The following is a 144,179-nucleotide window of genomic DNA, read 5'->3' on the forward strand; positions in this document are numbered from 1 at the left end:
AACAAAGAGAAAAGGAGAGTGAAATACAAAGAGAGAAAGAAAGATAAGAGAAACGAAGAGAACGAGAGAAATGAGGGAAGAAATAGGGATAGAAAAAGAGAAAAAAGGGACGAGGAGGGAGAGAAAAACCGAAAACGAGAGAAAAAAGGAGGAAAAAAGATGCAGAGAGAGAGAGTGTGAGAAAGAGAAGAAAATGCGATTTGGACGTCTATCGCCGTCCCTGGCACTGAACAAGTGTCAAATTTATCCTGGTAAACTCGTAAACTTTGCAACTGGACTGAAGTGGCAAAATGAAAAGCGTGTCATATTTATAGCATAAGATCTTATTTTCGGAAACGGGTAACAAAACAAGGACACTTTTCTCATAAAAGTCCAACTTTTTTATTTGGACTTGGGTTGTCCTAGTGTGTATGCTCTTCCTTCCAATAATTCAGACGATTTCACAGCTCAATTCACATCATAAAACAATAGTCTCCTGGAATGATTTTTTCCCCCCCGCCTAATAAAACTAACTTTTATTTCTCAACTCATCTAATTCGCCCTTGCAAAACTCCAGCTTTATTTAACTACATATTGAAGACTTTTTTATTTTCTACACTTAATACTCATATTGGTTGTTGGCTTCTCGACAGAAGAACTTCCCGGAATTCTTCTTCGGCATCGTGTAGACGAATCAGCATGTGTGCACGTTGCTAAAAGCTTTGAAATGGCATCGACGCCATGGCTTGTGTAGGAGGCGAGATGTAAAGTTCGAGCCCGACCGGAGTCGGCCCAAAACATCCCTCCTCCTCCCGAGTCCTCACAAATAAAACATTTGTTGTTTCAAGATAATCAGTTGGGTGCGGGCTGGTTCGGGCTTTAATACCCGCGGGCCCGGGTCGGATTTTTTAGCCCCAATCTTGCCTCTAGTGCTATGACATGCTAACTGTACAGCAGGGGTCGGGAACCTTTTTGACTCAAAAAGCGATAAAAGCAAAATATTTATATTTAATATGTTAAGACAAAATTCAACAAAACTGCTAAACCCAGTCTCTAGCCAAAAAACTAAGGCTTCAGTGCATTTTATTTCACTGAACGACGTTTGATGATTTGATGAAAAACTAATAATGCCACGGCCTGTGTCCCAGATCAACAAATATTCCACTTAAAATGTGTCTTCCCGTAGTTACTTAAGATAAATAAAACTCACTTTGACCGTCGTTTTTGTCATATTGGATTAAAAACATTGTGTAAGTAGAGTTCTTTTATAAAAATGACACAAAATAATGCAAACAGTGACGTGACATGGTCACAGTTGTAACCTTGGGAATCGCGTGCTCATTATTCGTCCTCCAATCCGTTGTGTGGATGAAAATCTTCGGCATCTTTGTTTGAAAACTACATTTGTTATAGAAGTCCTCAAGCGCAATTTTATCATTCGTAATTTTACATAATGTGCACAAAATACGCATGAAAAAATATCCAGGAAATGGCAGAAGGCAGACGTCCCACTCCCATATTTATACTGATGATTTCATTGGAAAAAAACCCTACTGACATTCCTTCTTAACAGCCTTAAAGGTAAAGAAGCACTACAGCGCTCCTGCTGCTAGTGGTAGAAACACGATGTTACACTCGAGACCTAAATGCATTAAAATAGTGAATTTTATCTCAATTACAGATGTACTCATGAAAAGAGCCATACCTGACGCAGAGACAAGACCACCTCTATTGCTCACTTAATCAAATTACTCAGGGTGCATGGCTGGTGTGTTTGAGTGTTTACAGTTTGTTCTGTGGGTTTTCATCATAAAGTGTCTCAACATTAAATACAACGTTTAATGAGCTTCCATAGAAAGGATTCCAGAGACGTACAGCCAAAACAGGGTCTGTTGGTGTAACACAGGACTGTAAACTGTAGTAAGACTTTGCCCTGTATTTTCTGGACCGACCCAGTCACAGAGAAGATTAGCATGGGCTTCATTAATAAGATCCCGCCTGGGCTCCACCCTCATTTAATTCATAAAATCCTGCGATCCAAATGTACTCATGAAAAGAGCCATAACTGGCTCGCGAGCCATTTGTCCCTGACCCCTGCTGCACAGTGATGCTCCATGAGGTTCAGGTTTAATATAACGACGCACGTTGACGTGCTGGTACGAAATCAGCTTGCACAACATGGGCACAGTGGAAAAAACATTGATAGTTCCTACTTGGATGTCAAGTACCAACTATTGATAGAGAATTTAGTGTAAAAGTTACTTATCTACATACAACCTGGGTTCCACTTTGTGAGTGTTCTTGCGTACGTGGGTGTGTCAACTAGAAATCAAAAAGCCAACCTTGACACACTGTGCGAGAGGAGCATCGTGACGACAAAGATCTACGTGCTTCTGAAGGCCCCTGGAAGGCAGTCCTGATAAAAGTGTTCCGTGCTGGACCACTTGGGAATTGTTCGTGTCTCTCGGCGCGGATCACTCCGTCATATCCTGGCGCCTTGGGTGTCTTTGTCCTCCAGCAGACTGATGAACTGGGAGAAACTTTCCTTTACAGCATCCACCTGGTCCGTGCTGCTGCCCTCCAGGATCCAACGCTTACCCCGGGCCAGCGGCTCCAGTTCGAAGTATTTCTTCACCTGTGAGCAAAAAGTTCAATTATGGATCATCGTTTACCAGTCAGACAAACAGAAATGCAGTGCTGGGCAAGGCCTTCTCTGCTAACCTAAAAAAAATGAATCAGGTAATGGTAATTATATTTTGTCAATATATATTTATTAATTCCAAATTGTCAGCTTTCATTCATTGCTTTTTCCCCGGTTGCACATCTTTCAGATGTGTGCTTTCATATTTAGGCATTTAACCAATCACATTTCAGCCCTTACTTGTTGCCAGGGTCAGAAATCTACCCGGGGGGCCTTCACAAACCGTTCTGCAGGCCCTGACGTCAGTGTTGAAAAAGCTGAAGCTTCAGACAATCGTATTTCGAGTTGGGGGAGCAGGGCCTTCTCGAAGGCGTAACGAAACGTAAGCGATTTCACAAAATATGATTGGTTGGGGGTAGAAATGGAAGTATCCCCCCCCAAAAAAAGTAAAAAAAATTCTTGTGTCCACTGCTTTTGTCGAACTGACTTTTTCTGCCCTATATCGGATAAAAACGGATGCCAGTAATACAGCAGGAGTCTCAAATGTCAGCATAAGCTTTGATGGCAATACAAAATAAATACTAGAGGGAGCACGAAGGCACATGTTTATCAATTCTGTTGGTATTTATTGCTGGTGGCTTGCCAAGAAACCTAGCTAATGAAACTCCAAGAGTTTTGAACTCTGAACATTTTCACAAAAATCTGTTCAGCCGTTTCGAAGCTTATAACACACATACAAGCACGCGCGCACACACACACACATTGGGATTTATAGATAGTTTTGATTAGATTTAGATTTGATTTAAATTAGATTGATTCAAAATGGTCTCTAACGCACTCACCTAATTTTTCTCTTTCCACATTAAGTTTGGTCCGGATAAAGAGGAGAGGATGTGATAACAAAAGGAGCAATTTTCGTTGCCACTAGCATTAGCGCCGCAGCTAGACTCATTAGCATAAGAGAAGCTAAAGTACAATTTTAACCGTATTATTTTTTTTTCCTATGTTTTTGGTCTGCAATTGATTTTAAGACAACACTAATGTTGCACGGCAGGATGACGGCTGAGTGGTTAGCGCATCCGCGGCACAGTTCTGAGGTCACGAGATTGAACCTTCCCGTGTGGAGTTTGCATGTTCTCCCCATGCTTGCGTGATTTTCCTCCGGGCACTCAGGTTTCCTCCCACATTCTAAAAACATGCTAGTCAGGTTAATTGACCGGTCCAAATTGTCCCTAGGTGTGTATGAGCGAGTGGGTTGTCCATCTCTGTGTGCCCTGCGACTGGTTGGCTACGAGTTGAGGGTGTCCCCTACCCACTGCCTGAAGATGACTGGGATGGGCTCCAGCACCCTCGCAACCCTACTGAGGAGCAGATAATGGATGGATAAATAATGTTGCATATGCTATGAAGGTACGTACATAAAGTACTGCAAAATAACAGTGTAAGACTTTTTAAGTTAATGTACACTCCTAAAAAAAAATAAAAACAAATGGCTACATAAAATGCCAGGATTGAGCAGAGTATCCAAACAAGAGTCAACATGCGTTGAGAAGTCAATACAACCTAAGTTGAGTTCATGGAAACCCACTTGAAAAACAGTTCTTTAGTGATAACCAGTCTTTGACCTTAAAACTGATTGTTTTCAGTTCATTTCACAGTATCTGAGATGTGAACGAATGAACTCGTTCACAAATAAATCCAAGCGCTTTACCGCGTAAGCACAACCAAAACAGCCAAATTGAGGACTGGCGGCAACTTGAAAGACGAAAAAAAGGAAGCAATCACGCCGGTTCTCTGGCTGACTTGGAGGTGAGTACGAGGTCAGATGCCGAGGAGGCCAAAATAAAATGAGAAGTTGGGAACTGATTATTTTGTTGGAAAAAAATAAAAGAAGTAAGCAGGTGCAGTTGACACTTCACTTGTTTTGTCTCTGGTGTTTTCACAATGTGTTTGCATCTTCCCATTTTTACAGTCTGCATATGAATAATCTATCTATCTATCTATCTACCTACCATGGTCATATCCCTCAAGAGGATGAACGATCACTAACATTTTTTCTTCTCTGGATTTTGAAAGATTTGTCTTGATTTGAATTCATATTCAAATAAGTTTAATAGTGATCTGAAACCTTTTACAGCAAATATTTTCAACATGACTAATCTTTCACTTAAACTAAAAGCTAACAGTGAAGGAAATAAAATTGGGCTTAGAAGCAATACGTACAAAAAAACTTAAATAGCTCACTGAAACTTTATACAATAGCCTGAATAATAAAATACAAACCAACATAACATAAATTAACTTCAAAACAAAAAGTGCAATGGAATTTTGACAGAGTTCGAAAATTGAAAAGTGTGCTCACTCTTGTTTTAGAGCAAGATTGACAAACTCGTGTTATGATAAGAGCTCATCACTTCCACTTCAGGGTGTTTTTCATCCTCTCTTTTCATCACAGACACGCTAATTGACCAACTAATGTGATAATAAGAGCTCATTTATCAGTCTCCATCTGAACGTACTTCTCTAAAACAATTTTTACACCATCTCTTAATCACAAACCCGCTTTTTTCTCACCGACACTGTTAATCGGAACAAGTTAGCTAAGTTGCCGTCCTCTCCTGCTTCAGTGGCTTCACTTATCCAATCAGAAGGCGCAGGGTGGATAGCAGGAGAAAGGAGGAGGGGTTGGAGTAAAAGAGAGAGTCTCAGCTGCACGAGACTTAATAATCGGCTAGTCGGATGGAAAAGAACGACGGATATTCGTTAAATTCTCAAATATCGGTGCCGATAATAAGCCCGAACGATGATGAGTTGACATTAAAATTGAATCAGCGGCACTTAGACCGATTAATCGTTGAACTATATGCCGCTAGTGTATAAAGAGCCCAATGGTTATACACGGGTAAACAGAATAGCTCCTACAACAGTCTTAATTCAAGGCGCCTCATAGTCCAGTTCCAGTATGAAAAATGTGTGACAAAAAAAAGAAAAAAAAAAAAAAGGGGGGGGGGTTGTTGCGCCTTATAATTCTATGCACCTTATAAGTGAAATACGGTAAGCATTTCTTTCAATTTCAATGTAAGTGATCACTGACCATTTTCCTAGAAGACAAAATGAGCCTTTGGCATTAAACCCCCCCCTGCAGTCAAATGCCTTGCAGGGAAATTGTTTATTCCTGCAGTGTGTTGCACTGTCGAGTGTGTTTGGCATGCTCAAGATGGGTTGATGGTCGAATGGACTTAGCCTCCTTGAACACGGTCATCCATGCCAACAAGCAATAGCGCCACCGCTTCCTCCTCCTCCCCCACGAGAGCTGAGCCTCTGTCCGGGTGTAATGTGAGTTTAATGACAGATTAAGTCACCCCGGCCGTGTTTGGCTCGGGGGCCCGGCGAGAAAGCCGAGCGGACCCAAACAGTGTTCGAAAAATCTGTCTGGGTAATATGAGCCGCATTGGTGCGGGCAGTAGCCCCAGACCTAGACTGCAGACGATGCGGCTGGCTGCCTGTCTGGCTTGACGGCAGGCCGGCAGGTCGTCTAAGCCTGTAGCAGGTCCCTCTTCTGGGAGATTTTGAGCCCTGCACTGGCTGACAGTCAAAAGGCCTTCAGTTTGGTGTGTATACTTGTGCAAGTGTAGACAAGCTCAAGCTTCTCTCGCTCCTGTTCCACAAATCACAAAAGGGCAGTTCTTTGGCCTTGGCAGACGACATCAGCCATCAGTTGAATGATGTTCTCTGACTACAGTAAGAACATGAGACAGTCTTTTATAGATACTGCTCATATTAGGACCTAGTCGTTTGTATCGCGTCTTCCATGAAGGCTTTAAAAAACCCTACATGAGCACTATCTGTTCACCCCAGAATACTCAATGACATTATCCATTGAATGAAAATAATCTAATAGTCTATTATTCCTTTTTAATATGTTTTATTTAAAATGAATGTAGACATATGCTTCATAACTGATTTGGAATTGCCACATTAAATTTCACCATACCAATGTCATTGTTGAGATACGAAACATTTATTTGTTGATACTTTTAATGCTAGTTTACAACACAGTAAACAGTTGCTTTTACATACATAAACACCATATTACTTTTCTGTATATCTCGCGACATCTGTTCTTCTCTGCACTAATTTATTTTTATGTTTGAAATAAAAGTTTTCATTCATTTATTCACTATCGTACTCCAGTGTTATTGTTATTGTATAGTGACTTGTTTACCTGACTGCCCATTTTGCACATCTGGTTAGCTGCTCCTCTTGCACTCTTTGCACTACTGTATAATACTATACATAGCTATTATTTAGTATATTATTAGTACTTCAATACTCTAACTCGGTACATTTTATTTATATCTGTACATTCAAGGAAACTGTGCGGGTCAGATGTATCGACATTTCATTCTGTATACACGTGTACAAGAATGACAATAAAGTATATCTGAATCTGAATCTAAATTTTGATTTAGAGTTAATCTAAAATTGTTTGACTTTCTCTCGGCTCAAACTAAGCATTGTAAGTGACAAACGTTTATTACATGTGGCCATTATTACAATCATTCATTGACAACATCAAATTTAGGATGCATTTATTTGATGCTCTTCAAAGTCCGATTCATCATCCGATACAGTAGAGTTGTTTCCCTTCTGCTTTTTGGCGTTCATTTATATCTTTCAGGACGAGTTTGTTTTATAAATACCAAAAGAATGCCGTTTCAGTGGATTTTGTAATGACAAATCGGCTTTATTGATTACAAACTATAAATCCCTGCATTGACTAGAGATCACTTGTCCAAGCAAAATAAATAAATAATAATAATAATGAATCTTTGTGGGCAGCACGGCGGCGCAGTGGTTAGCGCGTGTGCGGCACAGTTCTAAGGTCTTGGGAACCTCCTGTGTGGGTTCAAATCCAGCTACCGGACTTACTGTGCGGAGTTTGTATGTTCTCCCCGTGATTGCGTGGGTTTCCTCCGGGCACTCCGGTTTTCCTCCCACATTCCAAAGACATACATTTCAGGTGGATTGGCCGGTCCAAAATTGTCCCTAGGTGTGAATGAGCGAGCGAGTTGTCTGTCCCTGTGTGCCCTGCTATTGGCTGGCAACCAGTTCAGGGTGTCCCCTGCCCAGTGCCAGATGAGTGCTGGGATGGGCTCCAGCACCTCCGCGACCCTACTGAGGATAAGTGGTGCAGCTAAATGATATGAGATGAGATGAATCTTTGTATTCTTCATGAAGTAATGTAAAGTAATAAAAATAGACTACTTTTGTTTTGGTTGGGAGGCATATCATAAAAAACGTGGTTGGTTGGATCCCTTAACCACTAGGGTCGTAGGGGCACCATTTCCTGTAGTGTGTCTTGGGCAACTACAACCTGGTGGCTCCCCACCCTCTCCAGGCCAACATATGCTTCCACACGGTCTTGAACTAGGGGACCTTTTGAGTGTTTGGGTGTTAGCAGTGTTTGAAATAAAGTCTGCCCGGACGCCCGGGGCGTGCATCTCTTACGTTAGCCGTAAAACTTACAAAACGTCTCCGCCCGGGTGGCCGACAACTTCAGAAAAAAAAAAAATTAAAAAAAAAAAAAATTCGTTTTTTTTTTCCCCCTTCAAATCAAACGTTTGCTTTAATCCGATTTCGAAACCTTCGTTCGGTTTGGAAATTTCGGTTCGTATGTCAATTTGCATACTCGGCAGCCAATCAGAAGCCTGCATCGAATAACTTGTAGCAGACGAGGCAACGCAAACATTGCATGAATGAAAATGAGTCAATACAGGTACATACTGATGGCAGATGGAAAACAACGATGTCATATACATGCAATGAATATTATAAGTAGATTTATAATAAACTTAATTTTAAAGTGTTGTTCTATTATATATTCTGATTAGCAATCCTGGATACTTTACAACAATGTTTTTTTGTTTTGTTTTTTTGCGATTAGTTGTCTTATTGTGTTTCAAGTTGGGAAAAATGGGGCAGGCAACTTTATGGCTGGGCAGGCAACTTCTCAGAGTTGTCTGCCCTGGTGTCCGGTAACTTTTTGTCACTGGTGTTAGGCATTTGGTCAATGACACCTCTTACGCAGTTACAAGCAAAATAGCAGCTAATACAATCTAGTCTGAAAAAAAAATACTATACATTGTGGTTTTTTTTTTTGTGATAGATGGCCCCAGTACTGTTGTAGATCATCATAGCCGAGACACATTTTGTTTTACATAGTTGGCCATTCAAAATGATTGTGATCCTTTGCAACAGATAATGATACCGTCCGCCAACATGCACAAAGTCAGTCCAGAGGTTTTAGTCCCAGCAACAACAGGTGGAGCTTTGGCCTCCTAACCGCTTTAGCGTCCCGAGGCCGAAGAAACCCTGTGACCCGACGGCTGGGCGGATCCACGCCGGCTCGCCGACCGTGTGGCCCGAACCCGTTTCGTTAAGATTAAGTCCTCTAAGCGTTCTTATGCTTGCTTAAGGAATTGCGTGAGGCAACGGGAAGGGTAAGCCACAAGTACACTATTGCCAGATGGCTCCGAGAATGGCCAATGGGTCATCCAGTCTCTCCTCTTCTAGGTCATACACACCGAACTATACATGGTAGAAAGTGGCTTATACGTGCTAAAACAGTTTCCCCCCAAAAACTATAACAACCTGCATCAGTTGTTTTTCTGCTGCTGACTCAAGGGCGCAACAAAAAGAGTGCTTTGACTGAAACTGGCAACTGATACGTTCCGCCACATTTGTTGCTAGACAAACACCAGGCAAAATTCCAGAACCGTCGTACTTATAACAAACATCTGCTATTATACGTTAAGCCATTTGTCAAGGGATCTGATTTGGCAAAAGCTAACATACAGATACACGGTTCATTAATAAAGGGTACAACTAAATTATTTTGGTATAAAAAGGGCATATCTATTTACCAAGAATCCAAATGTTTTACAAGAGCCCCAAGCTTATATTTCTGTTTCAATTTAGGTGTTTTAAATTGTGTTTAGAGGAAAAGCCTCTATGTGAATAGACAAAATATTGGCACTTTTATATACAACCTTAAATTTGCACGTTTGTAAACAGAAACTAGACCACCTTGTTTTCCCTGTAAACACTCTAACCAGAATTACTTTTTACGTGCTTTCATGTCATTAAAAAAAAATTGGACACAAAGACCCAGATAAAGCTCTGATTAGCGCTCTGACGTAAACTTATTAATGGAAATTACCCAACTATATCCTCAATGAAATGTCTAAATCAGACACTGCTTCCACTGATAGGATATTTCCTGTATGCCGCACATTGTGGCTTTGTAACTTTAAACAAACTTAAGAATCAGAAAACCCTGCAGTGATAAACAAGAGCTCGATTCGGGGACCAATATGTGAACAATTTCAAAAATGTGTGCTAAAAAGAAAATTGTAACTGGTCCCTAATGCAAGTAAATAATTTGACGGTGGAACAACAATCCATTCAAGCACCCCCATGTAGGACACACACACACACACAAAGAAAATATATTACCCCACAATTATTATTAAATTTATTTGAATTACGTTATGCAAATTTGTCCAAAAACACAGTGCAACTAAATCCTGTAAGTAAAAAAGCTGCGCTTGTGGCTTGAATGCAAAAGTGAATTTAGAGCCTTGCAAAAGACTACTTGAGCAATCGTAACTGATGAAATCATAAAAATGCTGCTGGTGAGTTTTCTACTAGCTACGGTAATTACTCTATTTTCATAAGACGCACCGTTCTAAAAGACACAGTCTTTGCTACATGTTCCATTGCTGTAGTTAAAACGCACACCTAATACAATCTGTTCGCGCCCACGCTCATGGTGTCCTTTACTACATCCACCTTATAACAACACACACATAAGGCACATTGCACGATAGGGACCGTCAAACATTTTGAACAAAATCTAATACTATATTCTGATCTTAGATAAATGTGGGTTACTTTGACACCAAACAGTATGGGACTATGCTTATGATTATGGAAATCCTTAACACTTTTAAATGCCAGAAGATTCAGTTCTTTGTTGAACACATTAACAAACAAAGTTGTCATCTCTTCACTGAAACCTTTCAAAAGGGCTACTAGGCAAGAGTGACCCGGTGTGTTGAGGAAGTAGCTTTACAGTTAGTCAACTGTGCATAAGCTGCAAGTCTGGCAAATGGAGCTGCGGCAGCTTTGGTCACTGACGGCCAAGCCTGGCAACCTGGCTTCTCCGTGGAACATGCCAGGAACGCTACATCTGATGCTGGTCGACTTGTGTCAAGTAAAGGGGATATCCTGTCAGGATAAATAGGCTTGGCTGCCGTCTTGTGCCAGTCGCTGCCTACTTCCCACCTAGACACGCGATGGAGGCAGACTGCAGAAGCGGGACTCGTGAGAAGAGGAACACAGAAGAACAGCTTATGATAACAGTCTTCAATGAAGTCTGTTCAAGACAGGATACAAGTCTTGTTGACAAATTTATTTTTTTCTTTTTACTATGGTCTTTGTTATAGTTGTAAATGAAAGACAGAAGCAGATGTTTAGGGCTTTTCTGATAGTGTGACCTGCTTTGGTCCAAGTTATCTAGGGATATGCTCATGATATTGGGGGTTTAAGTGGAACAAATTCTGCAAAGGATAAGAGCAAAGCCAGATGAAACACATGTAGATCTAGGAGACGCACTCTTGCTGCAGATCTGATTCAGAGAACAATTATTGGCCCACACTGCTCTGGATTTTTGATGTGTGAGAGCTTTTCGTTGTTGAGTCTGGCATTTGCATTTATTTGCCTGAGGTCCCTGAAGTCCGAGAAGTTTAAATTAAATTCAATAATATCGAATAATACTAATATTACTCTTCCTGTTTGAGTAATAGGATCATAAAATAAGGAGAACAGGAAATGTTCACTTGAGAAGGTTTGGCCTTCAGCAAAACACAAGAGAAGCTGATCAAAAAAAGCTGACTCAAAGCGATATGCTATCCTTCAGACAAAACTTTCCTGCAGGCAACATCAAAACGGCTCAGTCGAGCAATGGGAACTTTACTCAATAAACTCATTGGATAGACAGCTTGATTTCAGCCTTGAGGTTTTCATTTGAGTAACCTTCAGCGAGGGCTTTGTTAAACAAAAACAACATATTTTGTTCAAGCCTTACTTACGGATCATGTGTGCATTACAGACCAACGGAAAGAAAAGGCTAACACGCACTTTTCTCGTTTTTATTTATTCATCTTTAAAAGCTGAAATGGGCTCCTTGTCCCCAAGAGGAAGCATTGAGACTTCTATGAACAAGGGAAAGTGGCGTTCTCAAATATCAAGACAATCAATTACGCTGTCCCTTGCCATGTCGGCCCCTGCCAAGATATCAGTCAACTGGAAAGTCACCCACAATGGTGGCTGCATTGAAATGGTGAGGTAACATGAGATCTACTTACCATATAATAGGTGCACCTTTGTTTGCTTTTCCGCCCTACTTCAAGACATGAAAAAGCCTGCAGGTCCCCAAGAGGGGACCGCTTGGGAGGTCAGTGAAAGACAACAAACGGGGCCACAATCGACGGGAGGTGTCGAATAATACAGCCCAACTAGCAAATAAATAAAAACAGTAGATGCATAGTGAAAACGTCATGAGCAAGGCACTGGCCATTTGAGGAAATTACTGTACCTTAGCCAGACCTAATGTATACCTTAGCCAGACCCAACATAGAGCAAGCCTTTTCCTCCGGAAACAAAAGGTTAGAGGCTGAGAATAGTGATGTTTATTTGGCCAGGTTAAGTACCTGCAATAACTTCATCTTTAATGCATTGAGGCCGAAGCAGCAAGTAAAAGTAACGAGGCCGACCAGGAACCGAAGCCCGCTGGCTTATGCAGGTACTGCATTAAGACATGGGTCCCCAATGCTGCAGCACAAAGCTTAGCAGCATGAAGATTTACTGTCCTACTCCACCGTCGCGAAGGTGGGGGACTCCCCCAGCCCTGGCTAGGTGCACGTTCAAAGCGATCCGCGATGGTACACTTCTCTTCAAAGCCGAGTGGCCACCGCTGGATCAGAGCTGCCCCTCAGAGGTGCAGTAAATCTAAGATGGGCTGAACAGAAGACCTTCTTGTCGGTCTTAAGTGTGGCGATAATTTCCTTTCCATGCAGCCACACAGCATGTGCCTGAGAGGCTCGAAGTGGACTGAAAGTGTACAATTAGTAGTAATAGTCAGGCTACAATCCTCTCACGTGGGATTCAAAATAATTGTCAGCTTCAGTGGCAGAGCAGTGGCCCCTTCACCGGGGGTTGACCTGGCCCGTGTGAAGAAAAGCCCATGAGGATTAAGTACCTGGGGAGGGTGTGCAGAGGTTGAAGCTCTCTACCCCGGTTTGGCTTAGGAGAGTTTTACAGTAACACTGTTCGTTAAAGCCCCAAAAGCTCTCACAAATAACTTTTGGCGTTCTGTTTTTTTGGGGGTGCAACCTGGCACCTTGACTGAGTGCCACGCTGCAGGGGCTGACATGCCAACAACTAGCCTCTCACCACTTCCCTCTCAGTTTCTCGCGAGGAGTCAGCCCACACAGAGGGTCCTCCGAATCCGGGCGGTCCGTCACGAGCAACCCTCGCCCTCCCTTCTGCGGGACCCCCTAGAAAGACCCCCACCACTTCTTTTACTCTAAGGTCCCCTTTCATGCACTACTCCTGACAGTTGACCAGCTTGAAAGCTATAACAGGCCCCCTGGTTTAGCGCACAGCAGGCGGCATTACAATCAAAGTGCAGGCCTTCTGCAAAAGATTTAAAGCAGGCATCGCTTTGTGGTCTACGCAAGCTTTCACTCGGGCAAAAACACTAACACACGCAGACCATCCAATTGAAAACTCATGCCATTTTTCGCCCTACACTGCTTTGTTGGTTACATTTCACATATCATGAACGTTTCAAGAATTGTTTGAAATATAGACACACATGAAAGGGGGAGTTATCGATTATCAAAGACATCCATTCATTGTATTCACCATCCTGAACTTACTGATTTGCTTTGGAGAGTTCGTATTCTGGTCTAAACTACCTGCTCAATCAGTTGTCCAGTTGTTGTAAGAGCCTCAGACTGGTTTAGCAAGCTGCCTTACTTGGGCTTACGAGCGGCAAAAGTGACAGCTGATGTTCTCCAAGAATTGTGTTAATTTTAACGCGCTGCTACCCATTAGAGAAACTGATCCCGTCTATTTCAAATGACTTCCAAAGAATCTTCAAAGCAGCAATAGAGTCTTGATACTATTAGCGCTTAAGACTATTTCCACACTACTGGAAATCATGAATGCACATGTATCAAAAGTGGAGACTTCAACAAGTGACAGTCAAAAGTGAGCAAGAACAAAAGAGGAACCACTTAAGTTAAAGGCTAACCGAACGTTGGCACATGACTGCAGACCATTGGACAGTTGGCTAAAAAGATTTGTTTCAATAGATGGCTAAAAGGTTCCCAGTGTTTGATCCCTGTGAGTCAGCAATGGAACCAGGGGTCAAATCACATGCTGAATAGGCTTTTCGGAAGTCTTGTCCTGGCTAGCGGCGGCCAGTCGCCCGACCCTGCTTGAACAGCGCACAAAAGGGGGGCACGGGCCACAATTGGATGGGATTCTTTTTTTTTCTTCTCCTCGTCCCCTCCAATGGAGAGTCCAGTTTTGAATAGGGCCTAGCTGGCTGAATTCCTGCTCCTCCCTGATTTTGAGAGGACCCGCTGAGGTCAGGGTTCAGCAACATTTGACGTGAGCTGTGGGAAAAGGCGAGCTACGTGCCCGCACAACCTGCCGACAGCCTTCTCACCCAAAATGCCCCTTAACCTCCCACAGGGGCGGACCACCAGCCCGGGGATGAAAGGATGAGAAAGGCTGTATGGGTGGGAAAAAGAAAGCAAGCAGAGATGAAGGTGAGTGGGAGGGCTGTGGAAAGACAAAGATGTAGGAGAGGTATAGAATCCAGGTCAATCAGCATCAGGGGTCCAAATGAAAAGCATTAGCTTCAAGGGACGTGACACAGCAAATGTGAAAAAATGTCAGAGGACACATGTTGGGAAAGCAAAACGGAAGACAAATGTGTCATTAGAAAGTTAACCAATAACCTGTTTTGTTCATTCACGTGTAAATCATTTTATTTTAACTTGTCGTACAAGCAAAATGAGAAAAAACACATTCCTATAATTAGCTTAATTATTTCTTTCAGAAGATGATAAATATGGTTAAATTTGACAATTACTTTCAAACCTAGATTAAATCTGCAATTAAAATGGGCAAAATGGTGAATCTTGCTCATTCAAAGTATAATCTGTCTTATTTTATATGAAGAAAAACAAGTTAAAATATCTTAAACTAAGACAAAATCATTTTTATAATAAAGGCAATTAACAAATGAGGTAATTCCACAAATTTTGGGTTTTACATTCCCATCTTAACGTTACAAAATCACTGTTTTTCTGTCAAAAACAAATTTTCATTTCAATTTTCTCAGAGGTTTTCAATCACCACATTAAATGACAACAACTAACAAGTTGATAACTAGTGCCTTTGCTTTCTTAAAATTTTGCACATCCTGATTCCAGCCGCTCAAAGGTAATTTTTTGATTTACAAACTTTATGAAAATGGACTATTTGATAAAGTTTAAGAGCACTCATCAACAATTTTTGTTTTTTTCTGGACCAATACTACAGCACCATCAGTCACCATCACTTATAGAGTATTTAATAGAATAGAAAAAGTACTTTCTGTGTAAACTTTTCAAATAGGTTCAACATATAAAATCACAAACCTGCAGATATTTACTTCTATTAAATGTAAATGTTCTGCATTAATATAGCACTTTTCAAGTCAATGAAGACCTCCCAAAGCGCTTTACAATGTGCTTCACACTTTCCCTTTTACACAAAATAACTAATCGATAGCAGCATCAGCCAGGCAAGGCAACTACCTGGTCATCGGGGGCATTAGGGATTCAGTGTTTTACCCAAGGACACTCGACATATAACTCGGAGGAGCTGGGAACCGAACCTGCAACCTCTTGATGCCAAGACGAGCCCCAGGGCTACTGCTGCCCCTGCTTCACAGTATGTCAATAGTTTTACAATGTACAGTAAGTGACATGTCGATGGGGTTTTTTTTCTATCAGTGGTAAGATCTAAACCCCAAGCCTGACCTAAGCCAAATTTCGGGAAGTGTTGGGCTTAAAAGGTCATTCATCATGTTAGGGTAGCGCCAGGCTTCTCTTTCGCTGCCTTTAAAAAATATATGTACATATTATCCACTGGTCATGGTTTTTCTTTGTCTATCTGCCTCTATATCTCAAACTGCCACACTAGATTCTTGGTGCTGTGGTTTGTGGGCCATTTTTCACCCATCTAAATGTGGGACTGCCTTGAAATTTTCCAGTCATCTCTCAACCTGCTAATTAAGTTAACTGGTCGGGGCTCGGATTGGATCGGGCTTTAATACCTGCAGGCCTGAGTAGGATTGGAGTTTCAAGGCATACGAATGGGTCAAGACTTAAGAAGGTGGGAATGGTGTAGAGGAAATACATTATTTGCATATAACGTGCACCTCTGATTTTGGTTCAAAAGTTGGTTTGACTCATTTAAATTAAGCATTGATAGTGACAAACGTTGAATACATTCAGCCATGATTCAAATAACTTAATAACAACTATGAACATAATACTCACATAAAATTTACAATGAATTGGTTTCATGTTCTTCAAGTCCGATTCATCATCATCTGATACACCAGAGTTGTTTTTGCGTTTTTTTTCCATACCTTTCAGGGCGACTTTGTTTTCTCTATTCTCTATCATTTGTCTCTAGTACAAGTATACAAAATGGAATGTACATTTCACACAAATAAATACGGTACACCTACCCATGCGTGCTACACTGATTTTAATTCAAACGCACCACTTCAAACACCCGTTCACTCTAGGGAAATCTCACTATACCCCACTCCCCACCTCAAGACATTTTCTCCTTGGATCTGTACAATTCACGTAGCTCACCCTTTTTTTACTTCAAAACTGATTTTTTTCTAAGGTAAATGTAAATAATCTGCATTTATATAGCGCGTTTCAAGTCAATGAAGACCTCCCAAAGCGCTTTACAATGTGCTTCTCACTTTTCTCTTTTACGCACTAAATTACCGATAGCCGCGTCATGCATGCAAGGCAAATACCTGCTATCGGGGGCATTAGGGATTCAGTGTCTTGCCCAAGGACACTTCGGCATATAACATGGATGACCGGGAATCAAACCTGCGACTTCTTGATCCCAAGACGAGCGCTTTACCTGAGCTAATGTCACGCCAAAAAGGGTAACAAGGAGAAAACTACAGTAATACAAAAAAAACACTTCAGAGATACAAAAAAAATCTGAAATACTACAACAAATACAACTCCAGAAATAGTACAAAATTACTAAAGAAGCATGACTCCAGTCATACTACAAAACTAAATATATGAAATGAAAATGAAATGATCTGCATTTATATATCGCTTTTCAAGTCAAGACTTCCGAAAGCGCTTTACAGTGTGCTTCACACTCCCAATAGCGGCCGTGCAGCCATGTAAGGCGCTAACCTGCTTATTGGGGGCATTAGGGGTTCAGTGTCTTACCCAAGGACACTTCGACATGTAACACGGAGGAGCCGGGATTTGAACTGCGATCTCTTGATCCCAAGACGAGCGCTCTACCTCCTGAGCCACTGCCGCCCCCATATATCTAATATAGTGCTTAACTTGCATGTGCTCCTGATTTTTAAGACATTTTTGTAAGGTGAGATATTTATTCCTGCTATTTTTAAGTCCGATCTTGACTCTGGTTTCATGGGTACTGCAAATTTAAAAAAAAATTAGCACATTAAGAAACCCAGCAAGATACTCACTTTTGCTTTATACCTCTGTGAGATATAACACACGTGCAGTGTATATGTAACTAATGGGTTTAGAAACGAGACTATGAGTCATATTAGAAATGACAATTAATTTGTGCGAATTACCCTAAATCCCAAACCTGTGTTATCTTGGCGTGCATGGGACCTCGCTGCATCAATGTGAATATGTTAACATAACGTGGCCAGAGAGCCAAAATCGAGGGACGAAGCACAGCAAGGTCACCTGCTCCTCATCCGTTTTTCCACTGTAGCCAGCGAATCACAAGTCGGGGGTGGGGAGGGCTGCTCGCTGACCAACTTCAGTCTAGACGGCTCAATACGCAGTTGACTTTTTAAACCCGCTTGTCTGGAAACAGAGCAGACGTGAGGTAAGGTGGAGAGGAGGGGGAACGTGGCGGGGGATGTGCGACAGCAGAGATGCGGCGGTGCGCTGTCGCTGCTGCGGCAGCATTTTGACGGGCACATTCGCCATTAAGAGGAGAGCCAATAGAGACAATAGAGGGAGATGGAGAGCGATCCATTGTCAAGGTCAAGCGAGCCGGGGTGTTAAAAATCACAACACCTTAGCGCTACCTCCCCCTGTCATATTTGCCTGTCTGCATCCATCGTTCTAGTCTTTCTCTCCAATAGTGCTACAATCACTCAGTTCAGCACTCACAGTGCTAGTTCCCAACAATAATTGAAAGCACATAGTTACCCTAGTGAATTATTGGTGCCTCTGTTATGGTATCGCCTCGATCCTACTTCATAATGAATCCTAAGCTAGGGATCAGGAACATTTTAGACCTGAAAAGTAATGAAAGCAAACTATTTAGATTTATTTTTTGAGATCCACATTAGATATATTTTAAGACAAAATGAAAGAAAACCACCAAACCTTCTCTCCAGACAAAAGCTAATTCTTCAGCGCATTTTATTCTACTGTGACGTTTGATGGTTTGCCAAAATCAATGAAATAACAATTCCGGAACTTGTGTCCAATATTAACAATATACTACTTCAAATGAGTCTCCCTAGCGCAGATACTTAAGGTTGTTGAGGTTCATTTTGACTGTAATTTGTTTGGTAAATAATGGCTTCAAAATGAGGTGTGAGCAGAGTTTTTGGGTGAAAAATGTAACAAAATACACCAAAAAAGGAAAGATACGGATACATTTACCTTTGGATCAGAGGGCGCTTGGTGAGAGTGAGAGGGGGAAATGCGCTGTGTGTGCAAAGATTTGCCCACCCCTACCGCTCACACACCCAAATTGCTTGATTGTCTGGTATTTTCAGGTGTTTACAGTTTGTTTTGTGAGTTTTGCTCATAGAATGTTTTAACAGTGAACATACTATACATTGTTTAAGGAGCTCAGATATACAGGATTCCATCAAGTAGTACTGTTGGTGAGACAGCGTGACCATAAACTGTAGTTAGAACTATGCCCTATATATTCTCGACCAAAGCGAGCGTTTACAGCATCACTTCGGTTTTGCATATACTACAATTGGAACGATAGAGGTTACAATAGCACTCATTTTATCTCCAAGCCAGGTTTACTCATTAAAAAGTCATAGATTAGTCGTAGATTTCAATGGCAAAATCTTCCCTTTATTTTCTGAGGGTGCTATTGATTTTGAGAATGGAATACCACAGAATTAACATGGTATGTGTACACCTTAATTGTAATCTGTCAATATTCAAATACTTTATTGTTATTGATGTTGTTAAAAACTTCAGAGCCTAAATGTGAATTCAAAGTGCCATGAGGTCAGCTAAAGCGTCAGGACAATCCACAGGAAATACTTTATTTATCGAAGTACATACATGCAAGATAAATATGTTTCAAACAAGAATAGTTAATGCAAACTCTAACGTGATACAATTTAAATGTCTGGTTTCAATCAATTTAATTCACTAGTCTGGTCTACATTAGTTCCATAGGGAAATTCTCTACTTCGGTTTCTGCCACTGCATACGATGAGAACACATTCAATCTACATGTAAACCAGCTACGACAGCAATGTAAGAATATATATATATATATATATAACTTCTGCTGCTCACATTTTTATTAGCCTGAAACTTTGGCCTGTCCAGTATATAAAGAAATGGTGACAATATATAATGTCATCTTTATGTGACCAACAGGGTTTCCTTTTTGGAACTTTATTTAACCAATATTATGCTAAAATGAGATTGCTCTCTACTTCTTGATGGAATCCTGTATATCTGAGCTCTTTAATAAGTGTGACTATTCTTAAGTCCCTCAAAACAGAAGAAGAAAAGCAGTGAATGAATGGGACATCTGCTCAATCATTTGGCAAGAATGCAGCAATCCTTGACGTAAGAGACGTTATCTCTTACGGGACACTCCAATGATGATTACACGCTGACCTGTGATGAAGCATGAGACAGAGCAAAGGTCGCCGCGACAATCATATAATGTGCGACCATCGAGGTTCACTTTGATCCCAAAGTTCTTGCGGAGGTGCAGAGCCTGAGGCAAGTACACCAGCCCGTCCAGGACTCGTTAGATGACATTTAGATGAGAGGTAAAGAACAGGACGCTTCGTTTTTGTTGGTTTTCCAATCATTACCGTGGCTTGTTCTCCTAGTGCTTAATGGCTTTATTAAAGGTTATCCCAAATGATTCAATATGCATATAGTAAGGCAGTAGTACAGCATTTTCAGGACAATATGTAGCTCCGTAGTGTAAGTTGCACCAGGCAAAAAATACATAGTTAAGAAGGAAAAAATGGGTCGCACTTGGAGTATCCGTCGCATTATTGGAGGACATTTATGGGATAAAATCCAACATCTAAAACATACATGTCATCTTGAAAGATTGAATTTAAACTAAAAAATGAAATGGAGAATAACAGGCTGAATAAGTGTTGGGCGTACTCATGTTACATGATTGACATGCCTGGTAATGCAAGTAACGGCGTAACATATAAAGAATTATTCAGATAACTTTAGCATCAAGAACATGCTTTCCAAGCTATCAGCTTCAGTCCAAATGACTTATCGAAATAAATTGTCATTCTCTGTGTCGCTTTTACCGGTAAACAACTCCCCCAACTTGGGAGGTAGACAATGCGCCGCCTCCTCCTTCGGCTTCTACGTTGCTCAAGCCAGACTGATCGTCACCTCCGCCTCTTGCCAACTCCAAACTTTCTTTCTGCTGCTCGATAAAATTTCTGGCTGCATAGTTCACTATTTGCAGCTTGTAATCTGCAGAATATGATTTTCTTTTTGGTGTCATTTATGTCCTGCTCTTTTCAGTTGTTTTTATGAATAACTGGTATTGTGCCGATAAATGTCACCCCCACTACAGGGCAACGTTGAAATGAGCAACACAGGCCGAGAGAGGCCTCTTTCGGTTTAGTGTGAAAAAAGCATAAGGAATGATATTCTTGTAATACAAATTTAAAAGTCAGTAAAATAATAATGTATAATATAAATCATATAATCACATATAAATCTCTCCGGAGAATAAGTGGCACGCCCTGCCAAACTATAAAAAAAATCTGCGACTTATAGTCTGGAAAAGACATGGGCAAGTACATGGGCTTTGCATAAAATTGATTTATATTTCATCGGTATATTCCAATTACTTTTAGAGATAATCGATTTGAAGACTGTATGTCTTCCTAGCAAGCAAGTCACCATATTGTTTCACATATTCATTAGTTAAAGACGTTACGAGTGTTTAAGGAAGGTTTTGTATGGAACGTCTACGGCGACAAATGCAAAGTCGGACGGGAATAAACATACCAAGAAACACAGCAAAAACACAAAATTGAGCAGCCAGGCTAACCGAGGAAACAACAACGAGAAGCAGCTTCGTCTTAAATGCAATGCCCACCGAGAATAAACCAACTAACTCGGCAAAATCGGCATTGACGCGGCCAGACAACACAGGTTGGGCAGACAACAAGCATCAATAGGGTGGTAACAAGAAGAAAACCCTCAGCAGACCCAACTAACAGGGAGCTGGCCAGACTAAATTATGATAACCTCAACACAGGCGACGAAAAACACAAACGAAAAGCCACAAACGCCTACTTCCAAGCAGAAATGAGGAGTAAGCAATCGCTGTTTCTACGATCGTTGTCGGTTTCAGAGCTTGCCTCACTTATTGTGTAAATGGGATTCGCCGTTTTGATAGTGTTATGATCCTTCAATGACTTCACAGCTCCACAGCAAATAAGCCAGATGAGTCAACTTTGAGACTAACTTTATCAAGTCCCAGGGCACAGGAGGATATTTAGCAACATTCAGTATTTGCATAATTGTGGGGGAAAAACACCTCTGGAATTCACATTTTTGGCCTAATTGAAAAAATTATATATATTTGAGAATACCCTTAATGAAAAGTTTATAGAAAATTAACCAAATAAGCACAGTGAGATGCATTTAACATCAAGTACTAATTCTCGTATGTTTAAATTCTGAAAAAGCATCCATGCAAAAGGCCTTTGAAGGTGATTAATTTGCAACTTTCACTTTGTTCCAAACTATGAGTGAGCTGGCATTAACCGAATAGACATTTCCTATTCATGGTGACGCAAGTGCAAGGTATAATAAGGAGGAGCTTAACAAGTGACTTTGAGACATTTGGTGAGAGTTGCTCACGCTGTGTCGTTTCCTCCAAAGGTTCATTGATTGGCCCTCACCTGTGCCTCATCGGCCACGCATCCAATCGACGGCCGGCGGAGAATTTAGAGCCACGCGCGTCACCGGCCCCCGGTGACAAATGCGCCATGTGCCAGACATTTGATGAAACTTTCAGACGCCCGGTGCCCACATGAGTCACGCAGCACAGCCAACACCCAACGTGTACCAGGACCTGCAAGTTTGCCCTTTGCACAAACGGCGGAGGAAATTGGCCGAAAAGCAGGTCCAGTGCTGTTTCCCTGAGACGCGTCGTCTCATTACTTTCTGATGGGATTGGATTTTTATAGGGGATGGGTGGGGGACTTGAGCGACGACAGTCTTATTTTCAAATTCAGCACAACCACTGAGACTCATGAACGGAATTACAGTGGTACCTTTTTATATGAGCGCATCTAAACACGAGAATTTTGATATACACAGGGTTTTTATTTAACAAATATGTACCACACTATATGAAGGAATATTCAGTTCATGTGCAGTTCCAGAGGCTATCACTTAAGACCGCTCGTAATTGCGTTCTGCCAGCATCAGCTTGTCCAGTTTGCGCATGCAAACTACTACAGGCCTCGAAGCAATGTACTGTCAAACTTTTTTTGTTTGTATGTTCATTTAAAGTTACAGTAACCTTAATTTTAAGTGCATAGTAAGTGCTTGTGTATCATCAACAGTCCTTCTACCAACACCGATTGCTCCACTTTATCAATTATTGCAAATCCTCCTTATTAAACTATAATAAACCGTACAATACAATGCAAAAGTATGTAGAAGACTGCTACAAAATTAGCAATCTACGATGACGTTGTTCTCTACTACCACTGACAGATGAACCAAATTAGAACTGAAATGGGCATTACGAGATCGGGCTTAAAAAAAAAAAAAAAGTTAAAGAAAAAAACATTTTAATATTGTTTTATGGATTCAATGTTATATTTATATATACCGCAGCCATATTCCCCTAGTGGGAGGTGGCTAGTCATTTCTGGCTCTTTTTTGGGGAGATTGATACAGAGGAGGGGATTCCAAGCCCCCTGGCTCAACCCAACTGAGGTGTGGGAGTCATTAGGTGACCAAACCCCCCAATTCCAACCCATAATGCTGAATGCCAAGCAGGGAGGCAACGGGTACCAATGTTTAAGTCTTAGGTATGACTCGGCCGAGGCTTGAACCACAACCTCCCAGTCTTGGGGCGGGCGCCATACCCCCAAGGCCACAGAGCTGGATTCAATGTGAAATGATAAAAAACAAACACAAAATTACAGGGAAAACGTAAGTTCACAGGTATGTGAACGTCCTTGCAACAAGTCCTTCCTCAGCAGCACGCACACACATTCGTTACAGCGCTCATAATAAACTCACATGTTGTTTTGTTAATAGCATCCTATTTATCTTATTCCTGTATAATTTATGTTTAATTACTATTTGAATGTGTTTTTAGAGATCAGAAATGTTTTTTGCAGCTATTTAAGGTTCATGTGTATGCTTTTTGTGAGGACAGGAGCGGACCAAATAGTTTTTATTGATTTCATATTGGGAAAATTTGCTTATTACACGAGCAATTTGCGCTAAGATCCTGGAACTCATTCATCTAGTAAGACGACGTACCAATAAACTCTTGAGACGGAATATTTTTGAAAATGTGTTGATTACCTCCCTGAACAATAAAATGAATGAAAACTGAACATTTTCTCACAGCCATAGAATCAAGTTGACTTTTTTATATGGCTTTAAACAATTAAGTTTTAGACATTCCGCTAATGCGGCAACCATTTCCAGGAAGTTCCTATAATTTTTAACTATACTAAAGCAGGCAAGATTCAGCATGAATCTGTTTTCAACTGCTTTACATAGTAAAACATGCAGTGGCGCGCCGTTTACCTGGCAGCTGCCTTGGTGACATGTTCCATGAACCCAAGTTAACATACATGACACATATAACCACATAACAGATGGAACATTGAAGTCAAGCTTCATATTTATTTACAAACCGAGGGATTGTATAATCAAGCCATTAATCAAGGTTTCTCATAACTATAAGCTGGTCTCCTCAACCATCATGTAGGTAGGATTGAGTCATGATTTCAGAGCAAGTATGTAATGAAATAAATCAATCTGAGGAATCCAGACATATTTCGTAATGCCAACAAGACAAATATGATTGGAGTCATGATGGAACAGGTTTCACTGAGGCTTCATCTGATACCGTAGTCGAATGCACTGTTTTTGCATATGTGAGGAAATCTTAGAACATTGCAATTCAAAAGTTCAAAAGGTGAGTCTGATAAATATTCTGGAGAAGCCTGAGAAGACTGTAAACAGGGATATGCAATGATCTTTCACGTTACAAGTACAATTTCAAAAAACAAACAAGCTGAGACTCTAGCTCTTGTTTTATGTGCATTGAAGTGATGCGTGTTTTATGTCTTAAGAGGTTAATGCACTGTTAATGCTTGTGTAGCTCATTTCTATGACGGATGATTTAGGCAATATTTTTTGCCTCTGTTATTTGAAAATTGTTTCCAGAATCAAAGGATCATATTTATATCTGTGTTGACATAAGTGAATGGAATGACAGCAATCAGGCAATTATTACCTTTCAAATATGCTAAGGAAATGAGGTGTGATGTGATACGCAAACGGTTTTCTGTGTAAATCAAATATCCGAAGAAAGGTCCACTCAAAGTAAATTACAGACCACCTCAAACTTCAATGAGTCATGACTCCTCATTGTGTGCGAGAAATCATTACGGGAGAATCATCTTACCTTGAAAAACAAAAAACAAACACATGCCCCAAGATGTCCGGACAACAGGAGTGAACGGATGCGTTTTGTGACGCAGGTTGCGACATTGAGTCAACAGGCCTGGGAGTAAACTCTTACGAGCATCATCCTGTTCACGTCACATTAAACTCCTGTAACATTTCACCATTAGACCCAATCAGATCTTCAAGATGTGAGTCATTTCCCAACACATTTTCTTCATGGCCGTGGCATTGTCAGCCTGCTTTGACGCAGTGCCCTGGCCAAGAGTGCGTGGTTATGATAGGAGTTACTTCATCTGAAGTTATGCAAATTTTAACATTTTAAAGATTGAAACAAATCTAAATTCCATTCTAATAAAATTAATTCAAAAACCCCTTTTTTAAATTACTACCAAAATAAGACATGTATGGGAACACAGAAATATAAAGACGATGAATTGACTACATTTTACTACCACCCACACTGGGACAAGCGCAAACAAAACAGATTTTTATTACACAGAAGTATTCACGGCACCTAATAATTTGTATTTGTCGGTCAAAACGGGTTTTTGCCAAAATTTTGGTAAGCATCGATTCAGCCTCGTGGCCATGGCTTATTTGCATAGATAAACCAAAGAACATTGACAAAGCAGGCTTACAGTACACTGTTCAACCGCTTCTCTGTTCTATGAGTAGGATGTTTGCATAAAGGTCTTACAGTGGCTCAGGTGTATACCCTCAGGCTTAACTAATCCCAGTTCGAGTGCCCATCCCATTAGACCATGTAATCAGGAATGTGCAGCGAGGCAGGTGTGTAAATAAATGGCATTCAAGAAATGCTCGTTTACCGCTGTGTGCTTTGGATACCTGACGTCGGTGACGTCATGGCAGGCACGGATGGTGGAGATAAGGCTTGCCAGGAGTTCTCTTCGTGGGCTTGCGAGTCCAGACACAGGCAGAGCGAAAAATAGCTCAAGGGGCAAACAAGGTAACCTCTTTCAAAAGACGCTTCAGGGGGTGTCTGCCAAGTCCCACACAATACTGTCTGCACTGAATAGCTCTGCGCGCAGTCTTGCTCTGCAGAACGAACCATCTTTAAATGTCTGGGCGCATCAACTCTAGCCTCGAGCTGCTCATCTGAATACCAAAAATTTTCACCTCGTCCCCTCTGCGCGGCGTGTTCTGCAAGTGCAACAGCAGAAATGTTTGGTGCATATCGCAGTCTTTGTGTGTTATGCTCATGTGTCGGATTTTAAATGGAGACAAAATTTATTCTTGCAATATTTACTTTACACTTTTTTTCTTCTCTTGTTTTGTTTGCAGCAAAGTACTGTATTCAGCACCCTCGGGAGACAGATCAAGGAAACGTGAATCAGTGTCACTGGAGTCCATGAGATCATAATACGCACGTAGAAAAATGCAGACCCTTGACTCCCCTCTAGTGCCCTGGGTTAAGCCTTGTGCATAATCGTGTTGCACTGAGGTCATGGACGAGTCTTGTGCTTGTGACAGCACAAACACAGAATACGTTACTATACTGCTATAATCAGGTCCTCTACATAGTAACCGATGGCAGGGCAACATTGGCCAATGTGGTCGAAAGGTTAAAATATCGCTTACAAGACATACCGGTGCTTCAAAGTGTGGGCCTCTGGTTATTGGTGGGGGCAAAGGCTGGGCAACAAGTCCGGACATGTCAATCCCAGCCCCAAAATCCCTATTCAGAGGCTGCCTGGTTCTAAATGTAGAGTGAGATGGTGCTTATGGGTCACATTTCCGCTTGTTTACAAGGTGCTTACCCAATGACATAGATAGGAACTTGCAGCACCAGGAAACAGGTGATGCTCCTACGATCAAAAAATACAGGACGTCTAATATCGAATGTCTTCTAAAACGGTCCTGGACAGACATGGAAGTCGAGATACCTCTAGGATCTCGGCTTCCATGTCGTTCAAAGGGACCGGAAAGTGATTTGGTCTTTCTGCAGGTGCAGTAGTGTAAGCAAAAACAAAGATAAAAAGTTAGATAAGGTGTAGCTTCAAGTTAAAACACAACTAAAACAGTTTGTGAGCCAGTATGAGTGCTCTCTGCACAAACGCACACACAAAATAAAAATCCCCGATACTTGAAAGTTTTAAAGAAAATCTAAAATCATTTCCTGTGGCATAAATTCCTAAACGTCCATATTCATTGAAAGGTGGAAAGAGCCAAAATAGCAAATGGCAGAAAGATCTCCAATTTTTTTTCATTTCAGAATGTGATTGTCAGGTGACCAAATGCTTTTCTTCTGGTCTAAGGAGAGGCGGAAGAGTCCGTTTTAAGTGCCACAAAATGACTGGATGTGTCCTCCCTTTGTTTGCGAAGGCCAGAGTGCACCCTATATGAATCGAGCCAATGTGCTCAGGCTTCATTCATGTTTAATGTAGCAGACAGAACAGATGACTCCTCTTTCTTTATTCTAGATGCCCAGCCAAGGAAGCCCTCTCTGTCAGTCCTCCACTTCCTCTGTTGCGCTGCATGTTGGCTGATGGCACTGATCCTGACATGTAACATTTAAAGACAAGGAGTGAAAAGTTTTATTGACTAACATCATACTTAACTTTGACGTTTCTCTCAAAAGGGAAGAGCCGGTGTCGGGATTTCTTTTGCCATTTTGACTATTTTCTAAGGCCTACAGAAAATGATGTTCTTCAGCTATATAGGCATAAGACGCATCAAAAGAAAGTTCCTGTCTCATCTTTCAGTAGAAAAAAAAATATGTTTTTAGCATTTACCAATGTTTAGTAAACAAGAGTTAAACATGCCAAGTTTCTTGATCACATCATTTCATCACCATGGCAATCGTGTTCCCGCAGGCGTGCACAAAAGGTAATTTCTCTCCGGCCCGGCGATGACGAAGGGACTTCTTTTTGAAAGAAAAAAGGTCTGTCTTTGTCATATGGGGCCGCCTCCACACTTCAATCACTGGATACAGGAAGCAATACTAGAATGTGTGGACAAAGATCTGATCAAAGCCACACCTGCCATCTAATAGTAATTTATCATACTGAAGTCATTCCCAGAGGCTTGATACTTCAGTTAAGCTGCGCCAAACCTTTTATCATAGTGTTCTTTTTTTAATAAAACAAGAAACATGTTTTTTTACATTTTGGCACTCAGGGTCAATGCTTCTGAAGACATATTTATATATTATGTCACTGGAAGAGGTAGAAACTGAATTGCTGAGATTTATTTTTCCATTTTAAAATGTATTGTCATTGATATCAAAATAGTGAAACAACTTATGCAATGAGATTAGAGACGCCACTCCAAGGTAAATATGTAATGAAGCCTTTAAAGAGAAAAATATAATAAAAGGATAAATATGGAACAATGCAAATATCTACTTCACTTAATACTATAGCATACTTTAAAGGAGCTGTACGGAATATGGAAAATGTTGTTACTTGGCTTGTGTAATCATTGGAGCCTCAGTCAGCTCATTCATGATGAGAGTGCAAGTACGAGCATTTCTTAGGCGTGCTTGAATAAACTCTTCCCTTTTCACCCTTTTTGGGGTTTGGTTTGGCCTTTGGACTCTTCTAGAAGCAGGCCTTTTCTTGTTTTACTATTTTTATGCTACACTGACCAATAGAAATAAAATAAAAACCTGTGGGGACAGGCATGTCACTTTACAGCACTCTCCCTAGCCCCATTCCTCAAACTTCATTTGGTCTGCACTGAACAGCTTTGCTAAAAGTAAAATAAAAGCATAAAGGCACAGGGGAAAATAAAGCATAAGGGCTCTTTGAACCTGGTTGGGCAATGTTAACTAGCTCAGTAGCCTAGATGGTAGTGTGCCCGCTTTGAGACTGGGAGGTCGCTGGTTGCGCCTCGGCCGAGACATACCTAATTGGTATAATGGCGGCGCCCTCTGTTGGCTGCGGCTGCATCGACTCGCTACAACGGGTCAGGTGTATCGACATTTCGTTCTGTGTACAATGTTACAAAGAATGACAATACAAAGGAAATTATTATTATTATTATTATTATCACATACTTAATATAGAAAATATTTAACTTTCAACTTTTTAAGGACACCTCAAAACAACACACCCTACCTTGAGATATTACTCAAATAAAAGTAACTGCAATGTATGGTGTTGTTGTTCCACATATCGTCCTATTCTTCAGAAATTCCAGTTAAGAAGCAGTATTGCTTTGAGCGGTGATAAGAACCGACACACAGATAGCAATCGTGAGGCTTGTGTTTTCTTAAGTACTTCAAGAGCATTCTGAAGAGTTCCACGTTGGTTGTGTGCTATGGTCAGCGATGCGACCCTACGTTGTGTTTACACATGCTCACTCATCCATCTTACACACAATGGTGACGGAAGAGTGTCGGGCAATGAGGCATGAAGTCCATCGCACATTTGGTTCCAGGGAACAGTGGCTGCTTAAGAAGACACATAGTTGTTCACCTACATTCATTACTTCTCTCAGAGTCAGGCTGAGTCAAAACACATATGGTAAACGAAGACATTTTTTTATGACGTTTCAGGTATTTGATTTTAAAGTCTGAGACGGATACAAGAATGATCAGAATTTATGACTTTCCTGAATCTTGATTTTTATTCCAAGCTGACAGATTCATCGCCCCCAATAGACAGTTAAAAGCAGTTTATTACTTAAATTGCAGCCTACGAGGTTCAGTTGGTTCTCTACCGTGTAACCACATGGATGGCTCTATCTTGGGACCCTTCGCCAGCGACTGTGACATTGTGTCACGGAGCTAAGAAGACAGGGTGAAAAGAGAGCATAAAAAAAGAGATGGCATGTTTGGAAGGCCCACAGGTTTGGCATCTCAGGGGCTTGGCAGGAACACCGCTTAAAATGGCTGAGTGCATTCCCAACTTTGGCAGGACAAACAGAACCGTTGTCTAAGGTTCAGGCGAGCTGGCCCTCAAAAAGGACACTGAAGGAGTGAGGTGGAGGGGTGGTCTGCCCAGACAGGGACGGATGAGGACACTCACGCCACCCACTTTGACTCAAAAGGGGGGGAAAACAGTGTCAAACGTTTTCCAGAAGGAACAACTGGAAACAATTGACGTCTGGTCACCTAGTTAAAGTTAAAACCAAATACAAATTATCTACATTCTATTTTTCAGAAACGCCCAACAGACTTAGTTGTTAGTTATAACATTTTATGTAGTAATAATATACTAGGTCACTTTAATGTACGCACATACGCCCAATTTACAGTCAAACCGCCCTGAGAATACCCATCTCTGAAGCTAAGCAGGGTCGGGCCTGGTTAGTGCTTGGATGGGAGATTGGTCATTTGGCGCACGCTCGGCTGAGACAGCATTGACTATACCTTGGACAGTCGGTGAAAATGGATTTTCCTCAGGGGATCAAATAAATAAAATACAATAAAAAATAAATACACATTAGGATAAAAAGTACATTATACAAGTTTTAAAGTCAAAAAGGTCTTGGTTTATTTTATATCCCAGATTCTGTGGTTTGGATAAACTCAAGTGTCAATTATGAACCCCTGTTATGAATTGGAGACACGGCTGCTAATTCATCTGTCGTCTTTCTTATGCCTGTGCATAACTACATGTTGGAGCCTTGAAAACAAATCCGTTTTAAACCTCCAGAGGCTGGAATATATCCAACTAAGCGGTCAAAGGGATTTTTCATCCTGTGACAATGATATGCTCTAATGAGTCTACGCTGGCATGAAGCTGCTGGCTATTAATGTAAGTCAGCATAACCAGTTGATCATTTCAAAAGGGATGATCTGCCAGATACAGGCATAACCAGCCACCCGAAAACATTTTACTATTTCGCCAGAAAGCGGCTAATGTGAATAAGATACAGAAAAACTTGTCAAAAAATACATTTTAATAGCAGTGTTGACAGTTTTTTGAAACTTTAAAGACTAGTGATCAACTAAGCACGGCTGGGCTACATTTGTATATGTGAGTGAAAATGATGGGAAGATGATTGACCTACATGTTCATGCTTGTTTCCAAAAACACACTCACAACTTTCAGAAAGTTTGGTAGGAACTTGTCATAAGGACTTCTCCAATCTGTTTATTGTAGAATTGATTTCCCATCCAATTTTCCCTGAATGTTTTGTCTGTTGAACCGATCTCACATCAATACTTGTCAAGTTAGATTAATGATTATACAAATAGTTTTCAAACAGAGACTTCATTTTACTCCCAGTGGTGTTTTTGTGGCTTCTAAAAAACACAAATATGCAACCGTAGACCGGGCCAAAGGCCGTCCGAAACAGTTCCAGTTACTTATTGTGATGTTCGCAAAACTTAACCAAAAATTAAGAATTTGAGTTTGAACAGCTACTATCCTTGATATCACACCAGACCTCATCATAATATTTCAAATTTAAGCATCAAAGCATTAATAGAAAAGCAAATACTTCAAAGTGTACTAGGGAAATGTGTTCAAAAATCCCCAGAAACAATGCAAATGAGTTCCATAAACCCATTTAATTAGTGAATAATTCACATATTTTAGTTTTTGTAAACCAATTAGATAACATTTTGAACAGGAATGCAATTAGTTAGAGAATAGATATCATTTGTGGTCTGCCAGGAAATTGGCGAGACTTTGCCTTGCTCAAAACTCACATGCAAAGTAAAGAGTAGCACTATCAACATCAAATGGTTCGATTGATTGATTTATCAAATGAATTAATTGAATGATTAAACTGTTCCCGTGGACACATGGAAAAAAAGGGGGCTAGAGTCACTGGAACTCGACAAGGAACGTATCTGTCAACGTTTTATGAAGAATAGACTGCGCTTTGATTGTCTGCCAATCCTGTCATCACAATTTATTTTCGCAGACATTTCCAAAGGCACGCCATGAAATTCAGGTTACATCATGTTACACTGCAGCGCTTCTCTGTCTTCCCTGGGACCATAAACTCTCAAGGTACACTGTTAAATGTAAGCAGTGGGCGTATTTTTTTCCATAGCACCCCTAAGAAACATCTTTTGTATTATGTATCAAAATAATTTTTGTTTTACTCATCAGGAATACAAGGAAGAATACATGAAAAAAGCTGGGTGCTTAGTACTTTAATACTTGGACTTTTGGGATGCATCAGGGATTTCAAACTCAGTTTGGCTCTGGGGCCAGATCCTGGCTTTCTGTTCTCAGACGGGCCGGATTAGTAAAACAATTTAATCTCAAAAATATTTTGCATTGTTTTTTAATATTATGCTTTCTCATTCAGTCTACCCTACATATTATAATCAAGGATGACAAAGGATCTTTTCTAAACACAACACATTTATTCAAAAACATCGGGGGAAAAAATATTTTTGGGCATTGAATGTGTTAACTGGTTTACCTTAGGTTGAGTGAATGCATTGTTATACCTGAAACAAATTTATACACTACATAAACTTAAAATTGCCTTTCCGATTGCCTGGCTGGTGGAGATACGAGGGAGAAGGACAATTTGAGATGAGTCAGCAGACCAGGGTCTGACCTGAAGCATGTCAACGCCTGCACCATCAGAGGGCACATTGAAGAACTGTTGTCAAATGCGCGCAGACTTCATTGGTATGGTCATGTCACAAGATCATCAAAACTGGCCAAGATAATTATCCAGGGCACTGTCCAAGGGTGCAGGAGGAAGACCAAAAAAGAACTGGGCCAACCACATTAAGGAATGGACTGGTACCACCTTGCCACGACCCAAGAACAGGCCAGGAACCGTCAACTGTGGAGAAAGCTGTCCAGAGTCGCTTCCTTTTGGTGCCCCGGGGAACAAGCCGGTTAAGGGATTCGCGAAACCATTATTGTTGTACATTTTGCTCGCTGTTAGGGAGTGGGATCATGCATTTTATACTTCCTCGATCATAATACAAATTTTGTCAATATGACCCAGACTAAATTGCACTCATTGGTAGTATTCAGAAAAGTTCAAACCGAAAAAAAAAAGGAATATGTTCAACATCTGCAAACATTTGGAGCGATTAAGACTAAACACTTCCCTTACGCGTGACAGCTACAACAGGTAACAGCAAATAATAGACACACATGAAAGGTGATCTGCACGAATGCAGATGCAACACAACATACCCTCCTCCCTCCCCACCACGCTCTTGGCAGACCGCAGCAATTTCCACCTGGATGGCCTTCAACTATGTGCCAAGAGGATGTCACGGCAGCTCCATATCCTCCATGTGACAGTGTAATTCCCTCTGCCCTGCAGCCATGTCTGCAAAACTCAGACAGTTTACATGTTCATGTGGCTACATCTCACTGGGGAAGAGTGACATGCCAAGTTTTTTGCGCATTCATTTGATTTCTGGCGCTCGCAGATCAACCCTTCCGACATGAGCTGTCAGACGTGTGATAAAGTCAAAGCGGGAGGTGTGTTTGATCTTTCATTGAGTGTGGGGTAGGGCGAGCATGCAAGCTTTGCTACCGGCACACAGTGGAGTGTTCAGCTTTGTTACCATTTAATATATGATTACCGCTACCTTGGCGGCACGGTAATGATACTATTATGTGGTTGATTGGACATGGGGAGCAGTGATCTGTCAAAGTCCAGACATTATCCTATGCAGGTACGTAGAAAGAAATCATACATAATTAGGTAATTATCTATTTCACACTTGATTACAGAGAAAAGTGATTTTAATTACCTTTCTAAATCACAGGCTAAGATGTAATGCAACATGACTTGCTTAAAACATCTGCTGTGTTACACACATTTTAGAAAACACCTATTATTTGGGGACCTTTTTAGTCCGTCTGTTTCATTCGGTATTAAAAGCTAAAAAAAAAAAAAGGTCAGTGAATACAAATTTGCTTTAAAAAACAATTTACGATATTTTCTAAGTAACACAAATGCATTCTAATGGACACCTCCTTCCAACATTGAGATATCAATTGGGATGGTCTTGGTGCATTAACTACGAAGTACAAATGGAATGAACATACTAGGAATTTGCCTCCTTGAAATATAATTTGAAAATGTAACACTTTACATTGGAAAGAGGGCAGTGAAATTTTATTTTTTTGTCAGATTGAAAGATTAATTAAATATTTCTTTGTGACAACAGAACATTAACATCATGTGAAAATGGCTTTAGTGACAATAATTCTTTTTCTAGAAATTGGTTGAAAACAATAGTTGCAAATCGCTAATTAGTAAATAATAAATTATGTTTTCCCCCGTGCGATAGGGGCCTTACTGTTCATAGATAAGACTGGATTTAGAAATGTTATCATTCAGGAGCGAGCAGCAGCAAGTCAACTGCAGGAGAGAGAGTGGGAAAGGTGAGATGGCACAACATTCATTTGGACAGGTAACTTAAAATTAGTTTTATCTGGTTATATCAGTATCAGAAATATTTTATTAACACTCCACTTATTGAAACATGAATATTTTGTTTGTTTGTTTGTACATGATTCAATTGTTTGTTTGTTTGTAAATGATTCAAATTGAATCTTTTCTTCCGGCGCCGTCACGAATGGCAGCCACTCCAGCAGCTCCCGTGTTATTTTCGATTGTTCTCGATTGTTCTCAGCTCAGGGATGCTGCTGGAAATGTGAATTTCCCTTCGGGGATGAACAAAGTATCTATCTATCTATGATAATAGCCCTACAGTACATCAGAACGGCCCCTTCAGGTATGTAAGTAGTTACGGCCATTATCGCAAGCCAAATTTTTAATTATAGAATTAAGAATGCGGGCCATCAGATTGTTGATAAAGTTGTGTCTTCACGACGTCACAGGTCACTGAATTACGTCATGTCACATATCATTGGAAAGATTAACCTCTTGGAATTCAAGATATGATAGCCACACTTCAAAATGGTCATCACAGAAACATCACGATCAGTCAGAAACAAGATACCCGAAAACTAAAACTAGCTCAGCTCAATGACAACATCCCCTGGGACTGAGCTCATGATACGATTGCTCGCATATACAGTCTCATTACATCCACTCCAGTGAATCCAACCGTGAAAAATCTTTACTCCAAAACACGCGAAAATGCCCCCCCCCAAAAATAATAATGTATTCTTGCATTATTTGACAATCCTTGTAGTAATCAGCTCCATAATCCCCCTTTAAAAATAAACAGACTTGTCAAAAGAGTTCTGATATGGCCGTTAGCCTCTGACTTTTTGATTGACACCACTCTCGGCCGATTGCAAGCTTTTTTCAAGGTCCTTAGCCTGCGATAGGCCCTATTCCAAAAAATAAAAAAGACAACTTTGGCTCAAAATATCTTTAGCCAATAATGACCGATTCATATGATGATTGACACATTGGTTCACCAATGAAATTCACAAAGTAATTTCATGCAATTTTAAAGGGAATATTCAAACCAGTGCCAAAAATAAACGTGAATAAATGCCACCAAAGATCCCTTTTTAAGAGTGATTATCACGTGCAAGTGTGCACAACCAGTGATTGACTTCTGGAAAGAGAAGTCAAACATTTTCAACTCTTTCACAATGCTTATACATTGGCCAAAATGAAATACACCGTTACAAATATTTCAGAGCTGTAAACTGGTCATCTCCAAATAGACTCTTTTGGAAACACTTTGACATACATTAAGAAAAATATGTAAAATGCAATGTTTAAGCTTTTAGATTTTAAGCTAATTTGACCTGGAACCAGGTAAGGCTTTGTGCTATTGTCCCAGCTTTTTTCCAGCTATGATGACCATGCTACACTCTTTTGCAGGCATGTGATTGCAGAAAAATCCAGGTGAGAATAAAACCTTCTATGTCTGTGTGTTCCAACTTGGATAACTTAATGTGAGTAGCACTAACAGCAGTGATTATTTCAGGGAGAAAACTTTATTAAAAACAGATATTGGGTTTGGTCAAAGTCATTACAGTGAGACATTGGTTGAATACATTATTCTGTAACTACCGGATATGGATCACAATGTATAATGTGGCACGGCAAGACTACCTTGACATGATTACGGCGCTGTTTGTGTCCATGCGTATATCAAGGAGGCAGGCGATAAAAAAAAGCCTCCTAAACCGGTTCACATTTCAAAGCGGTGTGAACATTTAAAGACAAATATCTTGGAACAGGATGTTGCCGTCGTTAGCAGAGGCCAAAGTCAACTAATGAACATGAGTCGATAAAGGGGTGATATACTCGCCGTTAATCCTTAAATTCGGTCGTGCAACCCAACCGGGAAACCCCATCCACACCTCTGGTACACTCTGCAAGCCATGCTAAGACTTGTCAGACAACTAAAGTTGCAAAAGTAAAATGACCCGGTGACTGCTCTTGGGAAAGGTTTTTCTTCGTCCCAGGCACATCCATCAACCCAGAGACAGCATTATTTGCACTTCACAGATCAACAAAACTGTTGATGCTCACAACACTGTGAATAAGAAAATCAGATTTACTCTCTGGTGTTTTCACTGTCATCTCAATTATGGCTGCAACTCACGACAATTTTAACAGTCGACTAGATACTGAATATTAAAACGGACAATCATCAATTTTTTCTCTTAAATTTAGCACGCAATTGATTTAATTATGTGGCAAATTACAATAAACACATACTATGGATTTGTACAAAAATCAAATTAAAATGTCCTATCTTAAACCAATTTGTCACAATGCCCAGTCAGTAAAGACATACATTCATAAATAAATCTCTGTTCGTTTTTGAGGGAAAGGAAAATAAATAATAAAGTAATATTAAGTAAGTTCTGTATACCAAGAACAGGCTCATTTACACCAATAGAACAGTACATACAATAAAAAGTATGGTTGTTTTGTGTAGAACAATCAGTGGTCAACTGGAATGTCTGTAGCTAAAGCACTGCATGCATTTAATTTTATATATGTTGGACAGGAACAATCTGGGATAACGCTCAAGCTCACTTGTATAGGAAAATATAAGCGTATAAAATGTACACTGCTCGTTATCAAAACCGTATTACCTTAAATGTGACTTGAATCTTACCCAGGCTAATTACACTTTGCTTTGTTCAACTATCCGTTATACTTTCTCTTTAAATGTCGATGTGTCATCAAGGTACTGCTATGATACGCCAAGTCTGCTTTGCAAGTTGTCTTTTCATTTGCTGTATTCAGGGATCAGAATGGAGATTTTCATTTTCAGCTGAAATAGCCAGCGTCCAGGAATAAACCAGGGCGGAGCCCCCGCCCCCCCCAAAACCTGGGTTTTAGGCAATTTACTTGTCCAAAACCATGCTTATATTTATCATTTAAGTAACATTTTTAGAAGATTAAAATAATTTGCCCACATATCTTGCAGTATTTACAAAAAAATCAGTTAAGTTCAAATGCAGTTCAGTCCATGCAGCTTGTGCGACAATGCGGCCAATTTTTCTAACGGCCGCCAGGGTGCGCCAGAGCAATAAAGGAAAGAGTGAGACAGTCGGATTTTGAATTTGTTTGCTACGCAAGAGAAAAAGTGAAAAAGTCGGAATGTCTTTGGGGTTCAAAAACAGCGGAAATCCGCGGATCCGCGGAAAATTCTGATCCCTGTGTATTTAGGTTAAAGTGCTCCCAACTTTAGAAGTTTTGGTCCGCTCACTTAATGTTGAGGGTTATTTCTGTTTGTTATCGCTCATAACAGACAGGCTATTGTACCTGAGTGACTCTCTGCAGTGATTGAAATCATATAAAATGCATCACTCTGTTAGAGAAACATGTAACGGCAATAATCCACAAAGGAATTGTCGACTATGTGGGAGCCCTTGATCATACATTGATTTTCCAAAGAGAAAACTAAACAACCAAAAAAGGCCCAACTGATTTTCATTTTATTCTATTTCCACGGCTAATTACTAAATATTATTTACACATTGTGCAAAGTAAGAAGAATTCAAGTTCAAGCCACAAAGTCTGGTGGAAATTTTCATTCAACTCCCTTTACATCTTCATCCTTCACAGAAAGACCAGGACACTGTTCTGGACCTGCCCTCCTGGCCTGTAGGTCATTGGGCGCGCCGATTATCCGCAAGTTCTTGACACAGGACAAATCTGTGTGCTTTCATCTGTGTCGGTGGGTCGCCCCTCAAAGCCTTGTTACAGGATTGGCGCTCTCCAATTAGCACAATTAGCATTTGGCAAGCCGCCGGGGGCGTCACATGGTGCTAGATTTGCACTGATGGTACCTGACAATGCTGCAGATCAGTCTACTATTACAGCGGTATAATTTACTCATTATTAGAGAGTAAAAGAAATCTTAAATAAAACAATGTTCTGTGTGAATTTATATGGAATACATATGTAAAATTTCACTCTACTCTATGTATTGCTGAAGAATCTGTATTATTAACTGTTGTTATGTATTTATTTCCGTACCATGGAATGTAACAATAAATGACTTTTGAAGGAACACGTTTGTTTGTCTAGCTGCTTTTATAAAATATTGTATTCCGTGCTGTGCTGGCAAACAGAGTTCCTCAACGTTTGAAATAATGTGTGTGTGTGTGTGTGTGTGTGTGTGGGCTGTGAAATTGGGGTGCAGCATTTGAGGTGAACATCTGGAGGTGGTTGTGCCATGAAGGATTGCAGATGCTTCAAGTGAAATGGATCGAGTCTCGGTTGAGTATCGACCGTCAATGCATCGATGGATATACATATCATGTACGTTTTTGTGTGTATTTTTGTGGGGATACAGTTTGTAGCCCTTAATCATTTAGAAAACATAAATCAACATCGGTCAAGTGAATCTCGATGTTAGGAGGCAAGTAACAGACATCTGACAATGCTATAAAATCGTTCTTGATGGTATTCTGAGATGAAAGTCCAAATGTATGACATTTGCACCAATTTGGTTCACTGTGCTATTCCTCACCTTAATATATTCCAATGCAACAAACAAGCAGGTATAAAGTACCTGGATAGTATTGCTGGGCTGACAAATGCAGATCATTGATAAAGGAATAAGTGGACTTCAGGAGCAATAGCTTCTTTTATTGTTCCTCTCTCATTTTGAAACTTTAGTTTCACTTTGCAACAATATTCAAGACCTTTTCTCAAAACAACATGCAAGTGTTCCATTAATCACTTAACATTCAACCTGCACTGTGGGTTTCCTCTAAACTTCAACTCCAGTTATTAGTGGGCCATACAGGAGAACCTTGTACAACATATAGCACTTACAGTTATTCCAGCAGAGGACAGAAGGGATTATGCTATAAATGCAGAATGTTGGTTTTTAGCTCCCTAAAGAAATCTTATAGAAAAAATTTATTTCATTCTAATGCTATTAACAGCTATCAAACACGAGTATGGAATCAGATACTGGTTGCAATGGGGACTGGACTTGATTCATTCTGTTTTTGCCACATTAATTTGGGATTTAGGACAATACATATTATATGCCTAAATGCGACTTACTAACATGTCTTCTTTTAGGTATAAACATTGAATTGGCTACGCAACAAGCCCAGAGCAGAAAGTTTTACGTGAGAGAAACATACAATGAGGCATTACCAATGCTTGTTATGAATGGTTGTGTCTGAGCTATAGGTCTAAAAATACTCAAAAGAAAAATAAAATTACTAAGTTTCTTGGGATGCAAATACACAAAAAAGAGAAAAAAAAATGTATCTATCTTGTGTCTCTTCCTGTTTACTCATTTTCTGATTTGATAGCCCACTTTTACAATGCAGACAAAAGCCACAAAATAAAATGTCTGAGTTTCTATCACCGGAGGTAAGGCGTCTTCAATAAACATCACTGTATTAATTTAGTTCGTCACACTGACACAAAACTAGTTACAAAACTACACACTGGATCGTGTTTATTTTATTAGCAAAATGAGTCACATCATGCATTCACATGCTATTGCTTAACGTCCAAGACTTGGGCGAATAAATGTATAATTGCATTAAAAGAGCTTTTTGGATATGTGTCAAGTCTATGAGGGAAACAAAATGTTATTGAAACATAAAAATTAATCTGAGGAAGTTTCCACCTTGAAATGGGGTTGCACAACACCAGTATCCACGATAAAGAAAAAAATACTGCACAAACTCACAATATGGATGGAGACATGATGTCCTTCATTAACACCCTAAAGACAGACCCTGGGTTTTCATCTTATTGAGATAAAGAGCACATTGCGATCATACCAAACAAAAGTTGAATGACAGTTAGCTTTAAATCTTCTTTGTGGATGGATATAATGACATCTCAAGAAGGGTTAGGAAGATAATAAGATATCTTCCATCTTACAAAGTTTACCATCAACAATACTCAATATAATAATAGATTATAACATATGACGAATAATCCTTACTCAATAAGTAAAACAATAAAAAGTTCCATCATGAGTCCCATACATAAAAGTGCAGCCACAGACCTCCCAGGCACTTTACACCACTCTCTACTCAAATGGAAAATTTCCCCCACAATCACTTTCTCCACAGTATCTTCACTCAAGATGGTTCCCAGTAAACATCCACCCGTGTCACCCTCCCTCAAAAATATCCTGGAAGAGGTCAACGGAGAGATTAAGACCATTCAAATGGGGTCATAGAGATCAATGATCAAACAGGGAACCGGGCCCTGCCTCCACAGCCCCACCCCACCCACTTCATTATCAGGCTTACTGAAATAGAGACAAAAAAGCTGGCTAACAATTACTTCACTAACCCATGTCCACGCCACCTTCTTAATCTGCAATGGCGGTGTCATCTAAGGCTGTCAAGGCACCAATCCCCAATCAGGATGTCTCCATCATTTGATAGTGGGATACAAAAGTAATCAGTCTAATCAGAAACATCACTAGTTAAAGTGCATAGAACTTAAATGGCCTTAGCACGCTCTCTTATTATCAATGAATGGCATTAAGTACTTAATGATGGCAAGGTCTCAAAAATGAATGGTTTATTGCTATAATAAACCCAAAATGTATAACAATGGTGAATATTCTGTCAAGAACGGAAGAGCAGCTCCTAACTGTGGATACACTACTGTCAATGGGGCTCATGAGATGCCAATACAAACGCTTCTGTTTCAGAAAATGACTTCTCCAGAGCAATTAATATGCACACGAGACAAACCAAAAGTCTGCATCACCAAGCCAATGAGTGTCCTTCGACCATTTTTGTCAAAATATGGCAAATTGGTGATTAATGACTTGTTAGCAATTGTGTTGACAATCTTTATTCTGCCTATTGGTACTGCTCCCCAGACTGTGGGGAACTGAATACAAACTAAGTTTAAAAGAGCGGTAGCTTCATTTATGGGATTCACCTTCCAGGTGCTGACAGGCGCTTGAGTTGTAGCTTTGTCACAACACAGAAATAAGTCTTGATATTGTCCAGTGAAAACAGATGTGTTCCAACTCATACCAGGCACAGTTTTCCTTAAAATGGAGAAAGGCTTTAAGGGATGATTTAGGACCAGATTACATTGGGTTTAAAAGTGATCGAGATTGTTGGATGGGGGATCTCCTCTATCATCTCGAGATATGACATCAAAGTTTGATTTGTCAAGTTCTTTATTTAAGAACAGGGCTGTGCTCATGAGTAATAGAGCTGGATATGCATGGCCCCTCCAAAAAGGATACCCTTAGTCTCCTCATCTTCATCATTTTTGTCAGCCCATCCATTTCCCACAAATATCATCTTAGACTTTGATATGATTTAGGAATTACAGAATACCACCAGTTTCTTCAACCGTACCAAACGCTCACACAGCCACCTACAGCTCCACTTGAAGCTACAAACACAGACAACATTTTCTAAAACAAGAGCTTCTCATGGACGCAGTCCATTAGGCCCAACCATCCAAACAGACCTGCTTTGTTGAGGTGTTATATCAACAGGGTGACCCTGACAGCTCGCTTGCTTGGGCCCCTGATGGCAGGAGATTGATGTCAACAAGGAATTTTGTCCCATGTTTCCTTCTAACTCCTTCAGACCCACCCAGCTCCTGACAAACACTTACACCAGCACAGAGATCTCCAGTGAGCCTTTAGCAGGTCTGCAGAGCCATATTAGGGACCGGCCCCTTCCTTCACCCCTCACTCTTGCCGTGCGAGAAACACCCAAAGCCATCAAGGTATTGCTACAAACAAGGAATTCCATTAAGCAAACAACACTACCCACTACCAGTTTGTATATTGAGGAAACAAAACACCTTTTATGTCAATAGAACAGTTGTCTTGAAAGGGAGGCTAAAATAGGGACGTCATTTGTATACAATATACAGCATCAATGCCAGGGAAGAATTTACACAACTGAATTTGGGTCTATTTTGAGTTGTGTCAAATATTCACAAGCTACTGCAATGCAGCCGGTTAAGTGGAATTCCCATGAAAACCTGTTGCAGACAAATCCTTGTTCCAGGAAATACTTTAACTAAATGTTTTTTTCACTCTTGTTGCAGGTAAAGAAAATAAAAAGCAATATATATATTTAATATTTTGATCTCAGGTTTCATCAATATACCAACTTTCTATATCATGTAATTTGTCAGTTTGGTTATTTTGTAGTTCTTTCACCAAAAGAGGGTGTGTTGTTGTTTTGCAATGCCTCCAGTACAGAAAAAGTTTGCTTAAAGTAGCTTTGGTGGTTCAAAATGTCTGAAGAGCAATGTGCACTGGCCCTGAACATGGCTTCGATGTAAAAAGCTAATGGAGATTCTAATGAATAATGAAAGGAGACATAGCATACAGCGTATAGATGGGTTCTCCTATAGGGCATTTGTGACATCATTTTAGTATTTGGAAATCCTCCATGTAGGTTACTTTGCAGTTGCTTGTTTACCCTTGTGCCCCTGCTTCTAGAAGAGAAGTTACATAGACGTAAAAGTTATGATATGGATGCTAAAGAATAATACAGTGGTTTTAATTTGGTAGTATTTTAAATCAACACAAACTTTAATTTTAAAACAATTTTACAACAAATAGACTTTTCTCCCCAGAAATAACATTCATATAGTGTGTGAGCCATATGAAAATAAGAAAACTCCATAGGATAACAACCCTGCGACAGGGGATCCTAACGGACAAGGCGATTTCTTGAGCTGAACTTCTACCCTTTGCAAAGTAGACACAAATGCACTTATACTGAGCTCTAGTGGGACTTGATTCAGACATGTACCTGTGTACTCTAAGTGTAACGGTCATTTAATATTAAGCACTTTAGCGCTGCATCTTGACCATTTTCAATAAGTCATGGCAAGATAAACAATTGAGAAGAACCTTTTATTTTGTGAATAATTCACCATGGAAATGGAATTCATAATTCTGAAGCAGACACATTTTATTCTTAAAATCAAGTTATTGCAGTGAACAGTGTTGGTTACTCGAAATCACTTTTTAAATATCAATGTGAGATTTATTTATGGAAGTCATATGAAATGTCTGCTTACTATAGGTGAGATAAAATGTCTTGATGCATTTTGATTGGCTATGACAGAATCAACATTGCCCATTCAGCAAGGAGCCAAGTGAAATCATTGGATGAATAATAACTAATCAATGCTATTCATACCAACCATTAAAAACATTGCTATTTTGGAAATTTGATTTCACCTAGTGTTACTAAAAAGGGCGTAGGCCCGTGGCCCTTGGTGCTGGCAAATAGGAACAGATCTTTCGGGTCCCACGGTTTGTGCAAATACACAAAAGACATTTGTATTTGACTTGATTGGAATAAGAATGAGGGCAGCATGGCGGCGCAGTGGTTAGCGCATGTGCGGCACAGTTTATGTCATCGGAACCTCCTGTGTGGGTTCAAATCCAGCTCCAGACTTCCTGTGCGGAGTTTGTAAGTTCTCCCTGTGCTTGCGTGGGTTTCCTCCCACATTCCAAAAACATGCATTTCAGGTGGATTGGCCGGTCCAAATTGTCCCTAGGTGCGAATGAGCGAGTGAGTTGTCTGCCCCCGTGTGCCCTGCGATTGGCTGGCAACCAGTTCAGGGTGTCCCCTGCCCACTGCCCGATGATTGCTGGGATGGGCTCCAGCACCCCCACGACCCTACTGAGGATAAGCGATGGGAATAAGAATGCTTTTTAAAAAGTCAATGAAAAAAGCAGCTGAAAAACCACACCAACAAATTAAAAGTGTAGGACAAATTCAAAGTCACAGTTAATACTTTAACCCATTAATGTACCGGTGGTCCGTCGGCGGGCCGTCAGTATGTTGAGAAGCAAGTACATGTATGTAGGATTTCACCAGTCACTCAAATAGATAATGCCACATTTCATAAGAAAGCTTAAAACTCTTGGGATTCAAGATATGCTGACCATTTAAAACATACTTGTCACAGAAATATCACCATCAGTCTGAAACAAGATACCCAAAAACTATAAAGTAGACATAACTCACCAATTATGTCCCCTGGCCGTCATGATATTCTATGATAGTACATCACTATGGCCTTCTTACATCCTCGAGAGTCTAGTAAATCCAACGGAGTAAAAAATTTACTCCAAAACACAATCCCGACAGATAAAAAAAAAAAAAAATCCCCCGAGAAGCATCTCTGCATCAATGGACATTCCATGTTGGTAACCGTCTGTTTAGCCCCATAATTCCCGTTTACAAATAAACAGACTAAAAAAAATCATATTCTTTAAGCCGTTAGCCTCTCAACTGTTGATTGACATCTTTCTGGGCCAATTGCAGGCTTTTTTGCATGGTCCACAGCTCATATTTCCTAAAAAACATAACGCCTCTTTTACCTTCGTAAAACTTTAGCCAACAGTAAAAAATGATGATTGACACATTGTTCAGCAAATGAAATTCTGAATAAATCGATACAAAGATGTCCCTTTTGTATTTAAATGCGATCTTGAAAATAAATGTGCGTAATCCCATTAGGGATTCATTTTTAAGCACCATTATTACGCGCAAGTATGCGCAATCATTGATTTGAATCCTGTAAAAAGAAGTAAAACATTTACAACTCTTTTAAAATGTCTAAACAATTAGCTAAAGTAAAATACACAGTTGCATAGTTTTAGTGCTGTAAATGGTTGTCTCCAAATAGCCACTTTTGGAAACGCCTAGACCTACCAGTAGGAAAATGGGTAAAATACAATGTCATGTTTTTCCGATTAGGATTAAATTTGACAAGGTAGCTGGTAAAGCGTCAAGCTATTTTCTCACCTGTTTTCCAGCTAAAATGCCCATGCTACACTCATCTGCAAGCCTTTAATTGTGCGTTCTAACTCTGATTACTCAATGTTAGTAGCACTTGCTGTGATTATTTCAGTTTGGGACAAAACTTCTGAATCCTACCTTTCAAAGAAGACTGAAACCATCGATATGCTCTAAATGGTTTAAGAATTGCATTCCATTTACTCAGAGTGCATTTTGGATTGGGATTTTAGGCACATGTTACAAACACTTTAAGGGGTTAAAACATATAAGAACATAATGGGGATCAATTCAATTATTTTATATTATAGAAACTATCCATGACTGATTAAAATGATAGTGAAACACAGCATAAACAATTTTAACTTCAATTAGGTTATCCAACACTGAAAACCAAGAGAAAAGTATGCATATAAAGCTTTTATTTGCGCACTAGTTCTGTAGCTGTTTATACAGTTAGACATGCTACAAAGATATCACAAATGAGGGGAGCAATCCTTTCAAGAGAACCTAAAGTATTAGAAAGGGGACCTGGGGAGAAGTGAAAATAAAGCCGACTAAGAGACCCCTGCAGACCTTGAGCAAATGTTTTGTTAACATATGGAGGCCCGCTACTTCCTTCTGGCACACTCCAGTGGTCCCACTAGTTTACTATTTCCTTGTTTCTTTTTAAGCGTGGAGGGGTGGCAACATAATCTGAAGGCAACACGGTCATGACTTCATTGACGGGAAGCGTTGCAGAGGCAAGGCAGCACGTGGTGTGACTGTGACTGGTTTGCGGTTTCGTCTCAGCGACCCTTCTTCTGTGAGTCACGGAATATCAAGTGACAAAGCCGTGAGTCAGTGATAATTTATTCACACCGTTAAAATGCTTTCTTAAACATAGTACAAACGGCATCAATGACTAAAAGAACACCTCATGCTACAACTTTGTAACCACAAATGAGGCCACTTATAAGGTTTTTTTGTTTTTTCAAACAGTCTACCGCTGAAATTCTTTGCATTTTATTGCCATTGCACAAAGGCATTTTTATCACATATTTTCACTTAGTCAAATATATTAAGGCTATTTGTACAAGGTGTGTCAGAAAAGTTACAGGACATTTGTGGGAAGCTTCAAAATTTGACTTGATCCAAACAAAAACTCCCTTCTCCAACAGTATCTGGCATCTGTGCATGTATATTTTTACCATATGTTTAGAATCAATAGATCATAAAAAATATTTGTTTTCAATTGCCAACATTTTGACTGGCTATAATATACATCATGTTCACATCAGGTCAAGTCATTTCCATTTATACAGCCCTTAATCACAAGAAGTCTGTATGGGCTGTACAGAGTACTATTACACTATCCCCTGATCTAAAAACTACATTGGGAAAAAATTCAAAAACATCAACATGAGGAAAATGAAGAAATCTTGAGAAGAAGCCGCGGATGAGGTAATCCCCCTTCCAGGATGACCAGGCTGCAATGGATGATGCAATACACAGACGTCATCTACATGAAATAAAGGTAATCCTTTAATGTCTGACAGCTTCCTGAGGTCAACGTCATCTATTAGATATTGAATTAAAGTGTTTAAAGCCTAGATCTAAACTCTTGCAGATCAAATCGCATGGGCATTCCACAGCACCACGGCCCGAATGAAGAAAGCTCTCGAACCTGTGGATTTGTTCAAGGCTGTTGAGATCACTCATAGACCATCATTTTACAAGCGAAGGAAATGTGATTCATCCTTGTAACGTTCACAAAACCAAAATCTTGCGGCAGAACCTTGCACACGGAGTGAGTGCCAAGTAAACTTCTACTACATCATTCATTGTGCTCAATATGACCTCAAATGTGGGTGATACTATTTATATAAAACAAATTGTCTTAATAGTTGAACACATGTGATTCTTCTTCCCATCCATTCAAAAATCACGATCATTCAGGGGCCAATTTTAAAGATGGCCATTAGAATGGAGCAGCACAAAATTCTAAATGTATCCTTCCAGTAATGCGTGAAAGCACCGAAGGAGAACTCTGGGGATTACTTTAGGGAAGTCCTGTAGTTGAGATTTGTTACTTCAGTCAAATAATTTTTCTGACAGAATTCCTAGAAGCTGATGCCAGACAAATTTGGTGATATCATAAGTAGTTTGAGTGCAATGACACTAGGAAACCTTAGCAAAGGATATGAGGTCATAAACAATGTCGATCAATTCAAAATAGCATCATAGTCATCAGAGCTCTAAAGTCCCATTGATGGATTTTACATAGTTGGGAGAGGCACACATTATAATGGTAATAGCAGGAGACCTACTTTATGTCATTCAGCTGAACTGACATGGCCTTCTTACAAAGTGCAAATGAGGCCTTCGGGCGAGATCCATCCCTATTCATCCATCCATATCACTCAGTCACACGTGTCATTGGTGTTTGCAAACAGTTGCCAAAAGTCAATACTCCCAGAAATTGATAGTACAGAGGGTCAAATATGGCAAAGGACATATCAAGCTTAGACCAGTGAAACATTGTGCACAGCTCACAGGCCAAATTAACAGGCTATGGTACAGGCGCCAACAAAGAGAGCGGTGTTGTCGCGTCTGCCTCGAGCGCAAGCAATTTTAAACCATCAACGAGATTAGTGGGTTTCCGTGACCGTTGTGACTTGTGTACAAATGCAATCAATCCATACTAATGACTTAACCCAAGTTAAACTGATTGAGGTCCAGTCAAAAGATTCCAGTTTGGCTCAAAATAACACAATCTGGTAGAGGACTCTTCTCGCAATCGTTTCCCAGAGTGGATTTCCCATCCTTTTAGAGCCCTCACACCGGTGGTCCAAGCAAGCAACTACAGTTGACCTCCGCTGAAGGCATCCATCTAAGACTTCAGAGACATTCTAATAGCTCTCGGCAAATGGAAAATTAAGTTCCCGTTTTTTTCGAAGGCCAAGCGAGGGTTGTACTCGAAATTCTAGCAATAGCGTTCAAAACCAGAAAACTCCTTGTTTGCTGGTTCCGGAATACAGTAAGCAAGCAAAGATGACATGCGAGAAGAGTGAGTGAGTAAAAGAGTAAGAGATCGTAAAAGGGAAAGAGTAAAAGAGACACAGAGCGACAGAGGGAAAAAAAGGTAACAGACAATCCTTGTTTTTCTCATTCCTGCCTCCACAGTGTGATTAATTGAGTTCTGCAAGGAGGTGATAACTTGACCTTTAACTACATGACTATTCCATGACATTTATGCCTTTGTATTTTTGTCAGAACAAATAATTACCAAGCAAAACAAAGACAAGTGTTTTACATGAAGTTCTGAGTTGGCCGTGAATGTGATGATTCCCTACTCAACAACTTTACAGAAGAAGTAAGAAGAGCTCAATACAAACCTAAGATGCATAGAAAAATAAATGTAGCTACATTAATAACGCGTTGTTTCGGTACAAAAGTACTGGTCTGACTCAACAAACGATTAGGTTTCCCTAGCTGATGGAACATCCATGTTATCCGAGTTGACTTTTAAGGTAAAAGCCAGAGAAATCCATGCAGCACCGCCAGCTTAATATCCAATTACTAGTAAGAACAGACTACAGCAGTGATCGGCAGGTTCCCAACGTGAATCTATTACTTGCAGAGAAAAAATGTAGCCTGTGCTCCTACAATGCGTGCGGACAATAAGCGGGTGGTGATATTACCCATCCTTTACAATTCAAGTGGCTGTGTTTTGAGGGACTAGCGGAATGGAATCAAATAAAAACCCAGAATTATTTTCCGCTTACTTATTGGATCAAACATGGTCTATATACAGTGATACCTCTTTCTACGGGCACCTTTATACACGAGAATTTCGGTATACAAGCAAAAATGTACCTCGCTGTATGGAGGAAAATTCAGTTCACGAGCAGTCCCAGAGGCTACCACTAGAGACCGGTCACTGCTTGTGACTGCTCATTATTAGCATCAGCTCATCCAGTTTGAGAATGCAAACTACTACAAGCGGCAACAAATGGGGTGCAATTATTTTGGGGAGTACGTGAATTTAAAGTTACAGTAAGTTTAATTCTAAGTGTACAGAAAGTGTTTACGTGTCATGAACAGTTTTTTATTCTACCTGTCAACCAATTGCCCTACTATAATTGCAAATCCTCCCCTATTAAGCGGTAACAAAACTCACAAACACAATGCGGCACCTATTCACTTAGAGCAAGAAAGACCGTGTAGAATACGGCAACAATTTTAGCAATCTACGATGACGTTGTTGTCTTCTACCAGTGAAATAGACGTTCCGAATGAGAGCCTAAATGGGCAAGACGAGATTGGCCTTAAAAAAAAAAAATAATAATAATAACTGATAAAAATTGTGATACGGCGTACACAATTTAAAATATTTAAAAATCATATAAAATTCGGGGAACGTGTGTGATGAGAGTGAGTCTTCCCTGCAAAGGACATCCCGCATTGCCCACCTACCCCTTCCTCCGCACCACACTTAAAACTTTGTGCGGTTCGACTGCCTCCAATCTCTTTAATATCATCTTATTTGTCTCATTACAGTTTTTTTTTAAAATTTCTAATTACAATTTGAATGCAGGGCAGCGCAATGGTTAGCACGTGTGCGGCACAGTTCTGAGGTCACGAGATTAAACCTTCGTGTGTGGAGTTTGCATGTTCTCCCCGTGGTTGCGTGGGTTTCCTCCGGGCTCTCTGGTTTCCTCCCACATTCCAAAAACATGCGAATCAAGTTAATTGGCTGGTCAAAATTGTCCCTAGATGTATCTGTGCCACCTGTGACTGGCAACCAGGGCAGGGTGTCCCCTGCCCACAGCCCGAAGATAGCGGAGATGGGCTACAGCACCCTCGCGACCCTACTGAGGACAAGCGGTGCAGATAATGGATGGATGGATACAATTTGAATGTTTTTCTAATGATAAGGAAGGTGTGTTTCATAGCTATTTAACGTTTACTTTGACACTTTTATGAAATCAGTAACGGGCCGTATAGTTTTTGATCATTTCATATCGGGAACAGTCGCTTATTACACGACCAATTTGAGCTCCAAGCACAATCCTGAGACGCAATTAAGCTCGTGTGAAGAGAACAAGTTGAAATGGTGTGCTGAAGTGACCCGAAAGGGCCCGGGTTACCTGGTTTGGCGACCTTGCGGCGGGCTTGTCCTGGTGATTGGCCAGGATGAGGAAAGGTAATGTGCAGAGCTGAGGATGCTGCAGGGCCGAGTGAAGCTCGTTACGCGCCGCCTCAAGGTCCTCGTCTGATGAAGCGCTGTCCAATACGAAGACGACACCCTGCGACCCCTGGTAGTAGCGGCACCAATATTTCTTGATGTTGTCAGCTCCTGTGGAAGGACGTGACACCATTAGATCATCAACTTTTGGAGGGAGTCACTGTCATTAATGACGTCACTTTTGGCACCTAAGAATGTAAAATGAGTGTTAAGTTCAAGTGGGAAGTTTTCCATTTCGAACTCAAAAGTAAAAAAATTTATAAATGTTTAAAGTGTGTTGTGCTGTGTGGGTGGCTGTGGATTTGAGAAGGTTAAAAGTAGTAAAGGGTGTTCCATGCAGCTAAACTCTGGAATAGTCTTCCTGGTGACGTCAGACAGGCGTCTACTCTGACAATGTTTAAGTCCAGGCTGAAAACAGCTCTGTTCAACTGTGCATACAACTGAAAGGGTTCTATCTGCACTCTTCACTTTTACCTTATTTTAATTCATTGATTTTATTATGTTTTATCTGTGCTTTTAATGCATTTTAAAAAACACATTTCAAATTTTTTATGTCTTTTATTGTGTGTTTTAACCTGTTTGCCATTTCTGTAAAGCACTTTGAATTGACTTGTGTATTAATTGTGCTATACAAATAAACTTGCCTTACCTTGCCTTGCCTAAACGTAATCCAACGTATACAAAAGTTGGATTATAGCTCCTTTGAAAGGGGAAGTACATCGTATATGGAAATGCAGATACGAACTGAGAGTTCCACAACTACTCAAACTGACCGATTTAGAGTTTCCTATCATGGGTTTCAGCTATCAGAAAAATCTGAATTTGAGTTTATGATGTTCCTTCCTCCTTTTTGCTTTCAAATCTGCCTTATTATTCTTTATTGGCCAAATTGTCATTGTTATTGAAGGAAAATTATTATTTTTGCCTCCCACTAGTGCAGTGTTTCTCAACTAGTGGGTTGCGACCCCAAAAAGGGTCATATACCAGTTTACAGCGGTTCACAGGCATTTGCCTTGGCATAAAGATGCTAAGACAAAACAACTGTAGGGTCAATTCCACTCCTAAACCAGAAACAGCGATAATGCCCCGCAAACGCAAATTGACACCTGCTATTTCACAACACAGAAATACAGTATGTCAAAAAGTTAGTACACCCCTCATGTTTCTGCAGATATTTTATTATAATGTTAAATAGAACATCACTCAAGAAAGATCGCTTTGACACAATGAAAAGAGGTATGTCAACAAATGCCACGGCTTACTGGAAAGATATTCCATGGTCTGGATTGATCACGTTTGTTTTTGAAATACCCAAACCAATAGTCCACATTCCATTGCTTTTCCATTCCTTTATAATTTAGTTGTGTGCTTTGTTTCCCAGGTCAGTGGAGTCTAAATACTATATCAAATGTTGTACTTGTTTATGAAGGAGTGTGTGATAGGAAAAACACTAATAAGATCTCTGCATAACCACCTTATTACTACAACTGCAGAAGACATGTTCACTACTGATAATTCATATTTGAGGATTAGGGATAGTATTACTTATGTTTTAATCGTCATTTTGTAAAAAAAAAAAGCTTGAATATATTCCGCAATCCGTGGTTTAAACTGCACTTTTTTCATTCATTTGAGAAGTGGGATTTTTTTTCTTGATTCACGTTGCGGCTTGCAATAAAGATCGGATCGTGGATCCTGAAGTTAGACAAGTTCAGAACCACTGCTCTAGTGATTAGGGTTTTGTTCTTTACTCCCATTGTGATGGTTATTATTTGTAATTGGGAAATTATTTCTACATGTTATGATGCAATATCCAGCACGTGGATGGGAGCCAGGATACCACACATTTTACTTTCTCCCGCGACCCTACTGAGGATAAGCGGCGCAGATAATGGATGGATGGAAATTCTACTTTCCCTCCGCCCCCTCATCTCTCACTCCCGTCCATGTGCTCATGTTGCCTTCTTCCTATTCTCCCGCTCCCTGCTGGAAAAGAAAGCTGCCACTTAAGAGTGACCCTTCAACTTTGCCATGTCCGCAACGTCCCATTGGCTCTCGTTGGTAACTTCTGCCACCTATTGGCATGACGGCAGGACTTTTAAACTAAAGATTAAGGGTCACTGATTCTGAAGGATTCTGGGTTCTTGCACTATTTTTCTCTTTGCTTTTTTATGCTTAAGAATTGTTTTTTTAAAAAAACATGGGTTGCTGATTATCTGGTACCCTAACAAAAAATAGTGTAATAATGAGATAAGACCCAATACCCTTTCATATGCAATTTTTGTCCCTAAATCACAGGCTCAAACTAGCAACCCAAGGGCCAATTGTGGCCCCCAGGATGATAGTTTGAGGCCACTGCTTTAAATGAAAAAGACAGAGTATATTTCCCCACTAGATATCACTGTATTCTGTGGTGCCACCAAATATGAGTGGAAGAAGACAAAATACAGAGACTCAAAGTCACCTAAACGCACCCTATTACTTTTGAAAAGAAAAGAAATAAGAAGAGAAAAAATAAATTAAAAAAACACAAAGACCAAAATTAAAACTCAATTAAAAAAAGTGAAACGTAAAAAATGAGGAAAGAAGCATTTTATTTTAGTTTTTATCTTTTTTCTCTTTTTTTCTTTTTTCTTTCTTTCCTTATTTTCTTTCTTTTTCTCCATTTTCCATTTTTGCCTCTTTCTTCCCTAATTGTATTCTTTTAAAAAAATCCCTCAATTTTGTCATACCTTGAGAAACACTGGGTAAAAGTTGGAAGAAAGGGGTGCTTTTTGCTCACTTTCAGTTATCATAGGTTTTAGTCTGCCTTGGACTCATTTTTGGTTGCGCTACACATCTCAGCGTCATCTAGTGGACAAATATAAAACACTGTCCCTTTAAGAATATCGGAATGTTTTTAAATCAGAGCTGTTTTTGTGGAAAACCCCATTTGGCTGAACTTCACCTGGACCCTAGCTTCAGTGCCCCCAACTCAAATGAGTTTGAGACCCTGACCTAAAGGCTTGGTGGTTGGTATTTGGTGCTCTTACCGTGGATATCCAGCTACAATAACCGTTGCTACTTGTTGCTATGCCGATTGTCTCCAACCTTTTCCAAACTGAAAGCTAATTTTTTTACTAATTAGTGCAAAGGGCACCTCGTTTGTAATGCATTTTCTAAAATGACGTTATTACTCTGTAGTTACTATGTTATTACCGGGTTGGAATTTGATTGTTGGCCGTAGACTCGGTCAACCTCTAAAAAAAAATCATTTTACTTGAAAATCATTATGACCCAGCGCTGGTGAGCTATTTTCAGAACAGCTCCGAAAGCACCTCCGTTGTCCTTAGGGAGCACAACGTTGGGGACCCCTTTACTATAAGTTGTAGTAAGAGATCAATAATTGCACAATTATGGTAATATACCGGTACTGTTTGCAATTTTAGGTACGCAATTGTATTCGAATATATGACTCACATCAATATAAGGCGCACATGCAAAATTCAGGCCAATAAGGTGAATTATTTTCCTGTTTAGTCAAGCTTAATCTGGCATCTGTGTAGTGAGGGCTTGTTGTTGCATCACACACCAGCTGTCTAGGACTACACTTGATGATGTAGATCTTCTCTGAATGAAATTGCTCCAGCACAAGATTAGAAATTCCGGCGTATTGCATTTGGACAATCACTTATCTATCACAGCTATACAATAATAACACTTTTGAATGTGTTGAAAAGGGGGAAAGAGTTAACAAAGAGAGGTCAGCGCAAGGTCCCTGTGGAATCAAATGGCTTAACATCTGATCTGAGGAAAACACGTCAGAGCAGCCCACCCACTGGTCTCTCCAGTTCGAGCCCAGCCAATAAATACTTTGTCAGCCCTCGCTCGCAGATGAAGACAAGCTGAAACAAGGATTCGAATAACTTCATCAATGAGACATATTCTCTTAGTTGGGTGCGCTTGGAGGTCAGAGAGAAATCATTGAAAATGAAGGTATATCATGTGTTTCAACGGGCAGTGTTTTTTTGCTCTTTCGTTCCGTGGCAAAAACAACAAAATTACTCACGAGGAGGACATCCTGTCCAGGAATTGATGTGGTTGGCCTTAAACAACCGTAAGACACATAATTAGGCCTGCAACACGTTTATTGTGAACCACTTCCTTCTCTTTGTGTTTTTCATTTGAAGTAGGATTTTAAAAAAACAAAAACATTAAGGCAGAGATACTGAGAATCTCTTCATAAACAAATGTATCTTCCTGACATCTCTTATAAAGATTGATCTGGTTTATCTTTGACCAGAATTTCTATTCCTCTTGTTTCTATCTTGTATGAATTTAGAAAATGTTTGTGGCCAAGTGTCTTACACTGGCTTAGATTGTGCCCCCTCTAATCATAATTAATTCACTAGGTATATTTATTAAAATCTGACTACTGACGCTGCCCGACCTACAAACTAGTTAGGTTCCGGACGATCGCTCGTAAGTTGAATTTGTTCGTGGTATATTTTGTATGTTTAAGGTTTACATAAGTATGTTTAAGACTTGTATAAGTAACCTGAAAAAAACAAACATTTCATAAAATAATATGCTCTATAAAGATAAACAAAGTGAGGTTCTACTTACTTTTGGGACTTCCAGAGGTCCTCCTCCGTGGTAAAAAATGGCTTTTTATTCCACTTTCTTTTCAAAAGAAACGTCTCGCCTCTTCCTTACACTTTACACCAACCATAGTGAATGGATGCACGAGATATTAAACAATAAAAACGTCAAAGTACACTCTTTTACGATTACCCACGAAACAGGTGGGTGATGCTGGGTGACCTCTCACAGCGCCACACGCCGGTAGCGGCGGAAAGAAGTTCTACAGCACTGTCCTCTACTCTGATAAAGGTGCACACAAGACAAAATCTAACTTACAGCAATGTCCGGATATTTTTCGACATCCCGAAAAAAATGATTGTATCTTCCGGAATCCATAAGTCGAATGTACGTAAGTCGGGAGGCGTCTGTATTGCCAGTATTCAGGTTATATAAATCACACAGAAATCTGATTACAGTGAAGTCAAGTCAAGTCAAGTCATTTTTATTTGTATAGCCTTTAATCACAATTAGTCTCTAAGGGCTTCACAAGTTATTACATATAAGAAGTTTAGGTTATTCGTATGCTATAGAGTAGAAGTGAGTCTTAAGCCTGGATTTAAACATTTCCACCGAGGTTGCAGATCGGATCTCAGGGGGAAGAGCATTCCACAACACCGGTGCCCAGATGGAGAACGCTCTCGAACCCGCGGAACACTTCTTGGCTCTTGGACACTCGCTCGACCACAGTTAACTTTTCGCAGTCTCAGTACCTTACTGATATACATTGTGCAATGTGTTCTGCATTTTGAGTGGCTAAACACTCAATTCACTTCTCCTCTAACTGCACGTCAATTATGCTGTGGTTTAATGCCGTGGTCGGCAACCTAACGGGCTACAGACCAGTACTAAACCGTGAGGTTATCTGTAGGGCTGCGCATCGATAACCGGTTCTAATTTGGAACCGGTTCCGCAGTTAACCGATTCGGTGGTTAAACTCCATTTCGGTTCCACTATCGATCCCACCCGGGCTGCGTGGCTAACATAACAAACAAATGCACCCCAATGCAAGGTCAGGTGACGTCATTCCTTGTGCTATTTGTTGTCGCTGCTCGACCAATCACATCAGCTGCAGATATGTTGCCGGCTCGCAGTAAACGGTCAAAGGTGTGGCTGTATTTCACTCCAAAGGATGATGCAGGAATATTTTATACTTGCAAAAAATAAATCTCAGCGAAAGTAGCGGTCTAGCAAATACACAGTGGGTTTAGGCATACTATGGTTATCATTGTGATAATGATAGTTATTGGGCCGGGCTGCGAGAATATTGTTTATTATTTAATTTTCAAATCATCAAACTGGTCCGTGGTACAGAAAAGGTTGCAGACCACTAGTTTATTGTACACGTATGTAAAACAAAGGGGAAAAAATGTTCTGTAGTTTCAATGTTGTCCACAACATACAATACACCTAATCTGCTTCACATGTAAAGGATGACTCACTGAACGAAAAACCTTCTCTAAACAACGGGAGACGTTGGAGGTGCCGCAAAGCAGCTCTGACAGTTTGCTTATTTCAATGACGAATGAGCCGAGGGTGATGTCAGAGCTGTGACGTTTGCAACACAGCTGTTTGGAAGTAAACAGTAAACAGGAAGTCTGGCCCTGAGATGAGTTAGGACCCTCGGCAGATGTATGTGGAACACAACTCTATAGTCCACAAATAAAATGGGGTCACTCTAAATATTTGAGATTGAGTGCTAAAGGAGCACACCGAAATCTTTGACAGAATTCGTTGGGTTTGTAGTTTGCACAAAATATATATATTTCTAAAAAAAAATGATTCATTCATACAGGGATGAAAAATCAGCAAACGTTTTTGGAATAGAAATTAAATTCAAAACTATTTATTCACAGCAGAGGTAAGATCTTAAACCCCAAACCCGAGCCCCGACCCGAATTTCGGCCCGGATGGGGCCTAAAATGTCAATCTTTACATTCGGGTTCAGGCCAGGCTTCTCTCTCGCTGCTTTTTGTTTTGTTTTGTTTTTTAATAACCACCTGTCATTGTTTGTGTTTGTCCCCCGGCATTTCTTTCCCTTTAACTACTGCGCTAAACTATTTAAACTACTGTTGCTGTTTATGGCCCAATTTTCATCCCGCCAAAATGACGGACGGCCTTAAAATTTTCCCTTAAAAACACTTAAAAAAAAAAATCCATCAATGATGGAAAATTGTCGTTTAATTTAACCTCTACAGACAAAGAAATATAAAAGAGGTAAATGTTTATACAGTTTCGTTTAGGATTTTGTTACAAAAGACAGGCTTTATTTTGTTATCACCTCTCCTCCAGATTCTCAACAAATAAAATATTAAATTTTGGGTTTATTTGGGCTTATTCCTGAAAATCAAGTTAATTGGTCAGGCTCGGGATGGGTCGGGCTTTAATACCAGCAGACCCGAGTCTGGTCGGGCTGGATTTTTTTCAGGCCCGTTCGTACTTCTTATTCAAAGTCCAATACTTAAAAAAATGTTCTTAGATTGTCGAAGCAATTGGTCCCAAAAAAGAATATTTTTCACATTTTGAAACTGCATTGCGTGAATGTCTTCCTACCATTCCAAAACAGAAGAACCAACTCAGTTCCAAAATTGCGAAATATAAATTACATATATATGTATATTTTATTTTTACAATCCAAAGTAACTGCAGTACGTTTGACTTTATTTTGCCCAATCTAACAGAGCTAGGTGGTCACATGACTGCACACAAAATATCTGTGGGCCCAGACAGAAACAAAGCTCTCTGTGGCTCATTTAACATGAAACATGGCAGAATTCCAGATGGTCAACCAAGGCAAGTGACTGCTAATTGCATTTGTACACATTATAATGGAGCCAGGAAGGGGGGAAAACAATTTGCAATACATAGACAGCGTGGAAAAATGTAGAGGTAAGGAGAAACAGATTTCATGTCCTTTTAAAAAAATGAAAAACATGAAAGTGCTGCTGATCATTTCACCTATATAATTATTAGAATAAAGTCAGAAAATAAAATTATATTCATGTATAGTTAGCAATTATCATACCCATTTTATAATTTATACTCTCCTAGTGTATAAATAATAAAATTAATTTGGGGCCAATCATTTTTGGCAGAATTTACTTACATCCGTTTTATTTTCGATGGCCGAGTTCTCGTAAAGATCAGATTTTTAAACAAATTATCACTCCTAATATATCCTATTATTTGACTATTTTAACCATTTTCAACATACTAAAGTATTCAAATAGATAGAAAATGTGAAAAATGTCTTTATCATTAATATTTATACAGTGTATTTTTGTGTAGGGCAGAATTTATTTAATCTAAAAATATAACTCAAGTTTTGTGTGCATGTTATACACGAGGCTTTTAAGTAAATTATCGAATCCGTGCAATGATTAGTGCCTTATCTCCAAACAGAAGAGCAGCTTCAGCGACAGACTGCTGTCACAGTCTTGTTCCACAGACAGACTGAGAAGATAATTACTTCCTCATGCCATGAGGCTCTTTAACTCCATCCGGGGGAGTAAAAGCCCACATTAAACCCCACCCCCACATTTGCATTTTACCCTATTTTTATTACAGTGCGTATTTTCCGAGGCACTATTTAAATACTCTATAGCAAAACATTATATTGGGTATTTTGTATTCTATATCTTTATTTTATTATTGAACACAAGGATACTGCTGGAAGTGTGAATTTCCCTACGGGATGAATAAAGTATCTATCTATCTATCTATCTGATTACAAATGAAATAAAACTATGTACAGATTTTTAATCGAAAGTCAGGAGTGAGCGTTGTACATGGGTGCTTGTTATGAATAAATAAATACGGTTTAGTATTCTGATCCTGTATTCGTATTCATTTTTTTTTGTGCTTATTACCTGGCTAGTAATAAAGGGGGAAAAAAACTAATTTAGGTAATTTGAATCAATTCCATGCAAGCTGGGTTTATATACATGTAGAAAAATATAAACATGCGCATATGGTAAATCTGCACCTGTACTTCCAGTTATGATAGGCACAATTCTGAATAACGCCAGCAATGAGTGGCGAATATTGGACCACCTCTTCATCAGCTGTCACAGTGTGGCATTAAAGCAGACTGTGAAATGGTCTGTCTAGACTTGACGTCATATCGTAGTCCATCTTACGCACACCCAAACACGTACACAAACACAAACACACAGATTGTGTGCGTCCTTGTCACCTGGTAGTGGCCGAGTGACAAAAATGTGTCATGTTAATAACGGATACCATTCCAAAAATCAAACAAAGTGGCTTTGAGCACCATTCATTCCGCTTTTGCTGCACTTATCAGAGAGACATAGAAAAAAAAGAGACACATTAAAACATGATTTTAATTGTGATTAGTATGATGGGTTAAATGATTTCTTATAATTACCATACTTTGTTCTCCTTTTTATATTAGTAATATAGTTAATTATAAAAAGACATACATTTAAATATAACTTCTGATCCGATATAGGAGTTAGGATCACTATTCATTCGATACGCAGTACGGTTCAGTGTGGATGTATTTTTGTACAACTCAGTTTCTGTATCGCTTTGGTTTTCAAGAATTACATATCGAAACTGCTTCTATGATCCAAAGTATACTGCATTTTGAGTAGTTTTGGCTGACCTCAGAGTAGTATGTGTAGTGCTGATATAGCAAATTGATGAATAAAAAAAAAAAATCAAACCCATTTAAATTACAGTTTTCATTCACGGTGCTCAGTATATACTGCTGTACCAAAATAATTTAAACAGTTTAGTATTCAAGATCCCTCAGTGGTAAGTGAAACAATAAGGAAAATAAATAATATATTAAGACACTACATAGAGGTAAAATACTTTTAGTCCAGTACGTACCGTAGTTCATTTTTGTTATGTTCCTACCATATTGAAGTTGAGGGTATTACTTAGTATATTGTTTGTAAGCAAATTAAAAAGCTATTTATAGTCAAGTCAAGTTTATTTGTATAGCCCTTAATCACAAAGTCTCAAAGGGTTGCACAGATCACAGATTATAGCGAACCACAGACTATTATGACACCATCCTTGATTTAAAGCTTCATGCTCAAATGTAATAACGAATATCTATGTAGTCTTTGTATAAGTTGTACTCGATTTTAAGCTAGAGGCTTAAACAGCAATGAAAATGAACACATTCTTATAGTTCAATTCAAACCTCCCAAGATGAGTAGCTTTGTCTTTTCTCGTGTAAAATGCAATATTTCTTTCCCACATTCATCCACAGTGAAATAATTAATTCAGTAGCTCTGTTTCTTATGAACTTTTGAACTTTGTGCACCTAAAAAACTACTGCTGGACTTGCTGAATGGTTGGTTGTACGCCAGGAGCATCTAAGGGAGCCTTCTGTTGTAAAGAGGAAGCAAATATATAGAAAGTGCTTTTTAACAGACCCTATGCCCGTTCCTTACTCAAGGCTGAGTGAGCAGGAGGAGCCACAAATGTAGCATGTGAAGAGGGTTTTTAGGCTTCTAAATACTGACGCATGAACCTCACATCTTGTATCGTTTTTCCGCATCATCACAAAGTAATGCAAAAGATCACAAAACTGACGCAGGCATGTTTGCTTGTTTTGAAACCACTGGTAAGAGATGAAAACACAGAATAGGAAGGTGTTGGGTAAGTGATAAGGGGTCTCCAATCAGGAAACCTTCAAAAAGACCTATGCTAAACACTAACAAATGAAACAGCATATGAGGGTAAGCTTTCCGGATTCCAGACTTATGTCATGTATACTTTGAACAGTATGTCTTAACCTAAATTCAGCATATGAGAAAATTGTGAGTTTCTCTTTAACCCATGACCTCAATCCCACCCCCTAAATAGAATGATGTAAATGGAGGCATCAAAACATCATACTTATCTCGCCTGTGTGAGACCACTCTAAATTGATGGACTCACAAACGCTTATTTAAATATAGACATATCCTAAAAGTCTATTACAATGATCATAAAGCAGTGTCCTAAACGCGTCATTTTTGCTGTGGACACATAGAGTCAAATCAACGTACGTCCCCGGGACGCAACTTTTATGACACAAAATTGTCTTTATTAACAGATTACTTTTTTTTTTAAAAATAAGATATACCGCACTCCAAACTTATCGTCAGGCAGATGTTGTTCCCGGCGCCGATCGAAGATGACTCGTCACGTTGAGAGGTTCGTGTGTCAAATGTTTTCTTGTATATATCATGTTTATGGTATATACGGGCTGAATAAATAAAATACAATACCAAAAAAATTGTTGTTTTGGTCTCGCCGTTTGAGTTTTTGTCTGATCGCCGATCTCGGCCAACGAGATCTCGTTGCTTCGAGATTACATCATTGTTGTGGTGGTTGTCGTCAAGGGAAGGTGAAAATCAACACAAAATCTGTAATTTCTTCAGTGTCAGTAATAAGTCGAAACATAATGCAGTAAGTGATAACAACGGCAATAATTCCGGCAAGAAAAAACGGCGGAGACATTCTTCGGAAGATCGCGGAAGCTAGGAAAACACGTGTGTTGAAGCGAACAATTCGACGAAAGAAAATAAACAAAAGAATACTCCTAGCAAGAAAAGGACTTTTCTGCCAAAAAGACTGCTGTGAGTATGTGGAAGCAGAAAAATAAAAAGAGGAAGAATACAAATAAAACGAAGCAGCAGAAGCAGGTAAGAATCAGAAGTACAGTGGTTCCCCTACTTTCGAATGTCTCTACATACCAAAGTTTCAGGTTACAGAGTACCTGAACAGGAAAATATTTCCTTTAGTTACAAAGGCATTTCAGGGTACAAAGTCAAAAATACAGTACAGTACACGCTGCTATAAGCCGCTCCCAGAGTTTCACGAACGTACCAAACTGGCTAACGCTTTAAATCTGCCTGGCAACCCAGTGCATATGTGTGCTCCCAGCATGCTCTTTATGTCGCCGTAACAGTTAAGAGTTCAGAGAAAATCGGGAGAAGGGGATCAGGCAAGCTAGTGGGGAGGAGGACGCGGCCATCATTCGAGCCCAAAATAAAAACGGTTTAGCAAAATTACCTTAAGTCTCAGATATTGTGGAAAGGAATCACCCGGAAAAGGGGTGATCGGTCGGGCTATATCCTCCTCGCGCATTTGCAACAAATTGTCAAAAGCAGACGTCGTTGGATCAGTTTTTTCAAAAAACGCGAGGCCAAAAGGTAAATAATTTTTAAAAATATTTCCTTTATCATTTGGTTTTGTTTTACATTATGTGCCTCTTGTTTTATGTCTATTGTGCGGGATGGGCACCGCCAGGCTGAACTTAACCAAGACACACGACAGGAAGTGGTGCCCCTATGGCCTAGTGGTTAAGGGATCCAACCAACAAACCAATCAAATTTTAACATGCATTTGTTTCATGTTCTGATGCTCTTTTACGATTTATTGAAAAAAAATCTCATATTGCACTTCTGCAGGGCTTGGAACTGATTGCCGCATTTATACTTAAAATGCGTCTCTACTTACAAAGTTTTCAGGTTACGAGGCTACTTCCAGAACAAATCATATTTGAAAGTAGAGGTACCACTGTATTAGTAGAGGAAAAAGTAAGCGAAGAAGTAGACAGCAATAGATCAACTTCAGTGTCAACTAACGCCACAAAGTGTCATACTGGAAGTATAGAAAAATAAATGATAAAGGTTGCAAGTTGGTGTGAGCACAGAAACAAGTAATCAATTCCCGCTCATACACTAACTCCTTTAAATCAAAAGTGTCCTCCACATGTGACAATTGTTATTTTCAATGACAATTATGTCGCAGCAGATCGACTTTGATCCAAACCAGAAAAAATCTTTTCAAAAGCCATCTAATGCGCTCTGTCCAAATTTGGTAGCGCTCACGTTGGTGGTCTCCCAGTGCCTCTTTGTATGTACTGTAAGTGTGTTTTGTCTTCTGAGAAGGGATAGGTTGGGTGAGCCTTCAAAGATCACACTACAAATGTCACAAGCAGAATGTGCAAAGCTAACAATATTCATAACATTCAACCAAACAATACATCCTGGGACGAAGGCCTCTTGGTGGGACAACATAGAACACCTATGCGGCCATCGCCTCGGGCTCCCTTTAAGGTAAGGGGACGCACTCCCATTAGTTTTCAGCGTGTTTACGTTTCTCCACCTCAAGCTCCTGCATCTGTGCTTGTTAACTGCTTCCTCGAGTGCTGTGCACTTCCAGGAATCACACCGTTTAGATTGTACAAAGCCACGCTAAAGTAACAACATCAACAAGTCTGACGTCTGTACGCGAATGTCAGCCCGTGTGCTAAACTGTGTGACGCCAATATGGGGAGGAGAAAAAAAAAAACAAGCGCTCTTCTCATTTGCTCGCTTAAAACTCTAAGGATAATGTGTTTTTATTTAAGATGGCTTGCAAGCAAGACACAAAATAATGACGAAAGAGCAAAAAATGTCCTAAATGCATGATTCCCCTTATAAAGTAAAATGGATAACCACTAAACTAGAAAAATTATTTCACCGCTATTGTAACACTAAGAGTCGATATAAAAATTCAACATTATAAAAAGTGCAATTAAACCTTACTTTTGTTTGATTAAACTGTCCCACAAGATCAGGATATATGACCCCTTTTGGTCCTATGGTCTGTGTTATTATTTCGAATTTTCAAATTTGAACAAATCACTTTTATAATAAAACTGTTAAATGGCTTACCTCCAAGTTCTTTTACATTCAAGATAGCGTTGGGAAATGGCACGGCTTTGATGCTAAAACCTAAGGAGAAACATAAATGCAATTGTAATGAGAATACAAAAGGAGGGTCTTCTGAAATTCCCAAAAAGGTTTCACTGAGAATTTTCGTTTACTAAATCACTGGGCATTTTTGCTAGTAGGTGATCAGGCATTGAAAACGTATTTTCATGATATAACGACATCCACGTTTTGTGTGGTCCAAGTTGGGAGACTTCAGTGGGAAAAACAACACAGTCTAAATGTGCATTGAATAGTTTGAGGAAAAAAATGTAGCCCAAAAATACACAAAGGATGGTCAGCAAAATATTCTCCAAATTGTATTGACTATAATCTATAGACAAAAACAATTCATTTGGCCACAATGTGGTTTTAACTGCATTACAACTGGAAAAGCAGATGTGCCTGGGAAGTAGCAGGCACATCACTTACGATTCTTCCCACTAGATTTTGGCAGATGGACAAGGCGCTGACAGCTAAATGAATTTTCAGAAAACCGTACAAAAATAATTTTCTGCTGAATAAACAATCCTTATACTTTTATGTATGGCAGGTGCAAAAAGCTTTTTCTTCGTTTGAACAACCTCATTCTGAAACAGTCTCACTGGTGGGCGGTGGCTTCACATTCTACAAATTGGGATACATAAATGATTACATTTGTGATGGGATTTCTGCAACAGCTCAACACTGATTGCCGCCAGAGCCAGAAGAGGGAAGTGGAATGTCAGCGACCTTGAGAGGTTGCATTACGTACATGGAAAGTGGAACACTGACTACCAGGAGACTCGTGCGCTCACCACAAAGCCTCCTCTTCTGGACATACTTAACACCCACCTCCCACAAGATTGAAAGGGAGAGTATGCGTATTTGCTTGTGGGTTGCGACAGTGATTCTGGCATGACTATAGGACAGATGTACGAAGACATGTCCAACCCACTCCCCACCTGAACTGGATAGTTTGGATAAGTGGGTTGGTTCGACTTTGAAGGATATCATATAGTATCGTAGAAGGGTTAGAACAGTTCAAGGCCAGAAAAACAATTGACAGGCAAGTGAGAAATATTTCATTCTGTGAAGTCCAAATGAATATCCCACATACCCGTAGTGGGAACGATTCCATCGCTGCCTTCACTGCAGAGGCGCGACAGCAGGCTGGTCTTTCCAGCACCTGTCAGGCCAATGCACACCACATCATATTCTGGCCTTGGCGGTGGCGGTCCTTTACAGCAGAGTGCCCGGAAACACTGAAACAAAAACAAACGCGATCATGGATCAACTGCAGGGGGGGATCAAATTCTTCCACAAGACTGGGATAGCGATTATGTTTCTGCATTTTGGAATTGCAAGAGCTCTGAAGAAAGATTCTGACTGGGGCCTCAAAGCATATTATTGACAGATCGGGAAAATAAATTTAAAACGGTTCATCCTCTCTCACATTTGATGTATGTGCGGCCAAATATTTTACCACCAGAACAACACCAACATCTTCAATGGGAAATGGGAAAGAAACAAAAAACATGTATTGATATTCCTAATTTAAATATAATTTTTTAAATTGGAAGATTCGAGATTAGAAGAGTCCATCGAAAAGGAGTACACATTATTTGTTTCTTTGCAGTGCGTCATGTGTGCGCGCATGTGTGGATAGCATGTCTGATTGGGCCCCCTTATGTGGGCCAGGGGCAGACCTGACACTCAATGAATCACAGCTTGGGACTGAAAGCCTGCTGTGGGATATTAAGGGGTAGATGCAGTGTGAACCGTGAATTGGATCTTTTTAACTTTTGTGGAAGGATCCATAACAAAAACTAGAGAGATCTTGGTGATTTTGTTTTTGTTTTTATCTTAAGGTAGAAACCACTCAGGCCAAAGTTTAACAGATCCACATCCTGACTCGTAGCATCCACTATCACACTTTTGGGGGTGGTTGATCTGGGGCAGAAGATCAAAACAGGGTCGATTATGCCTCTTGCCAGCTAATGACCCTATTTAGGGTCCTCCTATATTCAAGGGCTGACAGGAAGCAAGAACGAAGCTTACGCAAACTGCAAGTGAATCGTTTAGGTGTGCTAAGGCATGTCATTAAAATCCCAGCAACTTAGTACAAAAAAAGAAAAAAAAAAGAATTGAGGCTAAACAGGACAGAAGGAGTTACTTTCAAAACAATTATTGGCCAATTATTTTTTGGAACAGTGCACTTTGAACCTGTATCTTCTCCAGCTATGTTCGAATCTTACGAGATCCAGCTTTTGGTTTCTTTCATATATCATCTCACAATTAAAATGCCTCGAGTATTGCACAGACATATGACATCGGTGACGAATAGGATCAGTTTTCAGAGCTATGTCAAACAAAGCTGCTGTTTGATGGAGATGTGGGGAATCTGCTTCAATAGAACCAGACGTTGGCTAAGCAACCCGACCCCCTCCGACTCTTCCGTGAACCCACTGGTCTGCTCAAACAGGAAACATTCTCCTCTTCCCGAGAAATAAGAAGATCAGAAACACACACACACACGTAAGAAGGAGTAACACATGTAAAAAGTTGATTTGATGATGTGGTGATATTCTCTCAGTTTTGAGATTTTGGTCCACCCCCCTACCACCCACAACTCTCCACTTTCCTTCAAGGCTACATGTAAGGATGTCTGTTGAGTCAAAACTTGCCCCTAGTTGTCAGTCTTATGCAATAACAGACAAACACGCTAAGTGCTTGCTTGTGTACTAACAGGGATGATTTTTATTTCTTCAATGTACAGTATAGATTTGAGGAGAACATCTTAAGAAGCACGCAGTGCTTGACCCTGGGGTGCCAAAGGGTCATTGAGAACAAGAGAAATGGTAGCTCTCACCTTTGGATTCCTTTGACAGTGCTAAAATTGACGAGGGGGAGTTTGGTCAAAAGACTTACAAGAGAAAAATAAATACATCCAGAGAGTCATGGGATGACCTTTACCTATCAAATCATCAAATCATCAGGCTGTGTTTTTTTAGTGACGCAAACACCTCCTCAAATCGTCAAAGATATTTATGGAATTAAAAATGCACAAAGAGACTCATGCATAAAAAGTTCTTGTTTAATTTAGCTTGATTCCACATCTGAGACTAGAACCTCAGTTTCTGCATTCCAAGATAAAATTCCAGGACTAAATGACCTTCAACGGTTAAATAGCAGATTGCACACAATATTAATGAATTCTCCTTTACCAAAGGCACGTGTTGGTCTTGAAATCTGGCCCAAAAATATGTTATGAATAGTACAGTTACTTTACAATTATACAGATCCGAGATGGAAGGGGTAAGACAATTTTCTCCGCCTTTGTGAGTAATACTTCAGTAGAAGCTTATCAAGGGACACATATCAGATCATAAGAAACAATTATGAAGAGACATGCACTAAAAACTGTCCTGTAATAAAACTGCAGTAAGCCCCTGCCAAGCACTCTAGGTTAAATACATTTTATTGATTGCCTGTCTCTTGTAAGTTTAAAGATATCTAAATTGTGACTCCTTGAAAGGCCGACTGAGACATTACCTCATGGCTATTGTGAAAACAGATTGTCTTGGTTTAATGTTAATCGTAAAGAATACAAACTATAGTAATTCATGCTTTAGACCTACAGAAACAGTTCTTAAGAGGGATGTGGCTGAAAATAAAACAAACGTTCTCCCCTAAAATTAAATATTACATATATTAGGGCTGCAACAACAAATAGATAAAATTGATTACTAAAAATGTAGGTAATGAATTAGTTCATCGATTCATTGTGTCAAGCGATTAATGCTTCATTCAGCATGTCGCGGAGATAGTGACTTCACACGCAGCGCGAGTCGACAAGCATAACAGAGTGAGGTGGAGTGCAAACTGAGGCGCTATTTTCCAAGGCTTCGGTCAATTCAACTCATTGAACATGACGGGCATAGAGAAAACTGTTCCAACGAAGTCTGCAAAAGTGTGGGAGCACTCCACATTTCAGAAAACAAAAAAGTGCGTCACTAGCAAGCTTTTCAAAAGTTATATGGCACGGGAGGACCATGATGGGCAGCAATCAAAACCAAAAACATGGGGTCACTGACGAGGATTAAGGGAGCTCAGAAGAAAGCTAAGTCATTACATTATTTGTTTTTAAAGGTTTGTTATTTGCGTTTTTTTGTGTGGTGACATAACATTCGTCTCTGGTAGTTAGTTTTATGCTAGCGTTTGCTTTTTAGCTAAAGACAACTTTCACACTAAAGTGGTTCGATGAAGCATCAAATTTCCAATTTCTGGTAAAGGCCAAGTTAGTCTCCGGTTGCTCGTTTGATGTGCTAGCGTTTGCTTGAGGGCGTAAAAGTGACTGCGTGTGTGTGAGCGAGATATGTTTGATTTCAGTTGAATGAAAGAATGACCTTTATTTGGGCACAGAACAAAAAAAAAAAAGAGTACCAACCACTAAATTACAAAAGGGAACTACAAATTATTTGCACCAAAAACACGAAAAAAAAAAACAGCTGAACACTAAGATATTATCAAAAATGTGTGCCCAGAGGGAGTGGGCTTAAGCAGTAAATAATTTTGCTTCATAAAAAACTTGCACACAATTGTGTTAACAAGTTTTACTTGTCTGGCAAACTTGTACAATGGTGTTAACAAGTTTTACTTTTCTGGGTCTGAGTAATTATTGTTTCCTTGTAAATTGTGCCATAATAGAAAATGGCAAACAATGACAAGCTTCATGATAAGAAAGAGACATCATGGATGCCACAGAAAGCAGATGTCATCACTGAGATGCTCATTGGCATGCTCACATTTTAGGATTGCAATGCAAAGTGAGCGAGTTAGTGAGCAAAGGTAATAGTAGTTATTTTTTGCTAGTTAATGTTGAAAATCATGTTACTGGGTTTTCACATTTGCATTTATTTCTTGTTCCAAAAGTTTATGTCCCTTTACACAACAATACCTATTTTTTTGCACTTTTTAAAAGACTATCCTATATATTTGCAGGTTAAGTCAAGTCATGATTATTTGTATAGCCCTTAATCACAAGGAGTCTCAAAGGGTAGCACAGACCATAAACTATTGCATACTACAGACTATGATTACACCATCCCCTGATCTGAAACCTCCATGCCGGCAAAGAAAAACTTAAAAACCTCAGCATAAAAAAAAAGAAAGATACCTTAAGAAGGGACCGCACCTGAGGTCATCCCCCTTCCAGGATGACCAGGCAGCAAGAAGATTGCATTAACATATATTAATATTAATATTAAATATAAAAAACATGCATTTTCAGGTGAATTGGCCGGTCCAAATTGTCCATAGGTGTGAATGAGCGAATGAGTTGTCTGTGCCTGTGTGCCCTGCGATTGGCTGGCAACCAGTTCAGGGTGTCCCCTGCCCACTGCCCGGAGATGGCTGGGATGGGCTCCACCCATTCAATATTACAATAAATTACATGAATTACTTATACAAGTTTTCAGCACAGATTAAGACAACTGCTGGTAAGACTTGATTGCTTTGTCGTGAAAAGGTCAGGGCTACTTGATATCAAACCAACCAAAACAGTTACGGGTACTAGAGATTATGAAGGAAACATTGTCCGGGACTCCGCGAAGCTATCATTGGTTTCTCTTTGAACACTGTTCAATGAAGTTCAGTAAATTACACACCCAAAAAAAAAAAAAAAAAAAAAAAAAACCCCAAAAGAGCAGACCTCAGATGACCGTCTGTTTAATAACGGGTCAGATCCATGGATGTATGGGTTGCAGAGTGATGGAAAGTGCTCAGGGCACTAGATTGAGCTGCTATCAATTGAACTTGAAAAAAAAATTGTGAAACTATTCTACTATTAGGTCATAGCCCATCGTGTTGTAAATACACCTGCTGTGTTGTGCATAACAGGAGCCTGGCTCTTTATAGAAAACCCCCTTTGTATTTTTGGAGGTAATAAATGTAGGCTAGAAGGAAGCCACTACTGGCGATTCATGTTTCGCACCCGCACTCAATGGCTACTGTTGGGACACCAAAGGACATAAAGCTGGACTGAGACATTAATGCAAGCATAGTCCAAATTGAAGCGCACACCTAAGCGTTTATATCTGTGGCATAGTTTTTCACTCCCTTATGAAATCACCGTAGGGGATCATATACTGTAGTCTCTTCATTTTTTCGATCAGGTATGAAAATTCATTTTCATGTGAACATTTCTGGTGCTGGGCTAAACCTTCAAACAAGGGGACACAAACTCGCCACTGGGGGTTTTATTTTTTAATTTATATTTTCAGACGGCGTGTCGGGGCAACACTTGTGTGCAGGGCTCATTTCTGACCTTTGCAAATGACAGTCCTTTATATGGGTGTCTATCCTGACAGAAGAGTGCCGCTAACAGATTAGTGTGTACACAGTCATAACACTGGCTTGTGCAAAGCCGGCAAGAGAAAGCGGTGGCATGCAAGGGCCAGTTAGGGATGTAAGGGAGAGTAACGGGGAATAGGAGGTGGGGGATAGAGCGGGTTGCGCAAAGAGAGAGGGAGGGGGGGCATTCATTCATCCTCATTCATTTTCTCCCCCTTCAGTTGTTGTTGTTATTTGCCCTTTGAAGCTTGATGGGGGGCTGCACAGTGGTATTCAGTACAGTGAGGGAAGGAAGAGGGTGTATGGGGCGCCTTTGCATGCCATTCTCATTAAGGGGGAAAGAGAGACATGTGAGAGACAGAAAGCGGCTAACAGGACTCTTCTCATGCTCGGTAAAAATTATGGCAAAACTTAAGTCTTGGTACTCAATGCCCATATAACCAAACTCTATTATACTCTTTAGAGGCATAAATATAGATTCGTGCAAAAAAAATGTCTTTTGACACACAAATCCAGACATCACTTCTTTAAATACAGTACCCCTTCTTACTAACTTAATTAATTCCCAGCTGGAATGGCTCTTGTAACGTGAAAACTTTCCCGACATTGAAAAATTGAAAATTACTAATTAGTCCTCTTCCGCCCTGTGATTCCTAAATAGCTATAAAACACATCTTCCTAAAACCACATTCAAATAAAAAAATAAAGAAATAATGAGATAAACATGATGATATTAATTAAATAAAATGCCATAGCAAATGTGTGCGCTAATGGTGGGGCAAAGGGTACAATGAGGATTCACGGAGATTGCATTCCTCTCAACTGAGGTTTCCCTCCATATTTTATACGTGTTTTGATCATTTCACAGTACGCCATAAAACAATTTTTATACAGGAGAAAAAAATTGAAATAAGACTAATCTCGTCTTGCCCGTGTTGTCTCTAATCTGTATAGTCTCCCTCACTGTTAGCAGACAAAAACGTCATTGAAGATTGCTAATATTGTCGCGGTATTCTACATAAGTATGTCTTGAGGTGAGTAAATAAATACCGCGTTGTGTTTGTAAGGTGTATTGTTGCTTAAAAAAGGATATTTGCAATCACTAATAGGGGGAGCTATAGACGGAGGTTGACAGGTAATTGATCAAGAAACTGTTGATGATGCATAAGCACTTGTTGTACACTTAAAAAAAAATACTGTAACTTTAAATTAACATACCCCAAAAATTGTCAGCACAACCTTTTTAATTTTTTGCATGTGCAACGTGGATGAGCTGATGCTGGCAGTGAGTGGTCACAAGCAATAGCCACAGGAACTGTTTGTGACTGATATTCCTATGTATAAAGACGTAAATTTTTGTTTAAAAACGAACTTTTAAACCAGAATTCTCATTTTTCGGAGGGGCATATATAAAGAGGTAACACTGTAGTAATACAAAACATAAATGGCGTAAACACAAACAGTAAAGGAGACACCAGAATTTAGTGGACAGCGGTACATAAACTTACGAATGTCTCTACATACGAAAATTTCAGGTTACTAAGTACCTGAATGGAAAAATATTGCCTCTAGTTACGAAATCAAATATAAAGTACAGTACACACTGCTATTCGCCACTGCTATTCCCGAACGTAAACAAACTGGATATTGCATTAAATTTGCCTAGCACCCAAGTGCGCATGTGTGCTCCCAGCATGCTCTTTATGTCACCGCCACAGTTCATAGTTCAGAGGCGAGGAGGATTTCCGGCAATAAGGTGGGGAGGAGGATGCAGCAATTATTAAAGACATTTAGCAAAATTCCATGAAGTCTGAATCTGTGGAAAGGAATCGCCTAGATAAAGTGTTGACAAGCTTTGCCTGCCTTGCACATTTCGCCAGATTTTTAAAAGCCAGCAAAAGCAGACGTCATTGGATCAGTTTTTAAATACACGCGAGGCAAAAAGATAAATGAATATTTTTAGAATTTCACTTATTCGGTTTTATTTTTACATGATGTACCTCTTGTTTCATTTTGTTTATTGTGTGGTAATCTAACCCTATCATGTATTCGTTTGATGTTCTTTTATGAAATCTTTTAAAAATATCATATTGTAATTTTGCGGGGCTTTGAATGGATATGCGCGCATACTTACAACATTTTCAGGTTAAGAAGCTATTCCCAGAAAGGATTACATTTGTAAGTAGCGTTACCGCAGTATTATGTGAACACATTATTGCCCAAAAAAGTTTTCAAATCGATTGATGATGCTTCACAGGCAAGGGCACCTGGGAGCAATCAGATGAATACCGGATAAAACAGACAACACACACAATTGGCTCCGTGTTTTTTGCAAGTACTGGTAATGAAATTCAAGATCCATTACACTTTGAAAATGATGCGCAACTAAGACACTATAACAGGTGCCAGTCATTACCCCCCACTTCCGAAATAGATCTGTGAACAAACAGGCAAACACTCAACAAGGAGCACGCAAGCACACACAAAATTAGATGAGAACTTTGAAGGGGTATGGGACCCAGCGTACCAGAACAAAACACTTCCAGTAATGTAGAACGATGCAATAAACGTAAAACAAGTCTGTTGTTTCGTGAGATGGACGAAAAGCTGATATCTCCAAGTAGGAATGGATTGGAACGACAGACAAAGAGCAATAATAAGACGACCTAGTCTGCACCAGCTCAATATTTCGTCTGGGGAAGTAGACAGCGTCTTACAGATGTGGAAAAAACAACTCTAAACTATTAAGCGCAACGTGCCAATGTGTGTTAAAGGTACAATCATCCACAAACCCCCGCCACCTTTTTTCAAAGCTAATTTTCTTGTCACCGTTTCACAGGCACATCATCCCGTTATACTGAAGCCATATCCTCCTTCTCCCCTTCTGTTTCTCGCTTTCTCCTTCACTCTCTCTCCTCGAACACCCCTGCTGCACAATTCATTCACCCCACTTTTGCTTGTCTGGCCTTCATTTCAGAGCTTTGACACTACTGCCCTGACGTTAAGGTGTCTGGACAAGTAGACACGCTGGAACACACAGATACACACAGGGAAAGAGATGCACACAAAGAATTACAGTGAAGTTGGAACGCCCCCTGGCTTTCATTTGGAGCACATGCCTCATGAGGGACTCAGGGTTTTTTTAAACTCGTTTAACTAGTATAAACATCATTTCTCGGTGTTTTTTTTTTATAAACAAAATGTTTATATTATATATATATATATATATATATATATATATATATATATATATATATATATATATATTATAACTCGAAAACTAATCACACCATTTTAATCAATGTTGCATGGGATGGGCCAAGTCTAATTTATATATTTATACTTCTCATGAGTTGGCTTTTTCAACCTGAAAATGACCTCACTAAGATAAAAGCTGAAAAAGGGAAATCATTTCCCCACATAATACATAATGATTCCAAAACCTACCATGGGATTAGGGGAGTTAATAAATATAACGAAAAAAATAAATCCCTGCATGTAATAATTACGTTAACATTTTACATTAACATTACGTTTTAAAACTATTGGACGTACAAATAATAGAGAAGTACAGATAGAACTATTTATGTAAGCTTTGTAATTGGTTTTTGTAGTGATATGTTTTCCCCCTACTACATTTATTTCTCCATCGGTACTGTATTCGTTTCACATGTAATTTACACTTGTATATAATGCGCACCCCTAATTTTTACTTAAAAATTTGTATATTGTTTTAGTCTTTCTCAGCTGAAACTTTACAGTTGGGTGTAAAGGGAACCAAACTTGGGACACGTGGTGAGAAATACTGTAATGATGTCAAATCTAATGCCTTTTTGTATGTCATCTATACCACTGGTGATCCAGTGGTATGGATTCACCGCTCTTACCTACACGCTCCAGGTTTGAGTCCTGTTGCATCCAATGTTTTGCGATTGTAGTAAGGATACAATTGCACAGTAAAACCAAGTGCATAACACAGAACCAAACTTTTAGTTTTTTAAGTTAAAAAGAATGTGCGTTATGCATGAATAAATGCGGTAAGTTTTGGTTTGAAAATTGTGTAATCTTTTCATGTATATCGTATTGCCATTAGTGGTTTGTGGTTAGAATTTACAACTGATGTAAAGCCTAAAAAATTACAGCCGGACCATGCCTGCAGTCATAAACACCCGAATCAGCCCGAGGCGATCAACCTTTTTTGAGGGATTGAGCCTCAATCAAACCTGCATTTTCACATTTTATTTTGTGAGGCGGAACGGAGATTTTGGCAGTCTCTGAAAAGAACCCTCACCGCCTCCATGCCCCATGCCGGAGATAAAATAGAACTTTTGCAATTTTGTTTATGTATTTTTACATGATAAATCAATTGTCGCTCATACAAAGCAGAGATAATATTAACACACAGTTTGTTCGGTTCAAGATATATAGGATTTTAGCTACAGTTTATAGTCAAGGTGTCACACCAACAGACCGTGGCCGTAAGTTGTTAAATAATCCTTTATATGGAAGCTCATTAAACAATATATCTTCAGTTTGAGACACTTCATGATGAAAAGCCACAGAACAGACTTTAACCCCGGAAAACGTTTTACCCGAAAGCCCCGACAAAGCACCTAAAAAAATTTGATTGGGTGAGCGGTAGGAATGGGAGGAGCTATACACAGGAACGGCACTCTTTCTCCCTTTAGGTAAATACGTTAGTATCCTCTATTGCAGTATTTTGTGACAGTTTTTAAAAAAAAAAACTTTGCCTGGACCTTGTTTTGAAACCATTGTTTAGGACAAAATGAGAGTCACATCACTCTTAAACATTAAGGGAGGGAGACACATTTGAAGTGGTATATTTATATTTGGACAACACGGCAGCTGAGCGGTAAGCGCGTCCGCGGTACAGTCCTGAGGTTATGGTTTCAAATCCAGCTACCAGTCTTCCTGTGTGGAGTTTGCATGTTCTCCCCATGCTTGCTTGGGTTTCCACCGGGCGTCCCAGTTTCCTCTGACATTCCAAAAACATGCATGTCAGGTTAGTTGGCCGGTCCGAATTGTCCCTAGGTGTGAATAAGCAAGCGAGTTGTCTGTCTCTGTGTGCCCTGCGACTGGCTGGCAAACAGTTCAGGGTGTCCCCTGCCCACAGCCCTAAGATTGCCAGGACAGGCTCCAGCACCCCACGACCCTACTAAGTGCAGATAATGGATGGATGGATGGATACTTATATTCATACAGGACAAAGGCTCTGGCATAATTATTATTTCATACATTTTATGAAATCATCAAAAATCACACAGTGAAATTATATATGCTGAAGAATTTTGTCTGGAGAGCGGATTTGACAAAGTATGGCTCTCTCTTTCAAAAATAGATACAAATATTTTTGCTTTTATGGCTCTTTAAGTCAAAAATGTTCCCGACCTCTGCTCTAAAGCCATGCATGTGTTACCTTATTTCCCAAACTGCTTTATTTTGACACATAACGGTTATATATTTCCAATTGACATCTATCTTCCTGCCGGCATCTGTTAATAGTTTTAGCTTCATTAAAGTCTGCATACTGTGTCCGGAAAAAATAAAAAGCTTGTGTAAAGCTTGCGGCAGACCACAGGTGAACTGCAATAGTCCAGGGGTAGTGTGCGTTGACACGCCGACAAAATCTGTCTATTTGTTGTGGCTTTTTTGAGAACGCCAGACCGCATTTGTAGGTGTGAGACTACATATGAAGGATTGTCATTCGTTTGGACACAAGAGAAAAATTAAGTGACTAGAAATAATGTTGTGTTATCCCCAAATGTAAAAAAATAACAGCAATTCAAAAATAGCACAGGTGCAAAACTTGAGTTAATATTCAAAATGACTGTTTTTGTCGCTCGCCTTTTTTAGGGACAAGTACCAGTTCTTTGGAGACTTATGACCTTAGAATAGTTCAGAGCTAAGGGCACAGATCAAAGGAAAAGAGGTAGCCTTGGAAAAACATTTGGGCCAAGAACGAACGACACCTGTCAGGCCTTTCCCTCCAGGACCTGATGTTGAATATCGAGCAACATATGGACGGCTGTTTTTAGCGGCCCTTCAATCACCAAAAAAACCCTCCGCTTTAGAACCTTGTGCTTCTGAGACAAATCTAACCTAACACCCCCTTAAATCCCCAAGAAGCACAACACCATCACCTCACCCCCTCCCCAACAGCCCAACCCTTCACCCCAAAAAACACTCAAGCTTCATCACAGAGGATTAACCGGAAACCCTGACACAAGCCATTGTAGTGGAGGCAGAAGGGGGCTTGTGTGCTTTTGCCACCCTGTGTGGGTCTTCTTTTTTGCGTCCACTTAGGATTGTGAGACTGGGGTACTCTCAACCCTCTCACTAACCTCCCCGAAGCACATACACACCAAAAACTACAGAATGCTATGAAAGTTGTTCTAAACCAAAGAGACGGATGTGTGAAAAGAAAGTGAAATGGAAGCTGCCCATACCGGGGCTTAGGCAAACGTGCTGTGATAGAGTGTGTGTGTGCGTGCGTGGTAGGGGGTGAAGGGTGCTGTAAATCTTGATGTCACTGACAGGAAGACTGTTGCAGGCCATTACCATAAATCTGACAAACGCTAATTTGATGGGAGGCTGTATCTGTCTGCTAAAGGACCAGTCTAGACGCTCCTATTGAGGGGTCCTACAGCGTAGCCCTGTTTGTTTCCAACACCATCTGGATGTGGCAGTAAGTGTCTGCTGTTATGGTTCACATACACACAGAAGCTCACACACAACAAGTGTTCAAAGCGCACCATACCAATAGCTGTTGGGAAGGCTTTGACATGTATATTGACTCAACAACATGTTCATTTTTGTGTAATTTGGTGACAATCTAATTATACAGACTTCTCATCTCATCTCATCTCATTAGCTGCACCGCTTATCCTCGGTAGGGTCGCGGGGGTGCTGGAGCCCATCCCAGCAATTATCGGGCAGTGGGCAGGGGACACCCTGAACTGGTTGCCAGCCAATCGCAGTCATACAGACTTGCTGCTGTCAAACATTGAGACACCATGTTTACAGTATTTAACAGTATAAATGGATCGATATAAAGCCAAGACAACAGACGGTAGTCTCTTTTTCTTTTGGGAGGTGAGGTATTTACATTTGACAAATAACTGTTTCTTGTAATGTAGGTAGTTGTGATTGCTACCACCAACCAGCTTTTTTATTCCAAAGGTATTTAGGCTTCTGCATAACTCATTAGCAAAAAAACTTTTAAGCAGGTAAGTCAAACGTTTCCACACTCTACTGCACCCATACTAAATGCTTAAAGACATTATAAAGGTAATTGGAAATGGACTTCGTCCCCTCGCCAAAACTAGACCACACACTGCTTTAAAAAGGGATGCTAATATGGCTAATTTTCTTTTTTCTACACACGACTTCTTTCTTTAAAAAAAGAAATCAGAAAATATAATGACTGTGTCTACAATATAGTGTATCTCACAGAGTTGTTGCAGGGATTTCCAGGTCTCAGCAAGAGAAGCAAGTGACCCATTAGCTCTCAAGTCGTCACGCTTGTGGCCGCGCATACTTTTGGAAAGTATTGTCTTAATCACCCCCTCACCTTCTCACTTCTTAAAAAAAACACAACACTTAGCTGCTTTATTAAGTGTAGACGCCCAAAAAAGCTGAATTTTGTGGTTGCAGGAATGGTCTCATAATGAGTTAAATAACTCATAGCTCACAATCGAACAGCCAACCAAAAACTCACAAGCACCTGATGAGAGACGATTGGTGCATCAACCGTTGCACTAACAACCCACCCCTTGCATCTCAAAAAAATAATGAAAACTGAAAAAGTAAGAGGCCATAGCTGCACAACTTTGTATTGTAGACCTGTAGCCCACGCAACAGTTCAGCAAAACTAAGGGCACTCGGGGTGTACTACTTCTAGCATGCACCCCGCCCGCGCATTTATCTGTCTGGAGCCTACCTGGCAGCCACTGTGTTTCTGCAAAAGTACATTAGTACAGGAAGGGGGCGCGTTAAGGGGCCCACCCAAGTCTGTTTTCACGCTGCCCCTCCTTTTTTTTAGAAGAAAGCAGAAGAAGCAGGAGGCTGAGGTGGTGGCATGGCAGCTGCATTCAAAGACAGAAGACACCTTTGCTCTGCGGGACATCCGGCGGGTAAAAAGGGGGGCACAGAATGGAGGGGACCCACAGGGAACCATTATGGTATATAAATCTTGTAATTGGAAAGGGTGATTAGCTAGACTTCATTAGCATAGGGCAGGAAAAAAAACTTTGTTTTCATCGGCAAACTGTAGGGCAAAAATATGTTTTTCCATACCCATATAGAGGATCAAAGCTCGAGGGGCCCCCTTTTGAACGCCCAGAACCCAGTGTGCAAGAACCGAGGGGGGTATTTGGAGCCCCAGCTCATAGACATTAAAAGGGTGGATGGGATTCCTATTCGTCCCATTAACATCAGTTACAGAGCGTTTTCAGATAGTATTTTAAGTTGACGAATTAAATTTTAATAAAGAAAAATATCTGGGGCCCCTGTTTTCATTGAAACAAATGTGGGAACGTTTCGTACTAAATGAGATTGTCATTAAATATGAAAACGACAAATCCATCAACTATTTCTCGGGCCCGAGAGACAAAAAGAGCTGATGGAGACCATGTGAATAATGAATCTGTTTATGCATAAATAATAGTGTTGAATGAGTGGGATGCGCAAGCGATGAAAGCCTTTTCAATTACAAATATCGTTTTATACATAGCATGTTTTATTCTTAAAATAGACAAGTCTAATCCTTGTATGGTAATAGGATAACTGCATGGACCACCTTCCAATAGCCTTATGTAACAAATGTTAAACCAACAGGATGCAATAATACAATGCAAATACCATCTACTAGTCTACTAATTATCATAGACTTTCAAGAACCTTTTTAAGTGTATTCAATATTGTCCAACAGAACAGTTGTCATACAGCAGTTGAACGTTTTAGGTCAACAAGAAAAAAAAAGCCTTTATGTTACGCGATAACTAAAGTTCATACCGAGTAACAGAGCTCGGTCGAATACGAATGCGAAGAATCCTAATGGACAGGACAGTATGTGGGAAATGGGAGGTCGTTTCGGACGGAACATGATTCTTTGTCAGAAACGAAGCAGACACATTGTTTTAACCTTTGCTGAGGAGCCTGTGTCTCATTCCCAGGGGCTCGCTGTGTAGAAGGGTCAATGACTTCAATGGGCCTTCATTAAGCACAGTTAGTGTCAACAGTTAATTATGCAAATGAGCATACCCAGTGTCACCCTTTCATAGCCTCCTCATATAGATAAAATGCACCACGCTGCAGATGCACACCCATTATATCCCACATATGTGTTGTACCGCCTTTCACATGTTATTTTTGCTCCTCACTCACTTCTTGTCAAGAAGAATCAAAAATGCGGTATGGTGCCAGTACATAAATGGAGGCCAACGAGGCCCCTGAGGTGTCCAGTGGCTTTTCTTGCCATCAAAGGACCTCTGGAAGATTCTTGCTGGGTAAGGCTGAAAGCCCACCAAGTTCTCCTCACCAAGAGCTGGCGTGTGGGAGAGCATAGGCGCCTCCTGGAAAACAAAAACGAGGTCGGCAAAGTGCATCAAAACAGTCAATTAGGGAAATAAAATGCGTGACAGGCAAATTCGGCCATTGTCTTGGGGTGATGGTAATGACAGGCCTTTTGCTCTTCTGGTTTTCCACACATGTGATGTCAATGCACCCATGATTTTCTCGGGCTGGGAAGCTGATGCCAACAGTCATTAATAATAGCTTGTTCGGGCCCCTTTGTTGAGTCTACAACAAAACCATGAGTCCAATGCAGAGGGGGGTAGTAACTAAGTACATTTACTCCACTACATTTACTTGAGTACGTTTTGGGAAATTTTGTACTTCTAGGAGTATTTTGAAATCCCAATCCTTTTACTTTTACTTGAGTAAATTTGCGAAGAAAAAAACGGTACTTTTACTCCACTACATTAGGCAATATTGAAGTTGTTTTTTCGGTACTTATTAAATACCCTCCACGTAAGTATGCGTCTGTCTGTCTCCGCTAAGACGCATTTATGTATGACGAGAGTTCTGCCAGGCTCTACCATTTTTAACCAATCAAACGTAGCAGCCTTATCACGTGACCGTATTCAACTTCAGCAAGGAAAATTTTGTTTACGGATGGAGCAGATCGAAAATATCGCTTAGCAATATCGACTACGAAAAAAAAATAAGAGGAGCAGCACCCCAGGCCTCACATCAAAAGTATGTTCCCCTTAAAAAGGGTGCCTAACACCAGCTACAATATGCAACGTTTCCTTTATTCGAGTTCATGGGTTAGCTTGTTGTCCTGCTTGCAGAGCCTGTTCAGGTAAAAATGTGCTACTTGGTGCTACATGTGCTTAATTTATTTACTTGATTCATTCTATTTCTATTTTATTGTTTATTAAAGCACTTGAATTTACCTTGATAATTTAAAAAAAATGTTGATTAGACGGACTTTGATGATTTGATAGGTTGTTTAAAAAATAAAAAAAGAGGTTGCTACAGTTACTCAGTACTTGAGTAATTTTTACACCAAGTACTTTTTTACTTATACTCAAGTAAGTATTTGGATGACTACGTTCACTTCTACCGGAGTAATATTATTCTGAAGTAACTACTTTTACTTGAGTTAAATCTTTGGCTACTCTACCCACCTCTGGTCCAATGTCACCTAATAAGCTTATTTTGCTAAATATCTGCTGGAGTAGATTCATTTATATTTTATTATTTTTGGGGGAAGTTCACTTTCATCGACTGTACCAGGATACGGCCAGTGCTGTCACAGCAGTGTGTGTGCCAAATGACGGATTTACAGCGCCTGGTATTCTTAGGATGTCTCCCATCCAAGTACTAACCAAGCCCGAGCATGCTTAGCTTCAAAGATCATGCGTTCAAGGTCCTATGGCCTTAAACCGGTATTTAGACACGGAAGAGTACAAATCGGGTTCATTGTTTGTCAATCGTTGAGTTTTTTTCCTAATTTGTAAATACAGAACTACCTCTAACCTTGATCCATACCAGGGGTCCCCAACCCTTTTCCTTTGAGGGCCACAAAACTTTACCCTTCTCTGATAAGGGGCTAGGGTCAGTTTGAAACAGAAAAAGTGTGATGTTGCACGAGTGCCCAAATGTAAAACAATATCATTTTCCAGCCATAACAATAAAAAAAACACATCTGGATTATTCACAAAAGAAAGGTCAGAAACTAAATAGTAGCACTACTAAAGAAATAAATAATAACCAAATAACCGTCTCTGGATTTGTCACAGAACACATGTAAGAAAACAAATACAGTAAGACTATTTATTGTAACGCACTTCAGGGTGTGTACACCTCTAGGTTCTTCAAGAAACAAACGACACAATTGGAAAAATAGAACTTTAGTAAAAACCTTTAAACAACACAAAATATGTATAGAATTTCGTCTCAAATTAAATAAAGGAAAATTGGGTGATGTTTGTTTGAAAAGGGAAAAAAAATCCAGGTTGGGTCTAGTCTAGTCAAGGGAATCCAAAAAGGAAACAAATACTACTATGAGATCACTGTTGGTGAACAGTGGTGGGGTTCAATCCTCTAACTGGGTGGCTCGGCATCAATCTCGACTCCGAGGATCCAGGGAAAATGACTGGAGCTCCCAGGTTTACCTTGTAGACTACTGGCGCTGCACAGTTTCCAGGCAGCTTTAAAGAACTTGACCACACTACGGGGTTTTCCTGTTTGAAAAGTGCACCACGAGGCTTCCCAATGATTCGGTGGACTTATTTGTTCTTGTTTTGAATCTCTCACTGAGATGTGAGGATTGCGATATCTCTAGCTAAAGTGAGTTCTCGCTAGCACAATTTTTAATCTACTCTCAAATAAAACCTCTGGTTTCCAAAATAAAATTCAATTTCACTTAAACACAAAATACAAATAAATAACATAAAATAAATAAAAAGCTTTTGTTAACCCCCTTTTTCCTGATGGGTTACACCATGAAATACAAAAAGATAATAAAATCTGTGGGTTCTTACAGAAAAAAAGTCCATGGAACACAACATTTCTGTTGTGCCTTGCATAGGTTTAACATCCCTGATATATGTTAACTTGTCAGGCATCCTGGTACAGTATAGTTATTTTGCATCTTGTTTTAGAGAGAAGAATAAGATAAAAGGAGGTAGAGCGCTCGTCTTGGGATAAGGGGATCCCAGTTTGAATCCCGGCTTGTCCGTGTTACATGTCGAAGTGTCCTTGGGTAAGACACTGAACCCCTAATACCCCCAATAAGAAGGTTAGCGTCTTACATGGCTGCAAGGCCGCTATTGGGAAATGTGAAGCACACTGTAAAGCGCTTTGGGAAGTCATTGACTTGAAAAGCGCTATATAAATAAAGATCATTTAATTTCATTTTAGATATTATCTCATGATCACACTATTCTCCCATTCTATTCCAAGCAATGCAAGTGACACATTTATTGTAACATGTGAAATGCACAACAAAATTAACATTAATCTCTGGTAACGTAACTAAAGATGAAGTGATAATGAGTTAAAACCCAATGCCTTTTCATGTCATCTCCAAGCCTGTTCAAAGGGTTAGGGTCACCCAGACAATTGTGTTTTCCATTGAAAGTAACACATTTTTGTTATTCAAATAAGTTGCAAAATAAATAAAATATGTAGTCGAGACATTGACAGGGTAATCGTGATTTTTATTCGGCAAAATTATTTTATCTTTAAACTTTGCTTTTGTCAAAGAATGGAAATTTCAAAGAAACCCCAAATTTTGGAATAGCAGCGCATAACATTGGTAGTCCAGTAGTAAGAGTTCGGCACTCCCCCCGCCCAGCCCAAGTTCGAATCCAGTTATATGAAAAGCTATTATAGCCTTTGAGTTCCAAATCTTGTAAGAAAAAAAAAGTGCTTCAATATTCTCTCTGGTATTGTTCAGGGGGCCGGACCAAATGTGGAGGCAGGCCGTAGTTTAGGGACCACTGATCCAATTTATCTTTTGGGGAGTTCAGAAAGTTTTACACATCTAACTTTTAGAGACTGCCTCTTGTTGACTTTATTTTTCCCCAGAACCACGAATGAAGTGCTTGGGTATTTAACAAAAACCCACTAACCGGATTAAAAATAAAAAAAACAGACACTGCTCGGCAGTCCATACAAGAAAATGTAGAGCTTGGCTCTGCTGAGGCTGTGGTATGGGTTTTGCATTTTCATCAAGCATCAATATATTGCACGGATTATGTGGCCTTCTAGCTCAATGATTCTGTGCTATTGAGTCTGTTCCATATGTAATCTAAAAGGATCGTGAAAAGTGTTAAAATATGTTCAAGGTGACACATATGCCAATATTTTAAATTACAGTACATTCATTGTAATATCTAGAGTCTACCTATATAATACAGGTGTCAAACTCACTCTCCGCGAGCCACATCCAGCGTACAATTATATTTGGCCTGTCAAATAATCTAATATACCTCTACTATATTGGCCCGGCTCTATGAAACGCTGATAACTCTGAAACTACGAATCCCACAATGCAGCGCTTCTGCTGCCGCCACAGGACTTTCCGAAAATGTTCCCGCATCAATCGAGTTAGCTGTAGCCTGGTGAGCGTAGCCGCTTTTAAAACCATCTCCTGAAAAACAACACGTTGGCCGGTTGAAAAACAAGACTGACAACTGGATTGATAGTGAGTCTTTAGTGTCAGGAAGCGTAAACGTGATGCCTGGAAAAGTCAGGTCACATTTATTTGTATAGCCCATAATCACAAGATGTCTCAAATGACTGCACAGGATTACAATGACACCATCCCCTGATCTTAAACCAACATGCGGGCAAGGAAAAACTCAAAACCTCAGCACGGGGAAAATAAGAAACCTTGAGAAGGGCCCTCACAAGTGGTAATCCCCCTTCCAGGATGACTGGGGTGCAATAGACTTAGGCTGAGTCCCATTCTTCGCACTTTCACTCGCTATGTGCCCTAGTCACTCGGTTTGCGCGTTCACGTGAAAATGGGGTGTGTCCCGATACTCTCAAGTCCGAGGCAGAAGTGACCTCAAACCATCTCGTAACCACTTCAAGACCGAGGGGGCTCCCTACCTCACTTGGCGGCGAAGTGACTACCCAGAAGTCTTTGCGAATTCTCAATATCAACAAACATGCCCGGAAAGGAACCGCACAAATGTAAGTAGTTTTCCACAACCACGCATGTATTTGCAACAAAATGTATTGAGATATCTTAGTTAGACGTAAATGCAATAGAAAATCGTATTTTCGCGTTAAAACATGAACATTGCAAAATCGCTACTTTACGAAGTGCACAAATCTACCAAGGGAGCTGCCCAAAAATAATCTTCACGCTACAAACTCTAAAGTAGGATAACTGTGCAGAAAATCACAGTTCAGCCCATCCCTGTTTGTATCTTAAACGAGTCGTGCTTTTACATTATTATCTACATGGCCAGTCGCTAAAGGAGCATAGTCAGAATAACGTTCTGGACATACGCGCTTGTTTACTGCACACAATTTCGGGTGTCGTGTTTTATTTACAATATGATTATTTCATGTGAGATCAGAATGCATTAGTTTTCATCATGCATTATGAGTAATGTTTCCGAATTTCACGTGGAAATACAGTTGAAACAAATTACTATCACACAGTCCACTGCCTTCTCTGTAAACACATATTAAGTAAACTAATTACCTTCTCAAAATGTTGTCCAAATGTGGAGTCAATTCTAAAGCATATGTGATGCTGGCCAATAGAAGGCTCTTACAGCCATAAGAATAACATGTCAATTTTGTGTATCTATTCACTATCAAATAATTATCCAGAACACATCCTATAATTTCTCACATCAACTTGTTGAGCATCCTATACACAGTTGTTTTTGTGCAATACACAAGCATTAAGTAATTCTTGTTTTTTCCACCCAACCTAAAGGCCAATGTAGAACGTCCCGTGGAAGAGCTGGCCACCATCACAGCTACCACGCCATCCACACCGACGGGCACGTCGTTGGCATCTTCTAATCCGGCGCCAAACCCCAAATCACCCAGAAAAAAAAGGAAGCACGATACACTCCTTGACTTTTTGAAAGCGGAGTCTGCCGGAGTGAGGAAAAGGCTCGAGGAAACTGTGGCCAAAACTGAGCGGTTCCCGTCCTTTTTGGGAAGCTCGTGGACAAATTTCCAGAACAGTGACATCCCTGCAATGTTTCCCTTTGTTTTATAAAAGGAAAATATTTTATTTTATTAAGAACTCAATGAAGTTCCAGTTTGTGTTTTCCAGCTTTATGGAAGTATTGGTATATTTTTGTTACAATTTGTGACATATTATTTATTTACTATTATGTATTTCGGCCCAATGTGATTTTGTTTTTCTGAAAGTAAACTATTATTTAAACAGGAGTGATTTGTAGTTGTTTTCTGTCCAACAGTCACATAGTTCACACACAGTATCTCACATCATTACGAAATAAACCACCAAGGTGTTACTCAAAATAAAGATGTTTATTGAATAGTAATGCAGAAAAGCACGGAATGCAAATGTGGGTCTGACTTCCAAAGCCTAAAACATGGCTTTTGGGCAATTTATTCCATATTAACTGTGGACAATTCTGTGTATTGTGGACCTGGGAACCCTGAAGACCCGTGACACCACACGGTAGGACAGACCGTGGGCCAGCCAGTATAGGCCCTCCAGCCATGGCCCTGTTCCCTCTTTAGCAGCTCCTGCAGGGCCCACATGACCTTCTTGCTCAACCTTAAGTCCTGAATGAGTTTTGACTTCACATCGAACCATAAGCACAGGATGGGAACATTCCTGTCCAACCTGTCCACGCTTATGGGACAGCCACTCTGGAACACAATAGATAACAAACAATTTAGACATAAATGTGGGCATAGATGATGTAAGCATCATGAAAAAATGTTGAAATGAGCTTTTTTATATCCAATGACAACTCTTTTGAATTAAATTCCTTATGAACTAAGGTTTTTGGGTCGTACAGGGAAGTTTGGTGACGATATTATGTCAGCTTAAGGGTCAGGTGGACTGTTCTTGTTTGTTTACTTTTCATCATGTCACACACTAAAGACCCCTACTATATGTCATAAAATGGCATTAAGATACTAATAAGTAGATTGCCATTTATGTCTACACAAACATAAGGTATTATGTGAACGTGCATTGTATGCTAACTTTTACTGTATTTGACCGAACGGGTCATTTTTTTAATGAGTGTACGTACCTTGTAAAGATGAATCAGCACTACATAGCGCCGAAGCTGTCTTCAGTATAGCACATTTCTCCTCCGTTGATTGGAGACACGGAAAAGATGATGAGCTTTCAGGCAATCGGTAATAACACAGCTGTAGCGGGCATTTTTAACGTTGCACGAACTCTCCAACTGACACACCACAGGTTGAGACTCGAGTTGTTTACATGTGACGTAGACCAATACGTCACTGAGGTCTACAGCCAATTAATATTACCGCCATCTCCTGGACAGGGGTGGAACCTTGCAAGTCTTGTCCAAACCATCTCCACTTTGCACTCCACCGGCGGAGGGCACTCCTCTATCGAGGGACCTCACTGGAGGGTCCTCAGGGCCGAGTGAGAGAAATGGGATTGGGCCTTAGGCCGAGTCCCATTCTTCGCACTTTCACTCGCTATGTGCCCTAGTCACTCGGTTTGCGCGTTCACGTGAAAATGGAGTGTGTCCCGATACTCTCAAGTCCGAGGCAGAAGTGACCTCAAACCATGTCGTAACCACTTCAAGACCGAGGGGGCTCCCTACCTCACTTGGCGGCGAAGTGACTACCCAGAAGGCTTTGCGAATTCTCAATATCAACAAACATGCCCGGAAAGGAACCGCACAAATGTAAGTAGTTTTCCACAACCACGAATGTATTTGCAACAAAATGTATTGAGATATCTTAGTTGGACGTAAATGCAATAGAAAATCGTATTTTCGCGTTAAAACATGAACATTGCAAAATCGCTACTTTACGAAGTGCACAAATCTACCAAGGGAGCTGCCAAAAAATAATCTTCACGCTACAAACTCTAAAGTAGGATAACTGCAGAAAATCACGGTTCAGCCCATCCCTGTTTGTATCTTAAACGAGTCGTGCTTTTACATGTACATGGCCAGTCGCTAAAGGAGCATAGTCAGAATAACGTTCTGGACATACGCGCTTGTTTACTGCACACAATTTCGGGTGTCGTGTTTTATTTACAATATGATTATTTCATGTGAGATCAGAATGCATTAGTTTTCATCATGCATTATGAGTAATGTCTCCGAATTTCACGTGGAAATACAGTTGAAACAAATTACTATCACACAGTCCACTGCCTTCTCTGTAAACACATATTAAGTAAACTAATTACCTTTTCAAAATGTTGTCCAAATGTGGAGACAATTCTAAAGCATATGTGATGCTGGCCAATAGAAGGCTCTTACAGCCATAAGAATAACATGTCAATTTTGTGTATCTATTCACTATCAAATAATTATCCAGAACACATCCTATAATTTCTCACATCAACTTGTTGAGCATCCTATACACAGTTGTTTTTGTGCAATACACAAGCATTAAGTAATTCTTGTTTTTTCCACCCAACCTAAAGGCCAATGTAGAACGTCCCGTGGAAGAGCTGGCCACCATCACAGCTACCACGCCATCCACACCGACGGGCACGTCGTTGGCATCTTCTAATCCGGCGCCAAACCCCAAATCACCCAGAAAAAAAAGGAAGCACGATACACTCCTTGACTTTTTGAAAGCGGAGTCTGCCGGAGTGAGGAAAAGGCTCGAGGAAACTGTGGCCAAAACTGAGCGGTTCCCGTCCTTTTTGGGAAGCTCGTGGACAAATTTCCAGAACAGTGACATCCCTGCAATGTTTCCCTTTGTTTTATAAAAGGAAAATATTTTATTTTATTAAGAACTCAATGAAGTTCCAGTTTGTGTTTTCCAGCTTTATGGAAGTATTGGTATATTTTTGTTACAATTTGTGACATATTATTTATTTACTATTATGTATTTCGGCCCAATGTGATTTTGTTTTTCTGAAAGTAAACTATTATTTAAACTGGAGTGATTTGTAGTTGTTTTCTGTCCAACAGTCACATAGTTCACACACAGTATCTCACATCATTATGAAATAAACCACCAAGGTGTTACTCAAAATAAAGATGTTTATTGAATAGTAATGCAGAAAAGCACGGAATGCAAATGTGGGTCTGACTTCCAAAGCCTAAAACATGGCTTTTGGGCAATTTATTCCATATTAACTGTGGACAATTCTGTGTATCGTGGACCTGGGAACCCTGAAGACCCGTGACACCACACGGTAGGACAGACCGTGGGCCAGCCAGTATAGGCCCTCCAGCCATGGCCCTGTTCCCTCTTTAGCAGCTCCTGCAGGGCCCACATGACCTTCTTGCTCAACCTTAAGTCCTGAATGAGTTTTGACTTCACATCGAACCATAAGCACAGGATGGGAACATTCCTGTCCAACCTGTCCACGCTTATGGGACAGCCACTCTGGAACACAATAGATAACAGACAATTTAGACATAAATGTGGGCATAGATGATGTAAGCATCATGAAAACATGTTGAAATGAGCTTTTTTATATCCAATGACAACTCTTTTGAATTAAATTCCTTATGAACCAAGGTTTTTGGGTCGTACAGGGAAGTTTGGTGACGATATTATGTCAGCTTAAGGGTCAGGTGGACTGTTCTTGTGTTTGTTTACTTTTCATCATGTCACACACTAAAGACCCCTACTATATGTCATAAAATGGCATTAAGATACTAATAAGTAGATTGCCATTTATGTCTACACAAACATAAGGTATTATGTGAACGTGCATTGTATGTTAACTTTTACTGTATTTGACCGAACGGGTCATTTTTTTAATGAGTGTACGTACCTTGTAAAGATGAATCAGCACTACATAGCGCCGAAGCTGTCTTCAGTATAGCACATTTCTCCTCCGTTTATTGGAGACACGGAAAAGATGATGAGCTTTCAGGCAATCGGTAATAACACAGCAGTAGCGGGCATTTTTAACATTGCACGAACTCTCCAACTGACACACTACAAGTTGAGACTCGAGTTGTTTACATGTGACGTAGACCAATACGTCACTGAGGTCTACAGCCAATTAATATTACCGCCATCTCCTGGACAGGGGTGGAACCTTGCAAGTCTTGTCCAAGCCATCTCCGCTTTGCACTTCACTCGCGGAGGGCACTCCTCTTCGAGGGACCTCACTGGAGGGTCCTCAGGGCCGAGTGAGAGAAATGGGATTGGGCCTTAGCCTTGGGTAACAGTACACACAACAGTGAACATAAATAAAAGAAAACAATAGGTAATATGTTGAAATTTGTCCAGAAAGTGCATGACAGGGGGACAAACTTCTATCTATCACGATGTAACGGAAGGCTAAACGGAGAAAAGCAGGGTGACATTCCTGTTGCTGTGGATTACGCGGATGCTAAACCCTCACATTGGCCAAGCAAAAAGTTAACAGCCTTTCAAAACAGAGGAGAGGCTGAATATCTGTTAACTAACATTGCCGGTAAACCCGTGTGTCTTCTTAGTGGAGCTAATGTGGCCGTAATAAAGGAATTTAATGTAGAACGGCACTACAAAACAAAACATCAGATTAAGCAGAGCAGAAGTTACAGAAAGTCGAAGACTTAAAGAATATGAAGACCCAGCATGTTTTTCACCAAAGCAAAATTCACAAAGTGAAAAGCACCAATATTCTTTATACAGTGGAGCTCCGATTTTTTGAACGAAAAGCGAAGCAAGAATTTCTCTGAATTTTTGCTCGAGAACCGATTTGTTCGAACTGAGAGGCGTTCGAAAACCGAGGTTCTACTGTATTTCCAATTTTTTCATATTTTGAATTTGTATAGTTTTGACAGAAGATATTTTTATTGTCGAGCAAAGTTGTTTTTTTAAGTTTTTTAATGTTTAAATTTGATTATTCTATAATAATAATCCTGTCTGTTTAGAATTCATATTTATGTTTAAAAGAAGTTTTAGTGTATTCAATAAATATGTATCCTGTTCGGCCCGTGACCAAAGGTGTTGTTAGAGTTTTGGCCCTCTGTGCAATCGAGTTTGACACCACTGCTATATATTGTGTGATGAATAACAAAAATGTTATTTCTTCTAATGTCAGCAACATATCAATATTTCAAAACCACAAATTTGTGGTCATAATGCTGCTGTTAATGACATCACTCACCTGCTCAAAATCTTTCGGGCAGTTTTACAATCTGCACGAAAAATAAAGTAAGCAAAAAGCCCAGATTAAACAGATGCAGTAAAACTTTGGCACATAATCAACAAGAACATTAGACCTTAATGTAGCCTACGTATGCCCAAACTGACTTTTATTTTTACACGCATTACGCACATTTCAATAATGCAACTAATCATTTCCAGAAATAGAAAACAGGGTGAATTAACAACATGTGTCAGATAGTTTGTCCGTGGAGTGAACATGTAAGAGAAGAAAGCTCACGCAATAAATAAATAAATATATACAGACACGACAAGGATCAAGGATAAACCTGGTTTTCCCTGTTTAATGAGGAATTTGATTTTTTTTTTAATAAATATCCTTCTACAAGCATGAGATTCCACAGCATGTATACATAAGGTGATTGTGCATTGAAGACAGAAATAAACATTAAATCCTACAAAATCATTAGGGTTATAAATCGATAGATAGATATTGGTTGTAATAATTAAAATAAAAGAAAAATTCCGTGTAATTAGTATAACAGTACTGGATCTGTCGGTTTCTCTGTCTTAGGGCGCCACCTACTGGATGTACCGACTCGTTACCATGTACAGTACAGCCAAATGGTGTATTTTACTACTCAGAAATGCCACGCCACTGTACTAATTTGTTACCCATTGTTTTTAGATATTGTAACAATGTAATGAATAAATTATAGCGTATTAGTAAGTGTAGCTTTTTGTCCACCTTCTCGGGAAGACACCAAACAATAATATCACAAACATATGTATCCTAGAAGTTTTTAACATAATCACAAAATTCTTTCTCAGCTCCACTGTCAAATGTTAAACAAAAGCTAAGTGTGCAGTGCAACACAAAAAATAAATGACATTTACCTGACTAAATTTGATTTCTTGGAAGTTTGTCGATTGAAAACCTGGGTAAGTGATGGACATGTAATAAATAGAGAAAGGTACCAAAAATGTGTTGGATTAAACACTCATACATCCTAAAATAGTCTCTAAAGATTGTGAGAAAACATAAATTGGGTTCTGGGAAGGAAACACCGATAATACTGTAGTCTGAGCCTAAAATGTTTCAACATGTTTGGTTGCTGTCCACAAAAATGGTTTAAGACGCACTAAGGCACAATGCCTGCATAATAAACCCATATTGTGATTTTACTGAAGTATTTTGCCCCTTTGATGTGCATGTTGTTTCACATATGCCTCAAATATTATAAAAACATTGCACTCGTATTAGGCCAACGTCTAGCCAGTGGCCAACAATTATCTATTTACAATATAGTTTATTAATGCTCATAAAAAGTTACAGCCGCCCATACTTGTCTGGCCAGGCAAAATATACAATAAAAGTTTACATAAGATGATGAATGTAAATTATTTTATGTTCTGTTGGATGTAAAGCGTTAACTGGTAATAAGTCCAGATGTATTTGGCTACATGGCTACACTGAGAGGATACAAGAAGGAATTTCATCCTTTTTGGTGTGCTGACGTTTTTTCTGCTTGCATTTTAGGTTTAGTACCAGTAGAGGACGCCATTGATCCTTATATGACAATGAGAAATGTTGCTATATGGAGAGACAAAAAAATACTGCATCTCTTCTGAAAATAAAAATAGTCAGGAATAGTGCTTATGCCACGATCGTTACATTGAATTTACTGCATGCATGTTAAATGACTAATATTGTTTACACATTTTATTGAATGCTGTTGTTGAATTTAATATTCCGATGTGTGGAACAGGTTAACGTGAGATTATACGAGACAACACCAAAATTTAATCTGGTTTTTTTTGGGCCTTGCTACAAATAAATATTAATCTTTAAACTCCTCCACTCTCATACGGCCCAAATTTTTGACGCCAGCACAAAAAGCCACTCCTAAAAAAATTAAAAGAATCAATATCCGACCCACCAAAAATATATTTTCTTATATAATATTCCAAGGTACTGATGCTTCTGCATGTGTTATCATTGTTTTTATTAAAAATCTAACTTCAGTGATACCTTTCTTATTGCATTCACACAATTTTCAAAGCAGAGGCCCATTGCTTGAAAATTAGTCCATGTCTATGGATATAATTGTGCAGAGTTTTGAGGTCACAGTATATTCGGACCACTGAAAACCTCTTTACACGGACCTTTAAACCTAGTATATTCAAGATATCTGGAATAAATGAACTCTATTATACATTAAAAGGTGGGGTGTGTCATTTGACGTGTCCTTAAAAAAGTTACAAATTAAATAATTTCTCTAGTTGGTATGTGTTAACAATGGCCAACTTGTGCTTCATTTTCCATTGTGCCCTTTTTAATCCTACTTTTAGCAAAGCTGTTTAAGGCAGGAAACCTTAAGTAGGAGGAATGGGGGCGTATGGAGTACTGGAGAGGGACGCGATGCTTGTTCCAGCAGGGGGTGGGGGGGGGGTTATTCATATTGGTTGGTGAAGCAGGAAAATGGTGAAAGTAAGAAAAGCCTGCTTTAAGTAGAGTCCAAATGCCAACCCGAACCCCAAGAAAGAAGAAAAAAGAAGCTTTTTCGGCGCTTTTAAGAAACACACGTATTAGGGACCGCATCATGAATGAGCTAACAGAGTCTGCAATCATGACACATGCAAAGAGATGGCGATAGCCAGTAACAAAAGTTCCCAATTCCGTACAGCTCTTTTAAACGCAAACAAAATCAATAAGGCAATGTAAAATTATGAAATTCAATCTAAATATACAATTGTTTTACGGATCAGTTGAGTAGTCTAGTGGCATTCCTCAACCAAATGTGAATACAGTAATCATGTTTTCAATTAAACCTAATCTTAAGCATATCAACCCTAAATTCAAACAAGAGCTGGCCATGAATGGTAGTTAAAAGGAGCAAAAATAAAAAAGGGCCCCAAAGACTTGGATTACTATTGGTCTGTTGGACCCACTTGCTTATCACAATAATCTCTTCTTAAGCAGATGACAAGGCGCTTTAGGCCCAGAGCTCTCTGTGAAAATGTTTATTTTTCAATCACTCACTAACGCAGAAACTCGCCTTGTCACACATTACAACATGAAGTCACAAGGAAGATCTTATTATTGTATTGCAAAAAAAAAAAAAAAAAAACGCCTAATAGATCATGTGAAATGAGTACATTACTATAAATAAAACAAATTCAAATTAATAATGTTAAAAGTTAAAACTTCTAAGATTGAACTTCAAAAGCAAATCAACCCCCCAAAACGGGGACTAAAAAACAAGATTGCCATGAAATTCAAATAATAGGCTGGGCTATATAATGGTTGAACAGCTGCCACATAACGGTGCCTCAAACCTGCAAACAAACAATACTGAAACACAAAACATCAGCAAACTATTCAACACACAATACGTTACATAACGCTAACATTAACCAGAGCATTGTGAATTCAAATCCCATTTCTCCTCTCATTTAAAAACAACCGGAGAGTATTTTACCAAAGTGTGGTTCTCTAGCTCCACAAAAACAAGGCTAAATAAGCGTATTGATTGTTTGTTGCCTCAAAAGAATACAGACAAAGTTGGGGGCATCGGCCATATTTTGGACAATGGTTTCCCTGTATAGCAGTGACACATTGTGACATGCTTTACAACGCCCCAGTTCCTTGAATACAATGTTCTCAAAAGACCACTGCAGTATTCTCCATCAAACCTCAAAGAGGAAGTGCTCCTTTGTATTTTTCCAAACAAGCAGTCCAGAATTCCTTCCGAAAAATAACCTTGGTTTTACAAAACAAACCGGTAAAGCTTGACATTCAGGTTTAAGGAAACTAGTACAAGATAACGGGTAAGAAACCTTTCAATCAACATCCCAACAAGAAGTTTCAAGTATGAGACATTTATGGCCCAGGGTGATCCAGTGGCGGCTCCCATCCTGCTTTGGAAAAAGACGGAAACAGGTGGAAATACAAGTGGATTTTTTTTTCCCACGCTGCAAGAGTTTACATTGCAAAAATATACCTTCCCATGACATAACCGTAAGAACCTAAACCTGGCATACTCAAAGTCCGGCCCGGGAGCCATTTACGTGCCATGATCAAATTTTTACTGGCCTGCGGCCTCTGTCATAAAATTAAAAATATGTGGCCAGCTGGTAATCTTGCCTGCAGTATAAAATGAATTTGTACCAAAAGTTAAAAATATATATATATATTTCACCAGATGATACTAGTAGCCCTTTGGCCAGCTTGGCTTTCAGTGAGAATATTAGCCGACCCCATTTTCGACATGGCAACTCTAAATACAAAAAGAAGAGTTGACTGTGAGGGCCGCTGCTTCCAGGAAATCCGAAACAACTGCCCAATTTTCCAAGAGACTGTGGTTGTTTTCAAAGAATATAATATTAAGAGGCACTGCCAGACCAAACATACTGACCAGAAAAAGCTAACTGGAAACGAACGCTGTGAAAAGTAAAGCAACTGGAAGCTGTTTTAACGACGTAGCAGTACTTTTTCACGAGACCATCCGAGTCAAACGAAAATGCTACAAAGGCGAGGTACGAGGTCATGACACTGATCGCCAAGCAATACAAACGTTTCACAGGGTGAATTTATTGAAGACCGTTCAAAAAATGCCAGGCTGAATAGTGGACCCTTACACATTTTCAGCTTACTAAATGTGGCCCGCTTTCTGAAAAGTTTGGACACCCCTGACGTAAGCAATACACATTTGACATTCTAGACACCCATATTAATTGTACACATTTGACTCATACAGGTGTTCCCATTTAATCATGGCACAAGATGTGCCTAAAGGGACAGTATGTAATATATAGATCCTCCTAGTGGTACTAAAAAAAAACTTTCATTCAGTAAACAATAAACCATTGATTTGAATATTAAGCAAAAAATGAACTACCATACCAATGTTAATTTTCATAAAAAAATCTTAGGTTGAGAAATTTGTATTTCCTTTACTTCTTGGAACCGATAGGTAGAAGTCGCCGCCATGTTTGTCTGCGACCAATCCACGTGATGTGTTTTGAATGTTAAAGAGAGAAATGTGCAGAGCTCCAAATTTGTCTGCAACTTGGAGATACTACCACGAAGAAATAGTTTAGGTCCTCGCTCAAAGCATTGAGTCAAAGATTATCCCACTGTATTTCAGTAAACTCATGTTTTTAATATTGTTTTCATATCATATATATAAATTATTATATTGTGTCGTTAATGTTTTTTTAAATCCTTTTACATGTTTACCTTTTTAAATTGAAAAGAGAATCCCTTCAATTTAGCTGTACTTGTATAATGACAATAAAGGACATTCAATGATTCACTCATCCATATCGTTTGTTGTGACGGTCTGTCGAGATTGACAGATGTTGCAATGTTATATTATTGGTCAAATAAACTAGTGTTAGGGAATTGAATGACACACTTGCATGTTGACCCCAAAATTGCATTTATTTTGAATGCATAAACATATTGAAACAATAAATATTCACTCTAGCTTTGCAATTGGATCTAAGGTAAACTGGAAACTTGATAAGTGTTTATTTATCTAACACAGCAGCTTGGAAAAACAATCTCTAATCTGCGGGTCTTTGAGTATGCCAGAAGGTAGTCTATAACAAGGGTAAAGACAAAACATGTAATAGTCATCTATAAACACTACAATAAATCAAGAATTAGGTTTTTGAACTTCCAACCAAAATGAAAGTTTGCTTACAAATTTGACGTTTTAAACTTAGTGTTTTAATTTGGAGATCACTGAAAACCAACTTGACAAATATGATGCCAAACAGTTTTAGAAATCTGCATCAGAGTAAAGGCTTTTTAATGTATTAATAGCCAAAAACACCACTTTCTGGAGTGGTCGCTAACAACAAAAGCGTTTATGTTCCAAAAAATTTAACTAGTCCAAACCTAAATCGCTCACTTTTTTTAGGGATACATGAGTACTTATTGAATATGCAACAAATATGATGGACTTACTTCAATACTTGAGGGGGTACTGGAAGTCGTGTGCAATGACATTGGGCTAGCGAACATCCCGACAAGGCTAGGCTTACAAGGATTGCCTGCTAAATTAAAGGAAAAGGCTACTGTTTGGTTACCGTACTCTCTGTAGTTTGTTCATCTTCCTTCTGCTTTGTAGGATGTGTTTCCGGCCGCACTATTCGATAGACTGACACCTAGTGGTCAAATATTACATAATGAACCTTTAATGTTGGAGTGGGTAAATGTAAAAGTAGGCTATCTCCCCAAATACTTCAGTATCGCAAGATAGAGGAGATAAAATAAAATTTGTTGAGTTGTCTTGTAAACACTAGTGTCTTTTGCTGTATGTAACTAAGGAGTATGTAACTAGTGAAAACGAATTCCAAAGACGAGCAGGTTCAGTGACTGAATGAGGCCATCGATACCTGCTCCGAAAGTCACTTATTGTAAAACGAAAATATACCCTTTCAGGGTGCCAATTTACTGAGTGTGCAGCGATCGGATTTCATTTTTAACAATTCTGTATTGGTGTTTGTAGTTAATCAAATAAACAAATAAGCCTCATAAGATCTCAAGTGCTCAGTTGCTTTGTCTTAAACAAAGAGCTGCCAAGTATTTTTTTCTATCTGCACTCTTCACTTTTACCTTATTTTAATTCATTGATATTATTATGTTTTATCTGTGGTTTTAATGCATTTTAAAAACCACATTTTAAATTTTCAATGTTTTTTATTGTGTGTTTTTAACCTGTCTTCCATTTCTGTAAAGCACTTTGAATTGCCTTGTGTATGAATTGTGCTATACAAATAAACTTGCCTAGCCTTGCCTTTTTTGTTTGTTTATTTTTGAAACTGACTTTCCAGTGGCATCACTCAGTGTGCCTGATTATGGGATATTAGATTAAGTTATGTGTCTCGATATAACTTTTTCACAATATCGATGTTGCAACCTGAAGTATTGTGCGATACCAATGTTATTCAATCAATTTTCAGCAGAAATTATCTAATGCATGCTGCCTTTTACGGTGTTTCTTAAAATCCAAACGAGGGCGGGTTTTGGTCCTGCTCATCTCAAAGTCAGCTTGTCCAGGGCCAATGCAAAAGTCCTACTATAAAAAAAGCATGAAATTAAGAATAATGTATTATAATTTTTCTGAAATCCGTGCTTATTTCGATGTTTTATCATCATGCTATTTTATAGCAGTTCCAAGAGTAAGTAAGATACTAACAATCACCCAGAACTTCTCTCCCAGCGTGAAAAGAAAAATCAACAGAACTTTTTTAAACCTTACAACATTCAAAGTGTGTTTTTATTTTAACTGGCCCATTACAGTACGCACACTCAACCTGCTTAAACCTTCAGCTCAGCACGCACCAGACTTGTGACTATCAGGCAGAAGGATCTCAGGGTGGGTTCGGGTCAGAAAGGGGTCATTTTCCAGCTCATTAATGACATAATGGAGTGGCCTAAACGTGTCTAACAGGCAGCCATAAACACCCTTAGTCTTGGCCAAAATCTGATTGCAGACTGAATGTTGATCTTTGTGATTGCAAAGTCAAAAACACAAAACCAACTTAAACTGCTCTCTGTACACGTCACCAGTTTTAAGCATTATCGGCAAACTGTTAGCCTGGCGGCATGATTGCCAAATTGTTAAACATAGGCCAATTTGAACTTAATGTCACAGTAACAATAAAAAAAATACTAGTTTGTGTGATAAATTCCCAAACTTAAAGGATATTGACAGATATGAAAGGTGCTACTTGACTCATCTCCAGATATAAAAACATTGAAATGCTTTGCAATGACTATTTCTTACAATAAAAAGAAAGTGCGTAAGACTAAAGGCAATTTCATATTTTTGCAAGTTCTCGTATAAAATAAGGGTTGGAATTTATCTACTTGATATTGTTACATTTCCATTCCACTCATGACGAGTATAAAGCACGGTTCTCAAAAGAATCAATCCTTGCAACCCAATTTTAGTTAAACTCAAATCATTAAATCTCATTAAATTCTTTCAGGCCTCAAAGGTGAATGATGTCCACAGTACAACGAACTGAAATTCATGGTTTTCAACCTTGTCAATTGTATCTTCCTGCACGAGATACTGGAAGGGTTAAGCAAAAACGACTTGCACTAAAACCTACGTTAATCTGTTGTGTTCCCACACATTTGATTCTAGTGCGACTGAAGGAATGAGTCATGTGTGAGACACAGTATTAATAGGCGCCTCACAGCTCATCTGCACATTTAGCGTTAAAATGTTATCATAGTCTAATAATAGTTTCCTTTTAAAACACTGAACCAAATTTGTTCAAAACAGTGATGGTCAACCCAAAGCTAGTAGACCATCATATATAAAAAATGAAAGCACATGTCCCCTGAAACAATTAAGGTCTCTCATGCAGACTTCCGGGAATAACAGGGAATACAAATGACCAGCTGCTGGCAGATTGCAATTGCTCAAAATACAAGGTGAGATCTATCATTAATTTATTAGTAGCACTACATTAAAAGACTATATGTGAAACTTTGTCGGTACTGATTGATATCCTTTGGTTCGTGCTAATTAGTTAGCTGTAACCAGCATATCTGAAACGAAAAAAAAGGTCCTTTCAATGACCAGACAACAGCCATAGTTCAGCAGTGCATGCTTCAAAACACAAGAAGAGATCCACCATGCTGACGCTCACATAGCATATCTACTCATGCTCAACACGAGAAAATCTTTCTAGTGCCATGAACGCTGCATATTTGCGAATATCTCTTACCCTGTAGAGCCCAATTCGGCACAAGGCAAGGGAGAGCTGCATGTTCTCCGACATTGTGCTGAGCAACAGGCGTATCCCACGGCAACACGCAAGCCAAGCCTCCCCAAGCGAGTGAATGGATGAAGGCGGATCAGGAGTAGCTGAGCTATACGGCATCTGTAGAAGCCGAGAACGACGCTATGCTTCCTTGCTGTTGGCTTCAACAAAGGGGCGGGATTGCAAATTGCGGTTTGTTTACTCGTCATATTCATTCATGAAAAATCAAAAATACTTTCATATGGAACAACGATCAGTGAGAAACAGTGTAAGGGATACTGCCACAAAGATTAAGGGCTCAGTGACAACTAAAGCTCCAGAAAAAGACCGCAAATAAGATTAGTCACTATTACGCACCCACACACTCCATCCATACTGTCTTTACTATATGTTGTGGTTTAAAAATACTGCTTTTGTAGGCATGTGTGCATGCATTATGTTTGAGAAAGTCAAATAAAAATCTTGTTGTAGCAGTAGTCCAATAGAGACCAAGTCAACATGGAGCTCATTTGCTCTGATATCATGTGACAGTCACCATTTCCACCTGCTTAACAAAAAATAGACCCAGTCCCCCCAAAAATTAAAACGCAAAAACATATTCCATACACTTTCAGAAAGCAAAACTTTACGATGCTTGGAATGGATTAGCGCATTTACATTTAAAATGCGTCTCAACTTATGAAATGAAATGATCTGCATTTATATAGCGCTTTTCAAGTCAAGACTTCACAAATCGCTTTACAGTGTGCTTCACATTTCCCAATAGCGGCCGTGCAGCCATGTAAGGCGCTGACCTGCACATTGGGGGCATTAGAGGTTCAGTGTCTTACCCAAGGACACTTCGACATGTAACACGGAGGATCCGGGATTCGAACTGCAATCTCTTGATCCCAAGACGAGCGCTCTACCTCCTGAGCCACTGCCGCATCTAACTTATGACGTTTTCAGGTTAAGAAACTACTGCCAGAACGAATTAAATTCATAAGTAGAAGTACCACTGTATTATATAAACACACTGCCCCAAAAAGTTGTCCAGGCGTGTTGACCAACTGCATAATATACCATAAATCAAACGAAATCTGTAAGAACAGGTACCACTGTAATGTTATTTTCGGGCCAGGCCGTGGGAATACTGTCGGACATTTAACCGGTCAAATGGTACAGGACAAATGTCTTCTATTACTCCATCATATAATTACATTTTAAGATGGATTAGTACAGTTTCAAGGCTGTAAACTTGGCGTTTTCAACCCTATTTTCAGAGTCAGAGACTTAGACCTTAGTTTGGCTATTAAATTCCACACAAGGATGTGAGGCTCCTACAACTTATATTTACATTTTAAAACAGCTGTTTTCCTTTCTGCTGTGCCGCTTACTCGCGTGACTTAACCCTGCTTGCTGATTTGCAGTATGAAAACTCTGATAAGATAAAGGACAAGTTGCATCACTCACTCTTAATTTGTAACCAATGAGTGGTATTATTATGATGTACGTCCTGCATTGAAAGTATTTTTAACCAAAGAAGAGGCCAAAGAAAGTAAGGAGTACTGCGACAATAAAGAATAAAACACTAAACATATGAAGGCCATCCACTGTGATTCATTCTGTTCCATGTTTCCTTGGATACAAGTAGTCTTTTTAAGATCTTGGTTGGTTGGTTCAACCTCTGGCTGAGCAAGATTTTAATCAGACAACAAAGGTCAGTAAGTTTAAAGGTTTTCTCTTCTGTCATTATCATAAAAGATTAAATAACTGCACATATTGAGTCCTTCAATAGACTGACAGGAAACCTATTTAGCAGTGAAGTGTATAACAAAACAACATTCACTAATAGTAGAAAATGTCCCTGCAGTAGTCTCAACTCTAGAAAATGGCTGCAATTAGCCCTCAATAAAAAGAAAATGAAATTACTCTAATGGATCTTTGGTAAGATGTCTTGTCAATATTTTAAAAGACATTAATAAAAAAAACAAAGTGCCCACAATCATCCATTGTGTTATCATTAACAAAGCTGTTGAATACATTTTACTGTTGCGTTATCATTATCGGAGGCAGTTGTCTTTTGTGCGTATGGGGTTAAGTCAGCCATCACAAAATGCCGGTTACACCGTGAAGTGTACAAACGTTTAATTAGTGAGAAATGAATCCTGAATATAGCATTGCTGCTTCAATTATTTCCATTGCAAAATTCCATCCATTATCTGCACCATTTATCATCAGTAGGGTCGCGGGGGTGCTGGAGCCCATCCCAGCTATCTTTGGGCAGTGGGCAGGGGACACGCTGAACTGGTTGCCAGCCAGCCGCAGGGCACACAGGGACAGACAATTCGCTCGCTCATTCACACCAAGGGACAATTTGGACCGGCCAATTAACCTGACATGCATGGTTTTTGGAATGTGAGAGGAAACCAGAGCGCCCGGAGGAAATTCACGCAAGCACAGGGAGAACATGCAAACTCCACACAGGAGGTTCGATCTCATGACCTCAGAACTGTGCCACACACGTGCTAACCACTGCACCGCTGTGCTGCCCCATTGCAGAATTAGCAAGAAAAATTCAATTAGGTGGATGATGAACGCAACAGTGTATTCAAACATAAAAGTTTCTCTAAATTTATGGGAGCAAAACATTCTGGTGGGGGATGCGCCTTTCATGGCATTACAATTCAAAGTGAAAGAAGAAGACAAGTGGCTAAAACAACATCTAACCATCCTGCCATATTTCCTCTGTCAATGTTTTTAGTACAACTAAGTCGTTATCCATTCACCGGTGTCCCTCAAATGATGCATGGGTGGATTACTGATTACTTTTGTTTAACAGTTCGGGAACGAGTCAACGAAATATGTAAATTACTGAAAAGTCAACGGAAATGTAATCATTGTTTTGATGCACAACAGAGCACTCCAAGGTTTTTAAATATATTTATCCTTCCATAAACATTAAAGTTGTTCCTGTGCAACAACAATTTTTATTCATTTATGAAAGACAGAAGCATGTGGAGCATATAAATTATGTGCCGCGGTATCTTTTTTAAAAGCAGAGCCTCGGGGCTCTTGAATAGTAAACCAACCAGAAGGGAGCGCAAGTAATGCAATGAAACTGCTGCCGAATGAATCAAGCGAGCAAACATTCAAATTTAGCGGACAGTCAAACTTCACACTGTCACAAGCTGGCTCCCTCTGATAATAGACGAACGTCCAGCACGCTGCCAGCTCGTGTCTGGACATTTGGTGGACTTGTAATTTAGAAGGGCTGTGTCATGGCAACAGCTAGCAGCAAATTCCTGACATGCAGTGTGGTCACTTTTAACACTTCTCTCACCATGCACTACAAAAATACTCCAAACAACTGCATAAACCATGAAACAATTCCTACTTAGAGTCTCTAAGCAATAGAAGGATGTAAAACACAAGGGGGAAAAAAACAAAATATTGAAATTGAATATGCGCTCACATTTTTTCTCCCTAGTTGCCATTTAAAGAAGCAGAAAAAAAGCCCAGAAAGACAAAAAAAAGAAAAAAGTGCAGAAAGAAAGAGAAAGACAAAAAGAATGACTGAAAGAAAGAGGTATTTCCGAAGTCTGTCATTTATTTAAGATTCAATAAAAAGTGAATATGTATCAGAATGCAGTGGTTGGAGAACATAGGTCGTAGAGAACATGCCTTAAATCAGGGGTCGGGAACCTATGGCTAGCGGTCCATATATGGCTCTTTTCATAAGTACATGTGGCTCGGAGATAAAATTCAACTTGTGAAATTTGTATATATATTTTGATAGCAGAAATGACTGAATGCTTGGTTACAGACACACCTTCAGTCTAGAACTAGAAGGGAAAGAAATCCACCTCAAATAATAAAAAGGGAACTAACTATGTAGAGCAAGGGCGTAGTTTTGGCATGGATGGTGGGGAGGTGTCCCCACCACTATTGAGCAATCATTGTTTGGTCCCCACCATATGTCCCCACCAATACCAAGACCAAACCTATGCCCCTGATTTAGAGTATGCTTTCCTATGTATGTACATATGTCAGTGAGTCTATGTATTTAAATGCAAGTGTCAACACAATAGTGTCCATGACACATATTTGCCTTTCTTCCCGACAGCATGAAATATGTTTGCGCTGCCTCATCTGAGTCTCAAGTGGATAACATATATTGTTACGTGCAGCGCTGATTGTCGAACATGGGAAGCCGAAACAATACAGATACTTGGGTTTTAGTCCAGTTTATATAGAACACCATTTTGACTACAGTTTACAGCCAATGTGTCTCACCAACAGACCCCGTTTTGGTTGTCCATCGCTAAAGAATCCTTTGTATGGAAGCTGATTAAACAACTATTTTCATTGTTGAGACATTTCATAATGAAAAGCCACCAAACAAATTTTAATCCAAAACCAACGTTTTACCCAAAATCTCTTGCACCTGGAGCAATTTGATTGGGTGAGCGGTAGGAATTGGCAGAGCTAAACACAGGGCGCGCACACTCCTTCTCCTCCTTTCCCAGTGCAGTGTGCACTTAAAATAAATACGTTGGTAACCTTGTTTGCAGTATTTTGTTACATTTTTACAAAAGAACTCTGCTTGCACCTTGTTTTAAAACCATTATTTATGAAAATATGAAGGCCAAAACGAGCCTCAACGACCTTGATGCGGGAGGGGGACAAGTTTAAATTGGTGTTTTTGTTTCTATTGGACACAGGTTCTAGCATAATTCTTATTTCATAAATTTTATTATGGCATCAAATATCACACAGTGAAATAAGATGTGCTGAAGAATTAGCTTTTGTCTGGAGAGCGGGTTTGGCTGTTTTATTGAATTTTTATGGTGTGGCTCTCGAAAAAACAAATAAATAAATAAATAGATAAATGAGTGTTTTTATGGCTCAAAAAGGTTCCCGCCTGCTGCCTTAAATGTACATTTCTACCTGCCTTATTCTTTAAGTCATGCTGTCAGATGAGCTTTAGCCACAAATCAAAATATCATACTATATTGTAAAACCAAGCATTTTTTTAGTCTAGTGATTGATACTATATTCCTACATTCAATATGTACCTAAACCTTTTAAATTATAATTATTATTATATAGTCAAAAAAAATTAACGCAGTGAAATAAAGCAAGCACAATGTGATTTTAGCATTGATTGACTGTTTAGCAGATAATACTAATCGGATGGTAAAGCAACTTTGAATGAGACTAAGAAAAAAAATGTGTAGCCTTTCTTATTAATATGCATTTTGCATTGGTCAAAATTAAGCTATTTGTATTTGTTGTTCAACATGTTGTGCGGCCCTGCAGTCATATGTTGAAACCAGATGAAGCTTTTTCCTTAAGAGGCATTCACATGATTAAATAATTTGGGTAAATTTGAGTGGTCCATGCGGGAAACGGTTGCATTAATAATTGTTGCATTATACTGTATTATTGACAATAATCATCCATTATCTGCACCATTTAGCCTCAGTAGGGTCGCGGGGGTGCTGGAGCCCATCCCAGCTATTTTCAGGCAGTGCGCAGGGGACTCCCTGAACTGGTTGCCAGCCAGTCGCAGTGCACACAGAGACAGACAACTCACTCGCTCATTCACAGCTAGGGACAATTTGGACCAGCCAACTAACCTGACATGCATGTTTTTGGAATGTGGGAGGAAATCAGAGTGCCCTGAGGAAACTCAAGCAAGCACGGGGAGAAGATACAAACTCCACACAGAAAGGTTCGATCTCATGACCTCAGGTGTGTGCCGCACACGCTCTAACCACTGAGCTGCTTGGGCAGAAATTGCCTAATGCACTACACTAGTATGGATGCACTAAAACTTTACAGTTCTCATTGTCACATTTCACACAACACTGTGTAGAAGTAAGACGGGGCATAAAAAAATCCAGCCCGACCCAAACCCGCATATAAACAATAATATTTTAGCAGTTACTTGTTGCCAGGGTCAGAAATCTTCCCAGAGGCCTTCATAATCACATCTGCAGGCCCTGAGGCATAAAATGAGTAACAATAATGCTGTAATGGTGACTTGACTTGCCTGTACCGTGAGTTGGCGAGTCAATGCCTTCTAGAAAATGTAGCGAAATGTCAGTGGTTTTACAAATTTTTTTTCCGATAACGGAAGTATTACAACAAAAAGTTGAAGAGAATTATAGTATCGCCGTATCCATTGCTTCTGTCGAACGGACATTTTCAGCCCTAAATCGAATACAAACTGATGCCAGAAATACAACAGGACAGGCTCTACTTTCAGCATTAGCTTTGATGTCAATAGACAAAAACGTTTTGCCTGAACTGAAACGCACGGAGAATATGTACAGAGCAATTTAAATTTTCTTGAGGACAGAAAGGAGGATATATTTTGTGCACAGATAACTATTTTTGCTGCGTAAAATGTGGCTTTATTCCCAGATACTATTGCAATTTTACGAGATTATTATTGATACTTTATTATTTGTGTCACAGCTGTAGCTGCAGTAAATGTTTTACAGCCATAAATACTTATTGAGGGTTGGGTTGATTCAGCCTACTGAAGGCCTAAGCGTGAAATGCATGGCCTGCCAGTGAGTGGTTGGCAATTGTGCCTTTCGTCGCAAGGTTACATGTTGGTTGTGCTTTATATTTAAATGTTTTATTGCTAAGGACACCGGCTTTCTGTTACATTCCCAAAAAAAATGCTTGCCAGCTTAGTTAACTAAAGGAAATTGGCCGTAGTAGAAAGGTGAGAGTGGATGAAATTGTTTGTAAACATTTACTCTAAATAGAAATAAGCCCACTAAAAATAAATTGTGTTCTCTAGACAAAAACCCTTTGCGTGACAATGTGAATGATGTTTGTCTTTACAGATATTTGTCCTGTGACTAGCTGGCAGTCGGTCCAGGTCCAGGATGTAACCCGCCTTTCTACCAAAAGCCAGCAACCAAAATGAGGACAAAGCATAAAAGAGAATAGATGGATGGGCGTTACAACCCATTTTGTTTCATGCACATCAAGTTATAAGCCATCTGATGAGATTTAGTGGCCAACTTCCCGGGCGTTTGGCATCCATCAAGGATGACAACAACATATTTTTATTTTCCTGCGCTTCCCGTTTATTGTTGCAGTGTTTCAGCTCAGCACCACCCTTGCTGTAACAGCCAAAGGACTCAGACCCGTTTCCGACCCATTTCCCCACCCCAATCTTCCAAACCACACCGCAGTCAAGATAAAGCTACCACTGATCAGTAAAAACAATTAGTTTTGGTCATACATGTGATTGATGCACTAGAGTGGACAAAAGCAGCATAAAACGCTTGTGGTGCCTGTTCATTTTCTAGGTGTAAAAAGGTTCACATGAAATATTAAATAAAAGTAAATTGCATTTTTAAAGAAACTTGAAAATCATTACAGTTTGGATTAATAACATGTAATCAATGTTCGAAAATCAAGTAGAGGATAAAAAACAAAATTCCTTTACACAAAGTAATCAATACGCCCCATTCATTACTGTACACAGAGGGCATATTCTCTTGTGTGCCTACATTCAACAAAGTGTTCAGCTGCATGTTGTAAATGCTAACATGATGTGACTTTGTTGTTAAAATATCCACCAACTTCCATGCTAGGAAATAACAGAAAAACAATAAAATAAAATTTAGGACATATTTCACAAACTAAACTAATATTCAACCCTTGGATTTAAATAATTTTAAATCGCTGCTAAAAAAGGGTCATTGAACAACTCGTTTATCATTAAAATAAGGTTGTTTTTCAATATGCTCAGGAGGTAGAGCGCTCGTCTTGGAATCAAGAGATCGCAGTTTGAATTCCGGCTCCTCTGTGTTACATGTCGAAGTGTCCTTGGGTAAGACACTGAACTCCTAATGCCCCCAATAAGCAGGTTGGCGCCTTGCATGGCTGCACGGCCGCTATTGGTGTGTGAGTGTGTGTGTGAATGGGTAAATGTGAAGCACATTGTAAAGTGCTTTGGGAAGTCTTCATTGACTTGAAAAGCGCTATATTAATGCAGATCATTTCATTTTCATTTCAATTATCGCACCTCAACTCACAGGCACGTATTCTTTGACAAAACATTACAGCCCCTTATGTTATTCAAATTCGGTTTGATTCGATTAGCGAACTTATTCAGAAAATACAAGAAACATCATTCTCCAGGAACAAAATAGCTGTCAGAGAGCCGTTTTTCCTAAATTAAGAAAAGGAAAGTAAAAGTTGGCCAGACATAGGCTAGTTATTCAAGTCAACTGGTGCAGAGTGACATGCAAGATAATACATTACCAGTACCAGTTACTAGAGAAATCAGAGGTGTTTTTTATTTATGAAATGTATTTTGGTCAGTTTATGTTTTTTTGCCACCAAATGCCTTTAACTTCTCCAGGAAAACAGATTCAATTAAAAAAAATATAATATACATCCATTGTACTGCTTTGGTATAGTGATAGACATTGGATTGACATTTTTATTCGTCTCCACTTTCATCAAATACAATCTGGCTGCCATACATTTTTGAGTACGTCAAAAAAAGGAGCAAGACCCTATGCAGTTTCTATCAAAAGTAATAAATTTTTTCGATAAAGGCAAACAAAATGCTCTATCCGGCCACTTAAGGGCAGTGATGAGTTTACATAGCGTGGTGAATTGGTTCAGGTGAATGGACTGCATTCATATAGCGCTTTAACCAGTGACTGAGGACCTCCAAAACACTTCACAACGCACTTTAGCCCTTACCCATTCACACACACACCGATAGTGGAGTCAGCCATGCAAGGCCCCTACCTACTTATCAGGGGCATTAGGGGTTCAGTGTTTTGCCCAAAGACACTTTGACATTTAACTCAGATGTGTTTGTATAGTGTGTTGAGTTGGTTCAGCTGTAACACTGGAGTCACTCAATTGTTAAGTATACCAGTTAACATATTCAATGTCAAACATGAAAATAGTTTTCCCCATTGTTTGAGAATAAATGTGTTGTGTTTAGAATATATCCCTTGTCATCTGTGATTATGATACATAGGGTAGGTAATAAATGAAAAAGAATGATACTGAAAAACAAAGATAAAGATTTGGAGATAACATTCTTTTACTGACCTGGCCCGCTCAGAACAGAATGTCTGGATCCGGCCCTAGAGCCAAACTGGGTGTGACATCCCTGGTCTAAACACACTTCACATTAATCAATTATCATATTTTACAATAGTTCTCTATTCTTATTTGGTAATTATGTTGTTGCTAATGTCATTGTACAAATTTTCATTGCGCAAATCCACTTACTACCAAGACCAGTCTGCAAGCATTACCTTGTAAGTATCTATCCATTTATCCAAATATATTTTTTTAACTTATTGTTCTCTTAAAAGTATTTTATTATATGTCTATCCTGAGTGCAACATCTAATAATGTTCACTCCCTTATTGTCATACAATAAATATTATTTTAATGACTTGAAATCTCTTATTACTTCGGAAGTGCCCTCACGTAACCCCATTAGAGACCCACTGATTTCAACAGTAGAAAGATCATAATCAGTGGGAATTTGCCTTCAAACATACCACGTGTGTGTGTTTGTATAAAATATAAACAAAACAAAAATCAGTCACATAAGAAAACACATTTGGAGCTCTTTAGACAACCTGATAGCATAACTGTCAACCTCAGCCAATTGCTCCCCTTATTAATAATTGCAATTCTCCTTATTAAGTGATAAAACACCTTACAAACACAACATAGCACCTAAACTACTCACGGCAATACAGACTATGTATAAATACGTTGGTTTACCAATTTAACAACCCAATGATTTCAGCATTTTTTTAAGATCTTTAATACAGAAATACTACAAAAATACTACAAGAGAAATACTACAAGAATACTACTACAATATTGATATATAATTACAGAAATACTATAACAAAATAAAAAATTACTACCTTTAAAATAGTAGAAAAACAAAAAATACAACTAAAGAAATACTAAAAAAAGGCCTACAACATAAATACTACAAGAATCCCACAAAACAATACTGTAGAAATACTAAAAATCCAACTACAGTACAGAAATGCTATATAAATACAACTACATTAAGACTATAAAAACTACAAACCCCTGATTCAAAAACTACTGCAGAAACAGTAAAATAATACTACAAAAACACTACTGTATAAATACTACAGAAATACTATAGAAATGCTACGAAAATCTTACTACATAACTACTGCAAAAATACTACTGCAGGAATGCTAAAAGAATACTACAAAAACACTACAAGAATATGACAGAAATACGAAAAAAAAACCTACAACAGAAAAAGTAAAAAAAAAAAAAATACAGTATTACTAAAAATATGCTAAAGAAATACTACAAAAATCCAACTACTAAAAATTCCTACAAATACTACAGGAAATCCTACAACGGAAATACTACAGCAGAAATACTTCAAGAATATTGTAAAAATATGAATGCAAAATATAACAAGAACACTACAGAAATACTACATAAATCCTACTAGTACAAAAATACTACAAAACTGCTACTGCAGGAATACTACAGAAATACAAAAAAACTCCTACTGAAATACAACAAAAATCCAACTAGAAAATAGTAAGAAAAATACTACAAAAATCGTACTACAAAAAGAATACTGCAGAAATACTTCAAAAATACAACAGAGATACTACTGCAAAAATACTACAAGAATACAATAGAATAAATATGGAAACCTTGATACGAAAATACTACCTAAATAATCCAACTACAAAATACTACAGCTACCCTACAAGAACCCTACTAAAAATACTGCAGTAATACTACAATAATATACTTACGTCTAACATTATTACTGATCGCAATTTCCCTTAATAAGCGATAATGAATGAGAGTAACAACACGGCACCTATTTAGTCAAAGCAAGACTGACCATATGTAGAACAAAAACAAAGATAATTTGTGTAAACAAGTTGATATACAGTACCAAGAAAACAGAAAAAAAACTCTTCGAGGATATTTCTTAGTTCTTTCCCCACTTGCATTTAGTGTATTACACGCAACTATATATTTGAATTTTCCCCAGTCCAAAAATTATCATATGACGCAAAAAAAACACTTATATTAGAATCAGAATCACCTTTATTATTATTATTATTATTGTATTGCTACAACAAAATTCCCCCTCGGATGGGTCTGGCCTTGATGCGGCGAGGGGGCTTGCGTGTTCCAGTGACCCTGGAGAGCGATACCGTCGGGAGCTTGCTCCTGGTAGGGTCACCCATGGCGGGCCGGTCTCCGGGGTAGGTTCCAGACAAACAAAGACCCCAGCGTGTCGGTACGCTGTGAGGTGGCAGCCCCACCAACCGACTATCCTGCGGAGGGCTAACAACTCACCCAGGAGAAACATACTTTGTTACGAAACTGACCAGAGAAAGAAGCCGGACTGACCAACACGGTAACGGACCCCAGCCTGCCCCCGACCAACGAGTACGGATCGATCTTCGTCATAAGACCCGTGTCGCCACCTGGAATGTCCAGACACTCCCTCGCCCCGGAGCTGCCACCCTGCTGTCCCGAGAGCTCTGTCGCTATAACATCACCATGGCAGGGCTCTGTGAAGTACGATGGCAAGGCAATGGTGAAACAACAGCTGGCAACCATTGCTATATCTGGAGTGGCCCCGAGAGTCGGACCGGCCTTTACGGTGTGGCTCTTGCCATTCCAAAATCCCTCCGGAGGTCCCTCATCAGCTGGACACCAATAAGCGACAGACTACTGTCTGCTCGATTCCTCCACCATCACGGCAAGATGACAGTGATCGTCGCCTACGCCCCCACCGATGTCGCTGATGAGGATGCGAAGGACGCGTTCTTTGACCAACTCCACCAGGCTGTCAACCAAGCCCCACCACACGACGTCACCATCATCCTCACTGATGCCAACGCCACTCTATCCAGCAATGATCGGTCCCCCGGCTCACCTGTTGGCACCACCTTCGTTGACAGCACAACAAACGACAATGGCAACCGCCTCCTCCTCCTCTGCCACCAAAACAACCTTTGTGTTGCTGACACCTGGTTTCCCCGGAAATGCATCCATCACTGGACGTGGTACAGCCCAGATGGCAGAACCAGGAAGGCATTGGACCACATCCTGATATCACGACGCTGGAAGTCGTTTGTAACCAACTGCCGGGTTTTCAGAGGAGCACAGCTTGGCAACACAGACCATCGTCTGCTGGTGGCCCAGCTCAAGCTAAAGCTCCGAGCCAACCAGCACAAGACTCTGCCTCGCCCCGACTCCTCCCGACTCAGCGACCCCAACATCGCCAGAGACTTCAGTTGCTCCATCCGCCGCTCTCTTGATACCCTGGCTCCTGACAAGCTGACAGACTGGGCGGCCTTCAAGGAAAGTGTCCTCCAGTCTGCTCACAATGTCCTCGGACGCCCGCGATCCTCCCCGAGAAAGCCCTGGATATCAGAGAGGACACTAAACATCATAGACCAGCGGCGTGAGGCCCGACTCCGAGGCGACCTCACAGAGTATCGAAGACTGAATCGCCTGCGCAATGTGGCCATTGCTGAAGATAGGGAGAGGTTTTGGCAGGCAGAAGCCCAACAGCTTGAGTCCGCGGCCAACAACAACAACATGAGCCGCGTATTCAGTCTACTACGCCAAGCCCGTAGCGGCCCACACATAAAGACAGCCCTGGTAAAGGATTCAGACGGCAACCTCATCATGACAGAAGCCAACTGCCTCGAGCGCTGGAAGGAACACTTTAGCCTCCTCTTGCAGCACAGCACCATCCCGGCTGATCCCACCCTCCTAGGGGCTGCGAGCACAGCACCTCCTAACGACACCTGCTGCACAGACCCTGTAACACCCGAGGAAGTGAGAGCTGCTCTGAAGAAGCTGAACACCAAGAAAGCCCCCGGCATCTGTGCCATTACCGGCGAGATGCTCAAGGCCGGCGGTGATGGCATGGTGGAGTGGCTAACCCGCCTATTCAACCAGGTGTGGGAATCGGAGCAGCTGCCCACCGACTGGACCAGAGGAGTCATCCTGCCCTTCTGGAAATGCAAGGGCGACAGGCTTGTCTGTGGAAACCACAGAGGCATAACCTTACTCTCCATCCCGGGCAAGGTCTTTACCAGGATCTTGCTCAGCCGTGCCCTTCCAGCAATCAGAAGCTGCCGCCGTCCCCAGCAGGCTGGCTTTATGCCCAACCGCTCCACAACAGACCACATCTCTGCCGTCCGTTTGCTGATAGAAAAGACCCGTGAATTCCGTAAAGATCGCCATCTATATATCGGATTCATTGATCTGAAGGCCGCCTTTGACACCGTCTGCCACTCTTCACTGTGGAACATCCTCCAAGCTCTCAGAGCACCACCCAAGATCATAGCCCTGTTCAAGCTGCTCTACAGCAACGCAGAGAGCTGTGTCCGTATCAACGGCATTGACTCCGACTGGTTTGCTATCTCCAGCGGCGTTCGCCAAGGCTGTGTGGCTGCTCCCGACCTTTTTAATTGCATCATCGACCATCTGATGTTCAGGGTTAGTGAGCGCATCCCCAGAGTGTCTTTCGGCAACTACCACCTGACTGACCTGGAGTATGCTGACGACACCATCATTCTCAGCACTTCCTTCAGCCAGCTGAGAGACGCTCTGGGCATTTACAGCGAAGAGGCAGCGCGGCTTGGCCTGCAAGTGAGTTGGACGAAAACCAAGTTCATGTATGTCGGTGATGGACCAGATCCACCTCCCATCCAAATTGGTAGCGACATCGTAGAGCCTGTCAAGAGCTTTGTATATCTGGGGTCCATGGTGACAGACAATGGGGACCTAAAACCAGAGATTCTCCGCAGAAGAGCCCTGGCAGCATCTGCTCTGCAGTCTCTCTGGAAACCACTCTGGCGGCACCAGACCATCGCACGCAAGACGAAGCTCCGCATCTACAACCTCGCCGTACTCCCTATCCTGCTTTATGGCTCAGAAACATGGCCCCTGAACGACACCCTGGCCACAAGAATCGATGGTTTTGATAGCAGGGCTCTCAGAACCATCGAGAACATCAGGTGGCCCCAGCGAGTCTCCAATAAAGAGCTCAGAGCCCGCACGTGCCAGCCCCAAGCATCTTCCTTGGTCGCACAACGCCGCACCCGCTGGTTTGGCCATGTCCTTCGTCTACCACCAGACCATCCGACACGAGCCATTCTCCAGTTTGACCCAAAGGCCGCAGGCTGGAGACGACCACGAGGGAAACCCCGCACTCGATGGCTCGACGTCGTCGCGGGCGACCTCCAACAACACGGAGTTGCCGTAGAGGATGCAGAACAGCTGGCACAAGACCGCCAGCATTGGAAAAACTTGGTTCATCTGGTCGGCTCAACGCACAGGGACGGGACCCCCCGACCTTCGCTGGAGCAATAAGTAAGTAAGTAAGTACAACAAAATTATGGTTGCACTCCAGTTGGCAAAATGACAATACACTATAAAGACTAAAAAATAAAAAAAAATAAAAAAGTATTTACCGCTAATAAACGCATTCACATCTAAAATAAAAACTACACCAGGGGCGATTTTAGGTTCAGAGCACCCAGATCAAGGGTGGGCAAACTACGGCCCATCAAACAAAAAAGGTCAAAATATAATGTTATATATTATAGAATTGTAAATATGGTACTAGTAAAAAAGAATGTTTTTGGTGCCAACCATATCCTTTTGTGTGTCTGCAACAAAAATACTCCAAATTACTACAAAACTAACTATCAAATTTTGATATGATTTTGTCCTTGTTCTGTCGAAAAAGAAATACAATACAAATACTTCAAAAATACTACTACAGTAATACTGTAATACAAAAATACTATTACAGACATATTACAACAGAAATTCTACAAAGCTACAACTTCAGTACTATTTAAAATACATAAGAAATACTACAAACATACTATTGTGAAAATACTTCTAAATACTCGAAATACTACTAAAGTACCACTACAATAACACTATACATGTAATATAAAAATACTGCTACATAGATATTACAACAAAAACACTACAAAAATAAAACTAAAAATAAATACTACAGCAGTACTGTACTACAACATTATGACCCCATAAGTACAACTACATTGATACTGGAGATGTACTACAGAAATCCTAATACGAAAATACTGCAAAAACACTACTGCAGAAATCAAGAATACTAAAAAAATACTACTTATTTTTTACAAGAGCACTACAGAAGTACTACAAAAATGCTACTAGGGAAATAGTACAAAAAGTACTACAAAACTACTGCAAATATTCCACAAGAATACATAATAATAATAATAATAATTTCCTTGTATTGTCATTCTGTGTAACAATGTACACAGAACGAAATGTCGATTGCATCTGACCCGATGCAGCCGCAGCCAAGAGAGGGCGCCGCCGACCACTTTTTAAGTCTTAGGAATGACTCGGCCGGGGCGCGAACCCTACTACAGTAATATTGAAAAAACTACTACTGAAATATAATATAAATACTGGGAAATAGTACAAAAAAATACTGCAAGCATACTACAATACTACTACATAAATACTACAACACAGTGCTAGAAATCAAATGGACTGAACCATTTTAACTTAGTGGAGTATTTCCGACTCTGCGTTGGTCACATTATCATTTTGTTTTCCTTTATTGTATCGAGCGTTTTTTCATAATATTTTAGACTGTCCTTTAATAAGGAAAAGATACGTTTTTTAACAATGCGGGCAGCACGGCGGCGCAGTGGTTAGCTTGTGTGCGGCACAGGTCTGAGGTCATGAGATCGAACCTCCTGTGTGGAGTTTGCATGTTCTCCCCGTGCTTGCGTGGGTTTCCTCCGGGCGCTCCGGGTTCCACCCACATTCCCAAAAACATGCATGTCAGGTTAATTGACCGGTTAGAATTGTCCCTAGGTGGGAGTGAGTCAGTGAGGCGACTGTCCCTGTGTGCCCAGCGACTGGCTAGCAACCAGTTCAGGGTGTCCCCTGCCCAGTGCTCGAAGATAGCTGGGATGGGCTCCAGCACCCCCGCGACCCTGCTGAGGATAAGCGGTGCAGATAATGGATGGATAATAATGGATAGTTTTAACAATGCAATAATTTTGGGAGGGTGATCGGGTTGAATTTGGGGGTGCTTGAGCACCCCTCAAAAACGAGCTGGTTACGCCCATGCGATACACAACCAGGATATTGTACTACGAACTATAACAAAGTCAACTTGACAACTGAAATAACTTCGATTCGCACAATATTTCGGAAAAGAAGTCAAAGTGTGAATAAAGTAAACGAACACGGAGAAAACGTATCAATTGAAAGGTATATAGTAGAAACAAGGAATCACTTAGCTCGTTAGCATGAGGACCCCGGACAGACAAATTCCGCACACCTGAGTGACCCCCCCTCATCAAAACCCAACCATCCTCCAGTGGCAAAAAAGCAACAATGCCACTCCATTTTTACATTTTTACTCACCAGATAATCCATGTACAGCCGCTGTAGTCCCACCAATACGACCAGACTTGGAAGAAAACGCTTTTTAAGCTGCAATAAAACCCAAAATGTGTGAAAATAAGCGTCCGGGCAATAAGTCCGTGGTGGTGGTGTATAAAAACAAATAAAAACAACAAAAAAGGGCAGTCAGCGGGGTTAGCACTCGGAGCTTTCCTTCTTCACCGTCTCTCTGTTGTAAAGCACACCGGAACCAGGCAGCGACGTCCCGGGTCTGGGTAAACGAAAGCGAAGCTGGTCGCTTGGAGGGTTTTTTACGAACCTGGAGTTCACTCCTAGTTTTAAACATACATACACACAGTAACAGTTCGGCTGTCGCTGTGGTTGGTCGGCTTGTTGAGGAAATAGACGAAGCCTCCGCTGTGACGTCACGGGCGATGACGTGGGCGCGTAGCGTGCTCACGTGACCAAACACATGGCTACTGTATTGCTAGTCAGGGAATCAAGCAAAAAAAGAAAAAGAAACCTCGTTGCTTTTATCGTTTTTTGCTTTTTTCTTGTACTTGAGAAGACGGAGCCGACATTACTTGTGTAAATACCATGTAAATTATAACTATAGCCTCATCCCCCTTGTTTTATAACCTTATCTTCTCTGTTCCTTTATCTTCTTGGCTCATACCTCACTGTGAATGTGTAAAACTGGAGTGTCATGCCCAATTTCGTTGTCACAATATGTTAACCCATTTTGTAACAATGACAATAAAGGTATATTCTATTCTATTCTATTATATTCTATTCTATTCTATGCCCTTGCATAATAGTATTGCCCTTTGCACATTGCGTAACTGCTGTTAAAAGTGTCGATAAAAAATGTTCAAACCTCATATTGTTAGAATATGATCTCATCTCATCTCATTAGCTACACCGTTTATCCTTAGTAGGGTCGCGGGGGTGCCGGAGCCCATCCCAGCAATCAACGGGCAGTGGGCAGGGGACACCCTGAACTGGTTGCCAGCCAATGGCAGGGCACATGTGGACAGACAACTCACTCGCTCAGTCACACCTAGGGACAATTTGGACCGGCCAATTCACCTGTAATGCATGTTTTTGGAATGTGGGAGGAAACCGGAGTGCCCGGAGGAAACTCACGCAAGCACGGGGAGAACATACAAACTCCACACAGGAAGTCTGGAGCTGGATTTGAACCCACGCTGGAGGTTCCCAAGACATGAACTGTGCCGCACATGCGCTAAAAATTGTTAAAACGTCATATTGTCAGATATAACGAAATTGTGAATATGCTTAATTGCTGTTAAAATTGTCGAGAAAAATTGTTCAAACCTCACATTGTTGTTTGCTGTTAATAGTGTCAATACATTTGTTCAAACCCCCAAAAAATTTAGGATAATAACTGTGCGTATTGTTCAGTACCTCCTAGTGGTGATACTCAATTCGTTAAAAAAAACATTTATTGATTTGGATACGAAGCAAAAATACATGTGAAAAAGATGAAAATGTACAAAAACAATATATTAATATTCATTAATAATATTTATTAATATACATATAACCCTAACTATTGTAAAAACGTGTTTTTTTTTTACTAATCGTGCGTAGTTTGAGCTGTCATTAAAAAGATTCAAATTAATAAAGTTCTCTATTAGGTATGTGTTAACAATACCCAACTGAGTTCAAAGACAAGTCAAGTCATTTTATTTGTATAGCCCTTGATCACAAAAAGTCTCAAAGGGCTGCACAGGTTCTTTATTATTATTATTATTATTATTATTATTATTATTATTATTATTATTATTAATATTAATGTTATTAATATTATTAATATTATTATTATTATTATTAGGTCAAGTCATGTCATGTTTATGTGTGTAGCTCTTCATCACAGGAGTCTCAAAGGGCTGCAGAGACCACAGACTATTACAGACTACAGACTATTATTACACCATCCCCTGAGCTAAAACCTAAATGAGGGCAAGGAAAAACTCAAAAATCTCAACATGAGGAAAATGAAGAAACCTTGAGACGGGACCGCACATGAGGTAATCCCACTTTCAGGATGAGCAGGTTGCAACGGATTTTGCATTAACGAATAATACACAGATATTGTCAACATGAAATATAGGTCATTCATAAGCTATAGAATAGAAGTGAGTTTTAAACTTAGATGTGAACAGTTCCACTGAGGTTGCAGATCAAATATGAGAGGGCAGAGCATTCCACAGCATTGGAGAATGCTCTCGAACCTGCAGATCTCCTCTTGACTCTTTGGAGCAGTAGTAGACCAGCATTTTCAGAGCGAAGGCTCCGGACCGGAAAAGAGGGGGAAAATAAATCTGAAAGATATGAGGGAGCAAGTCCATGCATGGTTTTGTATAATACCAACAGAACCTTAAAATAGTAAATGGTAAATGGTCTGCATTTATATAGCGCTTTTCAAGTCAATGAAGACCTCCCAAAGCGCTTTACAATGTGCTGCTTCACACTTACCCATTCACACACACACTCACACACCAATAGCGGCCATGCAGCCATGCAAGGCACCGACCTGCTTATTGGGGGCAATAATGATTCAGTGTCTTGCCCAAGGACACCTCGTTATATAACACAGAGGAGCCGGGAATAGAACCTGCGATCTGAAATTTCATTTCATTTCATTTCATTTCATTTCAACCTGCGATCTCACATCTTAAGCTAACAGGGAGCCAATGAAGGATAGCTCAAATCGGGGTAATGTGATCAAACTTTCTTGTCTTAGTTGAAAGCCTCGCTGCAGCATTTTGTACCATCTGCAAGCTCTTGATTTTCTCGTGATTTCACCCCCCTGCTTGCGGTTTTCCTTTTGTCCAAGGTGAAAAGAGTTAAAGAAAAGGACATTTTCAAAGTCCAAATGCCAACCCAAATCCCCCAAAATAATAAAAAAGAAGAGCTTTTTTTTAGGGTGTCTAGGAGTGACACATACGTGCACGCGCCACATGAGCGCCACATTAGGCTGGGAGAAAGGAATCAGGGAGGGGAGAGTGGGGGTCTGTGGGAGAGGAGAGAGATTTAACCTGCATGCTTGGGGTTTATGTTTTTCTAGGATGAAAATGGTGAAAGTAAGAAAATGACTGTTTCAAATACAATACAAATGCAAACCTGAACCCCTCAAAAGATGAAAAAAACAAGAGTTTATTCAAGAGTGTGTTAAGAGAGACACATAGGAGCACTCACCATACAAGCAGCTTGACAGAGACTGCAAATATGATTTTAGCCAGAAGATGGTGTCAGAACATAGAATATTTTAATGTTATGCACACCACCATTAAATACTCATAGGTCTATACATTTGTATTTATTTGACAATACATGAGGCTTACCTAGAGGGAGCCCTACACGTAAACAAATGAGAGGAAAAATGGTGCGATTTAGTCACTTTTGAGTTTTTGTAGTTAGTGCGTGAATGAAAAGCAGTGGTGTATAGAAGATTAACTTTTCATTTAATTGTTGAGCTTGTGGAAATTTAAATGTTTTTGAGTTTTTCCTTGCTCTCATGTAGGTTTTAGATCAGGGGATGGTGTAATCTGTGGTCTGTGCAGCCCTTTGAGACTCTTTGTGATTAAGGGCCATACAAATAAACATGACTTCAATTGACCTGAAATATATTATAAGAATAATTTCAAATGGCTAATGTTTGCATAACTATTACACAAAGGGTTGAGTATGACCTGAACTCTACAAAATACAATAATGAAAGCATATATGCACCAGGGCTTCAATTGTGAGATGAAGTTCAAGCTAATCGTTGTTGTTGTTGGAGTTGTCCATCGATTCGATGATGACCATCTTCTTTTATTTGTGAGTCTGCTGATGTTTGAACAGTCCGATCCTGGATTGTGGTCGGAGACTCAGGTAAAAGAGGATACCTGCGCAATGACGGTTTTTAAAGTGGCGTAAGGGGTGCGCTTTCCCCAACGCCACTATCTTGATTGTAAAGAAGATGGTTCCAGTGGCAAGGGAGACCCTAGACGACCGGCATCTTTCTACAACTGCAGGCGGCTAACGGGATCCAGGTCTGTAGGAAACCGCCTCAAAGCGTGCCGCCACCAGCTTTTGGGATCACTCTTAGTCTGGACTCTACCCTTCGATCTGTTCGGCTTGGGTAACCCTACCAGGAGTACGAGACTCCCGCCGACATAGCTCTAGGGGTCATGGAGACGCGCAAAGTGCCCCACCACGATAAGGTGGTGATTCGTCGGGACACAGTTCAAGCTAATACATTACGCAACACATACGGGAAGGAAGAAGACACAAGTGTACTTTGAGAGACAGTGCAAAGTCCAGGTTTTGTTCCTTGTTAATATGTATACCTTGGTAGGACAATACACGGTTGGAAAAAAATACATGACCTAGACAAATTATAAACTGCAGTCAAACTCACAAAAGAGTATATCTTACAAAACCCATGTTTGGACATATTTGTATGACATTTGATCCCATGTTCCGTCACGGTTCCCCTATCAGGCTTTACGTTTGAGTCCCAATGTTTTGTAATCATGCCTCCTGTTCAAGTCAAGGAAAAAAATTAACCCACAAATACCAGTGAGATGCAAAAATTTGTGCAACCTTTCCCTTACTTGTATTTCTAAAACCTTTCCGGGTCGAATTAACACTTTTAAACATGAGCAGTGACAAGAATGACAATTATACCTTGATGTTCTCAATCAAACAATGTTCAACTAAATAAGTGAGAATTATATTGCCGTGATGGAAACTCCATGCCGAATGTTGTACTTCGTTTCCTCTCGAGGACAAAGTCTGTCAATATTTTATATGACGAGGGAGGAGTATGCGTGTGCGAAGGGGTTGGATAGAAATCCAAGAATAGCTTTTAAAGCAAGTGAACAGGATGTCCTCAGTAGAAATATTTCAGGTATAATTGAATTTACCTTGACTTTAGCGGTATATACACAACCTGCAATTAAATAATGGATGTTTAACAGTTTCATTCCCAAATGGACTGTCCGTCTATTTGTCTGTCTATTTGTCTGTTTGTCTGTCTGTCTGTCTGTCTCTCTGTCGCTCTGTCTGTCTCTCTGTCTGTCTCTCTGTCTGTCTCTCTGTCTGTCTGTCTCACCTCCATTCTTTCTTCCTTTCTTTCTTTCTTCCTTTATGTCTTTCTTTCTTTCTTTCTTTCTGCACGGGGGTCAAGCAACAAGCGTCTCTGGGGCCGCATGCGGTTATTTGACGCTTCCTAGTGGCAACCTGACGCTTTTTGATAGTAAAAAATGATATGGTTTGTGTAAGAGTCAAACATTACACAAATATATATAACATTTGTGAGCAAAATGTATACGTGAAATTGTTCTATACTACTGCCCCTGGGAATCCTGCTACTTGTATTCACACATATTTATTATATTATAATTATGAATACTAATGTATTGTTTTTATACATTTTTATCCTTTTGCACATGTTTATAATTTACCTTCGTCTTAATTTGCACGGAAAGAAGAAGCCCCCCAGTCTCGTGCGCTCTCTGTGTCTGTCTGTCTGTCTGATCTTATACTGTACTATAACTTGCAAAATTAAAGACGACCGCAAGGTGGCAGTGTCTATTCTAACTAAACACTCCGTAATACCTGAGCTCTTGTCATACCTTGGTAGACGTGTATCATTTTAAATATTGAAAAGTAACCATTCCTGTCATTGTAGACGTTATCCCAGTAGGCTATTTAATACTTTTCATTTCAAACATACATAAATTTTGAACGGAAAAATATAGATATATACTGCTACGTATAATACACAGTGCTAAATTTACTGCAAGTCAGGGAAAGAAATAAAAGATGTCAAACAATTGTTTCTGTAGTTTTTTCGGTAAATAAAATAAACTTGTTTACACAGATTGTTTTTTTTTTTTTAGATTTGTTTTTATTCTTCATAGTCTGTCTTGTTGTAATGGGTGTCGCTTAGTAAGGGTAATTCATTGCTATAACTAATAAGGGAATAAATTAGCTGAGGGGGACTGGTTGTTATCTATGATTATTTTTTTCTTATTTTTAATAAATCAATTTTTTGTTTGAATATCAAGATTTTAGCTCACTATAAAGCTAACAAAAATGAATGAGTAAACTGAGGAAAAGAAGGAAAAAATATATTCCAAGTCATGCAAAAGTGGTTTGATAAAAACAGATACTCATGAACAGTTTGAATGCCTTATTAAAGGTGCAGTCCAGAATTTGAAAATCGTCTACTTGCTGACATCTGCTGGCTTAAATCAACATTACAGCCTCTGTCAAGCTGCTCGTGTGGCGCGTGCAAGTACGTAATTTTTTAGATGCGCTCAAATAAACTCTTCTTTTGTCATCAATTATGGGATTTGGGTTAGTGTTTGAACTGTATTTTAAACAGCTATATTCTTACTTTCACCATTTTCATGCTACACTAACGAGAAAACCGCGGGGACGAGCATTAAATCAGTTTCCCACCCCTGTTTCATGCTTCCTAATGTGTTGCACATCTCGGACAGCATTGCTAAAAGTAAGACAACAGCAAAGAGGCACAGAGGGTGAAAAATTAAAGGCTCCAGTTTGCGTTTGCGTAAGATAATAGTCAAGTCAACATACCTGTCAACCTGTACGGTTTTGCCGTACAAAGTACGTTTATCATGCATTTTAAGACGAGTACGACGAACAAGAAAATCTGTACGGAAAAACGCAAATTTGTCAATGATGGGTACCATCCGGTATACACCGACTATCACGAAACGGCAAATCAATCAAGTATAACGAGTTCGCCGCGGTAGCCTCTATCTTGATATCGGTTTTTTTCATTGCAAACGAAGCGAGCGGTTTGATGCTACTGTGCGCATGCGTCTGCCGCCTGGGGATTTCCCATCATGCATCATTCCGAAAAGAAAAAAAATATGGTGTAAGATTATTTTGTATATTGTAAGGGAAAATACGACAGCTTGTACGGGCATGGAGCCGTGGAGGTTGACAGGTATGATTTCAAACAGCTCTTTTCTTACTTTCACCATTTTCATGCTACACTAACAAGAAACCGCGAGCATGAAATCAGTCTACACCCCCCCCCCAACATCAATCCCGTTATTCCAGTTTCCTACTGTGTTGTGCATCCCGAAAAGCGTTGCAAAAAGTGAGCTAAGAGGAGAAATGCACAGTTAAGCCGGCACCATGTTTGTCTGTTAGCTTGCTGCTACGCTGTGGAACTGTGGCACCGGTTTTCATTCGCTTAAGACAATGGACAGTGCCGTCTGGTGGTCAAATATTATACACGGGGGCTATAATAGAAACCATATTCTATTTTTTAAACTCTCATCTCATCTCATCTCATTAGCCGTACCGCTTATCCTCATTAGGGTCGCGGGGGGGCTGGAGCCCATCCCAGTCATCTTCGGGCAGTGGGCAGGGGACACCCTGAACTGATTGCCAGCCAATCGCAGGGCACACAGGGACAGACAACTCATTCGCTCATTCACACCTAGGGACAATTTGGACCGGCCAATTCACCTGAAATGCATGTTTTTGGAACGTGGGAGGAAACCGGAGTGCCCGGAGGAAACCCACGCAAGCACGGAGAGAACATACAAACTCCGCACAGAAACTAAATCCTTTAATTAAAGCAAAAGACATAGAAATGTTTATATGAGGAGTGTGGTGGCGGGAAGGATCCTTTATATTTGTCATAAAGATCATTGCTCTCAAATAAATCTTTGATATGACAGCCTCACCTTTGATGCAGCGATTGATTGTTACAGTCTGGGGGCGGAGAGAAGAGCGGAATCACATCTCCGCCTTCGATTAGCCTTCCTGGATGACTCGCTGTTGCTGAGCAGCAGCAGGCAGCAGCAGGCAGCGTCCGAAAGAGATCCAAGGCAAGTCGGGGAGCGAGGAGCAACCTCCCTCGCGGGAGTCCAAAACGTCCGCGCTACACCGTTTTAGGAATATTGTTTTAGAAAAACGGAAATATAGACGTCGGGGGGCTAGCCGGGACTGATAGCTGCTCTCTTAACCCCGCCACCCGGCTAGGGTCAGTCGCTCGGAACTTCGCCCGCCGCCCCCTTGTGCTCTTTCACCCGCTTGGTTTCCGAGCATGGCGGCGCTTTTACAGGCAAGGGCCATTTATGACTTCAACTCGGAGAACCCTGGGGAGGTGTCCGTGCGTGAGAATGAGATTGTAAGTATATACAGCGAGCAGGACATTGATGGCTGGCTGGAGGGCAAGAACAGTAAAGGTGAGAGGGGGCTCTTCCCGGCGTCCTATGTGGAGATCCTAAGGGGGGACAACAACAACACACAGCCCGGGGATGCACAGCCGGAATCCCGCTATGCAAATGTTCCCTCCACGGGGAGGATGGAGGATGTCTTCCCTATGTCCGCGCAGCAACAGATTTACCAGCAGCCCAGTCAGGGCAGCGACGATGACTGGGATGACGACTGGGATGATAATTCCACCGTGGCAGACGAACCTGGTACCGGAGGAAGCCGGTACCGGGATTTTGAGGGCAACGGGGTGTCCACCTATAGAGTGTCCACCGCCTCCATGGCGAGAGGGCAGCACCCCAAGAGCTCGGCCACAGTGAGCAGAAACCTGAACCGGTTCTCCACCTTTGTCAAGTCCGGAGGAGAGGCTTTCGTGCTGGGTGAGGCGGCGGGTTTCGTCAAGGACGGGGACAAGATCTGCGTGGTGATGGGCCAGCACGGCCCAGAGTGGCAGGAGAACCCGTACCCGTTCACATGTGCCATAGACGATCCTACCAAGCAGACCAAGTTTAAAGGTAATCCCAAATTCTTCTATTAATCCATCCATCTTCTGCACCGCTTATCCACACCAGGATCGCGAGGTGCTGGAGCCCATCCCAGTCCCAATTTTTTAAACATGCAAAATGTGGGAAAATAGTAAATGTTTTTACATAAAATCTATCCATTCCATCCATTATCTGCACCGCTTATCCCCAGTAGGGTCGCGGGGGTGCTGTAGCCCATCCCTGCTATCTTTGGGCAGTGGGCAGGGGACACCCTGAACTGGTTGCCAGCCAGTCGCTCATTCACACCTCGGGACAATTTGGACCGGACAATTAACCTGACATGCATGTTTTTAGAATGTGGGAGGAAACCAGAGTGCCCGGAGGTAACCCACGCAAGCACGGGGAAAACATGCAAACTCCACACAGGAGGTTCGATCTCATGACCTCAGAACTGTGCCGCGCACTTGCTAACCACTGCATCGCCGTGGTTCCCCACATAAAATCTCTCTCTCTCTCTCTATATATATATATATATCTATATATATATATATCTATATATATATATATATATATATATATATATATACATATATACACAGTGGAACCTCGGTTCTCGACCATAATCCGTTCCAGAACCCTGTTCGAAAACCGATTTGTTCGATCACCGAAAATCGTTTTTCCCATTAAAAGTAATGTAAAATCGTTTTAATCCGTTCCAACAACCTTGACCATAAACATGAAGCTAACCCAGGCTAATCGTATGTTCGCGTCAGCGTAATCTTCCGTACGAAAGATTACGCTAACATGAACGTGTAAAAATAAAAAAATCAGGTCGTTTACATGTCATTTAGCACCCGGGTCTCCACAACAAGTGGCTAGCGCTTCATTGGAACATTCCAACACCCTGAATGTTTACTTCGAATCATAAAGCTAACCCAGGCTAATCCTACGTTCGCGTTATTGTAATCTTCCGTACGAAAGATTACGCAAACATGAACGTGTAAAAATGAAAAAAAAACAGGTCGTTTACACGTCATCTAGCACCCGGGTCTCCACCACAAGTGGTGAGCGGTTAAATGATAAAGAAAAGATTTATGAATAGGATTTCTTACCTTTCTGGTGGTCTGCAGAAGCCATGCTCTATTCCCTCGAAAGAAGGGAAACTCGCACATCTTCTTCATATTTTGCTATTATTTCTTTCTTAAATGCAATAGTTGTACGCACTACTCTTCTTTTTTCACCTGTAGCAACTTTGCTGCTTGCACCGACCTTCTTCCGAGGCATAATTAGGGGTTAAAACACTCCGTTCACCTATATTAAAAACTAAAGCAAAAAGGAGTGCGTGCTCACGTGACAACAGTTCTTCACGAGGGGTGGGGGCAATCTACACCCGTACGCTGCTCAGCATCGCCCCTAGCGTACCGGCGTTCGGACTCCGATTTTTTGAACGAAAAGCGAAGCAAGAATTTCTCGACATTTTTGGTCGAGAACCGATTTGTTCGAACTGAGAGGCGTTCGAAAACCGAGGTTCCTCTGTATATATATATATATATATATATATATATATATGCCAATGAAGCCCCCTGGGCTCCACCATCTCGGAGAAGAGCGCCGCGATGTCTGGAATTAACCGAAACAACAGAGCGTTTATCAAAACAATGCCTGCCGTCCTCCGTCATCAGGGCCCCTCTGCGTCTGGATGCACTGATTATCTTATCAGCCTCACGTCAGTTTCCGCCATTCCTGTAAACAATGTTTCAGACCCTGAACTTTCACTGCTCATTGAACTTAAGCCTACTCGGTGAAATTCTTCATTGCACTCAATAAATGTAACTTGTATTCAATCGTATAAATTCCTTTATAGTCAAATGTATAAAATCCTTCAGCATAATTGTGGGGACGATCACACTACGTTCTGTGTGTAACTGAAAAAAAAATCTGTTTTATGGAATACCTTTAAAGGGATGAAGAGCTACATGTCTTACAAGCTGACGCCTACACACACACAAGAGCAGGTTCACCGACGCTACAAGCACTTCGACTGGTTGTACGCCCGCCTGGTGGAGAAGTTCCCCGTCATCTCAGTGCCTCACATCCCCGAGAAGCAGGCCACGGGTCGCTTCGAGGAGGACTTTATCTCCAAGAGGCGGAAAGGCCTCATCTGGTGGATGAACCACATGACCAGCCACCCTGTGCTGGCGCGTTGCGACGTCTTCCAGCACTTCCTCACCTGCGGAGCTGACGAGAAGGCCTGGAAGACGGGCAAAAGGAAGGCGGAGAAGGACGAGATGGTGGGCGCCAACTTCTTCCTCACCATCAGCACACCGGCCGTGCCGCTGGACTTCCAGGAGGTGGAAAGCAAAGTGGATGGTTTCAAGGCCTTCACCAAGAGGATGGACGAAAGCGCCCTGCAACTCAACGCCACTGCCGGGGAATTTGCTCGCAAGCAGGTGAGCGGTTTCCGCAAGGAGTACCACAAGTTGGGCGTGTCCTTCAAGGTGCTTAGCCAAGCTTTCGAGATGGACCAGCAGGTCTACTCGGCCGGACTCAACCAAGCCTTATCCTTTACGGGGGATGCCTTCGAATCCATCGGCGATTACTTTGCAGAGCAACCTAACAAGGATCTGGATCCTATCATGGACCTTCTAGCTCTCTATCAGGGACACCTGGCCAACTATCCGGACATCATCCATGTTCAGAAAGGTAAGTGCACAGTGCAACAAACACATTTTCAAGTAAAATGATTATCAGCAGTTTGCCTTGTGCGATTGGCCCCCCAGGGCCGGTGGTGCAGTGCATTGAACATACACACATTCATTATCGAAATGATCTCCATAGTTTTTGGAAAAAAAATCCCAAACCCATTCAAGTGTTCACTCCTAAAACAAATGGTTTAATTTTAACCCAGTTTGGTTCAAAAATTGACCAACCTATTACTTGGGTTGATTTCACCCAACCTCCTGTGTAAAACGGGTGGCCCGCGGGCCAGATCCGGCCCACGAGACAAGGCTGAGGGAAGCGCAAGAGAAAAACGAGCTGCAGGTTGAAATATGTCCAGTTGATGTTCCCAAAGCCAGGTGCCTCTCACAAAGACGCTGGAGTTGGATTTCTCTCTCTTTTAATCTCTCTTTATCTCTTTTTCACGCTCTCTGTCTCTCTTTTTCTCTTTCTCTGTTCCTCTTTGTCTCTTTCTCTGTCTTTTTACCTTCTTTTGCTCTCGTCCTTTTTTTCTATTTCTCTCTTTTTCTCTCTCCCTTGCTTTCCCTTTCTCTTTCTACCCTTCTCTCTTTCTCTCCTCTCTTTCTATTTCTCTTTGGATTTCTTTCTTTCTCTCTTTCTTTCCCCCTCTCTCATTATTTCTCTTTTTATCCCTTTTGTTTTTCACGTGCTCTTTCTCTCTCTCTCTCTCTATCTCCCCCTTTCTCTGCTTCCTTGCCCCACACTCTCTTCATTCTCACCCTCTATTTCTCCCACTTTTTTATTCTTTTATTTTTTCTCCCCAATCTACTAGTCCGGCCCCCGAGAGAATGTTTGTTCGATTGTGTGGCCCCCGAGTTTAAATGAGTTTGACACCCCTGCATTAGACTGTAAACTTCAGTTTAGAGGACAAAATTTCTAGGAAAGCCTATGTGATGGCTCTATGTTTTCTGTTCACTGTTATGGCATACAGCCCTAAACAGATAGTTGTTTAGTGTTAGCATTTAGGATATCGTACCTAGGGATTAAGTTATCTGGTTGTTCGGAGTAAACAACGTTTTGTTTTGATATTTTTTGTTAGACTGTAAACTTCAGTTCAGAGTAGCATTAAGTTAAAGAAGTCGGTTGCTTTAAGAATTGTTCTTAAAGGCGGGTGCGTCATTTGAAAACTTAAGCCTGAAATCATGACTTTAAGCCAGAAGATGACAGCTGAATAACACATGTTTTGCGTCTATTTCTTAGACATGCCCGAATGAACTCTTCTTTTTTCATCCTTTTGGGGGTTTGTTCCGCCCCGAACATATAATAGTAAAATGAAAGCAGATAAGTGCAATGGAGAATGAAGCATAAGGGCTCTTTGAACTCAGTAGGGCATTGTTAACACGTCTTGAATAGAAAAAATATGTAACTTTCAACTTTTCAAGGAAACCTCAAACTACTGTTGGAATTAAATATCAAAATGTACCGTTTACCAAATTGTTTGAATTAGTTATCTGACTCCATTAACCAAACACAACCTACATTCACCCAATTTATGCACACTCGTTTCTTGAGGGAAAATATGAACAGGAAGCCGACATTTTCACCTGGGGGCAGATTTAATTTCCTTAACAAAAGAACGAAGTGAACTCCATCGTAAACGGCCGAATTAGTGACGGAGTCTCTGGGAAGCCCTCTTCTGAAGTCCTTTTGCTTTCTCTCCTTGGCCCACTTCTCCCCGCAAAATGACGTCTCGGCTCCTCCCATGGGCGTGCCAAGGAATTGTTTTGTGCCCACCGTTCTCACAACACAGCGCCTTGTTCTCAAAACAACACCTGCCGTCCTGTTATCAAAATTCCCCTAGACAAAATATTCTGCATTTGGAACGGCCTGCCCTGTCATTGAACTAAAGCCCAGTCAGTGAATATTTTGCATTAAACTCAATAAATGTAACTTGTATTCAATCGTATAAAATCCTTTATAGTCAAATGTATAAAATCCTTTGATACGGAACCCACCTTTAACTCTCCAAAGTGTGTGGGTTAAGTCACTTGCGTCTCAGGACGCCACAACAGTAGCACTTAATTTTCTTTTGCCATCATTGCTCAAATAGTTTGTCATGGTCAACAATGCAGAAGAGGCATGGGCCCGATTGTTCCCACTACTTGACCGGTCAGCGTCCAACATTGTTGGCCGATGACACAATGACACATAGTTTACAGATTTGTGTAGGGGAACGGTCGTGGCGCTTTTTGCAATAAAGCCACAATTGCTTCCTTCTGAGAGGAAATGAAGACCACACCAACACACGGCCAACGGTGTGTGCAACATGGTTATTGGTTAATGCCCTGCAGAATTTTGACTTCCTGTAGCTGTTGCTGAGCACCGTAACGAAAGCATCGCATTAAGGGTGTAACCTGGACCAGATAAGAGGATAATGTGTAATAATCCTTGTGATGCCATGTTCCAGCCATGCCCCACAAACGTGACATTAATAATTCATTCACGAGAATGTCTTATGTCCACGTTCGATATTTCAAGCTTTCAACTGCCTAAGGCTTCGGAAATGTTCGACTTGTACGAAAGATGACTCAAAAGATGACCCGCGGTACAAAATTCAAGTTTTAAGGCCGTGTCAACTGATCAGAATATTCAGGAAAAGTTCTAACTTCTTTAATTTGTTCGTAAATTGCCTCAGTGCTATATTTTGTATGTTTATAATTTATTCAAGTATGTTTAAGTCTTGTATAATTAACCTGTATTATTTTGTACTAAAAGATAAACATTTCACAAAAGAATATGCTCTGTGAAGATACATAAAGTTAAGTTTAAGTTACTTTCGGAAGATGGGCTTCAAGAGTTAGGTTACTTCCTCCTCCGCGGTAAAAAGTGGCCGGAAAAAAACGATCCAACCATCTTCTCAACCGCATCTAGCTTTTCTATTCCACTTTCATTTCGAAAGAAACGGCTTGCCTCTTCTTTACACTTTACAGTTCTTAGCGCGCTGGAGATACAGTATAGAATGTTTACACATGAAGTAAGAAGAGGAATTTTTTCTTCCGGGTGGATGCTGGGTAACCTCTCACAGCGCCACCATACGCCGGTAGCGGCGGAAAGAAGCACTACAGTATTGTCATGTAGGCAATAAGGCGCAATACAAAATGTAATTTGCAGCTATGTCCGAATATTTTTCGACATCCCGTAAAAATGTTCGTATCTACCGTTTTTCGGAAGTCGAATGGTCATACGTAGGGGAGCGTCTGTATTGTTTTCTACCTGAAGGTGTGGAGGAGTGTCTTACCTGGGGGTCAGCAACAAGGATAAGGCAGTGAATCTCACGGGGATTGAGTAAAGTCAGGTATAGGTCGCTTTTAATTGAAAATTCCCTCCCAATAAATGAAAGAATTGTTAGTCAAGTCATGTTTATTTGTGACGCCCTTAATCACAAAGAGTCTCAAAGGGCTGCACAGATCAAAGACTATTGCAAACTATTATTACAGACTATTATGACACCATGCTCTCATCTTAAAACTACATGAGGGCAAATAATACACATATCATCAACCTAAAATATAGATAATTCATATGCTATAGAGTAGAAGTGTATTTTAAGCTTAGATTCAAACATTTCCACTGAGGTTGCAGATCGAATATCAGGGGGAAGAGCATTCCACAGCACCGGGGCCGGGATGGAGAATGCTCTCGAACCTGCGGATCTCTTCTTGGCTCTTGGGATCACTAGTAGACCAGCGTTCTCAAAACGAAGGCTCCAGACTGGAACATAGGGAGGAATTAAATCTGAAAGATATGAGGGAGCAAGTCCATGCATGATTTTGTATACTACCAACAAACCTTCAAATCACATCTTAAGCTAACAGGGACCCAATGCAGGTTAGCTAAAATCGGGGTCATGTGATCAAACTTTCTTGTCTTAGTTAAAAGCCTGGCTGCAGCATTTTGTACCAGCTGAAGGCTCTTGATTTTAACTTCAGGAGACCGGAGAGTAGTGCATTACAGTAATCGAGACCGAAAGTAACAAACGCGTGAATTATAATCCACGCATCCGACTAGTAGAGATTCAAGATAAGGCTGTGAATCTCGCAGGGATTGAGTAAAGTCGCTTTTGATTGAAAATTCCCTCCCAATAAATGAGAGAATTGCATTTTTGTAAAGAAAGTACACAATTGGACTTCAATAATAACTGTGGCCCGGCTTACCAAAAATGGTCTTGCTATTCGGCTAAATTCCAAAATAACGCTGTTGACTTGTGCGCCCGATTTGACATACTAGGCCCTTTGACTCAACTCTAATAATCTCAGAGAGTCATCATTCTCTCGTCAGTTGACCTCAACAGCTGACTCAGGCTTCTGTTTATCCTAAAGATGACTACTTGCTTAACAGCAGGGAGCGGGAACGTGCCAGCAAAAAGAGCTTCTGATGTTTGCTGGTTCTTGCTCATAAACTGCAGCCTGTTTATTCATCCTAAGTGCTATTTATGCAATAACCGCGTCAGCTTCCTGGTGAAGTTCCTTGCAGCTTTGTTTCCTTCTCATAAAATAACATTGACATGTTTACTGCATGAAAAGACAGAAACGAAAGCAACAGGGAGGGAGGCGAAACCAGTAGAAGGCCCATTGAACATCTCAATTGATCGCCATCTCTGCAGCACTCTGTTAGCATTTCGCCTGAGAGCGATGTTTGTCCTAGTTAAGCCCGTTGAGTGCCGTGTCATTTATTTGAGACCGGCATCTCAAACTCGCGGCCTGTGGGGCAAATTGCGGCCGGCGAGATTGTAGTTTGATGAAAGTGTAAAGGGACAATGTGTAAGCCGCTATCGGTGTGTTTGTGTGTGTGAATGGAGTGCATTGTAAAGCGGTTTGAAAGTCCTCAGTGACTTGTTAAAGCGCGATTAAATACAGTCCATTTACCATTTAGCGCATTCTAGTGGTAGAAAACATTAATTGAAAAACAATATTGAAAAACACATATACTATGATATAAATGTGCATTTTTAAAATACTCATGGTTTGAGGAATTTGCATTTATTTTACATGAAGCATGCCTAGAGGGAGCTGACATCAATGTCGGCCATCTTTCTGGTACTGCTACCCCCAGAGGCCTTTTTTCATTTTTGTTTCTTTACAGCGTACTCACACTAGTTTTTTTTAATTTTCACAATCAAATCAAGTCCTAAATTAATACTTCCGAATTGAGCAATAGTGGAACAAAAATTCGAAACTTTTCTTTCCGTATCATAGGCATCAATGTCAGGTCGCTGAAGTTTCCTTTAATCCTGGAAAAACGATTACAAGCGAATGCAAATCGTTCTATTGCAGCAGAAACTACACAAAAAAGAGATGTTTTTAAAGGGGGATTACCTCAGATTTTCAGTTTTTCCTTGCCCTCATGTAGGTTTTAGATCAGGGGATGCTGTAATAATAATCTGTAGTCTGTTATGGTCTGTAGTCTGTACAGCCCTTTGAGACTCCTTGTGATAAAGGGCTATACAAATAAACACAACTTGACTATTTTTTTTTGTTTGTTTTCTCTTTTTTGACCGCTTTTTCATGTCATTATTTTTATTCTTTTCTTTGTTCTCCTTTTTCTTTCATTTTTCCCTCTATTTTTCCTTTGTTCCCTTATTTCTCTTTTTATTTTCCTATCAATTTTAGTTGTTTCCACTTGATTTTATTCATTTTTCCTGTTTTCTCTGATTTTGCGTCCTAGACCCATTTTTAATTGTTTTTTTCTGAAAAAGACCGGGAAAAAATTGAGAGGAAAAAAGTTGCGCTCTGCTCACAAGAAGTCTCAAAGAGTTGCGCAGACCACATTATGACACCATCCCCTGATCTAAAACCTACATGTGGGCAAGGAAAAACTCAAAAACCTCAACATGAGGAAAATGAAAAAACCTTGAGAAGGGACCGCACATGAGGTAATCCCCCTTCCAGGATGATCAGGCTGCAATGGATGTTACATTAAAAATCAATAAACGTAAGATATACAATAATTAAAGTATAATATAAAATAAAATATAAAATAAATAAGATGACCAGGTTGCAATAGATGTAGCATTAACAAACAAAACACAGACATAGTCAACATGAAATTTAGGTCATTCATAAGCTATAGAATAGAAGTGTGTTTTAAGCCTAGATTTAAACACTTCCACTGATGTTGCAGATCGAATCTCAGAGATTCCACAGCACCGGGGCCCAAATGAAGAATGCTCTCGAACCTGACTCGTGTAGTTTATATATCACAGTCTTGTTCCACGGACCTACTGAGGAGATCATTTCTCGCTCATGCCATGAGGCTCTTTAACTCCACCCAGGGTAATAAAAGCCCACATAAAACCCCAACCCCTCATTTGCACATTACCCTATTTTATTACAGTGTGTATTTTTCGTAACACTATTTAAATGCTCTTTATTAACACGCTATATTTGGTATTTTTGTATTCTATATCTTTTATTTTATTTTTGAACACAAGGATACTGCTGGAAGTATGAATTTCCCTACGGGGATGAATAAAGTATCTAGCTAGCTATCTTCATCGAGAATAGTGAACCTTTTTTTTATCAGAGCTTTTTTGCTGTAAACACAATTTGGCCCAACCTCAACCAGACAGTAGCTCCAGAGGCTTCCAAGTCAGTTGAGTTTAAGACCCCTGATTTGTGACAACCTATTGTTGCTTTGTTAGGGAAAAAAATTGAAATAGGGTGAGAAAGGATCTTGCTGGCAGGCGTCAAATGTTCCGCGCCGACGCGACGAGATAGGGATTGTTGCTGAGGTAGCACGCTCGCCAAGCATTACGTAATGAGGGATTACGTAACGCCGGCCCAGTTAGGGCTCTGTGCCACCTGCACTCTGCCCCCCCTGGGAAGGGATCTCCTCAGAGGCGTTTGGTGGACCATAAGGTCCAACATATGTGGGGCACTCTCATTGGCAAGGGCGCTTTGAAAACCTTAGATATTGTCTGAGTCACGGCTTGTATTGCACAATTTTTTTTGGGTGTAAATATTTTATTTTTACCTTGTGTTAAAGGTGGAGTGAGCCATTTCAAAACTTAAGCCTGCAATCCTTTATTTCTTAGAAACGCTCAAATATACTCTTTTTCCCATATTTTTGGGGGGTTTGTTCCGTCCCGAACAGGCCTGATAATAGTAAAATAAAAGCAGATAGGCGCAATGGAAAATACAGCATAAAGGCTCTTTGAACTCATTTGGGCATTGCTGTCACTATTATATGACGCAAATTCATTACAATCTAAATATAAATCCAGAAACAAAATAATAAAATCTGCTATTGTATAGCGCTTTTCAAGTCAATGAAGACCTCACAAAGCGCTTTACAATGTGCTTAACACTTACCCTCTCACACACACTCGAATACTGATAGCAGCGTCAGCGACTCAAGGCAACTACCTGCTTATTGAGTGCGTGCCCCCTGTGTATAGCTCCGCCCAGTCATACCGCTCACCCTATCAAATTGCTCTAGGTGATTTGCTATACCTTCTGGGTAAAACTTTTGATTTGGTTTAAATTTTGTTCTTAAGCTTTTCATCATAAAATGGCTCAACAATGAACATAAATTGTTTAATGAGCTTCCATATAAAGGATTACTTTGTGATCCATAGCAACAGTGGAGTCTGTTGGTGTGACTTCTTAAATGTAAACTGTAGATAAAACGTTTCCTATTTATACTTGACTTAACCTAAATTATTATCAGTTTTGTCTGGGTTTTGCATGTGTCACAATCAGCTCTGCATAAAACAACATATGAAAACGTTTCATTATTTCTATTTTATCTCCGAGCCATATGTACTCAAGAAAAGAGCCATATATGGCTCGCGAGCCATAGGTACTCATGAAAAGAGCCCTATACGGCTCGCGAGACATATGTACTCATGAAAAGAGCCGTATATGTCTCGCGAACCATATGTACTCATGAAAAGAGCCATATATGGCTCACGAGCCATATGTACTCATGAAAAGAGCCATAAATGTCTCGCGAGCCATATGTACTCATGAAAAGAGCCATATATGACTCGCGAGCCATATACACTCATGAAAAGCCATATGTACTCATGAAAAGAGCCATATATGGCTCGCGAGCCATATGTACTCATGAAAAGAGTCATACCAGCTCAGTAGCCTAGATGGTAGGGCGCCCGCTTTGAGACTGGGAGGTCGCTGGTTCGCGCCTCGGCCGAGTCATACCTAAGACTTATAACATTGGTAAAATGGCAGCGCCCTCTGTTGGCTGCGGCTGCATCGGCTCGCTACAACGGGTCAGGTGTATCGACATTTCGTTCTGTGTACATTGTTACAAAGAATGACAATACAAAGGAAATTATTATTATTATTATTATTATTATTATTATATAAGGCTCGCGAGCCATACGTACTCATGAAAAGAGCCACAATATGGCTTGTGAGCCGTTATGTGCTTATGAAAAGAGCCATATATGGCTCGTGAGCCATTATGTACTTATGAAAAGAGCCATATATGGCTCGCGAGCCATATGTACTCAGGAAAAGAGCCGTATATGGCTCGCTAGCCATATATACCTATGGAAAGAGCCATATATGGCTCGCGAGGCATAGGTACTCATGAAAAGAGCCGTATATGGCTCGTTAGCCATACAGGGAGTGCAGAATTATTAGGCAAGTTGTATTTTTGAGGATTAATTTTATTATTGAACAACAACCATGTTCTTAATGAACCCAAAAGTCTCATTAATATCAAAGCTGAATATTTTGGAAGTTGGAGTGGGGCTTTTTTAGTTTTAGCTATTTTAGGAGGATATCTGTGTGTGCAGGTGACTATTACTGTGCATAATTATTAGGCAACTTAACAAAAAACAAATGTATACCCATTTCAATTATTTATTTTCATCAGGGAAACCAATATAACAGCTCAACATTCACAAATATACATTTCTGACATTCAAAAACAAAACAAAAACAAATCAGTGACCAATATAGCCACCTTTCTTTGCAAGGACACTCAAAAGCCTGCCATCCATGGATTCTGTCAGTGCTTTGATCTGTTCACGATCAACATTGCGTGCAGCAGCAACCAAAGCCTCCCAGACACTGTTCAGAGAGGTGTACTGTTTTCCCTCCTTGTAAATCTCACATTTGATGAGGGACCACAGGTTCTCTATGGGGTTCAGATCAGGTGAACAAGGAGGCCATGTCATTAGTTTTTCTTCTTTTAGACACTTTCTTGCCAGCCACGCTGTGGAGTACTTGGATGCGTGTGATGGAGCGTTGTCCTGCATGAAAATCATGTTTTTCTTGAAGGATGCGGACTTCTTCCTGTACCACTGCTTGAAGAAGGTGTCTTCCAGAAACTGGCAGTAGGACTGGGAGTTGAGCTTGAGTCCATCCTCAACCCGAAAAGGCCCCACAAGCTCATCTTTGATGATACCAGCCCATACCAGTACCCCACCTCCACCTTGCTGGCGTCTGAGGCGGACTGGAGCTCTCTGCCTTTTACCGATCCAGCCACGGGCCCATCCATCTGGCCCATCAAGACTCACTCTCATTTCATCAGTCCATAAAACCTTAGAAAAATCCGTCTTGAGATTTTTCTTGGCCCAGTCTTGACGTTTCAGCTTGTGTGTCTTGTTCAGTGGTGGTCGTTTTTCAGCCTTTCTTACCTTGGCCATGTCTCTGAGTATTGCACACCTTGTGCTTTTGGGCACTCCAGTGATGTTGCAGCTCTGAAATATGGCAAAACTGGTGGCAAGTGGCATCTTGGCAGCTGTACGCTTGACTTTTCTCAGTTCACGGGCAGTTATTTTGCGCCTTGGTTTTTCTACACGCTTCTTGCGACCCTGTTGACTATTTTGAATGTAACGCTTGATTGTTCGATGATCACGCTTCAGAAGCTTGGCAATTTTAAGAGTGCTGCATCCCTCTGCAAGATATCTCACTATTTTTGACTTTTCAGAGCCTGTCAAGTCCCTCTTCTGACCCATTTTGCCAAAGGAAAGGAAGTTGCCTAATAATTATGCACACCTGATATATGGTGTTGATGTCATTAGACCACACCCCTTCTCATTACAGAGATGCACATCACCTGATATGCTTAATTGGTAGTAGGCTTTCGAGCCTATACAGCTTGGAGTAAGACAACATGCATAAAGAGGATGATGTGGTCAAAATACTCATTTGCCTAATAATTCTGCACTCCCTGTATGTACTCATGAAAAGAACCGAATGTGGCTCGCGAGCCTTATGTACTCATGAAAAGAGCCGTATATGGCTCGCGAGCCATATGTACTCATGTAAAGAGCCTTATATGACTCGCGAGCCGTAGGTTCCAGACTCCTGTTATAGCCTGAAAACAATTCAATATGTCTTTTCACAACTAATTGACGTTCCTTTTAGAAACCAATCTCCAATTTACTTCAAACCGCTTTTGTTTCTCCAGAAAAGTTTGCGTTGTTCTCGGCTGCTCAGTTGGGGCAACAGGATGGGGTCTTTGACACTGCAACGTCTTTGTGGTTAAAAGGAAATGGCTCGACTTTGGTTTCAGTGCGAGGTTGCGAAGCATCGTCGTGTCTCAATTTGCTCGCGCCACAAAAACGTGTGTGCAACTGCTCCCGTCGTGCAGAAAAACGATTTCTTTGCGTCTGACTTAGTAATGATTAAACAAGCGGCCGTTTGAGCTCAAGGGGTCACATGATAGGAAAAAAAAAACAGAGGGCTGCATTAGTAGATTAAACAGAAAGAAAGAAAAGGATGAGAAAGAGAAAAAGAGAGGGAGAAAGACAGTAAAAGGGAAAATAAGGAGAAATAGAGCAAGAATGAGAGAGAAATAGAGAGTCAAGTCACATTTTCTATATAGCCTTTAATCACAAGATGTCTCAAAGGCCACACTTACACCATCCCCTGATCTTAAACCAACATCCGGGCAAGAAAAACTCAAAACATCAGCACGAAGAAAATAAGAAAGCTTGAGAAAGATAAGAAAATATGAGAGAGAGAGATAAAGAAGGATAAAGAAGGAGAGAAAAAAATAGAAAGAGAATACAGTAGAATAAGAAAGACAAAAAAGAAAGGCAAAGAGAAACAAAGAGAGAGAGCGATAGAGAGAGAGAGAGGGGGGGAGAAGGAAAGAGAAAAAAAGAAGCAGAAAGAGAGAAAGAAAGAGGATAAAGGGTCAAAAAGAAAGACAGAAGAAAAGGAGGCAGATAGTGAGAAAGAGAGAAGAAAATGAGTCAGAAAGAAAAAGAGCGAGAATAAGAGTAAGGAAAACAGAGAGAAAAGAGGGAGAAAAAGAGAGAAGAGAAAGTTAGTTAAGACAGGAATATAAAGGAGTAAACCTCTGTCTTTCTATTTCTCTTTGGATTTCTTTCTTCCTCTCCCTTTCTTTCCCTTTCTCTCACGACTTCTCTTTTTATCTCTTTTGTTTCTCACACTCTCTCCCTCTCTCCCTTTTTTTCTTCCTTTGTCCCGCCCTCTCTCCTTTACCCTCTCTCTTTCTCTTATTTCTTTATCTCTCTTTTTTTTTCTTTAATCCCCGACAGAATGTTTGTTCTATCGTGTGGCCCCCGAGTTAAAATGAGTTTGAAACCCCTGCTGTAGACGATGATGATTTGAGGTACTTGTGTTTTTCCCTTGAAATAGCCACTGACTTTCCCGGGCGGAGAACAATTCCTTAAAAGGAGTTTCGTAATCCTTAATCGTGTGAGTGTGCAAAGTTGGTCATTGAACCTTCAGACTGTTGCAACAAGGAAAAGAAAGCAAATATAAAATCGTTTCATCCAAGTTAAAAATGAACACTTCCTCTCTAGACGCCAATCTATAAATATTACCTTTCGGCATCTCTTCTCATAGACGCCGTTTATCCTCAATCAGGGGTCTCCAACTCAATTGAGTTAAGGGCCTTCGAAGCTAGTTTCTGCAAGAGGTTGGGACAAATGGGGTTTAACACAAAAACAGCTCTGATAAAAACATTCCGCTATTCTTAAAGGGACAGTGTTTTTTTTTCCACTAGAGGTCACTGTAATGTGTAGTCAGGGTTGGGTAGGGTTACTTTAACTGGATTACTTTCAATTACTTTTGGATTACTCCAATACCAAATATGCTAAAAAAGGACAAAAGAAACTAAATATGAATAAAATGATGACTCACAACACGTGGTAAGCTTTCTCTCCTGGCTTTGATCTCTTTGATCTCCGGCAAAACTAACATAAAATGCGACAGAAACAAAATGAAAATAAATCCAAACAGCTCGCCAACATCATTTTTGTTGTTCCATGTATTCCGTTACTCCCCAAGCCTGCACAAAATGTAGTAATTTTATTCATATTTAGTTTCTTTTGTCTTTTATTAGCATATTTGGTATTGGAGTAATCCAAAAGTAATTGAAAGTAATCCAGTGAAAGTAACCCTACCCAACCCTGTGTGTAGTGCAACCAAAACTGAGTCTAAGGAAGACTACAACCATCGAAAACTGAAAGTAAGCAAAAAGCACCCCGTTTCTTCCAACTTTTACCTAGAATTTCTTAAGAAGGACAAAAGGAAATAGAAGGGGAATAGATAATTTTTAAAGGGAATAAAACATAGGGAAGAAATAAGAAATAAAAGGCAAAAAAGGAAAAAAAAAAGGAGTAGGGGGAAAAAGGAAATGGTCTAAAACAAAAATAAGGAAAGAAATAAAAGAAAGGAATTAAAGAGCAAGACAAGTTGGGGGAAAATGCAATTTTCTCTTTTTTCTTTAATTGTTTTTATTCTGTTTTTTTATTTTTTTTTTCATTTTTCAATTCTTGATTTACTTCTTTTTCCTCTTTTCTTTTATTTGCCCCTTCTATCTTTTTTTTAAAATGTCCTTTTCTTTTTAATTTTCACAATCTCAACTAAGCCTGGGGGATAAAACTATAACGATAATTTTCATCATCTAATTTTTGCCAAAATAGATCATTAAATCGTTTGATGAAAGTCGATAATTCAAACTGTAATTACACCACCCGAACACGAGAGAAATTAGGGGCGCTAATGCAATGAAAAGTTTCAGACCAACATTCGGGAGAGGAAGTAGGTGATGTGTACTAGGTGAAATAATAAGTGATGTGAACTCAATAGCAACAGTCATAAACATTTAACTTCTCTTACCTGATAGTGTTCACTACAAACCCACGCAATTTTGACGAGTGCCTCGGTCCAATCTTTTGGCTTTGTATCAAAGCACAACTGTCTTTTTTTCTTTGATCAAGAGTGTCCACTGAGATCCTATAACTTCAATTTACGATTACTTACGTTTTTTTCTCTGATTCTGACACCCAAACACACATCATGACGACATTCTAACACCCAAATAGCAGCGACAGCTTTCGTTGCCTCAGTTTTGGACCAGCGCAAGTTTGTTTTCCTCCATCTTTGGTTGTTATTTCACTGTGTGACGTTTAATGGTTTTCCATATACCGTATAAATATAACACAAATTTGACTCCCTCCCGTGGTTACCTAAAGAGTGTTAAGGTTCTTATTTGTCCTAAATAATGGTTTCAAAACAAGCTGAAAGCAAAGTTCTTCTGTAAAAATGTCTCAAAATACTGCAAACATGAACCAGTTTACCATCAGTGCAGCTGGGCAAAGGAGAAATAGTGCGCGTGTCCTGTCCCGTGTGTAACTCCGCCCATTCCAACCACTCACCCAATCAATTTGGTCTGGGTGCTTTACTAGAACTTCTGGGTTAAACGTTTTTTTGGGGTGTTGAAGTTTGTTCTGTGATACCCTGATTGTTAACTGTAATGAAAATTGTGTCCTATCTATACAGTGATGTTCAAAATGGTAGCAGTGCAATGTGACTAACCAGAATATCTCAGCTTTATGTATAGTTTTTATTACATGCCAAACAAGTTACCAGTAGGTGGAGTAGATTCTCAGAAAACAAACAAGACCCACCATTCATAACAGGCACGCTCCGAAGGCTGTGCAGTTGGGGTGTGTTAAAAAATAGCAGTGTCTGCTGTCGAATGTACAAACTCAAAACTATTTTGTAGTTCCAAAAAAGGAAGGATTTAGCAATCCTAACATTTAGTTGCATGACCACAGTTTTTTAGAACTGCTTCACATCTGAGTCGACCAACTTTTGCCAACTTTCAGTTGTCATTTTACTGCATGGTGGCTTATCAACATTGCACAATTCATTTATATTTCTTAATGTTGCTTCACAAACAGCCTTTTTGATATCGCCCAACAAGTTCTCGATTGGATTAAGATCTGGGAATTGAGCTGGCCTCTCAATAACATTAATTGGTTTGAACCTTCGACTTTGCTCTTCTACTGGTGTGTTTGAGGTCATGGTCTTGTTGAAACACCCATTTAGAGGGCATGTCCTCTTCAGCATAAGGCAAGATAAGCAATTGAAGGATCTCGACATACACAAACTGATCCAATATCCCTGGTATGCAATAAATGGGCCCAACACCAGAGTAGGATAAATATGCCCAGACTATGATACTTGCACCACCATGCTTCACGGTCTTCAATGTATACTGAGGTTTAAATTCAGAGTTTGGAGCGGGTCTCACACACGGTTGGTGGTCCCTGGACCCAAAGAGGACAATTATACTTTCGTCTGTATTGCTTAGCTCATCATGGAAAAATATAATAAAAAGCGCAGACCTTATTTTATCTCCGAGCTATATACTAGGTTCCCGATCCGTGTTCTATACGGTTAAACAATCCAACATGGGTTCTGTTTTGTGCGAGCAGGGGCACTGACCAAGGTGAAGGAGAGCCAACGTCACGTGGAAGAGGGCAAGATGGAGGCCGGGCAGGCGGAGGACATCACGGAGCGCTGCAACATCATCTCGTGCGCCACGCTAGCCGAAATCCAGCATTTCCACCAGATCCGAGTTCGAGACTTCCGTGCGCAGATGCAGCATTTCCTGACGCAGCAGATGGCCTTCTTCCGCAAGATCACCGCCACGTTCGAGGAGGCGCTAGGCAAATACGAAGCCGCCTAGCCGAGCCACGCCTCGCACTTTGAACTGACGGCCAGCAGGGGGCGCTGCCGCTAGAAGGGCAACCGCAAATCTGGGAGAACGAACGGGGTTAGTTGATGCAGGGGGTGTCCAATAGGGCTTCACGATTCACCAAAATCAAATTGTCATCGCGATGTGACACCTCCGTTATTTCAAGGATTTATAGACAGCCACCCAGAAGAGGGCGCTGTTTACTTAAGTTTACCCCTGTAAAATTAACATAAAACCTCAGTTCAAGACGTACCCGAAGTAAATTGAATGCTGTTGTTGAACCGTTTGGAGAATCTGGGCGGTTTTGGTCTCTTTTGAATGGTAACACTCTCAAGTTTTATTACTGCAAGCAATGTTCCCTCTAATTTTCCTCGGGTCTGAGCGTTCACACAAAGTGGGTGAGCAACGCTTGAAACAACAGTGAGCAACCATAATCCCAAGTGTGGCAAGATAATTAATTATCAAAACTCTATCTATTTATCTATCTATCTATCTATCTATCTATGAAGTTACATTTTGCTGAGTTTCCGGCAATGCAAAATTATTTTTTCTCTTACTATTGCAAAGGTTGTACGGCCAACAAACGTCATTTGTTCTTACAATTCTTTGACAAGATATCCATTTCTTTTTATTTCCTGACATATTTTGTCGCATAATATTAACATTTTTGGGGGCTTATTTAGTCGGTTGTAAGATACAGAACTGTACTTAATCACATTTTTTAGTGGAAGTACAATGTTGGCAACGAGATTCACTTGATATAATTGGAAATTATTTGAATGCAACACAAACTTTTTCTTCTTTTTTCCGTGTTTTTTTCTACTTTTTTTTTTTAATTCCTTTAAAAAAAAAATCTCATTGTGTTTATTTTTTCCGAGCTGTTACTTTTTTCTTTTTGTTCTCTATTTACTTTTTTCCTACATTTCTTTCTTTTTTTCTGGCTTTTTTCTAAATGTTTCCTTCTTTTTTTCTCTTCCTTTTGTTTCTTTTTTTCTCAGCCTTTCCCTACTTTTTCATTTTGGTATTTTTTTCTTTTTTGTTCTATTCACCCATTCTTTTAAGTCATTTTGTGCATAATTTGACATAATATTTGGTCATGTTGGGATTAAAGAAGCAAAAACAACCTGAAGAGCCAATTAGGACCCGAAAGAGCCGGGTTTCTTTTAGAAGAAGCCGGTTCTCGACAAACTCTACTAACTTTACTCAACTTCGTTCTACTTCGACACGACTTCAAAATACGGCATTTAGGACACAACGTCAGGGGAACCCGTGTATTTTTACCTTCATGCACTGTAACTTTGACTTAAGTCGCTTCTTAATTAGTAATTTTGAGCCCTCATTTTTGTGCGCTGGCTAGATTTTCTTGTGCGCTGAGAATGTGCGAGCAGTGCGCAATTGCGCACGCGCGCAGCTTAGAGGGAACACTGACTGCAAGTGCTACTAACACTGAGTTATCTAAGTTGGAACACGCAGAAATGAAAGTTATTATTCTCACCTGGATTTGGTTTTGCATCATATGCCTGCAGATGAGTGACTCTTAGCTGGAAAACAGCTTGGACAATACCATGAAGCCTTATCTGGTCCCAGGACAAATCCGATCACCATCTAAAAAACTCAACGGGAGTTTTTTTTAAACATTTTCTAAGGCGTGACTGGTGACATCATACAGACATTTTTTTTTGCTTGTCAACAGTTTTGATGGCCCTGTCACGAGTAATAACCCCTTGAATTCATAAGTGGGATCAAAAACGACACCATGGATTGTTATTTTTCAAAATCTTTAAATGTAATGTAATCAGGGTTGGGTGGGGTTACTTTAACTTGATTACTTTCAATTACTTTTGGATTACTCCAATACCAAATATGCTAATAAAAGTCAAAAGAAACTAAATATGAATAAAATGATGACTCACAACACGTGGTAAGCTTTCTCTCCTGGCTTTGATCTCTTTGATCTCCGGCAAAACTAACATAAAATGCGATAGAAACAAAACCAACATCATTTTTGCCGTTCCATGTATTCCGTTACTCCCCAAGCCTGCACAAAATTTAGTCATTTTATTCATATTTAGTTTCTTTTGTCTTTTATTAGCATATTTGGAATTGGAGTAATCCAAAAGTAATTGAAAGTAATCAAGTTAAAGTAACCCTACCCAACCCTGGTTGTAATAATGTCATATTCCAAGTATTTCTC

At 40.1% G+C, this 144,179-nt stretch overlaps 2 protein-coding genes and 2 long non-coding RNA genes across 5 annotated transcripts; 2 read left to right on the forward strand and 2 right to left on the reverse strand.

The window, feature by feature from the left end:
* Positions 1 to 357: 357 nt before the first annotated feature.
* Positions 358 to 115,944, reverse strand: LOC148366363 (ADP-ribosylation factor-like protein 15). Of its 2 annotated transcripts, none has more exons than XM_088336795.1 (5): positions 115,566 to 115,944; positions 64,726 to 64,870; positions 63,591 to 63,650; positions 50,183 to 50,391; positions 358 to 2,614 (listed from the first exon to the last, which is right to left on the reverse strand). In XM_088336795.1, the coding sequence occupies exons 1-5, from the start codon at positions 115,575 to 115,577 to the stop codon at positions 2,462 to 2,464; spliced, it is 579 nt and encodes a 192-aa protein (XP_088192921.1). In that variant the 5' UTR covers positions 115,578 to 115,944; the 3' UTR covers positions 358 to 2,461. The 2 variants fall into 2 exon arrangements, with proteins under 2 accessions (XP_088192921.1, XP_088192922.1); XM_088336796.1 differs by lacking the exon at positions 115,566 to 115,944 and adding an exon at positions 99,042 to 99,187.
* LOC148366364 (uncharacterized) lies at positions 83,954 to 88,042 on the forward strand. Its single transcript, XR_015850572.1, has 3 exons — positions 83,954 to 84,191; positions 84,952 to 86,893; positions 87,646 to 88,042. It is a non-coding gene; the product is annotated as an uncharacterized LOC148366364 (long non-coding RNA).
* Positions 85,502 to 87,369, reverse strand: LOC148366365 (uncharacterized). The gene is made up of 2 exons (XR_015850573.1): positions 86,261 to 87,369; positions 85,502 to 85,868 (listed from the first exon to the last, which is right to left on the reverse strand). It is a non-coding gene; the product is annotated as an uncharacterized LOC148366365 (long non-coding RNA).
* A 7,449-nt stretch (positions 115,945 to 123,393) lies between the features above and the next one.
* snx18a (sorting nexin 18a) lies at positions 123,394 to 142,470 on the forward strand. The gene is made up of 3 exons (XM_088336794.1): positions 123,394 to 124,339; positions 126,272 to 127,012; positions 141,723 to 142,470. The coding sequence occupies exons 1-3, from the start codon at positions 123,655 to 123,657 to the stop codon at positions 141,974 to 141,976; spliced, it is 1,680 nt and encodes a 559-aa protein (XP_088192920.1). The 5' UTR covers positions 123,394 to 123,654; the 3' UTR covers positions 141,977 to 142,470.
* The last annotated feature ends 1,709 nt before the right edge of the window (positions 142,471 to 144,179 follow it).

Source organism: Urocampus carinirostris, chromosome 5 (genome assembly GCF_059441175.1).
Source record: "Urocampus carinirostris isolate Australia breed hairy pipefish chromosome 5, RoL_Ucar_1.0, whole genome shotgun sequence".
In the NCBI taxonomy this organism is placed as follows: domain Eukaryota; kingdom Metazoa; phylum Chordata; class Actinopteri; order Syngnathiformes; family Syngnathidae; genus Urocampus; species Urocampus carinirostris.

Coding starts and splice junctions, on each gene's coding strand:
- LOC148366363 (XM_088336796.1), bottom strand. CDS start 99,095: ATGTCGGAGAACATGCAGCTCTCCCTTGCCTTGTGCCGAATTGGGCTC. Junction 63,651..64,725: donor TGGAATCGTTCCCACTACGG/GTATGTGGGATA, acceptor GTTTCTCCTTAG/GTTTTAGCATCAAAGCCGTG. Junction 2,615..50,182: donor CCGCAAGGTCGCCAAACCAG/GTAACCCGGGCC, acceptor TTTTGCTCACAG/GTGAAGAAATACTTCGAACT.
- snx18a (XM_088336794.1), top strand. CDS start 123,655: ATGGCGGCGCTTTTACAGGCAAGGGCCATTTATGACTTCAACTCGGAG. Junction 124,340..126,271: donor CAAGCAGACCAAGTTTAAAG/GTAATCCCAAAT, acceptor ATACCTTTAAAG/GGATGAAGAGCTACATGTCT. Junction 127,013..141,722: donor CATCATCCATGTTCAGAAAG/GTAAGTGCACAG, acceptor TTGTGCGAGCAG/GGGCACTGACCAAGGTGAAG.